Raw genomic sequence first — 140,682 nt, 5'->3', positions numbered from 1 at the left:
CCCCCCCCCCCCCCCCGCCGAGTGTTAGTTCCTATCTTAAAAGTACTGTTCCTTCTAAAATGTTTTACAAACCTAGGTGAAGTACATCTATTATAACCTATTTTTAATTCTTTAAAAAATTTTATTTATTTATTTATTTATTCATCAAAGAGAAGGAGAGAGAGAGCACAAGCAGGTGGAGCGGGAGGCAGAGGGAGAAGCAGGCTCCCCCCCCCCCCCAGCAGGGAGCCTGAGGCAGGACTCGACCCCAGGACCCCTGGATCATGACCTGAGCGGAAGGCAGATGCTTCACCAACTGAGCCACCCAGGCGTCCCTAAACTGTATTTTGAAAATGAGGTATCAGAAAGGTTAAACAACTTGTTCAAGGCCATGGAAGTGCAAATGACAGAACCTAGGAGTGAAACCCAGGGTCGTCTAGCTCTAGAGCGGTATGTACTCTTTCCACGATGGCGCGCTTGCTCCCGTAGGATAAAGTGGACAAAACTACTGACTGGCATGCAGCTGGGCTCCGCAGAGTTCAAGCCCAGTTACGATGACTTCAGAGGGTGGGATGGAGTATGAGAAGAGCTGCTGCTTTTCTGAAGGACGAGGTTTGCTGCCAAAGAGGCAACACAGGCTACGTCTAGGATAGTTAGTGAGAAACTCCGTTAGTTAGAGATGAGGTGATGCTTATGTTCCTCCCAGGAGTTAAAGCAAGACTTTGTTTCATGTCAATTTATCTTTAAAGTGGAAGTTATATGTGTCCATCATTTCAAAGTTCAAATAATTTAGCAAGGCTTGGCATGATAGGAAAATATCCTGTGGTCTCCCTCCTCCTCCTCCGATTCTGGGGGCGATCACTAGCTGGTTCTCCTGCTGTTTGCTTCACTGTCTCTAAATATCATGTTTATATTGTCACCTCTTGCGTGTTCACTTTCCAGTAACGAGGGGAAGATTTAGCTCTCTCTTTTGCCCTACCCCCTCGCCGTTCCAATAGAGTTGAATCTCAGTTTTGGTTAGATCGATATTCAGTGTTCATATGTTTTACTCTCAAACAACATTTACTGCTGAGCCATGAAGACAGTAGACTTACTTTTCCATATCATATTTTCTTTTTCTTGGCATTCGTAATTATTGCCTTTTTCTGTTTTGTTTTCTCTATTATTAACGAACCCCAAACTCTCCCCATTTATGTAAATCTCATCTCAAGACTTTTGAACACATCAAGTGTTCCATCAGTTTAATGCCCTTGAAGGAACCTGTCTTGGAGCTTTCTGACCTGTTCCCGGATGCTTCTGTACTCCTGCTGACAGCTGTCATGCTAGGGGCCCCCTTTGTCATCAGCCTACAGATTCTCTTTTGGGTCGAATCCTCTGTTTTCCAGCATCAATATCTTTCTTTGGGTTCATGCCTCATTTAGGTGGCACACGTGTTCCCTGAGAGAGAGTGTGATGGAGATAGATTTCTTGAAAACCATCAGGTCTAAGAACATCTTTATTTTATTCTAACTGGTAAATGGCTATTTGACAGCTATAGGTTGGAATTAATTTTCCCTAAGCCTTTTGAAGAGTTTGCTCCATTGCTTTCTAGCGTTTGGTGTTGAAAATGCTGAAAGTTGGGAAGTTCAAAGCCATTCTCATTCTCCCCCCCCCCTTTTCATTCTCATTCTTGATTTGTGTACGAAATTTATGTTCTCACTCTGGAAGCTTCTACGGTATATTTTTAACATTTATTCTGCTGAGCAAGTTCCATCTTGACATTCACAACTTCCATTCTTGGGAATTTCCTTGCATTATTTCTTGGAAGCTTTCTGGTTTTTATCCTCCGTATTTCTGAAATGCTTATTGTTTTGATATTGAGCCATCTGGACTGGCTCTCTGATTTATCATTTCTCTACTATTTTTCTCTTTTTGTTTTTGTTCTTTGGTGATATTTCCCTAAATTTTATATTTCAACCTTTTTATTGAGTTTTTAAATTTCTCCTGTTTTGCTGTTTAAAAAATTCTTTTTTTTTTTTTTAAGATTTTATGTGTTTATTTGTCAGAGAGAACACAAGCAGAGGGAGCAGCAGGCAGAGGGAGAAGCAGGCTGCCCACTGAGCAAGGAGCCCGATGCGGAACTTGATCCCAAGATCCTGGGATCATGACCTGAGCTGAAGGCAGATGCTTAACTGACTGAGCGACCCAGGTGCCCCATGTTTGAAAAATTCTAATGGATGTTTTTGCTCTTTGATTTTTTTCTTATTTCAGGGACGCTATCTTTTTAGTGATACTAGCTCTGAGTTATATTCAATTATATATATCTAATATTACTAATCACTTCTTCTAAATTTCTTCTTTCCTCAGTGTCTGTTTCCTCCAAAGTGTTTTTATTTTCAATATGACTGTTATGGTCTCTGTGCCTTGATACTGTTTAATTAGGTAAAAAGTTGATTGGAAACTCTGCACACATGAGTTGACTTTGTTTACTTGGGTTTTCTATTTAGAGTCACCTGGTTGGGCTGTTTCCTTGAAGATTCTCTAATGCTAGTTTTGTTTTGTTTTTCCTTGGATTAGTTAATTCCCAGAGAAGAATCTCTCAATTTCCCCTTTGAAGCATCTGTGTCTGCCTGTTCGTGTTCGGGATGCTGAGTGAGAGAAAAGGGATGTGATTTTCAACATTTAGAATGTAAAATTTTATTTTGTTACACTGTTTTCAGTATAGTTTCCCACCCTTAACTGTGGCTGGTGTCCCAAACACAGTCCTTAAAAAAAAGCCCCCACACATTTTTCTAGTGAATAAATTACCAGCATTCTGCGGGGATTGGGTGAGGCGGGTCCCCAGCTGGGCCACGTGGTTGAGGTAGGTCTAACTGCTTTCTAAACAAGCTCTCTGCCAAGTCACCCGTTTGCAGCCTCATCTTAACTCCCACTTCCAGAGATCCGAGGTACTGTCACTTTGTCTTTTAGGGATTTGCTGGGCATTTTGGGCTGCTTCTCAGCTCCCCCCACCCCACCCCGCGCTGACTTAGAATTCAGCTTTCTTGACTCTGTTATCACTTCTTACTTGCTCTCCAGTTTCCAAAACCCCCCCTTTTTTTTTTTTGCATTTGTCTTTTTCCTTGTTGTCTTTGTCCCTGTAGGCTTATGCTTTCAGTATCCTTTAATCATTGTTTTAAGGTTAGGTTCTGGGAGAGGGGGAGCTGACGTATATGTTCAGTCTCCTATTTTAACTGGAAGTCTCCAGAGCAGAGATTCTGAACGAAGGTCCGAGGACTCCTGAAAGGATCACCGATGTGCTTTGAAAGGCGTCTTTGTATCTCCTGAAACTTTATGCCGCCTTGTGTGTCTTTACATGTATATTCTCACCCTCTCTAAGTCCGGAGCTTTCATCAGATTTTCAAAGTGATCTGTCCTCAAAATCTAAGGACCGTTTCTCCAGAGGCCAAGCATACGTTACATTGGGAAGAAGGTGGCATAAGCTTGAAGGTACTCGAATTATGGAAAATATCAGACCAGCCTCAAACTTTTCAATCCTGCTAACAGTTGAAGGTTCCCTCACTAGGACCGAACAATCCTTGAAGACCAATTCATTCCTCTAGTTCTTGTCTAGGTCCTAAGAGCCGTGCATTATGCCTGAGGGGGGAGTGCTCACATGTTGGAAATCCGAGGTGGAAAGTAACTGATGAAACCTTTGAGATGATCCTTTCAGAGTAACAGCCCCAAAATGCCAGAAGGTCAAGTAAATGAGAACAATGAGCCCCACACAGGGTGGCAGAATGTGGCGCCGGTGGCGGTGACCCGGAGGGTACGGGCCTGGCCTGAAAGGGGCTGGAGGTACCCAGCATCAGCTCGTGACTGCTGTGTGGGAAAATGAGCCCCAAGTAAGCAAATCTTCTGATTTTTCCAGAGAAGCTGGAAATCTAGGTTTCTACAATGTGACACCTACTTGTCTCTTCTTCATTAAAAAAAAAGTCAGGTAGGCCCAACTAAAAACATATGCAAGCCAGATTTAGCTCCTAGACCACCAATTTGTGGTCTCTCCTTTGCTCCGGTCTTCTTTTGACTACTGGGAGCCTAGAATGAGGATGTTTCCATGTCATGGTTGCCCAAGAGAAGGATCTAGACTGCTTTTTGGATCTCAGAGGGTAGCTGTGAGCCCTTCCTGTATAAAAGGGTGGACATTGGTGGCTTTGGAGTGTGTGTGTGTGTGTGTGTGTGTGTGTGTGCACGCGTGTGACAGAGAGAGAGAAAGGGAGGCAGAGTATAAGGGAAGAAGGGGAAGACTCTGGTGAAGAGATAAGATGAAGAGAGACAGTGTTGGCTTTGGCCCCAGTAAGCTATACTTCTCATGGTTTGATGGACGAATTATACAAAATTGGGTAGGGTGGGTGGAGATTGGGTGGGTAAAACTGCTGAGTAGGGTTTTAAAATATTTTAGAAAGGTCCAGTACTGTCCAATAAAACTTTCTGTAATTATGAAAATGTTTTCTGTATCTGTACTGTCCAGTATGGTAGCCACTGGCCACGTGTGCCTACTAAACACTTGACAGGAGGCTAATGCAACCGAAGAAGGGAGTTTTTACTTTAATTTAAAAAGCCCCCTGTGGCTACTGGCTACTGAACTGGGCAGGGCAGGATGGACCAGTATATCCCAACATGCATTATGTCTTCCTTCATGGGTGGCATGGGGATAAGTAAGACAGAAAAACATGTCTATTTTTGTAGCTACACCCACCCACCCCTTCCACACACACACCTCCCCCCAACACGTACATTGAGCCCGTGATTTCATGGCTACCATTGCCTGGCTGGTATCAAGTTTAAAAAGGCAGTAAATTTAAGACAAATGTTTAGGAAACATTTTTAAAAAATATTTTATTTATTAAGAGCGAGCGAGAGAGAGAGAGCACACAAACAGGGGGAGGGGCAGAGGGAGAAGCGGGGCTCAGTCCCAGGACCCTGGGACCACGACCTGAGCCGAAGGTAGACACTTAACCGACTGAGCCACCCAGGCACCACTAGGAAATATTTTTCGTAAACATATTTAATAAATAGTATTTAGGAGGTATATACTTAAGGCAGTTATCATAAAGGTCATACAAGTGACTGAAGTTTGGGAATCAAGGAGCCTCATAGATATTTACCAAATTGTGGTCCACATAGCACTGGTCACTCATGGTTCACCTTAAGAAGTATCCCATTGACAAGTTAAATAAGTTTGGGCAGTTTTCAAAGAACTTTGTTGTTGTTTAACTGTGGGACTTTTCAGAATCTCTTATAAGTTGGAATGAATGTGACTCTCCAGGAAAGGAATCCAGAATGTAGCATTTGTCATACCTATCAGACCGAGGAAGGACCCCTGTCCTCTTTTTTTTTTTCTCCAGGGCCTCCATTGTTTGGAGGGATGCTCATGTTCCTTGGAACCTAGTTTGGAAACAACATGGCCTAGTTTTTCTCTATGGGCCAGAAAGTAGGTATGTTAGGCTTTGTGGCCACACAGCCTGCAGCTGCTTAACTCTGCCATGACCTTGCGGAGGCAGCCATAGAGCATATATCCACGTACGGGCATGGCTGCGTTCTCACAGCACTTTGTTTATAAAAACAGGCAGCGGGCTGGACAGGGGACGTGGCTCCACGGCAGATACCTTGCCAGGGTCCCATTCTGCCAACTGTTAGCCTGAATTTGACCTCATGGCACCTTGAAAGTGGAGAGTGGGAGAGGGTCAGGAAGATGGGCGTGGAGGCCAGCTGTGCTATGGCTAGTTGTGTGACCTTGGGCAGGTCCCATGGCTTAGCCCTTCTGCTCCCGTCTGGAAAATGAGAATGATGGTAACAGTAACTACCGTTGGTTGCGTATCCACTATGTGCCATGCCGGCACTCTACCAGGCTCTGGGCAGACCGGTGAGATGTCGGTCCTCATGGGGACAGAAAGTTATGACAGACAGTAACTGCCGGGGTTGGAAGTACCCCTTAGCTTGGGGTAAAATGTGGAAATAACACTTCAGCTGAAAACATTTTTATTTGTTGGATCCTTACCGTGAGCCAGTCACCTACTCTTCTTAAATGTGCGATGTCATTTGAGATAAGCACTGTTATCCCCATTTTATAAGAAAACTGACATCAAATCCCCCGCTCCTTCTTTTACACCCTACTTACCCCACCAGGTGCACTGAAGCTCAAATAAGAATATAAGTGAAATTCTCAGTCAACATATAGCAGGTGCTTATTAACTGTCAGTCCTGCCCTTAATCCCACTCCTCCGAGTCGAATCCTTCAGGGTGACTTTCCTGGAATCTTCGGGTTAAGCTGCTAGAGAGAGGGTCCCCAAGCCTTTATCCTGGAGAGTCCTGTGGATTTCACATTGAAACAAATCTATGTGAAATTGCGGCCCAGCAAATGGGCAAGAAATAGAGAAATAGAGATCAGATAAGGGCGGGAAGACTTGAATCCCTACCTAGACTTCCAGGGGAGCTCAACAGAGTGTGCTGTTCCAGGGACCACACGCGACTGATAGGCTCGGTCTCTCAAGAGGGGTTTCTGAACCCTGCATTGCACCGCAGCTCCCTTTCCCATTCTGGTGTGCTCCCTAATATCCTGCTTGGCATCTCCCGAGAACTGGTGCCTCAGAGATGAAAGCCAGGAAAATGCAACAAGCCATCGGCGGCGCTCACTCAATTGATTTTTACACAAAATTTGCCTTCATGCACGAAGGATGGAGAAATGATCCCATAAATAATGGATAACAAAAACAAATGCAGGGAGGAAATCAATAGTCACACACTTGATACCACAGGGAGATGGGAGAGGAAAATATGGAGGCTCTTCCAGCTAAACGGCCCCCCGGGGAACCCCTTCCTAGCACTTCCTGCGGGGAGGAAGAGGTCCATCTTGCCCTAGCAGGTCCGGGGAGCCAGTCCGCTGAATCCCTGGGGAGGGCACCAGGAGGGTGGTGTCTCATGGAGCCTCTGCTTCCCTGGGTCTTAGGTCTGGGCATCTCCCGAAGTTTCAGAGTCAGTCCCAGGGCACTGGAGCCATCTGCCCCTCAAGGATCACCTCAATTTCCAGCCCACAGACCAGGGTACATGCCCTGGTTCTTTTCCTGAGCTGTCCTTGGCCTCAGGAGCCCCAGAGGTCTTTCAGAGATGCCAAAAAGGCTGCCGTGTTCTGTCTGAGATTCCTCCCTTGTTCTACTCACGGCAAGTTGCCCCCAGAGCTGGTCACCGCCTCTGCTGTGACAAAAGCCCCCAGAATGGCATGGGTGGGGGGAGGGCTTTGCATCCTGGTTCTCCCATGTGCTCTACCTGTATGGTTCTTGGCAAGTCACTCAACCTCTCCGAGCTTCCGTTTCCTCATCTGTAAAATGGGGCAGGAGGGGATCAACTCCTTGATGTGTATACAGTGCCTGGCATGCAGCAAATGCTTAGAGTAAGGTAGGTACAGTCACCCTCAAATGACGGCTGAAATCCGTGCTGCATACTCACTTCCACCGACTTCCGTGGTCTCGTGACTGGACGGGGGCCATGGCTCCTAATTAGTCTTCCTGCCTCTGGCCTCTTGTCTCTTTGGTCCTTGCTCTTCATAGTTGCCACCTTTCTGAAAGACATGTTTGATTACGTCAGACCTTTTTGTGGTGGCTGTCATCAGTTCTCATCGTATTCTGTTTGACTAGGTGGTATGTTCACATGGTTCAAGTCAAAGCCATGAGTTTTCCTCCTTTGCTTTCTCTTCCCATCCACCCAGCACTAGTATCTCTGTCTTCTATATCTTTCCAGAGAAGTTTTATTAATTAGAAGCGTATATCTTTGCTTGTATATATTGCTTGTCAATACATATTTATGCATACGTATTTTCATGTGTTCCTTTTTTCTCAAGATGGTAGCAGACTATGCATACGGTTCCATACTTCTCTTTTTCTCCTTAATATATCCTCGTGCTTTTTCCCTATCCGTAGATAAGGAGTTTGCTTTTTTTAAACAGCTGCCCATTGTATTCCATTCTAGGGATGTACCATCATTTATTTAACCAATCCCTGTTGGTGGAATTGGGTTTTTTTCTCCCCCAGACCTTTGCTTTTATGAGCAATGTGGTGATGAGTAACCTGGTACATATGTAATTTCACAAAACATCTCTAGGATAGATGACTAGACATGTAACTGCTGGGTCAAAGGGGATGTGCATTTTTACTTTTGCCAGATATCGCCCATTTGCTGTCCATAGAGGTTATGCCTTGAACGCACCCAGCAGTCGTGTGAGAGAGCGCCTCTTTCCCCACTCTGGCCCACACTCCCAGGGCATCTTCATGGGTACTCTGTCCCGCACATTCAGAAGTGTCAGTGTTTCCCGTCATGTCATCCCATCTCCCGGCTGTCATAACTTTCACATGCTGCGCCTCTGCCTGGGAAATGCCATCGTCCTTCAAGTCCTCGCTTGATGCCACTTCTGTGTTCCTTCCCCGTGCTCCCTAGGCGGACTCAGTCAGTAGCTCCTTCCTCTGTTCTCCCAGACCGCACGCCGTTTTTACAGCACCCACCACACAGATCATATTTGTTTCTGCACTTCTGCTCAGGGCTTACTCCTCTGTGTATCCTCAGAGCTAGGAGCTCTGCGTTACTGTTTATTGGATGGATGTGCAAGACACTATACTGAACTCTGTGGGGGAAACAATGAGAAAAAAAATCAGGATCCCCGCTCTCAAGGAACTTGCAGAATTTATTAGAACTCTCTGATTTTGGAAAAGTGGGTACTTGGTCATTTTAATAATTTCTATAACTGTCACAGAATTCGTGTTGACTTTGCAATGAACAGAGGTGAGGGAATGTGTGTGTGCCCTTGAGAGAAGACAACACACACACAAGCCCATTCCCATCTTGACTGTTTCCCTCCCTCCCTCCCCACCCTCCCTCCCACTTTCCTTCTCCCCGTCCTTCCTTCCTTCCTTCCTTCCTTCCTTCCTTCCTTCCTTCCTTCCTTCCTTCCTTCCTTCTCTCCTTTCTTTTAGGAACAGGTGAGGAAAAAATGACTTTGCCAAAGTAAATGGGAAGCTTTGAAATGTCAGGTGCATTGCAAAAACACACTGTCCTGCTGCTTCTAAGAGGACATATTCCACTGTAAGATCAAATCAGATAGATCTGAAGAAGTGAGAGTGAGTACAGCTTACAGACCAAGCCAGCTCAATAAGGTGAAGGAAAAATTGAAGGAGAAAAAGTTGACAGGAGAATGAAGCAAATACTGAAAAGCTTGAGCATGCCAGGACCAAACACTTAACTAGAAGAGAATTTTGAGCTGCTCATTTTCTTGACTCCCTGATTTGAAAACCCCAAATCTATCAGAGGAGCTTGATCCTTAATGTGGATTATTATTTGATAAATTATTAAGAAGAGCAATATCTCTCCATTTACTGAATGTCATAACAAAAGAGATAGGAGGAAAACCAAGACATTGCCTACCCAAAGAGCCTAGCATTTGGACAGTGTAAAGTCACTAAATAATTCAGCAGCTATTTGAAAGTATAGTGTTTTGTAATTTCGACAGAACCATCTTAGTCTGGCTCTCTGTAGCACAGAATTTTAAAAAGATGTTCGCCTTTGTGACGATCTATTTCTAGGAGACCTGGGAGTCGGGTAGAAACGCTGGTCAGGAGAAAGAGGACTGTCTAATTAGAGAGCCTTGTGTTTACTCTGACTTTAAACTTTCATGAGACTGCTGAGGGTGAGGTCTGACCAGCTTCTAGTACCATCTCTGATTGCTTTCTCTGCGCCCACACACTGGTGCTCTAACTAGACACATCTGTGCCCCGCATGCCCGTGGAGGGGACAGCCACTGTCCTGTGGCAACTGTCACATATTGCCGGAAAGATGAACGGAGGAGCGAGCCAAAGTAGCCCCCTTAACTCTCCTAGTCAGGCTGGCCGGCCTGGTCTGGCTGGTCCGGAGCGGCCTGGAAGACGCTGCACCGGGAGAGGACAGGGATGGGCTGAGGCAAGGTGCACGAGGGCTGATCCCAAAGGAAGGAATTAATTTATCACTCCGGGGGTGGTTTTATGTAGAGCTCACCTTACTACAGGGAGGATTTCATGCAGTTTGCTGTGATCCATAAAATTAGACCAAGCGTTCTGAGCCTGACTGGAAGGCCGAAGAGCATTATAGATAAGAGAGCACTTGGCTTAGTCTTTAGGTTCTGTCCCTCCCTGGCTGCGGGACCGCAGGCAGGTGCCGTCATCTCTGTGTACCTCAGTTTCCTGCTCTTGAAGACATAGATAGTCATCATGCTCACCTCGCGGGGTGGTTGTGAGGCTTACCCTGGAGAATAATGTACTGTGGCAGAGCACGCCTGGCGCAGGGGAGGCGCTCAGTATGGGTCAACTACTCTTAGTGCTTTGTCCTTACTTCCTTTGACCCCCAAGAACTGGGGTAGGCACGTAGCTAGTTACAGAGAACAGAGCTCTGTGTTTAATGTGGCTATTGAGTGAGGACCTCTGCAAGTACTTATTGGCAAGACAGACTCCTGTGGATGAGTTATGTAAGTGGCATCCCAGAGGTCCCGGCATGGATGCAAACCAATTAAGTTAAGCACTTACCGCAATCACAAGTGCAACTCATAGGTTTAAACGTGGGAAGAGAGTATATGTGAACTTGGCTTGGCAGTACTTTGCTTTGTCAGGTCTATTAGAAATATAGCCCGTGAATTCCTCACTCTTGTTCTAAGTTCTCGAGCCCTTTTTGTCTAATGAAGGATGGAATTCTGGATCTATTTTTTTACTAGCTGTGCAGTCTCATCCATCTATTTATATTCTCTTAAGAGAGTATGATTTTTTCTTATCCATTCCATTTCCTTATCCATTAAAAAAAGTTTTAGTACAAACTGAAATCACCCTAGCAATTTCGAAGCCCAGGATTTCATACTGGGAATTAAGTACTTATAGAATTGTTGTGAGGGCTGTAGTTGAGCATGTAGGAATGACTCCCAGAATATTATGGGAGCTGTGGCCTTTGTCACAAGCAGGCAGCTCCCCTCTGGAGAAAGTGAGGTCTAGAACACACTGCCTTGGCTGCTATCCAGAGATCAGGATGGTCTCCACTGCCCATGCAGTGTGCAGTCTGAACACTGGACCGTTAAAACCACCACAACTACCACGGCCTCTGCTGAAGATGAGACATTAGCATCTCGTGCTTTTCCTTGCCCATTTGAAAACAGCAATCCTAGAAGGAGATTACCTTTCACTTCATTTCTGCCTTCCAGTCTTGCTCGAGTGCCTCTGCTTCATGAAATCTCTCTCACATCTAGAACCCTAGCTGCAAGGGAGTCTGGAAATGACCTATGAGCTCTAGCCTCTTAAATACTTAAAGGTACCTCAAGGAAGCTGGAAATTGACGTTGAGTACTCACTGACCATATCCAGCCCAGAAAATATCCAGTGCAAAAAAATTGGGCATTGTTTCTTCAGATGCCAGGCTGAACTTCCTGTGTGGATGGGAGAATTCTCCACCTCCTTGGCTCCCTCCCAACGACGTGAGGTCATAGCACAGGTGTCTACAGAAGCCCTCCTTGCCCATCTGTCAGTGCTCGAGGGTACCTTTCCAGGCCATTCCTCCTGTTTTCCATTCAAACCCCTCTCTCTCTATTCTGGACTTCACAGTTCCCATCCTGTTCCTTCAGGCCAAATTTCAATTTCTTTGATTGCTCCTCTCATAGTGAGACCTGAATAGAATGAATTGTGTGGCTTGGTCTCAGTTTCATCTCTACCAATACTGTATCCACTTCACACTTAGCCCAGGCTTAGAACCTTGTACTAAGGATGGAGCCTAAGACCACACTGTCATCAAAGAAATTATTATCAGGTAGAACCTGGAAGACAGTACTGGGAATTCCAAGATAAAACTCAAACCAAACAGGTTGGTCTAAGGCAAATACATAGAGAAAATTATTCTTGAATGTCTTCCAACCCACATTTTGTTGTTGGTACGTATTTCCCACTTACATATTGGGCTTACCAGGTGCTCTTTTACTTGGGATCGTAATAGACATTCTCTGCAAACCTTACTTGTTCTACATCTCATTTTTTTTCAGTGTCTTGTAAAATGACTAGCCAGCTCAGGGATTCTCAAGCCTGTTTGGGCCTCAGCTCAGCTCATATGAATCTGAATCTCAGGGGGTATGGGTGAGGTCTTGGCAGCAGTTTCTAAAGCTCTCCAGAAACAACAGTGATAATGTGCCGCCAGAGTTGAGAACCACGGCGTTATCTAATTTGACAGTCTAACTTGAGTTGGTATGTCAGTGGGTGCAAATGTCTTAATATATCATCCCAACTAGGCCAGTCCTATTTTTCTTTTATCAGGACTGTTTTCAGGCAATGCCATAACTCAAAAAGCAAATTCATAATTGCTTCTTCGGGTCCTATGGCAGGATAAAGTAATAGATAAAGTTTTGGGGTCAGGACAATATTTTAATATCCTTCAGGTTATACCATTCAGGCAGGTGACTTTTCCACCTATGCATAAAACCAGTTGTAGCAGTTTAATATTTCATTCTTGGTGAAGAAATAATTTTATTCTATGAAATGGAATTAATTTTATTCTCTATTCTTCTGTGTAGTCCCTGGCAAACTACTTCACCTCTCTGAATCCCCATTTCTTCCTTTAGTCAATAGGGATAATAGTAGTAACCACCTGAGAGAATTGTACTATGACAATTATATGTGATTGATGACATGTGTAAAGTATCTGGTATATTAGAGGTGAAAAATAAATTCAACCTATTACTATTATTGAATTATCATTTACTCATTGGTGTAGTGTTTAGAAGCTGTTTGAAAACTAGGTGATGTCAGCAGGTGAACAAATTGGACATGCTCAGGTCCTTGACCAATGGAAGGAGTTAAAAGTACTCCCTTGGAGTACTACTTAGCATGGAATAACGTTAATGGAAATTTCCAACAAGGATGGTTCAGTTTAATGTTACCTGCCTGGCTTTTTTATCCAAGTTGAACTCCTGCTTGTAAGCTGCAAGGCCAATGAAATAGGTAACATTTGCTCCACAACTTTTCATGTGAACTGGATTGCCAGAGTTTGTCATATGAATAAGGCCAACGTAGATGCAGAGAGAGAAGGGGTAATGGAAAATCCAAGATATTCTAAATACCATATGTTGGGGCACCTGGGTGGCTCAGTCGTTAAGTGTCTGCCTTCGGCTCAGGGCGTGATCCCGGAGTTCTGGGATCGAGCCCCACGTCAGGCTCCTCCGCTATGAGCCTGCTTCTTCCTCTCCCACTCCCCCTGCTTGTGTTCCCTCTCTCGCTGGCTGTCTCTGTCTGTCAAATAAATAAATAAATACCATATGTTCACAATCGCATGAACGACAATCTTGAAAATTTGAAAATAATTCCCATGTAGCCATACAAAAATGCCAAAGTAGACTATCGTGTGTCTGCTCATCAATTTTATGAGCGTTAATGAACGCTCAATGTCTGCCAGGCGCTGAGCCAATGCTGTGAAGGAGATAAGCAAGACATAGACCCAGCCCTTCAGAGGTCAGAAACCCTGGGGAGACTGACAAATAATTATTAAATAGTACTATTGAAAGTAATGGCTTTAGGACTATTTGATAAATTTGAAAAAAATTGAAAATGTAAGATACAAAGTGGCAAATAGAGCATAATTCTCTTGATGTTAAAATATGCCCAGAAAAGGACTGAAAAGAAATACGGTGTATAAAAATGACAACTATAACTTTATTAAGGTGGTGGTATTATGGGGGCGCCTGGGTGGCACAGCGGTTAAGCGTCTGCCTTCGGCTCAGGGCGTGATCCCGGCGTTATGGGATCGAGCCCCACATCAGCCTCCTCTGCTATGAGCCTGCTTCTTCCTCTCCCACTCCCCCTGCTTGTGTTCCCTCTCTCACTGGCTGTCTCTATCTCTGTCAAATAAATAAATAAAATCTTTAAAAAAAAAAAAAAGGTGGTGGTATTATGGCTAGATTTTTCCCTTTCTGTTTTCTAGTTCCCAAATTCTATTTTTAAAAAAATTTTAAAGAAGATTTATTTATTTGAGAGAGAATGCATATGAGTGCATGAGCAGGGGAGGGGCAGAGATGGAGAGGGAGAGAGAGAGAATCTCATACAGGCTCCGTGCTGAGCGTGGAGCCCAAAGTGGGGCTTGATCACGAGACCCTAAGATTGGGACCTGAGCCGAAATCAAGAGTCAGACACCTAACCAACTGAGCCACTCAGGCACCCCTCTATTTTTTTAATATATTATTTTCTTAATGAAAAACTTAAACATAAAATATCTTAAAAGATAACCTGAAGTACAACAGAAATGATCCGTCTTTTATCTCTTTGCTACCTCCAGCTTTAATATCTGTCTCAGTTGAGGTTTCCCGAAAGCAGCAACTGAGACACGAACTTGGGTGCAGGTGTTTTCTTTGGGAGGTGACCCCAGGGAGGCTGGCTGAAAGAATGAGGAAGATGAGACACAGGAAGAAAAGCTAATACACATGGGGTGCCCTTGTGAGCTGCTTACCCCTGGAGCGATTGGAGCACAGCCTCCCTGGGGATCCTCGGGGGAACCTCGTGATCTGTGCCTCACCTGAACCATCCCTCCGAAAGGCAGGAGGGAAGCTGGCCATTTATCCACCGACTCCTATCCCCAGTAATTGAGGGTTGCTCTTGGAAGCTTGGACTCTCCAAGGTCCCGCCTGTGCTGTGCCTGGGCTAAGTGGCCCTGTCCTTGGCCTTGGAGAAAGTCTGGAGGCAGAATAGCAAAGCTAGACCAGAGTGGTCGCTAGACACTGCTTGCGAGCATCGAGCTCTCCAGCACCGCACTGCAGGTACAGGCTGGGCACGCCAAGCCGCGGCAATATTCACCCATGTCTCAACTTCCGTGCTCTCTCCCCAGGTCCATTCAGAGTGTATCAACAACTCAAAAACCTGGCAGGCAGGCCTATCACAATTGGGAACAGCAGAGAATTGGGAATCGAGAACAAATGCAGTGAGTACCAAGTTCTTACAGATTTCAAGAGGTTGGAATGACAGACCCCATTTAAAGATGGAATTTAAATAATAAGAAATTAAAGTTAAAAATGTATACATAGCTCCAAACAAGCAAATGCAAAGGCAAAGGACTGGAAACCATGAATTAACCAGAGAACATTTCATGCAATAGACTACACTGGGGTTTGAGTTAAGCCTAAACACGAACCAACAGAAATTTTATTCCATGTTGCCCTGTAATGTGTGCACTGAAGAATCAGGATAAAAGGCCCATGTACTCTGAACTAGCCAGCAGGGATGCTGGGCTAGGTTGTGGGCACCCCCCCTTGAAGTGAGGCATTGGAGAATCACCAGGGCCGGCCCCAGTGGGGAGGAGGCAGAAATCACCTACTTTGGGCTAGAGGGACTGAGGATGTTTTTAGCCAAGAAGGAGGCAGGAGGGGAGGGGGAACATGAGTGCTTAATTCAAATGACTCAGAGGCTCTTGAGGGCAAGCAGTGGAAGGTGATGTGGTCTGTGGTGCAGAGAATATGGTGCGGAGAGTCAGACACACCTGCCTTGGTAGGCAGCCCATTCTTTGTTAACTTGCTGTGTGGGCTCGGTCAGGTCATCTGTAAAATGAAAATGCTAATGATACCTACATCGCATGGTCGTGTATATAGTAAATGAGATGTGTCAATTGCTTAACACAGTACTTACCCATATGTAAGAGCTCAGATTATGACGATAATTAGAAAGTTACAGAAAAGAGGAATTAGACTTGGTCTCTGTGGCTGCAAATTACTGAACTAAGACCACTAGTTCAGTACTGATTTGATCTTAATCTGTGTCAGGCCTCTGTTACCATCAGAACGGCCCCCGAATTGTAGAGGCTGCCTTTGGAATAGTGAGGTCCCTGACACTGGGTGTATGTAGTCAGCCGGATGGTTTCTGACTGAACCCTTAGAGGAGATTTGAGAGCTTTGTAAGTCTTCCACGTCTGGGGTCTTCACTGGGCCTTTGCTGGCCACTGTGCCCGGCCTGGAGTCGACAGTGGTGACGGTTTCCATGGAAACCACCAGGGGCTCGGAATTCGGTGTCTGCACGCTGCATCCCCGAGGAAAGAGACAAGCACTGAGGCAGAATCCCCAGTAATAGTGTGCACTTTTTAAAACTGTCTAATTAAATATTAACCCCAGAGACAGAGCATTAACGGGTCTCTTATGTAAACTTTGTGCAGCTCATAACCATCCGGGAAAGGGGCTTAGGTAGAGCATTCCGCAGAAAATAAATCTATACGCCTGTCTCCTTCCTCCCTGCCATCACTGACAAATGGCACAGAGGGCTGCCCCGGGGCCACTGCCCTCAGGGTAAGGCCCTTCCTCCGGTGCTTGCCAGGGAGGATGGGGCAGGCCCCGGGGCCAAACCCCACACCATCTTTGACCCTTTCCTGCTTCCCTCCTTACCTTCTACTGCTTCTCCTGTCTCTGGAATCCCCAACTATTGGATTCTCAGGAGTGGGTACAAACAAGAGGCAGAAGAAGTAGTGGGGTGCTTAAAGAGAGAACCGATTTGGGTGGGAGACAGGAACATACAGTGAAGCTGCTGGGCCTCAGGGGACATGGGTTTGTGCCTTCGGTTCTGTGAGCTTGGGCAAATGCATTGATCTCTCTGGCTCTGGGGGGGAATGAGGATTCGTACCACGCCTCATGACATGTCCAGCAGCCATTTTTGAGCAGCTGCTGTGTGCCTGGGATACCGTGAGGGAAGAGGCCTAGTTCCTGCCTGTGAGGAGTTCACGGTGGAGCTGAGAGGGTCTCCGCCTGGGGTCCGTGTATCCCTTCAAGGTCAAGGAACAGCCTTCTGAGCACCTAAAAATCCCTTGCCTTTGCACCTTAAATTCGTGAGGCTCTGTATGGGTTTGAGTGGTGTGGGCCCTTTGTTTTCAGCAAGTTCGTGCAGGGATCCGTGGCCTCCAAACAGCCAAGAATCCCTGCCCTCTTGCATCTCTTCCCAAACCTCGGTCATCTGTGTGCCCTTTGTCCTCTTTGCCGTATCTGCATTTCACCTGTGCATACTTTTTCTCTAAAATCAAACGGGATGTAAGAGTACACGTACTTTGGCAACAGTCTCCATGAAATTGTGAGTGTGGGCTGGAGGAGCGAGATTGTCTCTCATCTCTCTCTCTCTACTTACCTGTCTACTGAAAGAAAACCCCAAAGCCATTAAATAAAAAAAAAAAAAAATCTCCTTAGCATACCACCCCAGCCAGACTCTCTCCTTGATCACGCTACACATCTCCCCTGCCGTGTCTCTGGGGAAGCACTTGTCCAGTGGTTTCCCCAAAACCCTTCCAGATCTCGGTTCCTTAGGAGCCTGCCACCCACCTCCTGTCACCTGCTCGGCAACCGCCTCTGTAGCCATCAAGGGGCCACATGAACGCCCCTCCTGTCCCCCTTGTCTGCCTTTGTGATCAGATGCTGTCCGAGGCTGCTACCAAACCCCAGAGATATCCCCAGCCTCAGCTGGCGGGGGAGGTGGGGGGTAACGGCGTCCCCCGGAGCATCCCCTCTCTGCAGCCGGGGCGCGCCTCTGGCCGCCTGGCTGACTTCGCGGTGAGTGACAGCGGCTGGCGGCGGGCTGGCAGTGAGTGGAAGCGGTCCTGACACCCGAGCTGTGTGCGGCGCGCTAATTACACTGATGTGGGGTCTGGGCCGCGCGGGCCTTTGCTCAGAGGAAGGATGCGACGCAGGCGCGGGGAGCGAGCGGCACTACAGAGGAAACGGGGGACAGCCGCACCTAGGCGCATCCATAATTTATAAAATGCCAGCAGCAACAAAGGCAAAGAGGGACCAGAACCAGGAGAACAGAATAGCATAAAGCTTTTTAATGGTCTTTTTCTATTAATGTCAGATGGGCGACCGTTTTTCAAGTGGGTGGAAGGGTTCCAAGGCCCCCACAGTTCAGTCACAAAAGCTAAATGCTGCCATTTACCCCTCCTCCCCCGGCTCCATGAAAGAGCCGAGCCGTCCTGTAAGCGAAGTGTAGGGTTGGAGGTGCAAGCGGGCATCGGGTCCTTCCCGGGAAGCCGCCTGCTCTTTTGAAGGAGTTTCCTGCAGGAGAACGGAAACCGGCTCCGTTCTCTTGTCGTCGGATCACGGGCAGCTCGGTATTTGTAACATTGTCCAGGGCCCTGCAGTGCGGAGTTGAAAAGCGCAGGGCCCGCAGTTGCGACTCAGCGGCCGTGAGGTCTTGGACACCTGCTTAACTACTCGCTCTGTGCCTCAGTTTCTTCCCTTCTGAAATGGAGATGATAACATTGTCTCCCTCTTGAGATTATTGAGATATTCGGGAATCATGTACATAAACTCACCCAACAGAGTATGTGGTTGTGGGTCAGCACAGAGCCTTTAACCCTTTCTGGGTGCTTCCAAATTCCTCCTTCACTGCCTGCTCCTCACGATCCTCAGAAGTGGCCGCTCTGCTCCGGGGCTCTGAATTTTAGGCATGCGCATTATAAACACGGTTTTTGTACTGTAACCATCCGCGAACAACTTTACATTTTTCAGATTTGTCCATGTTGTTCCATGCCCTGCTGGCTCGTTTATGAACTGTTGTACAGAATCCCATAACTGACTTTTCCAATCTTCTATAGCTATTCAAAATATGTAATAATTAGGCCTTTCTAATTCTGCTGCTTTGCTCTGTCTGAACTTGCCTCCACTCCTCATTTTTTTTAAGTTTTTAAAATTTTTTATCTTAATTCCGGTTAGTTAACATATGGTGTAATATTAGTTCCAAGTGTACAATATAGTGATTCAACAATTCCATGCCTCACCAAGTGCTCATCTCAAGTGCCCTCCTTAATTAACCCCCATCCCCTTGCCTCCCTCCCCTCTGAACCATCACTTTGTTTCCCCCTCCACTCTTTTTTTTTTATTAAAGATTTTATTTATCTATTTGACAGAGATAGAGACAGCCAGCGAGAGAGGGAACACAAGCAGGGGGAGTGGGAGAGGAAGAAGCAAACTCACAGAGGAGGAGCCTGACCTGGGGCTCGATCCCGGAACGCCGGGATCACGCCCTGAGCCGAAGGCAGGCGCTTAACCGCTGTGCCACCCAGGCGCCCCTCCACTCTTTCTTTATGGATTTTACAGTCGCCCCCAGAAGTATCTTTCCCACTGGATCAACATGTCTTACGCATGGGAAATTTAAAAAAAAATTCTTGACCAATACTTTCTTCCCACACACTTTGTGCAGGCAAGTTTTCTCTAAGAGTCTTCCCTTGAGCAAGGGTGTCTTGGAATAAGGGTGTCTCTGAAGTCTAATGTATCTTCCTTATAAGCAACATCATTGAGTACCAAAACTGGAAAAACAATCTTACATATTAAGCAGGGAAAGTGCTCTCACTCATATTGAATATTAGCTAATCACGAAAGAGTCGCACCAACGTTTTAAGATCAAAGGAAATTCAAGGGCTCAGTGTGTGGCATTAGGCCTCAAGAACAAAAAACACAATAGTAAACAACTAAAAAGATACAACAAAAATTAAAAAGCAACCATGTAGGGTGACAAGAGGAAGAGAAATTGATGTCAAAGCCGATATCCACTAGCCTGGCATCTTTGATGTCTAGTTTGGATGCCAAGATGACTCATTTCCATGTGTTCTAGTTTCCTGGGCCTTCTACAGTGAAGTACCACACACTGGGGGTTTTGAACAACAGAAATTCATTGTCTCCCAGTTCCGGAGGCTTGAAGTCCTAGAACAAGGTGTCAGCAGGGTTGATTCCTCCTGAAGGCTGGGAGGGAGAATGGGTTTCAGGCCTCTGTCCTAGAGTCTGGCAGTTTCCTGGCGCTCCGTGGTGTTCCTTGGCTTGGATGCATCACGGCAGTCCGTGCCTCACGTTGGTGTTCTTGTGTCCGTGTCTCTGTGAGCAGATTTTCCCTTTTAGTAAGAACACAGTCATCTTAACCTGAGCATCTGCAGAGCTCTTATTTCCATCTAAGGTCACATTCGCAGGTATTGGGGGGTTAGCACTTCAACATCTTTTTGGAGGACACAAATCAATCCATAACCCAATGTCAGCTGTGTTCTTTCTATACCTTTCCACAATACCCAAACCGATTTTGCCCATTCAGCCTGTGAAAGACCGCATGGGCCCTGCAGTCAAGAGTTTACAATCCATATAAATAACACTGACACAGCCACACCGTATACAAGTGTGCCTCGAATCAGAAAAGGTGAGTTTGAGAGCGATTTGGCCGAATCCGTTGAGGCTGAAGATGTGCATATTCCACAATCCAGCCATTTCACGTCTAGAGTCACTAGCGGACGCGCACGGCACGTTCACTGCATCATTATTTATATTAACAAACCCAGGAAACAACCTCCAACTCCAGCAGTAGGAGCATGTATATATTATGGGTTCTGAACAACAGATTAAATAAATGCACCATAGGCAACCTGTAGCAACATAAGTAAATTTTAAAAATATAGTACTGAGGATACTTTTATAGTAAAACTACCTTTTAAATTTAGTTCCGTGGTTACTTCAGGGGTGCTGGAAGGAAATGGGATGTGAGGTGGTGGTCACGCCCAGTATAATATTCAGGTCTGGGATGAGTATGTTAAAATACTACAATTTATTAATTTGTGTGATAGGTCCTTGGTTTTATTATATTATTCTCTGTGGTTTTCTCTATGATCAAAAATTTATTTTAAAGATTTATTTATTCATTTTAGAGAGAGAGAAAGGGTGGGAGCAGTAGGGAGAGTCCTAACCTGTGCGCAGAGCCCGACTCGGGGGCCTATCTCACGACCCTGAGATCACGACTTGAGCCAAATCCAAGAGTTGGTTGCTCAACTGACTGCGCCACCCAGGAGCCCCTGAAATATTTAATAATAAATTTAAACTGCTCTCTAGAAAGCATTTTAGAGATCAAGATTTTTTAAGTTTTTACTTCTCAAAGGATTCATTACATATGTTTAGACAATAACTTGTACACGAATGTTCACAACAGCATCATTCATCATAGTCAAAAAGTGAAATCAACCCACATGTCCATCAACTAACAAATGAGTAAGCAAATTATATTATACCCATACAATGGAATATTATTCAGTCATAAAAAGGAATGAAGTACTGATTCATGCTACAACATGGATAAACCTTGAAAATATTTTGCCAAGTGAAAGAAGCCAGACACAAACGGTCATCTGTTGTCTGATTCCATTATACAAAATGTCTAGAGTAGACAGATCTTCATAGCAGAAAGTAGGTTGGTGGCTGCCAAGAGCTGGAGGGAGTGAAGAATAGGGAATGACTACTAATAGTTATGGGGTTTCTTTTGGGGGTGATGAAAATGTCTGAAATTGGGTAGTGGTGATTATTGCACAATTTTGCAAACGTGCTAAAAACCAGTGACGAGTACACTTTGAAAGCGTGGATTTTACGGTATATGAATTACAGTTCAGTCTGAAAAAGGATACACCTTTATGAGCAGGGTCCCTTTAATTAACAGTTCTTTTAGTACTCTGAAGAGCTGAGTACAAGAAAAGGCGCCTATATGCATAGATAGCATCAGAACATTAGGGATGGTTATCTGTCAGAGGTGGGACTAGGGGTCTTTTTTTTTTTCTTTTTTTTAAGTAGGCTCCATGCCCATTGTGGAGTCCAATGCAGGGCTTGAACTCACAACCCTAGATCAAGACCTGAGCTGAGACCAAGAGCCGGATGCTTAACCGCTTGAGCCACCCAGGCACCTCCAAGGGCCATTTTTTGTGTGGATGTTTTTCTTAAATTTTGTTCTCCATTTTTCAAATTTTCTACAACAAACATTTTCTAATTTTACAGTAGAACATTTTTAAAAAAGAATTGTTTTCAAGTGGGGTTTAACATAGCTGGAGAACCCAGAAATTTAAAGAAGAGCTCAAAGTAATAATAACTGCTACAATTCACTGGGTTTTTACTTTGTGCCAAGCACCGTGTGTTGTCATGCGTTACTCACTGAGAGAAGGACAGACTCTGTGTAACAGTTATAAAAAATGGGATTTGAAAACATTAAGTTTGATTCAAACTCAGGCTGGCTGCTTTAAGAGCCAAGAACACTTACCTGCCATATTATCATGCTTCTAAAGACTGAAGCTTAGGGGCGCCTGGGTGGCACAGCGGTTAAGCGTCTGCCTTCAGCTCAGGGCGTGATCCCGGCGTTCTGGGATCGAGCCCCACATCAGGCTCCTCTGCTATGAGCCTGCTTCTTCCTCTCCCACTCCCCCTGCTGTGTTCCCTCTCTCTTTGGCTGTCTCTATCTCTGTCAAATAAATAAATAAAATCTTTAAAAAAAAAAAAAAAAAGACTGAAGCTTAGGTGGAAACAAAGCCGTTCTGAACTCACTTGCCAGTGCGGGAAATAGATATTAGTTAATCTAACAACAATAAAACAAAACAAATCCCCAAATCACTTACATGTATCTTTCCAAAAACACATCTGTTTTGCAAAATAGGACTCCTGTTCAGGGTATTTCCCTGTAACCATTTTGGTCAGCAACTATTTTTCCATGATTGTGTTAAAAAGAGAAAGATTTTGACATTTCTCTGTGCACATGATGAAGTGATGCCTGGGATGCGTGAAGGACAACTGTAGCCTGGGATGATGGTGAAGCGTGTGAGGCTACTTACTGTAAAGGCATTAGGATTTTCAGCCTGCTGCCTGTGCCCAGCACAAAGGAAAGTGGGTATTTGATAGCTCTCCAGTTCCTCTGTCTGGGGATTCAGCCAAATGGAATCATCCAGACTCAAAGCATACTTTGGGATCTGAATTTTCTATTTGAGCTGTTGCCACTAATCAAATGGGCCAGGTAAGGGAGGTGTGGAGCTCAGATGCTCCGTCCATCAACGTCCGAGGCCGAATTTGGGATTTGAAACTCTAGATCAGAGGAAGGAGGAAGAGTGGCCAGAAAGATGGCCACAGCATGTTCGGCTGTAGTGCATGAAGGTTTGTCTAGATGGTTAAGCCTAAGAAGGAGATAGAGAAAGAAGGGCCAGATAGAAATCATAGCCAAAGAAAGAGTATTGCTGGCGGGGAAAGCTACACTGTAGGGAATCTCGGGTTGAATGATTATTACTCAGGGTTCAACTAAAAGAGGTCTTGCATACAGCTGGGGACTCCAGGGGCTGTGGTGAATGTCCAGGCCCTATTCCCTGTTTCAGCACTTCCGTTTTCCTTGGGGGGGGGGGCATCCATTCTCCCTTTTGATGAGACTATTAATGAAGGTATCCTTCCTTCTCCTGGCCAAAAGTGGGCCACGCTGCACACTGCGAGTGCTACCCTTGAGAGAGAGTTCTTACCACTTCCTGCTACATAGATGTACCACGCTGCTTTGGTTTCTGCCCTTCCTAGTGTTTTTAGCTTTGTGTGTTTGTGTGGGCTCCTCCATAGCCTGCAGATAAAGCCTCCCCATTTTTTTCTTAGGTTAACCAGTCAGTTTCTTTCACCCAGCTGATGACTCCCTACTATAAAAACCTTCCATTTCATGATGCCTCAGTGGCTGAAGAGAAATTCGAAGAATTTGGAAGGCATTCTGAGGATAGTCATAAGAATGATTAACAGGTGATAGATTTGTGGGGCCTTCTTAAACACATGCAATTCTGTCTCAAGAAAGGAAATTTGAGCTGAGTTAGTTGTCTTTGACCGAGTCTATGCTCTTAAACAAGATGGAGAGTTGAGTGGCATCAGGGAAATACAAATCAAAACCACCATGAGGAACGACCTCACACCAATCAGAATGGCTAACATTAACAAGTCAGGAAACAACAGATGTTGGCGAGGATGCGGAGAAAGGGGAACCCTCTTACACTGTTGGTGGGAACGCAAGCTAGTGCAGCCACTCTGGAAAACAGTATGGAGGTTCCTAAAAAGTTGAAAATAGACCTATGACCCAGTAATTGCACTACTGGGTATTTACCCCAAAGATACAAATGTAGTGATCTGAAGGGGCACCTGAGCCCCAATGTTTATAGCAGCAATGTCCACAATAGCCAAATTACGGAAAGAGCCCAGATGTCCATCGACAGATGAATGCATAAAGAAGATGTGGTGTATATATACACAGTGGAATATTACTCAGCCATCAAAATCCCCTGAAATCTTGCCGTTTGCAATGACATGGATGGAACTAGAGGGTATTATGCTAAGTGAAATAAGTCAACCAGAGAAAGACAATTATCATATGATCTCACTGATATTTGGGAATTTAAGAAACAAAACAGAGGATCATAGGGAAAGAGAGGAAAAAATAAAACAAGATGAAACCAGAGAGGGAGACAAACCATAAGAGACTCTTACTCATAGGAAACAAACTGAGGGTTGCTGGAGGGGAGGGGAGTGAGGGGTTGGGATAACTGGGTGATGGGCATTAAGGAGAGCATGTGATGTAATGAGCACTGGGTATTATATAAGACTTACGAATCACATGGGGCGCCTGGGTGGCACAGCGGTTAAGCGTCTGCCTTCGGCTCAGGGCGTGATCCTGGCGTTATGGGATCGAGCCCCACATCAGGCTCCTCCGCTCTGAGCCTGCTTCTTCCTCTCCCACTCCCCCTGCTTGTGTTCCCTCTCTCACTGGCTGTCTCTATCTCTGTCGAATAAATAAATAAAGTCTTTAAAAAAAAAAAAAGACTTACGAATCACAGACCTCTACCTCTGAAACCAGTAATACATTATATGTTAATTTAAAAAAAAGACGGAGAGTTGAGGACGTTATCTTGGAAACTCATGTGAAAATGTTTCTCCTGAAATATTTTGACACCTTGGACCAATGTGTTTTTTAAGAGATAATTCGTGTGAAGATTTGCACCCACTTCTCCATTTTATTTTTTTTGCATGTAGACATAACAAACTTCTTTAAAGAATTGTTTATATTTGTTGTCCATAATTCCTCATCTCCTATTCAATTCACTTTTCAATTCACTGCAGTCTGGTTGCTGCCCTCATGGCTGCCACGGCCAAATCCAATGGGCCTTTGCAGATCTTGTTTTATGCACCCTCTTGGCGGTGTTAGATGCTGTTGGCCACTCCTTCCTTCTTAGAGTACTTTCTTGCTGTGGCTTCCATGACTCCCCATTCTCCTGATGTTTTTCTCTTACTTCTCTGGCTGATTATTGTCAGCTTCTTTTGGAGGCCCTTCCTCTGCCCATTCCTTAAATGTAGGTGTTCTTCAGGGCTTTGACTTCGGTATTCTTTTCTTCATATCCCACAGAGGTGGTTGCTATTTTATCTAGTCCCATGGCTTCACTCACTATCTATTTGCAGATAATTCTTAAATGTGCATATCTCTCTCTTCCTCTTTCAGCACTCCCTGAGTGTCAGATCCTTATCTAGAACAGTCCTCAAGAATATTCTTTTGGATACGTCAGGGGCACTTCAAACCGGACATTTCCGAAACTAATTTATTCCCTCGTGTGTCACATTTCAGCCAATGGCAACACCAGCAAACCAGTTTTCAAAGTCAGAAACGGGAGCATCTTCCTGGATTCTTCCCTTTCGTCGACTCTCCAAAGCCAATAAATCACCAGGACCTGTCAGTTCAACTGAAACATCTCTTAAATCCATCCATTTCTCTCCCGCTCCATGGCCACGTCCCTAGCCTAGTCCACCATCATCTCTCACTCCTTGACTATAATAGCCTTCTAGATAGTTCTGCTATCCTCAAGCACTTTACCCATACCAGGCAGCCAGAACAAACCTTCCAAAATACAAATTGATGATCTCTCTCCTCTGTTTAAAACCCATCAATGCTTCCACTTCCCTTAGGATAAAGCCCCAATTCTTGGTATAAATGGCTAGCCCTTCCCAATAGTCTTTTGCCAGCTTTTCCAGCTTTGGGTTCTCCTGCCTCCCTCTGCTCCTGGCACACTGAACTTCCCGCATCCTGTTCCCTCTCTCCAGCAACCTTTCACACATGTTCACACTGCCGGGGATGCTTTTCATCTCTCCTACTTTCACTTAACACCTCCTCAACTTCCACATCTCTTCTTGGAAGAAGAAAAGATTCCACGAGCTTCCTCTCTCCTCCTTCTTCCCACTGACTGGGCTTAATGCCTCTAACTTGGTGCTCTGCGTTCATATAAGGCTCTGTTTCTCTTCAGTCATATCCCTTACGACAATATATTGAAATCATCTGTGTTTGGACCATGACCATATAGTTGGGAGTTAAAAGACGTTAGTTTCCCACCATTCTACAGCCAGCACCTACTTCATAGTCAGTACTCATTAGACATTTCTTGAATGAATGAATGAATGAATGAATGAATGAATGAATGAAGTAATAACATAAAAGAGAATAAGACAAGTGGGCAAATCACTCTTTATTACTACCAAGAATGCAAGAAGAGAAATATTTAAATGGGAGCAAGGGAAGTTTGATTAAGCTATTTGGGAAATGTTTTCGTAGGCTTGGGTTAGTAAACATTAGTTTTGCTTTCTCTGGGGGAATGGTGGCATCTCCTTGGGAGACACAGAATAGAAAATCTCTCACCTGCTTAGGAAAGCAGGCAGAAGAAGGGACTCGGTGACATCTCGAGACCTTTGAATTCATTTAAAAAGCTTGCCAAATTTGGGATCTGGCTGACTCAACAAAGTGTTACGTGATTACACCTACATTATAGAAGCATTTATTATTAAAAGGTGAGTAGCTTAAATTTTGAGAGGAATTATTATAATTATTTCTTTTCATATATCCTCAACTCTTGCTCTTCTTTCACTTCATCATACTTAGTGAAAACCGTAACTTTGGTTCCTTCTAAAGCCAACCTACCCTGAGCCCATATGCATGTAGCTGAATGTGCTGGAAAAAAAATCCTATAACCACACTTTAAAGTCTCACTTTTAAAGGGTGCCTTGGAAACTCAGGTGGCCCCCAGGCAACCGCAGTGCTTGTCTTTGGTCCATTCATCCTCTTATAACCTAGACAACTGGTTCACACATGTCCTCTCCAAGTCTTTAATACCTCCTCTACAATCCTCAGTTTCAACGGGTAAGTCAGTAAGAAAACTGAAGTCTTCTGCAACTAAATCTAAACCCCACAACACTTTCACCCACCTCATGTACCTTTCTTCTTGTTACCATAGGTGAACTTTCTATACTCTTACCTAAGCCAACACCTTTGTTTCTGGACTAAATCCTTTCTTCTCTCACCTACTTCAAGACCTAATTCCAGCAAATTTGTCCTGTCTCCTAACAATCAGTTTTTGCTCTCTATGACATGTTGTTCCCATCTTACAAAAATCTTCTTTTGACCCCATTCCCCTCACCAGCTACTAAGGCCCCCTATCTTTGCTCCCCTTTTCATCAATACTTCTCGAGAGGTGTCTAAGCTTCCTGTCTTCAATTCCTCTTCTCTCAAGTTCTCTGGAACCCAGTTCAGTCAAGCTCCACTCTAATTGCTCTATCATGTTTATCAGTGACCTCCACTTGGCTAAATCCAGTGGTTGCTAAGCAGTCTTCAGCATCTTAAACCCATCTGCGGTATCTGACCAGTTGATTGCTCCCTTCTCTTTGATACACTTTTCCATTCTGCTTTTAGAATGACACATTCTCTTATTTTTCTCCTGTACCGGTGGCTAATCTTTCATAGTGCCCTTGGCAGGTTTCTCCTTTTCTCTACAAGCTGTTCATTGCAGCGCCTTGGACCTTCTCCCACCGACATGGACTCTGCTGGTCATCTCATCGAATTCCATCTCGGTTCTGTGATGCACACACGTGCATTTCCAGCCTTCATCTCTCTCCTGAGCTTCTCTAAGACGTCTACCTCCACCTGCTGATTGACATCTCCACTCAGATGTCAGATAGACACCCAAAACTTAATCTGTGCCAGGCTGAGCTCCTGACCCTTCTCACTAAAACTGCTCTAACCCAGCTTTCCCCAGCCCAGTATATTGTAATTACATCCTGCCAGTTGCTTAGGCTGAAAACCTCAGAGTCATTCTTTAGTTTAATTCATGAGCAAATCCGGTTAGTGCTTCCTTCAAAGTCTGTCTGCCCACTTCTCTCTGCTTCCACACCTACCACCTTAATCCAAGCTGTCATTATGTCTTCCAACAGCCTCCTGACAAATGGGGTCCCCCTGCTTCCACCCTTGCCCCTCAGTCATCCATTCTCAACAGAACTGCTAATGTAAGTCAGCTCACGTCACATTTGTGCTCAAAACTGTTCCCTCGTGGTAAATACCAGTCTTCACTGTGGCCCACAGGGTCCTGCATGATCTAGATTCCTGCTGCCCCTCCGACCTCATCCTCTACTACTATCCCCTGGCTCACTGTTCCACAGTAAGGCAACCCATCAGGCCACTCTGAATTAGGGTCTTTGCGTAAGTATTTCCTCTGCTTGGAACGCTTCTTCCATGATTATTTGTTTGTCTGTCTTCATCCCCTCGCTGAAATTTACTCAAATTCCACCTGCTCACCTTCTGACCATCCTACACGATACTCCCACGCCCAGCATTCTTGATTCTCCTTACCTTGCTCAACTTTGTCTTTTTTTGTAATAGTATCAATAATTTTCTAATTTATTTGTTATCTTTATAATCTATTTTCTGCCTCCTTGTCGAATTTACATTCTAAAGGGCAAGGATCATTGTTTTGGGGATGTAACTTTCCCAAACCTCTGGAGCACGGTTCCTCACCCTTCACACTAAGACCTTTGAGCTGTAGAGCTTTGCCCGGGGGGCTGTTCGGGGCACGGTAGGATGGTTAGCAGAATCTATGGCCTCTACCACTAGTTGTCAGTAGTAGCGCCTAGTTGTGACAACCAAAAATGTCCCCAGCCATTGCCAAATGTTCCCTGGGGGGCAAAACAGTCCCCAGCTGAGAACAACAGTTCTAGAAGAGTGCCTGCCACTCTTAATAATTATTTGTTGAAAGAAAGAAAAAAAAAAAGGTGAGGAATTTTAGGTCCCTCTATTTCTCCTGGGTTCTCCCAGCATTTATAGTTCACCATGGTCATCACCAGGACCAGCTTTCACCCTAGAGCAGGAAAAGCTTAATCTTAGGCACTCGAAGGACTCAATGGCTGGCTCCATTATTGTTTTTGTGCAAGATGGCGTGTGGGGGAGAAAGGTGTAAAGTTAAAGAGTAGTGAAATAAAATTATGCATCAGAACAAAGACACACTGAGAGGCATGGCCCCAAGGAAGGTACTGCCTATGAGTCATGTGGATTTACTCAACGGGATTTCTAGATCTTGGGACACTCAGCACTTTCCCACACAGCTTCTATTTCCTTTTTACAGCCATCTTTGTTTCTCAGTATACCTATGAATCAGTTTCAGCTTCTGGTTCTCTCTAAAATACTAGTAATAGGGGCACCTGGGTGGCACAGTTGTTAAGTGTCTGCCTTCGGCTCAGGGCATGATCCCGGAATTCTGGGATCGAGCCCTACATCAGGCTCATCCGCTGGGAGCCTGCTTCTTCCTCTCCCTCTCCCCCTGCTTGTGTTCCCTCTCTCGCTGGCTGTCTCTATCTGTCAAATAAATAAATAAAAAATCTTTAAAAAATTAAAAAAAATACTAGTAATAAAGAAAATCTTAATAAGAAAAATGCTTGCTGAGCACTTTTGTGCCAGGTCTAATGTGCTGTCATTTAATCCATGACAACCTTAGGAGGTAGATCCTATTGTTAGCCCCCATTCTCCGTATGAAGAAATGGAGGCTCAGAGGGGTTAAGTAATTTGTCCAATGTAGCACAGCTAGGATCGAGAATATGAGAATGAGCTGAAACGATATAATAAGTATATTAATTAAAGTATATTAGAAGTATATTACACATAACATTACTTACAAGTAACAAGGGTGGTAAGATAGTACAATCACAGAACCATGCAAAAGTCAGTCTCATTAGTTGAAAGCTATCAATGCCATCTGAGGCCATTATACTTCTTTTCCTTTTTTCCACAATCAGAAAATATAGAGCACACCAAATCATAAAGACAATAATAATTAAAGACTTTTTGCTGGTTCTTTGATTTGAGTGTTCTTTTTTATTTTCAAAGGAAGACTACTCTGTAGGAAAGAATGGAGCCATCAGTTCTGATCAGTGAAAAGACCTGGTTGGCTTTAGCATAATTTGAGAGAGAAGCAAAGGCTGCCCTTACCAACAAGTATTTTTGCTCATGGATGGGTCCCAGGAGCCAAGATTCCTTTGAGTCTGTTTGGTCTGTTTATGATGGCGAAAGACAAATCAGGCACATGGTATGAAATTTAAAAGGGCGGGGGCGGATCTAGAGTGAAAAGTAAGTTTCCATCCCTCTCTAGTCTCCCTGCTCCTCGTTCTAGAGGCAACTCCAGTCTTGAGTTCTCTGAGTCCTTGCACTCGGTTCTCTGCTTTAACTGGCATTGAGTGGACTTAAATCTCCATCCGTAGAGGATTTTCCTGTTTCCAGAGCACAGCGCCCTGCACTTCTCTCCTGATCTCTCAGCAAACAGCCCAATTGTATGAAAGAAATCTATTGATCAGCCCCACGCATGTCCCCTTCACAGCATTCTTCCGGGGCCCTGAGACAGTTAACAAGGTCTGGCATTTGTCCTACAAGTCACTGCTCCTTCTCCACCTTCTTGGAAAAATCATTAAATGTCTCACAGGTATTTAGTCCTAAAAACAAGATAAAGGGGAGAAGCATGTGCCAAGGTTGGCTTTTTACAAAAGTAGCGATCCTTGAATTTCCCTTCATGTGCACGTTTCTCCCCTCCTCTGCTGGGCTCAGATGCCAGCTGTAGGTTGCCATGGTCCGAAGAAGGACCTGTGGGTCTCCCTTGGCAGATGCTGCCACTGTTTTAGCTTGAGGGCCCTGCAGGCAGCCCCTGGCAACATTTTTAATTCAACATCAAACTTCAACTTGAAATTTGAAAAAGAGGGGGAAAATGACAAGATGTCAATGTCTGGGAACCTAACATGTAGGGCTTGTAAATGTACCCAATCTGGATTGCTTTGGTGGGGGGGATGTTTCTCGTTTTTTGTGGCCACTGAAAGTGATTCTACCCCACGAAAGGGACCCTCAGGGATGCTGAAAGAGCTCAAAGGGAATGTTATGTCTCAAGAAGAGACCTCCAGATCTGGTCGGAGAGCCTTCTAAACAGAAGCAGGTAGACAGCTGTCCAGTTCTGTTCAGTGCAAAGCTCAGTGAAACTATGTATGTCAAAGGCGCCATCTTGGGAAAAAACTAGGTGTGTGAATGCACAGCAAAAAGTTTGGAAGGCTCTACTGCTAAAATTCATAGTTGTAAGATTGCATCATATTTAAATTTTTTCCTTTATGTCTTTCTCTGTTGTCTGATTTGGCTTTTCGCAAGGACCTTATATATTATTTTTATAAACACGAAAATGTTATTTGAGTAAAATTCAAAAACTAAAAAGATAACAAAGATGGGTTCCTGTTCCCTCAGGGCCCACAGACTCCTAGAATTGAAAATAACAAGTCCTCAAATGCCTAGGCAGCTGGGCTGATTGCTCAGCTTTCCAGTTACGTAGGGCTCAGGGGCTAGCTCTGTCAGCAGTGTGCTGGGCACATTGTGAGTGAGAGTTCGGTAACCATAGGTAGCTTCCCTCTGCATAGCGCTGCACTGTTCACCAGCGATCTCGTCCTCTCACGTGATCTCACAGCAACGCTGGGAGGTATGCAAAGCAGCCATGTTTTTTTCTTGAGTTGCATGTAAAGAAACTGAGGCTCACAGACTTTAGGAGGTGGGTGGTGGCCTTGGACTGAAAGCTTGTCTTCAGACTTGAAGTCCCCCACACTTAGCACTGCCTACTGTAAGATACGTGTGCATTTGGGAACAGTCTTGTGAAAACCTGACCATACCCTGCTTGTTTGGGGTGGTGGTGAAAAAAAAACTTTCCTCTAGGACCAGAAGCGTAAACTGAGGAATCATTTGCGGCAAAGGGTTCGGAAGGTCATGCATGATCGACCCCTGTTAGATGCACTGCTGGGTAAAGAGCTGATGCTCGCCGAACTGTGCTGTCCTACCGGACCTCCAGTGAAGATTTTGCAGGATTTTAAGGGACTGAAATTTTGGCAAGGGCTGTCCCTTGTTCTGGGGTTTGGCTGTGGCACTGGGTACATGCCTAATACACTGTGACACTCTTTTTTTGAGGAACAAAAGAATGAATGAACTGGGATCAGCTCTATAGGGAACAACCTTCTTCCCTTTGCGCATGCTGAGTCTGGTTGTCCACAAGGCTCACCTCTGGTCCTCTCTGGTCCTCATCTGCCACCAGATTGACTTCCTGCTTGCTGGTTCAAACTTTGACTCAGAAATGAGTGGGATGGAGAGTAGAGTTGAGGGAAACGTGGGAGAGTGTGTGTGTGTGTGTGTGTGTGTATGTGTGTGTGTGTGTGTGTGTACATATATATATGCTATGTTAAGAAGAGGGATGAGTAGCAAAATTGAAGCTATAAAAAAAATGTCTCTTTGTTCCCTCAACTCCCAGAAAAGGAATGCAATTTCCTCTCCATTCTAGGTGCTCTGAGCACTAACTATAAAAATTAAAAAATGAGAAATGGAGCTGGTAGGTTGTCATTTCAAATACAAATGGGTGTGTACATTCAGCCTTTATGATAACTCCCACCTCCTGTGCTCTGGGTTTATTGGCTTTGACTTATTGATAGCGCATCCTGAGGCCTCAAGTCCTCCTTCCCACAGAGCAAAGACACCATCAGCAACCGCTTTCTCCTCTCAACCCATGAATAATAATGTGGAGGATGATGCCGGTGTTATTATTATCATTTGGTATTTAGCCAACGTCTTTCCCCGAAGTACTTAAAGCACTTTATAGGCATTGCCTTATTATTCCTCACAATACCTCCCTGGAGAGAGGGCGGGAACAGAGATTTGACTTCCATTTCACTGAGAGGAGAAGCTGAGACCCAGAGCAACGAAAGGGCTCTCCAAGGTCACCTGGAGGAACCGGGCTGAGGTCAGGAGAAGAACCAAGGGCTTGTAATGGCTGTTTAAGGGCGCCTTCCCACTCACCCCGAGGGAGAATGAGTCATTAGCTCATTCACCGAGTTGTAAATGTAGTAAGACATTAAAAGGAAACTTTTGGCTGAGGCACATTCTAAAGTGAGGTGCTGGAACCAGATACAAACATTTTCAAAGTAGATGCCTGAGAAACCCCTCATTCTCCTCAAGGGTGTACGAGCACCATTAGTTGGGGATTAGAGGATTTTCGAAGAGGATTTCTTCACCCCGAGGGGAGGGGTGGGGCCGCGCTTCATTTGAGCACAAGGAAATAGACTTCAAGGAGAGCACTCAAGAGCTTAAAAACGAGTCCTTTGCCACTTCTGACGTACAGCGGATGCGTATGGGCTGTGTCCAAGAAATCTATGAGCCTGAGGTTGGCCGAAGTGGCCTCTGGTGCTGAATGGAGGGCTGAAATGTGGGAAGTGATCGCTCTCCTAGAGCTCAGTGGAGCGTGTGAGTGTTTTTCATGATCAGATATGGACCACGTTTAAAAAGAGCATCAGTGTGGGACCACCTTAGATTTTGGCCAAGAGGACCAGCAAAAGAGGCAGAGGGATCTCGGTACAGGAAGTGGAATCCAAGATCCCCGGGGCTATGGACGGAGCTGTAAGCAATCAGACAGAATAGGAGTACGTTCATTCAGCTGAAGGAAACTGAAGGAGCAATCTGCATTGATGGAGTCTCCAAAGAACACATGAAAGCCCCTCAGGAGAGTCAGCCTTATGCTTCTGCCAAGTCTAACATTAGCATCCTAGAGAGAGAACGTTACTTCTGCTACCTCTTGTTCCTCAGCCCGCCTGGCCCTGCAGGAGCTGGGGTGGGGGTGGAGAATGAGAGGTACTTAGAGAAGCCTATCACATCCCATTCCCCAGCTCCAGGGAAAAGGGGGGGGGCAACATTTAACTTCAAGTCACATATTTATTAAAACACAGCGGATGGCCATTTTAATTACAAAATCGGGGCACCATTTTATAAACTAAAGTGACCAAAGCTACTGAAGAGTAAACAGAAGTCACGAGACCTGCCTGAAGTTTCATACAGTGAGGAGGCTCTTTTGCGCCTCTTCAATGCCCAGCGCTCCTCCCAGCCACGGTGACAGGCATTTCACCTTTCTGTTTTCTGCAAGTCTATGTCACAACCAGCCCAGACTGCGTACGTTGAGCTCAGCACAATGCCTCGGTACACTGCTGGCATTCAGGAGGTAGCTATTGACCGGCTGATGAGGCTTACATACGAGTGTGAGCTATGGAGTCATACACCTGCCATTTACTAGCTGTGTGAGCTTAGGTGACTTACATACTCTCCCTGAGCCTCGGTTTCCTCATCTGTGAAATAGATTGATAATGCATCCCTGGAGGGATTGAGTAAGTCTCTATCACTCTGTATACCTTCAAAAATGATATGTTATGTGAATCACTAACTCAAATGCTATCTTATATTATGTCTTAGACACACACTTATGCCTTATCTTTCCTATCAGATCCGAGACTCCGATGGTGTGGGTCAGCTCTCATCCATACAAGTGTTAGGCAGACAGTGTTGGGGGACACTAGTGGCTGATTAACATTGTCTTTGCCATGGAAGATTGTACCATCTGGGAGGCCTCCCATGGATGTAGAGAGGTATACGGTCAGGGAAGTGAAGTAATACAGGTGCTCAATTGTGTTGTTGGATGATAAAAAATATATGTTACGAGCCAGTCGATATCCGAAGTGCCTTACGTACAATCTCATCGAGTCCTCACGCACCCTTGAGTGGACTTTATTGTTGCGTCCTTTTTTTTTTTTTTGCTTTGTTTGATTTTTGTCTTTTTGTGGCTGGAGGAAATTGAGGCTTAGAGAGGTTAAGTAACTTACTCAGGGTCACATGACTATTATGGGAATGATGGTATTGAAATGCAGTTCACTTTTATGGATTCCTATTTCTCATCTCCTTTATCCACAATTTCAGCGCTAACCTAGTGTGACATTAATTGCTTACATGTCTTTTCTTATTATCTATTATTTTGCAAGCATTTTGAGTGCAGGGACCGTGTCCTACTCATCTTTGTGTCTTTCCAGGGCCTTCCTCAGATACATATTTGTTACGTAGTCTATCGGCCAGGTCTACACCCAAACTGTGTATCAAATCTCTTCCCTTCCCTCCACTGACTACAACTCCAGCTGAAGCTGCTAACATCTGCCCTGGAGAACTACATACTGGCTTCCAGCTTTGACGGTCTCTGTCTCCATCCTTGGCCCCTTGAATTTCTTTACTGCAACTGCTGTGATCTTGTATACCATTTATAACAGGAATAATAATGTGAAAATATTAAACCAAGGTATCATTCTTTTCCCCGTCAAGACCAGTCTCCAACAACTAATCTGTTACTGCAGGCTCTGGTAAGAGTGAATGGTGATGTCAATTCTGGAGGAAAGAAAATGAGGCGGGAAATCCACACCGGAGGAATCAGGGGGCAGAGATGGTGAAACGTGTGTGTTCTATCTCCCCTGTCAGGTAGCCTGACGGGACATTTTCACCTGGCTTCCTGATTCTGATTTGGACCCTGGGAGGGCCTCTGCTTTGCAGGGTACCATCCAGGCAAATGTGAAACTGCCACATCAGGGTAAAAGTGATGTCATGGCGTGCATAGAGCTAAATCACAAAGAATCTAGCATTGGCCCCTTACACACGGAAGGTGTCCAGAAGCTCCCATGTACGCCATGCAGGGATGTGGTAGAGATGTTTAGAAAGGTGACTGACCTCAGAAAAGCTGAGGATTCAAGGCTGACCCCCAAGTCCGGGGATGAATGGGAGTCAAGGGTAGGCTGCAGGGCTGCGGCATCCGCAAGATCAAGGCTGGGGTGTTAGAGGATGGAGAACCCAAGTAGGGATGAAACAGGCTTGCTCAGCAGTTACGGCCTTCTGCAGCAGGGGTCATATGAGGAGAGCAAGCACTCTGCTGCAGGGGTAGAAGAGACTCCGAGACCCGCAAAAGGACCCACGTTAGGCCCAAGGCCTTCCCCTGCCATCACAAGGATCCGTGTGTAAGCTCACGGCCCGGAGGCCATCTTGGGAAGGAAAAGGACAAACGCGTTCTGGCGTTTTCTGAGCGTGAGATACAAATACTGAAAAGTCAACTTTCTACTGGAGTCAGGAGAAGCTTAAGGTTGTATCCATGAGAGGAAGTAAAGAGACTACATTTTCTTTGCACATCTGAATGCAGCGGGGTCAGGTTTCCAAATGCAAGTAAGTCACTTCCAGGCCCCTTCCCATGGCCTACAAGGCTCGGCATCATCTGGACCAAGTCGCATTCCCCCAGCCCCTCTCTGGCCCTGCGTCAGCTCTTAGAGCACGCAAACCTCCTTTCTGTGGACTTGCATCGCTGCTTCCCTCCCCGGAGGCCCCTTGGCCCTGTGTTCTCACTGCTGGGGCCTCCTCTCACTTCAGGGCTCAGCTTCCAAGTCATCTACTCAGAGAAGCCTTCTTGACTACCTAACCAAAACTGGGTCCCTGCCTGCCTTGCCTGTTATCCTCTCTCCCGTTGCTCTCTTTCCTTCAGAGCAATGATCTCAGTTTGGAATTATTTTGTGTATTTATTCATTTGCTTGTCCGCTGCCTGTCTCCTTACAGAGACTATAAGCTCCCTGAGGACTGGTTTACTGGTAAATATCTGTTGGAGGGAGGGAGGGGAGGAAAGGGGGAGGGTGGAAGAGGAGGGGAGGAAGGAGGGGAGGAATAAGGGCAAGTAGAAAGGGAGGAGGGAAGGGAGGAAGGAGAGAGGGGAGAGCGAGCCCAGGTATCTCCAGCATGAATAGATCTGCTCAATCATCCTCACATCGTCAGAAACTAGTTCTTGAGCCCTGGAGCCGCTGCGGGTGGTACCCAGCCGGGGTCCCTTTACCAGGCCTGCACACACCACCCCCAGCTGCTGCACCGGTTGGCGGCTACTGTCCCACATACTGGACTTATGGCAAAAGGGCTGTTTTTGGTTGCAGAGAGCCTCTCGGTGGGACATGCCTGGGAGGTCACACCCATCCCAAGGGCAGGTGGGGCCCTTGGCTGATGGGGGAGCGTCACAGCCCAGCCCCTTTACCTGAGCAGGACAACCTCTGAGATGCAGCGTCTCCTGCAGCGCTCCTGGATGGGGTGGAGAGAGAGGGTCAGGTCTAGGCTAGACTCTTCCTAGGTCCTGTCTTCGTCCGACACTTCCTCCTGCCCTGCCCTGTTTCTCTCTCCCCCTTGTCCCTCTGTGACAGGTTTCTCCTGAAGGTGGCCCCTCAATAAGTCACTTGCACAAGAATCCCCATCTCAGCCTGTGCGTCTAGACCACCTGACCTAAGCGCAGTCTCTTGGAGGACGCTGCTGTGCTAGGCATGGGAGCTGGAGGAGGGGTGCGGAGAAGGGAGTGTGGGCCACCACCCAGCAGGAGCCATGGCAGCGCCACCTTCCTCTTCCCCGTCCTGCCCAGCCTGACTCAGCCACGCAGAAGCCACGGCTGTGCCCCTCAGAACGCCATCAATTATTGAAGAAGCTCCGAAAGGAGGGAGTGTAAACGAAGATGAAAGATTCCAGCGGAAGACAGACAGGTCCCATGGCTTGGGAAGAACCTCAGCTCTCATGTCTGGGAAAAAAGCATTTCAGCTTCCTGCCGTGGGAAGCCTCCAAATGCTTTGGAAGCTAAAGATGCAGTTATGACAGAGGCAGGAGCGGGCGGGCGGGGCTGACAGGTCTTTTCATCTCCCCCTCTTTGCTGATCAAGAGGCAGGGTCGTAAATCCGATGGCAAGGCCTGAGATGGGAACAGCCCCCCCTTCCTCTCCCCTCTTGTTTTTTGGAGACCCGAAGGGGTGGGAAGCCAGCCAGAGCCCTGGAAGGTGGCAGCCTCAGAAGGGGAGGGATCGGGCCAGAGGGAGGGGAGGGAGGGGAGCCCTGGTCCTCAGAAAGGCTGGAAAGGCTTGTGTGCGGGTGAGATGTCAGTGCCTTCCGAGCCATCCTTGGAGTCCGGTCAGGAGGCAGAAGGAGAGCAAATTCAGGTCAACATGAAAATCAAAGCGGGAACACTTGTAAAGGGATATTTAAATGAAGTGTTTTCCTCTGAAGCAACGCTCCCTCTCCCTCTTTTAGAGGCCCCAAAAGTCCGACAGCAACTACAAATATTTGTGAAGAACTTGGGATGATGCAGACACTGAACTAGCATGGAAATAAATCCCAGCCTCAAACTGAGAAACACTCAGCGGTGGGTTCAGACCGGCCAGGCAACGCAGGCCCGCCAGGGCTGTGGCCCTTGTGGCACATGTGCGCGTGGAAGTCCACAGTCATGACTGGGCCTTCATCGGGGTGCTGGGGATTCTGCAAGCCGTTGTCAGGGAGCTCTGTCTGCCCCTCTGCCGTCTGCCCATCTCTGCGGCACTGGGGATGGTGGCTGGGAGCTGGGAGGGGCTCGGGTGTGTGTAGCGAGAGAACCAGTGGGGGGGATAAGTGTGCCGACTTCGACTTCGGATGGAGCTGCTATCCCCTGCCTTTCCTCAGGAGCAAGCGGGTTTCTCAGGCAAGATATCTCGAACTTTCAGAGCTGCCGTTTCCTCAACTCTGAAATGAGAAAAAAAGGAATCCTGCTCCCTGGGTTGTTCCGAGGGGTGGACGAGCTGTGGTGTACACAGCTCAGGGAATGGCACAGAGGAAGCACGAGCCGATGGCTGTTACTGTCCCTAGGAAGACTTGTATATTTCTTGTGAACAATAAAATGAACAATAAAATTGGGATTTCACAGGAGTAAAAACTGGATTGTGAGGAGATGAGTGAATACATAAAATGAAACGAAACAGGGCAGTGAAATCCCAGTCATCCTGACCAATCACTGGAAAAACTGTCAGAAAGAAATAAGGCCATTCTTATTTGTCAAGAAACCTAAAATAGCAATTTGGAAATAAAGGAGGCAGTAATGTGTTACAAAATCCAGTGTGTCTATTCACATCTATTTCCAAAGACTCAAAATTAAATGCTCATAAAAAGATCTTTGAGAAATACCATGAAGGGAAGAAAGCAAGTTATCTAATTATGCATTGTGTGAATTATTCCTAATTCGAATCCAAATTTAATATAACTGCATTCATTTCTAATAAGAACCTAATGATGATTTCAAAGCACCCTATTCAGCTTTGATTTTAAAGTGAAATACTTTTTCCCTTACACAGATTTGATGTGATGTGTCTAGAAAAGCCTATGAATATTCACAACTTGGATATGAATTCCATGTCCACATCCATATAATATACACTTCTTACCCAAGCTGGAGGATCTATGCTGTGTGCTCTGGAAAGAAAATCGTTACAGTGTAGTTGAAAGTGGAAAAGCCAACAGTCCCTTAAATAAAAGTAGCCCCATCCAGAGGGGCTGCCAGTCTAATAAATTGTTTGCTTAACTGGTTTGGGATGATGAGGCTGACAAGCCAACATGAAGCTTAAAAAGGAAATCTGCCAAGGTGGCCGATATGCCTGGGGCTCCGGCTGCCTCGGGTGCCTCCGTCAGGCACGATGACATCTCCAAAGGCCCACACGCTCAGCTGGAAGCAAAGACACCATTGGCTGACCGGTGTCAGTCGGCAGTCTCGCCTCACCCTTCCAACTGCAGGCAGTCCTGATCTTGGGGCCTCGGGGGGTTCTTCTCCACGTGGTGCTGCTCCACTGGCATCTGGCTGCTCCACCTCTCAGAGGACCACCGGGCAGAGACATCTCAGATGAGAGGTTGGGGTGTTGAGTCAGGATGTGCCCACACACAGGTGCACCTCGTTTTACTCCCTCGCTGGGGTTCTCAAAATAACTTGTGCGGGGGGGGGGGAGGTGGGAAAGATTGGTCTACGTTGACTACCTTTTGCCATGTACTGTAATATGAAATAACCTTATAGCAAATTCTGTTGTGAAATGGGGAATGCTTTGGGGAGTCTCTTCTGTAATTATGGGGCGGAGCCTGGGGGCACATACCGAGGAGCGGCTTGACAATGGAGTGCATGGTCTTTGGGGGACAAAGAGTCCACATGGGAGTTCGGGTTCTACCACGGAGTTGACTAGGGCTGTTCACCCTAGCGAAGCCTCTGAAGAGAGGAATCTTCATCTCTAAAATGGAGATCCTAGGTGTCCTAGAAAGGAGCTGAGAGAACGACACAGGGACGCAGGAAGCCCTCGCTCAATGTTAGCTCTCCATAGAGCTAAGGCTCCTCGAGTGGGAGAGATACTCCGTAAGACTGGGCTGAGTCAAGGCTGTGACTAATACAGGACAGAAGAGGGAGAACCTCTGGGCAGATTTCACTGTTCCTTGCCTGCCCCGCAGCCTTTGCGTGAACCTCTGTGAGAGCTCTTACCCCACTCTCCCCTGCTTGTTTGCAAGTCTGTCCGCCTCTCTACACTGAAGCTGTGTCAAGCGTTTCAGTAGATGTGTCTCCATGGTCCAGCCCAGTGCCTGGCCCTCACTGACTGTGGAGCTGAATTAATTAAAATTGCAATTATAAATATCCCCAAATGTGGCTTTGGGTATCAAGAAGAGGGGAAAGAAAATCCTGTACATTAGGATGCTTTTATTTGTAAGTACAGAAAACCCAATCTAAATTGGCTTAAAAATAGGGAGCTGGAAAGCGCAGGAGTGGGGTTGATTCAGATGGTGCCGCAAGGAACTGATTTCTCTTCCTCTCGGCACTGCTTTTTCAGCTTGGCCCCATTTCAAACAGGCTCTTTGCCTCCAGCTAGCAAAATGGCTGCATAGCTCCAGACCTAAAGCTTTCCCAGTTTCTAATCCAGCAGGAAAAAAAAAAAAAAAAGAGTTTTTGTCCCAGCAAAACACTTGTTGCAACTTTAATGTGCTCGTGTGTTCATCTCTGAGACTACCCTGATGCCATGAGTCGGTTGGCTCAGAGCTGAGCCTTATATTCCCCCTGAGTGGGAGGGGAAAACTACTCCCCTTTAACCATGAATTGAAATTGCAGTGTTCTCAAGGTTGATCCTTTTTTTGTTTTGTTCTTTTATAGTAATTTTTTATTATGTTATGTTAGTCACCATACAGTACATCCTTAGTTTCTGATGTAAAGTTCCATGATTCATTATTTGCATATAACACCCAGTGCTCATGCAATATGTGCCCTCCTTAGTACCCATCACTGGCCTGTCCCAATTCTCCATCCTCCTCCCCTCTGAAGCCCTCAGTTTGTTTGGTTGATCCTTGTTTTAAAGGGTACCTGGGGTTGGTTATTCCAATAAGGCCAGGCCAACACAGCAAGAGAGGATTGTCACTGAAAAGAGTGTTTGTTACCCACAGTTCCCAAGAGGAGGGGGCCAGCCATACCAAGCAGGGCCACATGGAGGAAGCACCACGGGCAGAGGCAGGAGTAAAGAAAACAAAGCAGGGCCAAAGCCTTTGTTGTGGTTTTCATTGGAAGGAATGGGCAAGAAAGAGTCCAGGTTTAGGACTGGGTAGTTCGAATAACTGAATTATCATAGTGGGCTCTGTGCTACAGGGTGGTCCCTGGCTATCTCATACCTGGCCTTAGGGTGATTTAGGGCAATGGGATAGTGTCCATTGAGGGAGCCTGATAAAAGGAGGTGGATGGAATGTATGGATTTGTTTGCGTATTAAAGGGGTGCTCACAGGCCAGTTGTTTGTTAATTTTAGGAATTAGCTACGCTTGGGAGAGGCAGTCATTGCTAGGTCTGCAAAGCCCCAAGATGGCAAAGCATCATGAAATATAGAAAATTAAAAACATGATTAATACCCCACTGGGTGGCAAAAAGCCATAGATATCTACTACGAAGACCAAGTGTAGCATAGGGATGTAATCCCGTTCATGCACTCAACACACGCTGAGTGTTCCTGACGTGCCACACACTGAACTAGGTACAAGGGACATAGAAGTGAAAGAAGCAGGCATGGTCCCTGCCCTCCTGATTAGGGCCACGGAGCAAGGAATCAGAATTCCTAAGAATGCTTAGTTCAGTCCTACTAGGGACTATCCCACATCATATGGGATCTAGGATTTCATTTTTAAAGGCCTTCATCTACTTACTTCTTTTAGGCTATAGTGACATGTTTAGCCTGGAAATGTCTTCTGGGCCTCTGGAGAAATGATTTGATACCCATAAATAAAAATGCTCTCACAAGTGAGGCTGATCTTCCATGACCTGTATAGCATTTTAGAAATTACAGAATACTTTATTCTCGCGATATCCCTGATGGAGATTATTATCATCTCATTTTACAGCTGGGGAAGCTGAGGTTTTAAGAAGAGGTGAAGTGATTTGCCTGAGGATTTAGAATCAGCAAACAGCCAGGCCAGGGCTCAAAACCAAGTCTGGTTCTCTTTCTACTTCACTGATAACTTTCCAAACTGTAGGACCCCTGCTAGTAGCACACAGATAGAGTATCCATGAATACATGATGTCGCAGAGAGATAAGTTTATTTCCATTCCAATTCTCCTTCAATCTTTTGTAGTTGTGCCAAGGGCAGAGTCTCTTATCTGTGTTCATATATCTTTAACACCTTTCACTTGCTAATCAATCTCTCTCTTTCTCTCTTTTCTCAGCCCGTGCTCTCCCTTTTGAATCCAAGAAAATACAGGACTCAGTCTTGGAATCTTTGGCAGGTAAATAAGATCTAGAATCTAATAACATCATTTCACTTTATTTAAGACAAATGATATTGGTTTTAACATTTGTAAAGTTTCTTTATCCAAAAATTTATTTTTGAAGTTAAAAAAGTATTGATTTAAAACAAATGCTAAATAAATAACAATATAGGTTTGTGGAGATGCACAATCTATGAAAAACAATACCCAAATTACTGCCATCTGGAAATGCCACATAGACCAAGCAAGGAGGAAGAGACTCCTGGAAGGAATAGAGGGTTTCTCTCACTACTCTCTTGTCCAGGGAGGAAGAGGACTGGGTCAGATCCCACTCCGTGTAGCAGACCTGGTCGCCAGCCTGTCAGACAGTGGTTCTCAAGCCAATCCAAAAAGTTGTCTCCAAATCCTTGGTGAGAAGAAAAATAAGGACAATGTACGTACCAGTGCAAGAAGGCCAGTTGTTCAGTCCTAGGTAAGAATGCGCTTTATTCTGGAATTACCTCTTCCTTCTTTTTTCAGTTCAAGTGCCTGTGTGTTAAAAGCTCATTCTTCAGTGATTACTTGATGATAGTAAATGGCCATTGTTTATGGTTAATATCTTTATTTGGCCAAACAAAAAGGTGGCAATTTTATCTTAACAGCTCCTTCGACTTTTTTCTACATATCACTGAACCTCTGTTCTAGAAGGCTTCAATTGCAGGAAACAGCTTGCCTTCTATTGTTAGAGGAAAAAGATATTGATAGACCGGGCGTAATAACTGTGGTTGATAGTAATGCAGAAGAGCAAGCCGTAACTCCTTATTGAGCCCAGCTGCTGCTGTTTATCATTGAAGAGATCCTTCTTTCTCTCCAGTGTCACTAAATAAAGATGGGAGATTAGCGAAATAAGATAGCTGTTAAATTAAAGAGGAAAAAAGTTCACGTTTCAAGGAGGCTGTTACAAAAACAGACAAATGTAGAAACCAACTGGCCCCCAAACTCCTGGACCAATTTGTAGCTTACCGTTTGAGACGTGTGGGCTGACAGCCCCCTCAAACTGTCAGCCCCACCCCCTCTCAGACGCTGATGTTGGAAATGTGCGCTGGCATAACAGACGAACTCTTTGACCTGGCATTTCCTCTTCCACTCATTTGCCTGAGAAAACATCATCACGGGGCACAAATAATTAATTACAAGAATGTTCAGCAAAACCATCGCTTACATAGTGGAAAGCTGGATACAACTTAAATATCCCACCCGGCAAATTGGTTGGGTAAATCATGGCACATTCATATGCCGGATTATTGTATAAATATATAAAAATACGCTGTAGAAAAACACTCAGTGTCCTGCAAAGATGTTAACAATGTATTGTTAAATAAGGAAAGTGAATGGTGAAACATGTTTAAACATTTGATACAGTATCATTTGTTTTATTGAGAAGAAGGGCACAGTATGTCTGGATGGTGAAGTTAACGGGGGAGTTCTCTTTACTTCTTCTAATGTCAAGGTATTTTATAAAAATGGTGACAGTGAAGATATACTACTTCTACTTTAAGAAAAAACCGTGATTTCTTTAAGTGGGGCCTCCTTTAACCTGGTTAAAATGGGTCAGCCACCACCAGCATCAGCTCAAAGGTGTGTGTTCACGGGCTTGCATTCTGCGGTGCTGACGTGCTTCCCCGAGAACCGAAGGGAGACACTAAACCTCTCTGCAAACTCTTTGTAGATTCCCATCTGTGACTTGATAAATATTTGATGCAATGGCCAGTCAACATCCCTACATTAGTGAAACTTCTGCCCAGGAGCAACTGCACAGCTCTCAGCAATGAGATCGGAGTAAGTTAAAAAGAGTGTATTCATTAGCCACTTCAAAGGGTTTGGTGTTTTGAGCTGGCAATTACGCAGGCTGGATTATTGGCTTGGCTGTCTACTGTGTGATGACCAAAAAACATACTACTAGAAGGAGAAGCTTCTCCCCTGAACGATGTTTTCTTTCCTTTGTGTTCCCAGGAGGCCAATGCAGCATGAATCACCCCTTCCTTCCCCTCCGTTACACAGCTGTGAACAGCCAAGGCGAGTTTAGGATCTGCCCAGTAACCTTGATGCCAAAAACCTGGAGTCTAGTCCCCCCTTTCTGATGTAGTTTCCTATGATGGGATGGGCTCCTTATTCTTTCTTCACCTCCGTGGTTACAACTGATAATTAAAAAGTTAGCACTTCTGTTCCCAAATATCCTAGCTGACGAGCAGAATGGGTAAACAAAATGCAGCAGGGCAGAGAAGGGATCTGAAACTTGCTGAAATGAATCCCCACTCCAGGGCCTTTCAGAAGGACCTGGGCGAACGTCTGCTCATTCTTCAAATCTCTTGGCACCTCTTCCTTGAAGCCTGCTGGGATCTATCTCCATTGTTCAGGCTTGGTGACCTTCCTTTGAGCTTCCAGAGCTTCTGTGCTTCTCCTGTGAGAGCCGTGTTATAGTTACCTACTTGTTTATATCTCTCCTAGGAAACTGAGTTTGAGAAGACTGTCCTGTTCATCACTGCCTCGTATGGTATCTGGCCCTTTAAAAAGAGCTGAATAAATATTTACCGATTCGGGTATATTTTTCTTGAAATGGCTGCTGCAGAGGACTTAGAAAATTACAAGATCATAGGATATCAAATTTGAAAGTTTCCTTCATTCCTTGCTCAGTGCCTTACCTGCCAGAGCTCTCCAGGCAAGCAGACTGGACAGCTGTAATGACAGGGAGTTCACTTCCCTTCAAAACAGTCAGAGGTAGGCTAGGGAGAGGATTAAAATAAAAGACAAACAGGACGGGTCCTGAACTAAATTGGGAAGGAGTTAATCTAGCTTCCCCTTTTTCTGCAGGGCCTTGAGCTCACCTAACAGTCAAGTAAACCCTGCCAGGGTAGCCACTGGTAGCAGTTTAGGGCTCTGCTATTCAAACCAGAGAAGACAGAATGCCAAAGAGTCCTTGAACTCTAAGGTGAACATAGAATCCCTTCTGAAGCGTCATTTTTACTTGAAGATCTGGAAGAAAAACATTATACACACACACACAGTATGGAGGAAAATGTATGTATGATTTTAAAGAGACAGCACAAGAAATTGATCAGAAATTGATCAGAATCATTTGGGCTGAGCCCAAATGAGTTAAGAATTCACTCTTGGTCTGATGGGTTATTTTGGTGGAAAAAGTATGAGAAATACTATTAGCTTCGCATGCTACCATCTTAGGCCCCCTGGAAGTATTACTAGTTTCGCTGGTTTCTTTTGCAGCCTGGAAAGTCTTTGAAACAAAAAGCCATCAGTGCATAATGATGGCATTTCAGGGGTAGAGAGAGAGATCTTTCCCAGAAGAGGCCCTGCTTTCCCTGGTTCCATCAGCCCTTAGCAGCCTGTTCCCATTAGGATGGGCACAGTGAATGTACACTTGATTCAGCTTTGACTGCATCTGAGCAAGCAACTTTGCCTCTCCAAGTCTCAGTTTACAGCCCTAGCTGTAAAATGGAATTGGAATGTTTACCTCATGGAGGTGTTGTGAGCCCTTGTATAAGCAGTAACAAGCGCAATGCCTAGCTCATAATAAATAGTAGTTACTAGGGGCATTAATTATAAAATTATTATATGCTCACTCATTTCCACCACTGAATTTGTGGACCTGGTGCAAACATATAAGTGGGGAGCCATATATCTTTAAAAGGCATAAACAAGCTAACAAACTGTTAAATAGAATATGTTCTATCCTTCTACCTTTGTAACACAATTGAATACAGCTCTTTTTTAGCAAAAATTATTATTATTATTTTTTTAAAGATTTTATTTATTTATTCGACAGAGATAGAGACAGCCAGTGAGAGAGGAACACAAGCAGGGGGAGTGGGAGAGGAAGAAGCAGGCTCATAGCGGAGGAGCCTGACGTGGCTCGATCCCAGAACGCTGGGATCACGCCCTGAGCCGAAGGCAGACGCTTAACCGCTGTGCCACCCAGGCGCCCCAGCAAAAATTATTTTATTATGGCAAGAACAGTTAGCCTGAGATCTAGAAAACAAGTTTTTGTATGACTGGGTGTCAGCAAACTTGAAAGTTGACCAATCTTTAATTTTTTGCACATATCTGGAAGTTCTGCTGTCTGGCTGATGTTTGAACGCGTTGTAACAAATGCACGCCTAATCCATACGTTACATGACTTATTACCTAAACGCAACTTTTTTGTGTCTTTTGTTTCAGCTAAGTTACTAATTACATTGTTATAAAGGATTTTTACATAACTTGTGATCTAACGGTAGTAATGCCAAATTAGTCAACTGTTCTTAAATCATTGCATTCTCATGTTTTAATTAATTTAGTCTCGGTATAAATTAGTTGGGGATTATTTGTATCCGCATATTCTCTTTTATAGTGCTGCAAACATTTTTGTTGACTTATTCTGATTTTCTAATATTTTATAGGACTCTCACATTTATCACATGCTTCGCATACAGTTTATTTCAACTTAGAGAAATGATTTTCTCTAAATTAAAAACAAATGAGTCTTAGAAAGGCAAAATAGCCAAAGTCCTATCTGTGCAAGTGTTGGAGTTTCTGCAAGCTTTGGCTCACATTGCTAACAGTAGGGCAGCAGTTCACACCAGGGAACTGTTTGCATAGCGCAAAATCAAAAACCATGATTTTTTTTAACTTAAGGATCATCTTATTTCTTGTACAATTCTAATCCATCTTGTCGTGTGTATATTAAATCTTACTGCCTTAATGGTGTTTCATCAGCATTCCCTTTGTGTGTCCGAAGGTGGCTGTAGTGGCAGACCTGACATGGTTTTCATCATGATGCCTCTTATTTGGGCAGATACAGAAAATATCTATGCCATCGCTGAATTGTTCAGATGCCATCACTTATTGGTACAGATGAGAACTTGTTTCTTATTAAGAAATTCAAATGGTGCATTGTCCATGGCTCACAAAAAATGCTTGTTCCTGACCAACTGCTATTATCAGTAGCTAGCCCTCATCATTCTTTTAGATCAATGCCTAAAACTCAAAGTTATTTTTGCAATTCTGTTTTTTACAATGGGCATCACCAATAAGCTACTCATTAATTTTGATTTCTTCTATTTTAATCTTCTCATAGTTCGACAGTGTATATGATGAATGTTCTTTAATATGATCTGTTCTAATATAAGCTAAAGTAGTTATTTATTTTTAGAATTCTACGTGTAATTTTTCACTCACTTTTAATACTATTTTGCATTCTCTTCCCTCAATGTAATTTTCAAGAGGTTAGCTTTTATCTAATATACTTGGTTATTCTGGCATCAAATTTTGAAGTTATTTTTTCTACGAAACTAGAAACTTTCCATTGTTTTCTGTGAACGTTGTGCTGCTGTTGTCACAGAAGGTTGGTTAAATACACAACGTCTATTCTTTTAGTAATATCACAGCAATATCTTATATCCCTGTTTGTTTACGAGTTTCCTTATTGATTACTCTTGTTCAGTTACTGTTATTTTAGACTTTTTTGCAGTTCTTGTATTTGCATAGGCAGGTTTTTTGTGTTATTTTGTTTGTGTATGTATTTTTGGTTGTAAGTAACATTGTGTGTTCTTTTAATCGAGAACCTAAGTATTTTCGCTCGCAAATACTTTCCTTGGTCAGAGCTGCTTGTGAAGACTGGCTGGGAAATGTGTCGTAATACTAACAAAATACTTTGTCAACTTAAAATATAACAAGGTTTCTACAGTTTCTCCATTTGAAAAATATAATATGAAATATTACATTTTTTCCCCATCTTTATTCAATGGAAAATTATTAAGCAATCATTTGAATCAACTTAACGTTGTTCTGGAAGCATTCTCATGATTTATAAAGATCATGACAGGCTTTTTGTAGGGTCACTTTTCTGTAAACAGTAAAGATTCAAAGTTTTTATTTTTCTCATCCAATTTGCCAATTTTTTTGGTAATTTCTTTATTGTCTAATGGGCAGGCCAGAATTGCATTTATTTCCTCTAAGCTGTTAATTTTATATAAAAAATTATCTTTTTCATTGTCATCTTTTGATCAGGGGGAAAAAAAAACTTCCGTAAAGAAGGTAAAGTCACAGTCATTTTATCTGACCTGTTCGGGTTGTAGATTTGCTAAGAATACTTTCCTTGCTTATTTTGTGGTTTTGCTCAGTCAGTAAGTCTTCGTTCAGTAAATAATTTGTAATGTTTGTAAATTGTATGTGGGTAATGCTTAGCAGAAGTCTGTTTACTTTCACTGTCTGCAGTTTAACTCCATTGAAGCAGCCCACTTTTTAAATTCATTTTCTTTTCAGCCCTTCCTCTTCTGAGCTCCTCTTTCATCATGTGTGTTTGTATCCCAATGCCCTCTTGTTCTCATTCTCTATGATCTATAGGCTTAAAAGATAAAGTGTAGTCATATTCAAAAGATTCCAAGTTTGCCTGTACTTCATCAAAAATGTAACTAAAGCAAATGTTAAAATATTGAAAAATTAACATTATTTTTCTTGTATGGGGTCAAAAAGTTATTAAAGAGCAAAAAAGAAACAATAATTAAGAATAAAATCTAAACAAAAATTATAAAAATAAAGCTTAGTTACTTGTTTTAAAATTTAATTATATCTTGGGGTTCCTGGGTGGCTCAGTCAGTTAAGCCTCCAACTTTTGATTTCGGCTCAGGTCATGATCATGGGGTCATGAGATCGAGCCCCATCTGGTGGGGGTTGGGGGAGGTCTGCACTCAGTGGGGAGTCTGCTTGAGATTCTCTCCCTCTGCCCCTCCTCACTCTCTCTCTCTTTCTCATAAATAAATCTTTAAAAAGATTCACTTATATCTTATAAAATATTTTTATAAATATAAAATTGTGTGCAATTCCTGTGTGCATGACCATCAGTTGCTAATGCAAAAAATTGGGATTATGCTTCATATTTCAAGCATGCCATGTCTAGACTATGCATAAAAAAGAATTAGGAATGATATTATTTAATATTGCAAGCTGTTCTTTGGCTGCTATATGTAACTATTGCAAAGACTGCAGTAACGAGTGAGTACTTACAGGTCTGTAAACCGGAACTTAAAGAAAGCAGGAAAACACATGCTAAGCACTCCTGGGAAAAGATACTTCATTATGCAAGAATCTATAACATTGATGATATGCGAGAAGCAGGATTTGACAAGCTAATTAATTTGTCTCTTCTCTTACCTAAGTGCTTCCACAGCTCAAATTTTCCTCACACTCCCAAGCAATATCCTTCTGGATGTTGGCACAACAACCCCACGCTTCCTCACGATATTGGAGAAAGTCACCAGTTGTTTTTAGAACAGACGGCACGAGACGCAGAGAAACATTTCCTGTGGCCAACCTGGTGTAAGTCACCAGCGTGGCCTCCAGTGCTGGGGCTGCTCTGTGTCAGCCGTGAGTACCCGATCCCTTAGGTTCTATATATTTACCTTTGCAATGTGTGCTTGTGACTTCCACAGTCTAACCCATGAGGTCTGAGGTAGGAGGCTCCCTTGACCAGGCCTAAGGGCTGTCCTGAGCTCAATAAAATATTCCACACAACTTTTGCGTACAACCCATATGTGTAAGATAGACGTAGCTTTCCCTGACCAGTACCTGAATAAACTACCATGTAAACAGTTCGGGGTTTAATTTTCTGGGCATCTTTTATACTAACCTACACATATAGATGTATTTTTTATTTTATGTAAAATAAAATACAGCTTTTTAAATTTTATGTAAAAAATATGTATATACGCAAATGAGGTCATAATATAAAAGCTTTAGTAAGCTTCTTTTCCTACTTAATAATATATCAGGGACTGCTTTCCATATTGTTACATAATACTCACCATCAATTTTATCTTGTGAATGACTATATGATACACACCTAATTTTTTTAGCCAATTACTTCTTAAATGGTTTTGACCCCAATTTCTTTTTAAAGATTCTCTTTATTTATTTATTTGAGAGAGCGCGTGCGCACAAGCAGGGAGAGCAGCAGAGGCAGAGGGAGAAGCAGACTCCCCACTGAGCAGGGAGCCAGACACCGGACTCCAACCCCGGACTCTGGGATCATGACCTGAGCCGAAGGCAGGCACTTAACCCACTGAGCCACCCAGGTGCCCATGGTTTTTACCCCAATTTTTGCCATTATAAAAATCATACAGCAGATACCCTTGTGTGGGTGACTTGGTTTTCATTACTTTAAGAAAAAATAAACTTTTTCCTTCGGAATAATTTTAGACTTATAGAAACATTGCGAAGACAGTGCAGAGAGTTACTGTAGACCCTTCAGCTAGCTTCCCCGAATGGTAACATCTTCCATAACCAGCATCCGTTTGTCGAAACAAAGAAATGAACATTAATTCAATACTATTGGCTAGCTTACAGATTTCATCAAATTTTCCATTAACACCCTTCCCTTTTTTATTACCGTGGTAAGAACACATAATGTGAGATCTACCCTCTTCACTTTTCAAGTGCATAGTTAAGTATTCTTAACTATAAGCACCGTGGGGTACAACAGATCTAGAACTTTTTCATCTTGCATGACTGAGACTTTATACTTGTTGAACAGCACCTCCCCCATTCTCCCCTCCCTCTAGCCTCTGGCACGCTCACCGTTCTAGGTTTTTACTACTTTTAAACTCATGACTGCATTTAGTCAGTTACAGCTAATTTATACATGTTAAAACTGGGCTGTATGTAGCCCCTGCTCTGTTTTTATCTTAAGGCTTTCCTGCAGACTTTTCTGGACAACAAAGTTGCAGGTGAATATTTCACACTAATGTGCCTTGTCTAGGATCCAAGGCAGTCTGATATATTAATGTGTTAATCTTTACTGTCCAGAAATGGCAGAAAACTTAAAAATCTATATTAATTAGGAATGGCAAATGGAAACTCAAATATGTATATAATGTATATTTAAATATTTTATTTTCGTGTATTAATTATAAGGAGAGATGTATATCTCCATCTTAAGTATTAGCAGCATGCATTTGTTGGGAGCTAGAAAGTGGCAGATACAGAATCAAAATCCGGGTTTGGCTGACACCAATGGCAGCAGTCCTGCCATCATGCTATGCCTTCTAGCAGGGATTAGAAATTAGTGGTGGTCATGGCGCATCAAAGAGTTTGTGAACGGCATGGATGTCTCAGGATAAGCAGAACAGAGAAGATGAGCCTTGTAATAATAGACCCAGGTACGAAGAAGGTAGAGGGAATCTGTCTGCCCAGTTCCATTCTTTTTCGTTTCCCATTGGTCATGGTTTGCTCCAAGGAGAGTTAACTCTCTTGTGCCTCAAGTTACCTAATGCAATCCTTTTAGCAGCCATTTGGGAAGCTAGATTAAATGCACTATGCTTTTTTTTTCTCCCCCTAAGAGTTTATTTATTTGAGGAGGGGGAGGGGCAGAGGGCGAGGGAGAAGCAGATTCATGTTGAGCTTGGAGCCCGACTCGGGGCTCCATCTCATAACCCTGAGATCATGACCTGAGCCAAAATCAAGAGTTGGATACTTAACCACCTGAGCCACCCAGGCGCCCCAATGCTCTATGCTTTTATAGCATAAGTCCAGATGTGGCAAGAGAAGCAAGAAACACAGGGCATGTAGCTCTTTGGTTTGGCTGCACAGAGGCAGTGGGGAAGAGAGTTCTTGACTTCTCCCAGTAATGAATGATCAGCCTGAGTTGGCAGATACCTCTGGGCTTAAGTGGAATCAGGTAATTACAATGGCAGTCAGGCCAGAACAAGCAGGAGGGTCCTGAAGTTAATGGCACCAAGAGAATAGGAAGAGGCATAAGATTACAATTCAGGGCTCAAACTTATTTGTTGACTAAATGAACGAACAAATAAATCAGTGGAAATGATGGGAAGATGGTAGCAGGGGCAGTGAGGTTTTTAAATCCGATGAAATCTCCTTAAAAAAACAGACAGATAAACTCTAATGGCAAAATCCAAGGCCCAATGTCAACATCTTAAAAAAATCTAGATGCACACGGATTCTTCATGAACCCCAACATGAGAGCAGGTGAAGGAAAACTACCAAGAACTAGGGACGCAGTGTCTCTCTGTGTCCCAGGAGGAAGCAGTGGGGTAGCTGACGGACCTGAGAACAGAACTCTACAACTGACAACAGGACTCAATGAAATGCAGAGTGAAGCAATTTGAGAACAATTGGAATGAGAAGGAGTTTTTCACACTTCGCAAAGCTGTGGCTGTGTGGGGTCCAAGATGAGATCTGAAGGAGCTGGTATAATCTTGGCTCTGTGAACTTTCAAAATTCCAAACTCCTTTTCAGGAGGAAGTCTTACACCAAGGGTAGAGTTCTGAGAGTAGACTCCAAATGGGGAAGGACAGCGTAGAAGAAAGGAAAAAGGAAGTCTAAATGAAAGAGCAGAGGAACCACATCTCAGAAAGCGTAAGGCCATTAAAAAAAGATTTCTTTGTGAGGACCCCGTAAGAGGAAGATCTGAACACTGAAGCCAGAAAAGGTGTCCTGACTCACCCCTTTTTCATAAAAGAAAAACTGAATTCACATAAAAAGAAACAGTACAATTAGACCGCGAATTAGAACATGAAGCTGCATGTGTTAACTTTTTACATTTTACAATTTTATATTTTACAATTTTTTGGTAATTTTTACATCTTATAATATATACATACATAAAATCATTGAATTGTTATACCCTAAGCTTATACCATATTATAGGTAATTGTATCTCAAACTGGGGAAAAAAATCCAACACTAAGTTATTATAGAAAAAAAGACAATAAAGAACATAACATTCCAACAATTAAAACCTATCAGAAAGACATGCTTATAAAAGCTGAAAAATATAACTTACTATTTCAAGGTGAGCTTAAAAACTAGTAAAACTTTGAAGAAGGGGCTATAATCAAAATTAGAAAATCTCAGAAATGAGGTAGGAGAACTCAATTAATATTAATTATTTGAGAAATGGAAACTAAAATGGAACCTAAAGGTGAATAAATACAGGAGATAATGACTTAAATACAAGGCGAAAGGAGTGATTTCAACAAATCCAAGAGATTTAAGAGAAAGTGGGGGATATAGAAGGTGAGCAAAGAATATCAGCACACATACACGCAGGTTGAATAATCTCCTATTAGAAGATGTACAAAGAAGAGGGGCGCCTGGGTAGCGCAGTCGTTAAGCGTCTGCCTTCGGCTCAGGGCGTGATCCTGGCGTTCCGGGATCGAGTCCCACATCGGGCTCCTCGGCTAGGAGCCTGTTTCTTCCTCTCCCACTCCCCCTGCTTGTGTTCCCTCTCTCGCTGGCTGTCTCTCTGTCACATAAATAAATAAAAAATCTTTAAAAAAAAAAAAAAAGAAGATGTACAAAGAAGAGGGGCGCCTGGGTAGCACAGTCGTTAAGCGTCTGCCTTCGGTTCAGGGCGTGATCCTGGCGTTCCAGGATCGAGTCCCACAGAGTCCCACATCGGGCTCCTCCGCTCGCTGGCTGTCTCTGTGTCACATAAATAAATAAAATCTTAAAAAAAAAAAAAAGATGTACAAAGAAGAAAAGAAAAAGTAATGGAAATTTAAAAAGTAATTTAAATTTAAAAAAGGTAGCATTTAAGAAAACTTTCCTAGAAAATAGAGATTTGATACTAGTACCTAGGAAATCAATACTGAGTGATCATTGCCAAGATATATTCTAAAAGACATCTGAAGTTTACAAAAAAAAAAAAATCATTTGGGCATTTAGTCAAAATATCACGTGACTTAAGTGTCTTTGGACTTTATTCCAGAATAGATAGAGCAACATACTGAAAATATTCAAAGAAGGGAAACATAAGGCAAAGATTTTATATCCAGCCAACATGTTAAAAGTTACGAATGTGAAAGAACCAGAGGCTGTAGCTCCCATGTGCCCTTCCTGAGGAATTTGCTATGGAAAGTGTTTTTAGACAACCAAAAGGGAAAGACATTGACTAAAGGACTAATGATGAGCATAGGTATGTAATTACCCATAAACCTATGAGGGTCATAAGAAAAGTACATGTCCAGTCCACTTGAAAAACAGAATATACTTGTTGATTATTTTATAGTTACTGATGGGGGTAAAAGTATATTTATTCAAATGAGAAGCTGGTACATTGGGGTGAAAGGAAAGAAATTATTAACTAATTTAAATATTGTTGGGGAACCAATAGGTAATAACAAAAATAAGACGGTGTGTGTGTGGAGGAAACTAAGGTATTTTAGCTTTAATACAAAACTAACCATTAAAGGTACACCTGGGTGGCTCAGTTGGTTAAAGCATCCAACTCTTGATCTCAGCTCAGGTCTTGATCTCGGGCTTGTGAGGTCAGGCCCCGCATTGGGCTCCAGGCTGGGTATGAACTCTACTTAAAAACACCACCACCACCACCAAACTAATCATTGAAATAAAGTAAGTACAAATATATTTGAGAAAGCAAATAAAATAGACCACACAGAGAAAAACTAGTGCTATGAAAGACTTGCATATATATAATATAGAACAATAGGAAGTGAAAAGAATACCGTGCAAAGAAGTATATACCATATACTATCATTTGAATGAAAAAGAAGGCAAAATAAGGACATATGTATATATGTATTTGCTTATTTTTGCAAATAAGAAAGGATAAACCAGAAACTAATAAAATTTGTTATGTATGGGAATTGAAGAAAACCTCTCTGAGTTACCTTTTCATTTGATTTTGACTTTTGAATTATGGTATGTTTTACATATTAAAAAAATCATATTAGCACTCCCTACACATACTAACAGTAGAAGAATAGTGTGGCCCTGTACACATATGTAACGTTGTGAGGTGTTCTAGATTTCCATGGTGGATGTTAACGAAACTTACTGTGGCAATTATTTTGCAGTATATACATATATCAGATCATTAGGTTGTTTACCTGAAACTAACACAATGTCAATTATATTTCAATAAAATTGGAAAAATATAAAATTCTAAAAAATAAAAATAATAAAAAGTCCACTACCACAAAGAAAAAAAAAAAAAAGAAATCAACATGGAGAGGAAAACCCTAATTTGATGAGAAACAAATGAATTTATTTCAAGGTTTAAGGGCTTTTAGACACACCATTACCTTTAGTGGGCTATATTCTAAGGATAAATCTCGTACTTTATTAATAACTTTGTTGTGGTATAGACATACTAATTCTCATACTAGTCAGTGTATTGTAGGGGGCAGTAAATGAGCAAATATACTGATGATGGTGAAAATCAGGGTTTTCAATGTGGGAAAAAAAGGAGATGAGAGTATGGACTGAGGCAGATGCCTGGGTGGCTCAGTTGGTTCAGTGTCTGTCTTCAGCTCAGGTCATGATCTCAGGGTCCTGGGATCGAGCCCAGCCTTGGGCTCCCTGCTCAGCGGGGAGTCTGCTTCTCCCTCTCATTCACCCTCTGTGCTTTCCTTCCCTCCCCTCACAAATGAATAATTTAAAAAAATCTTAAAAAAAAAAAAATGGACTGAGGGGAAAAGAGGAAGAACCCTGTAGTGTTAGATTGGAGTTGGGGGGTTGAGATAAATTAATTATTTTATTTTTATTAGGAGCCCAATGTGGGGCTCGATCCCAGAATGCCAGGATCACGCCCTGAGCCGAAGGCAGACGCTTAACGACTGCGCCACCCAGACGCTCCCTAATTATTTTAAATAAAATACAGGAGCACCTGGGTGGCTCAGTTAAGCATCTGCCTTCAGCTCAGGTCATGATCCCAGGGTCCTGGGATCAAGCCCCTCATTGGGCTCCCTGGTCAGCAGAGTCTGTGTCTCCATCTCCCTCTGCAGCTCCCCCTGCTTGTGCTCTCTTTCTCTTTCTGTCGAATAAATAAATAAATAAAACCTTAAATAAAATAAAATAAAATAAAATAAAATAAAATAAAATACATTTCCTGGCTCTGTCCCCTGAAAGGGCCTAGAAACAGTGACACCCCACTTGCCATGAGCACTCTTAACACTCAGTTCTTGGTTTCGAACAGCTGCTGCCCACTGAAAAGAACTAGGTCTGATTCCAGGTCTGGGTCAAGGAAAATACAAGATGAGCTTGGGACTTCCTTTGCTAGGAGAGCAAAGAAGTGCTCAAAAACAGATAGGGTTGTGTCAAAAGGACACAGAAACCAATTCAAAAGGGCTCTCGCTTTGAAGGAGACAAATTTGGGACAAACCGAAAATCAAAAAGAAAGTGAGTGGTAATGAATATTCTGAGTTCATCATGATACTCAAGAAAATTGCAAAAGTGTGTGTGAGAGAAAAGAAAACTTTTTCTTTTCTTTTTTTTTTTTTAAAGATTTTATTTATTTATTCAACAGAGATAGAGACAGCCAGCGAGAGAGGGAACACAAGCAGGGGGAGTGGGAGAGGAAGAAGCAGGCCCACAGCGGAAGAGCCTGATGTAGGGCTCGATCCCACAACGCCAGGATCACGCCCTGAGCCGAAGGCAGACGCCCAACCGCCGTGCCACCCAGGCGCCCCAGAAAACTCTTTTTCTTAAACAGTGGAGTCAGATAATAAATGTAGAAAAAAATGATAGAATTTTTAAAAATTGTGATTTTTACAATCACTAATGTAACAGTTGACCCAGGCAAGTCTTATTAATGACTGTTAAAACAGTGGCTGAAAGTTTTGGGGGCACGAGATATTCTCATATTCTCAAAGTACGATCCCTCAGGTTACTTATTAATCACAAAGGAGACAGAGATGCCTTCACGACAGAGTTCTACCAGACGGCACCTCAATCCACTGATTATACTTAGCATGACCAATGACAGAACACAATGGCATCCAAACGAACAGAAATGCCTTTCGTTGTGACGCACTGAGAAGGACCCAGCCTCACCTCTGTTAGAGTTTTTGCTAAAAATCTTTGGATATAATTCTCTGGGTTTTTTTTTTTTTTAATTTTATTTATTTGTTTGGCAGAGAGAGAGGGAACACAAGCAAGGAGAGTGTGAGAGGGAGAAGCAGGCTTCCCTCTGCACAGGGAGCCTGATGCGGGTCTGGATCTCAGGACCCTGGGATCATGACCTGAGCTGAAGGCAGACGCTTAACGGCTGAGTCACCCTAGGCGCCCCAAACTGGATATAATTCTGAAGAAACAACCAGATAACCCAAACTGTGGACATTTTATAAAAGCACTGGCCTGGGGCACTTGGTCGGCTCAGTCAGATAAGCATCTGACTCTTGGTTTCCGCTCAGGTCATGATCTCGGGGTTGTGAGATTGAGCCCCGCATCGGGCTGTGCACTGAGTGGGGAGTCTACTTAAGTCTCTTTCTCTCACTCTCTCTGTCCCTCCCCACTGCACTCTTTCTCTCTCTCTCTCTCTAATAAATAAATAAATCTTTAAAAAAAATGAATAAATAAAAGAACTGGCCCTGAAAGTCAATGACAGGAAAAAAAAAAAAAAAAAAAAAAAAAAAAAAAAAAAAAGCAGGAGAATTGTTTTGGAACAAAGGAGAGACTGTGGGATAACTTTAAAACAGCATCTAATTCTTGATGAATCCTGAATGAGAACAAAAACAAAGACAAACCCAAAAAAGCTCCAAAGGATATTACTGGTTATTTAGAGGAATGTCCTTGTTTCTTCGGAGGTATGTCCCGAAGTACTTCCGGGTGAAGCTTCATAAAGTTTCTAACTACGTTTGAAATGAGTCGGTAAAAAAAATGCCCTTCTATAGGGGAACACGTACAATGGATGTAGCTAAATGTTAACAACTGATGGATATAGGTGAAGCATATTTAAGCATTCATTGTATCATTTTCTCAATGTTTCCGTAGGATTTTTAATTTCCATAATGAAAGTTTGGGGTGGGGGATAACCATATGGACTGGAGGTAGGGGCATGACTCCAAGGCAGTAAATCTGCAGGGTAGCCAGCTAGTGACCTGGCACCTGAGTGACCTGGCCTGAAAAGATGAGCTGTACTGTGTCTACGGGGATCCTTTGGGCTTCAAGTAACAGGATATCTGAGTCAAAGTAGCTAAAACTGTAAGGACATCTAATTATCTCGTGTAACAAGAAGTCTAAAGGTAAATGGTAAATGGCTCCAGGGTTGGTTAATTCGTCAGCTCAAAGACATTATAGCCCTCTCTCGGTTCCTCTCTAGTTCTCTTGGCTTTCCTTCATGGTTGCAAAATGGCTACTACAGCTTCAAGTATCACGTCCTCACAGGACATGTCCAAAGCCGGCAGGAAGGGCTCAGGCTGGCTCTCCCATAGGCTTTGCCCTGTGGGATCAAGGATAAAATGCTTTCCCCTAAGCCTCCCCACCCTTCCTGAAGATTCCTCTTATATCTCTTTGTCCTTCCAAACCAATTTAGTTCACCACTTGGGGTTGTTCGCCTGAACAAAACTGACTGGGAGGGATTGGGAAGGATGGTTGTTGGACGGGCAGCCAACCATGTTTGCCACATGAGCCAGTCAGACTCACTTGGTCAGGAATCTGAGCCAAGAAACCCAGCCTGGGTTTGCTGTTAGCACTCACGCTGCTGGTGAATGGACAACAGGAAGCTGAGTAGAGGCCATGGCACGCCAGGCTGTGTACAAAGCAAGGTTAGGACAAGAGAAAACTCTACGGAGAGGGTGAGGAAGCCATTTGGTAGGGAAAGGAGAACGTAGCATCTGTGCCGAGGTGGGCGGGGCTGCCTCGAGGGCCAGAAACCGTCCCTCAACTGCCTAGATCCCTTGTTTTCCAGTCATGATTTCAGTTCCAGGCCACAGAGAATATACCAGTTAGGACCAATTTGCCAGTTACAGAACAGACAAAGAAATAAGAAACTACCCTAGCATGAAAGAGCAATTAGTTGTAATTGTACAGGAATATCTTAAACATCCAAAGGCAGGAAGTTTGGTCTGCCCAGAAAATGCTAGAACTAGGTGACTTCCCTCTGCCTTTTCCTCTGTGTTTCTCTGGAGTTATTTCAATCTAATCTCTGCAGTAGGGCTATCTCTGCTTGCTGGCCCGATGGTAGCCTACACTCTTCCACACCTTCTAAATTTGCATTCAAGCTTTGGCCCCACAAAGAACCCAGGTGGTAGTCAGTCCCTAGGTCCTAGTTTCAAATTCCCAAAGGAGAGAAGCTGAGAGGCCTAAGCTGGGTCAGATGACCAATGTACCAAGTCCATAGGCTTCAGGTCACAGCAGCCAGACATGGCACGGGGAGGAGGGACAGTGCTAGGAGAAAGGGGTCATTGACCCAGGCTGGAAAGATAGCCCCAAAGTTATCCATCGTGATCTTTAAGATCATGGTTTCAAGCTTTGGGTGGAAATTGCCCCCCCCCCCAGGGGGGCCTGTAGCAATGTGGAAACATCTTTGGTTATCACAACTTAGGGGGTCGGTGCTACCTGGATCTCATGGGCAGAGGCCAGGGATGTTGCCACACATCCTAGGATGCTCCCACAACAAAGACCTATCTAGTCCAAAATGTCAGGATTGCTGAGATTGAGAGCCCCTGCCTCCCTTTTGATTCTTGTAGCTATTCTTTCAATTGCGCGGAGTATCTGTACCCACAGAGAGCAGACCCAGGCCTGGTAAGTCAGAGGGCTCAGGCAGTATTTGTGGGGCAGAGAGTGAATGAAAACACCATTCTAAGAGTGTGTGGATTACCTGGGTTCCGTGGGCATCCTTGGTGCAGGAGGCCACAAAGGCAGGAGACTGTGAGGTCCTTGCCCTGGGTGGGGCGTTTGTTCAACAGAAAGAGGAGATGGAGTAAGCAGAAACATACAAGCAGAGGAGAGAAGGATAAACACACACACTTTGCTCTTACAAATGCTCGAGACCCGAGCAGCAGCTGCCCGGCTGGTGTGTGTTCCTCCCCACACACCCTAAGGGAGAGCTGTAAACCCTTATGTCCCAAACAGCTGCCAGCTAGGATCAGACTGTCTTTTTTTCCAAACTAACTTGTCAGGCAGAAAGGGACAGGCTCCAGGCCGCTGGGTTTCTTTTTGGCTTCGTCACTACAACATCTGCTTTCTTTTCCTGAGGAGTGTTGTCAGCGTGAAACCTTTAAAAAAAAAATCTATCATGGTAGAGAGCAGAGAAGGCTTCAGGAACAATGAGAAGAAAGAGTTTGTAAGGCTGGACGTTTCCCTGAAATTCCTGATAAAACCACATCTACTATTTGGCAAAGGGAAGTTAAGTTTTCCGGAGCTTTTCCAGCGTAAATGGCAGAAGGTCGGTAACTCAGGGTCTTTGCCGCCCTCTACTGATAGTAATGGGGACTAGCACGGGGTTCAGAGAAGGAGAGAGGCTTTTCAGCAGAGTGCTTCACCCCCTCATTTAATTTTTCAACACGTATTTACTGAGCTTACACTCTGCAGATGCTGGGCTAGGCATTAAATAGAGTCGTGAGAAATACACACTAAGTCCCTGTTCTCATGGGATGTACATTCGAGCAAAGGTGACAAATGAGAAACATTTTAAGGTTATTCAAAATGCTCTGAAAGTAGTGAACAAGGTAATGGGGTAGAGGGGACAATTTAAGATTGGATAGATCGGGAGGTGGCACGTTAGCTGAGAACGGAAGGGCGAGACAAAGCCAGCAGTGCTGAGAACAGGACCCAAGGCTTTCCAGGCAGACCAAGAGGTGGGTGTAAGCTCGGGAGGCAGGAAAGAGCTTGGTGGGTCAGAGTGGAGGGAAGACCAGGTCATAAAGGGACCCTGCAGTCTGCAAAGGAACTTGGATTTTATTCTGAATCGATCTTACTCAGTACAGGAAGCTACTGAAGGTTGCTATTTTTGTTTTTAAAAGATTATTCTTTAGTTTTGTTTAAAGTAGGCTCCATGCCCACCATGGAGCCCAACACAGGGATCAAGACCTGAACTGAAATCAAGAGTTGGACGCTTAATTAACTGAGCCACCGAGCCACCCCTAAAAGATTATTCTTTTTGATGCCACATATTTGCTATAAGACATCAATAAAGATGTTTCCAGAAGTACCAGAAAGTTTACAAAGGTGCATACATTATATAAAGAAGTGAATATCCACTAAATAAACGTACTTTGTCTCCTGTGTGGGTAATGGATGGTAGGGCTGGGGACAAGATGAGGATGTGGAGCCGGAGGGGGCTGTGTGGGAGTCAGGCTGGGCCGGAGCGATGCCAAGGAGGTGGGCAGAAACGGATGGACCCGGGGTGCCTTTGGGACTTGCACCTGCAGAACCTGGGGATGGGCCGCAGGTGGAAGAGGGTGAGAGAGAGAGGGAGCTGCCAAGGTTACGAGGGCAAGGAAGTCAGCTCTGATGTTGAAGAAAAGTGGCATTTTCGGCCTCCGGCCCTCGCTCCTTGTGAGCCAGCAGGTGAGGGCCACTGTCGTGCGCTTTGCTCTCTTTCCTTCTGCTCAGTCCGGGTGATTATACCTGACAGGTCTCAGGGAGACATTCCTCATAAAAATGGCTGTAAAGCCTTGTGCTAATATGAAGCCTCCCATAAATGTCAGGGGATGAGAATTACAGCCCCGCAGCCTCATAAAAGAGAGAACGTGCCATGGCTTGAGGAAGCCGCAGCGACTGTGAGGGCACCGAGCTGTCTTTGCAAGCTGTATTTTAGTTTCGGGGAAGACATGACCGGAGGAAGTGGAGTGCTGGCTGAGGCCAGAGTGGCTCCCAGCCTCTTCTGAAAGGCCCAGTTATCAAACCTGTCAGCAAAGCCTCCCTGCACCTGGCCCGGGGCTTCTTCAAGGTGAAGCAGAACATATTCTTAACTTGTCCTTACTTTTAACTAAAGAGTCTGAATGCAGAGTTAATCTTCCTAGCAGTTCTTTGTAACTATTCTTACTAACTCAGCCACGAGGAGTAGGGGTATTAGGGGAATCTGGCCTCGGGCAGCCTCTGATTCTGGGGAATAAACAACACACTGCTTCCCACCTCCTCCGGTCCTTGACCCCACCTGTCAGCTAATTAGTACATGTTACCCAGGTGTTTTTCCTACCCTGAGCCGCTCCCCTGCTCACCATCTGCCTGACATCCCTTTGATGTACCCCATATGTCTAACAGCCGCCACCCCAATGCCCTTTATTTCTCCCCTCTTATTTCTCTCTCTTTGCTATGCGTTCAACACACGGCTCAACATCCCCGGGATCATATGATAAGCGTGGCATTGTGCTGAGGTCCTGGAAACTGGGCTGAGGGGCCTGGAAATATGATCTGAAGGCCCTGCTCAGGAGAAGTTACTCATCGAGCTGACTGCCAGCTGGATGAGTAACTCCAGGCAGCACATACGCACTGAAAAAGTCGAATCAAAATAATGGTGGCTCATGTCTATATCGAGGCTCGAGGGTGCCAGGCACCTGCTCAAGGGACTTATCTCAGGGGGGCCTCAGAATAAGCTTAGGGGGTGAGTACAATTGCTATTTTCATTTTCCTACGAGGAAGCGGAGGTTTGGGGAGGTGGTGACTATAGGGTGAGAGCTGGTGAGTGGGGGAACGCTTTCTCTTTGCAAGCCGGCCTCATCTTGAAGCTTGTGCGCTGTGTTATCTCTGGCCCATCAGTTAGGATGACATGAGATTCCTAATGGCATGGGGGGGGTATTCTGCATGCTCGTCCTTCTCTGAAGCCATGCTGCCCCCCCTTTTTAGGGATTTATTTATTTGGGGGCCTTGGAGAAGAGGGAGAGGGAGAGAGAATCTCAAGTGGACTCCCTGCTGAGCGCAGAGCCGGAGGCGGGGCTCAGTTCTCACAACCCTGAGATCACGACCTGAGCAGAAATCAAGAGTCATTCAACCCACTGAGCCACCCAGGTGCCCCATGCTGCCTTTTGTTTTTTTCCCTGACTGTTCTTCTACGCATCTGCGTGTGCACACACACACGCACACACGCACACGCACACACACCTTGATCTGTATGTTCATCGCAACTCTTGGACCCTAGTGCATTTTGACATCGAAACAAAATTACACCAACGTTATTACATGTTCATTGAGAAAGCTTTTTCAGGAGCAAACACCAATAGCCCCAATAACTTCCAATAAACAGTAAACCCTCCCAAAACGCCAACAAATTTATGGATCAATTTTCTATATTATAAAATATTTTTACAATTTTTGCTATACTTTTTTATTTATTAAGGTAATGATACTAAATACTAGTAAAGTAATAATTCTGTCTTTCTGACAGAATTAAGTGTTCATTTAAATTGCAGAGTGAAGATCTGAATCATCCTGTAGTTTTGACTGTATCAAATTTTACCGATTTTTTTTTTTTTAAAGATTTTATTTATTTATTTGACAGAGATAGAGACAGCCAGCGAGAGAGGGAACACAAGCAGGGGAGTGGGAGAGGAAGAAGCAGGCTCACAGTGGAGGAGCCTGACGTGGGGCTCGATCCCATAACGCCGGGATCACGCCCTGAGCCGAAGGCAGACGCTTAACCGCTGTGCCACCCAGGCGCCCCTTACCGATTTTTTATATTGTTTTTTTTTTAAGATTTTATTTATTTATGTGACAGAGAGACAGCCAGCGAGAGAGGGAACACAGCAGGGGAGTGGGAGAGGAAGAAGCAGGCTCGCAGCAGAGGAGCCTGATGTGGGACTCGATCCCGGACCGCCGGGATCATGCTCTGAGCCGAAGGCAGACACTCAACGACTGCACTACCCAGGCGCCCCTTTATATTGTTTTTGTGAGGGTTCTTCAGTGATTGTTGTTTTTACCAGATTCCACTTTTCTGAGACAAATTTTGCAAACACGCATTTGAAGATTTGATCTTCAGCCAATTTTTAAAAAAGACTTATTTATTTAATTATTTTAGCCAGAGAGGGGGTGGCGAGGGAGAGGGAGGGAAGCAGACTCTCTGCTGAGCGAAGAGCCCAACTCGGGGCTGGAGCCCATGACCCTGAGATCACTACCCTGAAATCATGAACTGAGCCAAAACCAACAATCAGATACTTAACCGACTGAGCTACCCAGGTGCCCTGGTCTTCAGTCAATTTTCAGTCAGTAACCACATCTTACCACATGCAATGATAGCCATTTTTGGTTTTAATTTGTACCGGTTATTTTTACCAGAAATATCCATTACTAATTGGACACCAGATGAATAGTTTGTATTTATTTCTTAGTTACCCTTGAGAAAGTTGAGAGCATTTTAGGTAACAGAGAGATCTAGGCAAAACAGAGAGAAAGATCCAGACGTGGAGAGGTAATATAACAAGCAGAGATCCAGCAAAAAGAATAAAATTATATTTATAGTAGTGGTAATAGCTACTGTTGATTGAGCACTTACTATCTGCCCTGTTCTAAATACTTCAAATGGGCTTACATTTATTAACCCTCACAATAACTCTTTGCAGAGATATAATTTTAAGATGGGGAAGCTTTGGCACAAAGACTGGAAATCAATTGTCCCCAAATACACAGCCAGTAGAGGGCAGATGCAGGATTCAAACCTGGGCAACCTGTGACAGAAGTTGCGGGGTCCTTGTACACTGCTTACTTCTCAATATTGCAGCATCAAAACGTCCTCTGGAACAAAATGGTGACATGAGTCAAAATGTCCTTCTTTCACCCCGTGCTTTTCTGCAACCTGAAATGCCCTCCCACACCTTCTGTGCCTAACCATCTGTTTCCTCTAGAGGAGCTGGCCTGACCTGGAGGAGGAGGGGCCCACTGCCCGGAGGGCTGGGGTTCCTGTCCTTCTGTTGGGCTTCCCAGAATCTGAGCTAATCCTTGCAGGAGATCTTATCATCTATTTTGCAATTTTTGCTTCCTAGTTTTCCTCCTTAGACCACAAGCTCCTTAAGGGCAGGAGTTGGGTCTCATTATATCTGTTTCCATGTCCTAGTGTCAGACTGGTACCGTTTAGAAAGGCTATGAAATTTCTCAAAGAAATGAATATGTCATTTCACTAATAGTGGATTCCAGTAATAGTGATTTGCTTTATTATTTACTTTTTAGTGCTATTTCTTTGGCCTGACAAGTTCTTCTGCATAAAGGGAACTGTGACCTGTCATGGCAGTTCTGGAAACTTCCTAATTAAAAGCTCATGAAGTTTTGATGATGTGGTGTAAGTCACTGGGCTGGGGGAGATTATTTAATTTTCACTGTTTTCTGTTTTGTTCTAAAAATCCTACAGTATCTGGTAATAACAGATTTCATTAGCGAGGGAATTTGCATATGCTAGAGTAAATCAAAGTCTAAAACCAGAACAAGTCTATTTAGAATATACATCCGTACTGCACTGTGTGTGTGTGTGTGTGTGTGTGTGTGTGTGTATCCATACACACTGTACTCTATACTTGATCTATAATGTTGGAGAAGTTATTCCCTATGTATTACCCAGGCTGCCCAAGTCAGAAATTCTAATGTTGCCTAAAACTTCCCACCTGTGCCACACTGCAATCCAACCCATCACCTAGTTTTGTTGATTCTATCTTTTTGGGGGGGAGGGGGAGGAGCAGAAGGAAGGGGAGAGAGAGAGAATCCCAAACAGGCTCCATGCTCAGCCTGGAGCCCAACACGGGGCTCGATCTCACGACCCTGAGATCATGATCTGAGTCATAATCAAGAGTTGGATGCTTAACCGACTGGGCCACCCAGGCACCCTGATTCTATCTTTTAAATGGTTCCTGAACCTGTCCCCTCTTCTCCATCTCGCTTCGTTGTCTTAGCTCGAAGTCTCTTCATGGTGAATAACAAAAGCTTTTTACTATCTCCCTAACCTCAGTCTTGCTCTGTTTTAACTCCTTATTCTCCCTGTAGTCCAAGTAATCATTTTACGAAGCAAGTCTGATCCTGCCACTCTGCTGCACATTGGTCCTTTCATCACATAGTTCCTAAGATGACTTCCAAAACACTGTCCCTACTGCATCCTTTCCTAGTTCTTTTGCCGCCTCAGTTTCCCTGTCCAAGTGGAGTCTCCCTCCAAATATACCCCCCCCCGCCGTGTGTCTGCCTGAGTTCCAAACAGTATGGCACAAACATTCGGAGCGAACGCAGTCGTGTGGAATGGCCTGAGTGTCCCGCTTACACGGTAGGAGTTTGGGCAATTCAGTTAGCCTTTCTAATTCTCATCTGTGAAGTGGGGATAAGTAGCTCCTACTTATGATCGTGATGAGGAGTTCCATGAGAAGTTCCACGTAAAATGCTTGCATGTAGTAATCCCTTTGTAAATACTAGTCGTTTGTCTTGGCTAAGATTTGGTTCATCTACCCCCTCTTCTGGACTGCGTACTCCATGGACAACGACTCTTGCATCTTCAGCAACTAAGGTAGCGTCTCACACAAAATGAATGTTCGTTAAATGTTCGCTCAATGGACAAATGAATGGATTTGCCAAATGGACAAGTTAATTATCTTCTGAATCACTTGGTCTGTTATATTTTGTGTAATGGAGAAGAGTTCAAATAACTTCTAAAATGGTGAGTTATTACTTCAGCAATAAAAAGTTATTACTTCACTCTGTCCCGAAACTGGTGGGTTGCTTAATGACACACTGCAGACATTGAGTTTCATAAATTTTAAGAGACAGAGCTTTAAGTCAGATTGGACTAAGGAAGCACAAGGTCATGGAGACCTGGGTTCTAGTCCTGTCTCTGCCACTAAGTGGATATGAGACCATGAAAAAGTTAAGTGTCAGGGTCTCTGTTTCCTTATCTGTAGACAAAGAATGTTGGGCCAGATGATATCAGAGATTCCTTTCAGCTCTCCAATCAACTCCTTTTGTAACTTCTCAAAGCAGTACTTGGGGAGATTGCATATGATAGTATATAAAATTGTAATATAATAGAGTCTTAAATATTATCTTTCAATGAGGATTCTTGAGATGATGTCGTTTTAATTTTGAGAAACAAAAAAATTAAAATAGTATGATTTTGGAGCTAGAATGAGCCATAAGAGACATGATTGTTGCTAATAAAAGAAAGAGAAAGGGTCCCTCCCACCAATACAGTAAAAGAAATAATGTTTACTTTATACAGTGGGTTTGATGAACCGTTTGTGTTAGTAACCAAGATATTGTAAATGTGTCATTGAATATTTGGGGACAAATCCAAAGGTTCTGAGAGTGAAACCAGTACAATGCATATACAGTGGACTTAGATCTAGTCGTCTGTGTTAATAAACCAAAAGCTTGCACATGACTGGGTGACTATTCCAGTACAAATCCAAATTAGGGTAATCTTAGGGAATGTGATCATCATTTAATAAGTGGAGGCCTAAGTAATCACATGGTCTCTTGTTGGGGAAAAATTGTAGGAACAAAACGTAGATGGTTGTCTTAAATCAGTGTACCCCACTCTGTGGCTCACAGATCCCAGGTGGTCCATGGAATTATCTTAAGGGTCTACAAATTCACAAGCACATCAGACATTATTGTCTATTGACTGAATCAACCAATCATGTTAATGATAAAAATGACTTCCTTTCTGTTTGTTTCCTATAGAGCAGAATAGAAAAGAACACATCACTTTTTAAAATTTCCTTCTAGCCAGGGAAGTAGGCTTAGGTATACATGGGAAGAAGAGGTGCTTGGGTAGGGCAGAGAGTTCCCCAGTGCAAGGGCAGACACAGACGGTCTAAATGGAAGGTATATCTCTATTTGGAACAGTGAGTTATCAGGCTGTCACGACCCAATGTTATTAAAAATTCAAATAAAAAACTTACTGCCCTTATTCACTTCTGGTCTCATTGAGCTGTTTTCTGATAATTTTGCTAGCTCTGTAAGTTTGCCTACAGAGAGGACAGGGACATCTTGCTCACCTGACTACTGTAATTCTCTGTAAATCAATTGGCATTCTGGTTTATAGAGATGATCTTCATGTGCTCAATTTAAAGTGTCATTGACTTCGGTTTTAGTCTTCTTCTGCCAACAAAATCTATTTGGGAGACAGTAAAGCTGGGAATATAATCCTTAACCGCAAGTATTTCGCAAGGTCCGGGGTACCTTGGGAGGTCACTTGGCACTCATGGAGCTGAGGCTTTTCTAGGGACATTTTGCCCTGCTTGCCCTTATCACTGGGTAAGCATCTTGCCCAATCCTCTCATTTCACAGATGGACAAAGAAAGGCATACATCACAAAATGACTGTGGTTTTACCCTCTGCACTTAGTTGGCCTCACTGAGAGCTATCTGCAAGCTTATGATATAGTTTGAAAATTTTTTTATTTTAATAATTTTGGATTTACGCAAGAAACACAAAGTACAGAGATACTCTGCATCCAGCTTCCCCTAAAGTTAATGTATTCCATAACTATAGTGCATTTATCAAAACTAAGCGATATAATACTAACTGAACTATAAGCTTTATGCAGATTTCCTCAGTTTTTCCCACTAGTGTCCTTTTCTTGCTCCAGGATGCAATCCAAGATACCATGCTGCATTTAGTTGTCACATTTCCTTGGTTGCTTTAAATTGGTGACAGTTTCTCAGTCTTTACTTTTCTTTGATGACTTAGACACTTTTGAAGGGTATTGATCAGGTATTTTGTAGAATGTCTCTCAATTTGTATCTGTTTAATGTTTCCTCGGGTTTAGCCGGATGTTACGGATTTCGGGGAAGAATGCCACAGAGGTGAAGAGCCCTTCCTGTCACATGGTATCAGGAGTGCACGCTGTCATTAAAGATATTAACCCAGAGCAGTTGGTTGAAATGGTGTGTGCCAGATTTCTCCACTGTAAGTGTAAATGCTGTGAGGGAGAGTCGCTAATGTCAACCTCCACTCAAGGAGAGGGACATTGAACTCCATCTTTTGAAGGGAGGAGTATCAAAGAATTCATTGGTGTATCTTAAAACCACTACACTATTTTAAAACTTTTGGGTGGAGATATTTTGAGCCTATGCAATATTCTGTTTCTCTTTCAGTTTTATCCACTAATTTTAGCATTCATCAGAAGAACCTGCCTCGAGCATAATTACTGTGGTATTCTAATGGTAATTTTGTTTTCCTCTTTCTTTCTACATTTATTAGAAACAATATTTTTAATGGATCTCTATCTGTATCCCAGGTGTTTTGTGACCTGGCATCTTTTTATCTGGCTTCTGAACTTGGTCACCCGGGGTAAGTCCTTAGCTTGAGAAGATCTGTTCTTCTAGAAGAAAGATTCACAGGTGTCTTTCCCCATTCCTTTTGTAGTGATCAGATTTTCTCTAAGTCTTGGCATTTAAACAGTATTACACATACCATTGTTTTCAGCTTTTCAACAAAAAAGTCAAACATAACATTTCTGTTAATGTTTCATAGGATGCTCTTACACTTTAAAAATTTTTTTGTTAAGTATGGTTGACATATAATGTTACATTAGTTTCAGGTGCACAATATAGTGATTTGACAATTCTATACATTATGCAATGTTCACTATGTTAACTGTACTTACCATCTATGACTATAAGGAGGATCTTACTCTTTGCATATCTAATTTAGCTTGTGTGTGGGATAGCTGGTATCATCAGTTTACTTTACTTTCTTTCTTTTTTTTTAAGATTTCTTTATTTATTTTGGAGAGAGAGAGAGCGTGAGTTGGAGGGAGGGATGGAGGGAGAAGAGGAGAGAGAATCTCAAGCAGACTCCCCGCCGAACACAGAGCCAGAAGCGGGGCTCGATCTCACAACCCTGAGATCATGACCTGACCCGAAATCAAGAGCCCGATGCTTAACCAACTGAGACACCCAGGCATCCCATTCACTTTACTTTCTGACCTTTTGTCAGACTACAGAGAAAAATGGAAGCACATACATTTTGCTGTGAATAAGTTTAAACAGTTTTATGAAGTTCCCTACATTTCAATGTTTCAAAGGCTTAGAATATTTTCTTTGTTAATGGAAAATTTCAAATATTAAAAAGTACAGAGGATAGTATCATAAACCTGCATGTACCTATAACCCAGCTTCAACGTTTCTCAAGGTACAGTCAACCTTGTTTCCTCTGTAACCCTCTCCCCTGCCTTGCAGCTCCCTACTCTTGTTTATTTTGAACCTAATCCCAGGTATTACATTATTTAATCTGAAAGTCGTCGGTAGGTATTAGAATGTTTTTTGGTGTCAACTAGAAATGATAATCAATTAATTAATTTGCTCATCGACTTATTTATTGACTGGCACTGAGCTACATTCCAGAGAAATGAATTGAAAAAACATGAATTCATTCCCTAGTCTCTTGGAGTCTAGATTCAATTGCACACTGAAGTTACTGTCTGAGCCGCCTTAGTTACTTCTCTTCTAAGTTACTTAACTTCTCTTTGTCCCAGGTTCTTGTTATGTAAAAAGGGATAGTAAAGATACCTTACTTAAAAGAGCCTTGTGAAGAACAAATGGATAATTTATGGAAATTTGAGCATCAAAAATGATTATTGATTTTAGTTCATTGAAATGGATTGAATCTATTGAAAACCTGTGAGTCCATGCTAATACTTAAAAGAAAGGAGTCAGGAAAAAAAAATCCGAATTTGTCTCTAGTTGAGATGGCTATCAAACCACCTTTTTATTTTGAAAGCTGATAAATAAAGGGAAGGCATTAAGCATTTATCTACCTTTTAAAATAGAAACTATATTTGGGGGTAACTAAATAGTGGCTATTGTTCAGGGACATCTCTAATTTACAGAATTGTTAGCTAGTAAATGTAGAAGGTAACATATAATTAGAAACTCATTATTTTGCCACCCCCTAAGGTGAGTATTGATTCAGGAAAAGACAAAACCATTAAACCATTTAAGTTAATGGTTGATAGGCAGGGTGACCATTCATCCAATTTTGCCAGAAATAGTCCCGGTTTCTGACTCTAGTCCAGATGTAACTATTCATAGTGCAGAAAGTACTCTGATTACAATGGAAGGATAGAGCTGCCGTTACTGTAACCCAGCGTCCATCTCAGCCTCATTAAGGGTGGGATCATCACGTATGCATGTATTTCTTGGTGTGTTATAACTGAAATAAACGGCACTACTTCTGAAGTTCTCTTCATAAAAATGTGCAATTTATATCTAACCGAGTCTTCAGATCTAATTTCCAGCTTACAGAAATACCAGGGTAAGAGGGAGCGATCACACAGATCCAGAAAGTGGAACTAGTCTGGTATCTTCAGCAAGTCAGCGTCCTGACCGAAGGAACTCCTCTAGGTTAAAAGTGACTTAAGCAACATGGCAATCAGATGCATTGCATGGTTCTGAACTGCATCGTAATTTGGACAAATCAGCGGAAAATGACACCTTAGAGACAGCTGGGGGAAATGTGAGTATGGACTTGGCATTACTGTTCATTTTGTTAGGTGTGAAAATGTTATTTTTGATACACAGAAAACTGTGGGGGGGTTTTTTGTTTTGTTTTGTTTTCAGAGATACATACTGATGTACTGAGTCGGGGAATGTTAGGATGTTCCTCATTTACAGTGCTACAGCATTAAAAACAAAAAAGTTGACAGGAAAAGAAATAAGACAATATATGTGAAACACGCCATCTGCATAATGCTCAATGTTACAATATGTAGTAACGAGTCGCTGGAACATTAAGAGACATGAAGGGTGAATGGGGGAAATTACCAAGATGGGCACAGCAGGAGGTCAGATTTTCTCTCTGAAGAATGCTTTCTGGAGCAAGTAACGAGGAAACTGAGACCTGAAAAAGATAGTGTGGCAGGTAAGAGGGCCCCCAGGGCTCCCCGCCTGCTGGTGTTCAACTCTTGGGTAATCTCTCCTTGTGTGTGAGCTGGATTGATTTACTGACCTGATTCTAATGAACAGGCTATGGGCAGCAGTGATGAAATTTCACTGCCAACATTAGGCTGCAAGAAGTCCGTGGCTTCTGTTTTGGGCATTCTCTCTCTCTCCCTCCCTCCTTCTCTCTCTTACTCTCTCCCCCCCACCCCATCTCTCCATTTCTCTTTCTCTCTCTCTCCCTTTCTTTCTCTCTCTCTTAGATTGCTTATGCTAGGAGAAGCAAACTGCCACGTTGTCATCAGCCCCATGGAGAGACCTCAAAGCAACTCTTTCTTTTACAAATAAAGAAGCTGAAGCTATGGGAAGTCAAGTAATTTGCCCAGGATTACACAGCCGGTAGAGCCAGGATGAGAACCCTGATCTCATTTACTCCAAAACCTGTTAGCAACTGCTGTCCATATGGCCTCTTAGGTAGTCAGCAAATGTATCTCCATTTCTTTTTTTTTTTCCTTTTTTTATTTAATAATATTTTTTTGTTATATTATGTTAGTCACCATACAGTACATCCCCAGTTTTTGATGTAAAGTTCCATGATTCATTACTTGCGTATAATACCCAGTGCCCCATGCAATACGTGGGCCCTCCTTAATACCCATCACCAGTACCTCCATCTCTGAGTTCTCTTTTGGTGTTTCAAAGACCAGTATTTCCAGTAAGGAATAATATAGCTGCACAGCACAGTAGATAGCACTGACCTTATTGGGGAATGAGTACTCTACTAGGACTTGGGGATTCAATGAAGAAAATAGAGTCCTTTCCAAGTATTTCAGTATAGAGGAGAGAGGAAGAAATGATACATCAGCTCTGCTGTCTTTCTGGTTTGGGTGAGATGTGGGATTTAGCAGTCCCCAATTGGCTTTGGTGTGACATACATCTGTGCTTGAATCCTGGCTTCACCCCTTATCAGCTGTGTGAATGTCACTCTGAGCCAGTTCCGTAACCTCTGTGAGCCTCAGTTTCTCTATATGTAAAATGGTGACAATAGGTCTGCCTTGCAGGGCTCTTGACGGGATTAAAGATAGTGTATGCAAGGTACTTACCATAGGTTTAAGACGGGTGTTCAAAAACGGTAGTTATTAAAATGAAAAGCCTGATTCTGCACTGGAACCACTTTTTAAGAGTCACTCCTGAAGAAAAGTGACTTCACAGCTAAAATTTAAAGCCCTGGGGCGCCTGGGTGGCACAGCGGTTAAGTGTCTGCCTTCGGCTCAGGGAGTGATCCTGGCCTTCTGGGATCGAGCCCCACATCGGGCTCCTCCGCTGGGAGCCTGCCTCTTCCTCTCCCACTCCCCCTGCTTGTGTTCCCTCTCTCACTGGCTGTCTCTCTCTGTCAAATAAATAAATAAAATCTTAAAAAAAAAAACAACTTAAAGCCCTGATGATATGAATTAGTCTTAAACAAATAGTGTCTCTTTACCTTACTTTCATATAGTAAGTTTTAGGGTCTGTAATTCAACTGCTGCCAGTTGGGCAAGGGTGGTATTTGTTTATCTGTTCTGTGTAGCTATGCACATTTTCAGTATCCTGAGTTATCAAGCTTTGACTATAGGAAAGTACATTTGGTCTCTTAAAAGATGCAATGAGTCCCTTTAATTATTTTTTTTTCACATTGATTCAATAAAATGGTTCACCGTAGATGCGGCTCAGATCAGATATTTGCAGTATGATTTGTGTAACTATTGAGTGCCAAATAACCGAATTTCCAGCTCATGTTCATGTGAATAAGCTGTGGCAATGAAACAGTGAAATGGATATGTATGAATAATTATGTACATATGATACATATACATCTGTATGTATGCCTGCTCTAAATATCTAAAAAGAAGATATTCCAGTAAGATACAAATATCTTAATGTCTATATATAGACAAGTAATAAAACTCTCAAATGATAAAACTTCCATTACAACTGCAAAGAGTTTCTTCCATTCATTCAAGCTGATAGTTTGTTTTCACTTTTTATACATGCCAGTGATTTGCTTTCTACGAGATAACTATTTTGAGGTGTTTTATTTCTTCCCCAGCAGTGGGGATTAGTTTGTCCTCAGCCATCTACACCAGTATTATTCTCAGAATAGTTTGCCAGGATTTGGGGATGCAGGCTGATGTTGAAAAAGGGAACTGACCTCTCTTAGACTCCAGTTTGTTTGAAATGTCACGTATTTAGTGAAATTTTAACCACTCTTTCTTTCACCAGTTGATAAGCTCAGAACTGTGTTCAGATTACATTTTATCATAATTGATTTTGAATATTTTACTGGGGTTCAACATGACAGGCATTTATTGCAATATAATTCACATAGAATAAACTTCACCCTTTGAAAGTGTACAGTTCAGTGCATTTTAGTATATTACCAAATTGTGCAGCCATCATCACTATCTAATTCCAGAACACATTCATCATCCAAAAAGTAATCCCATACCAATTAGCAGTCTCTCCCTTCACCCCCTGGAAATCCCTAATCTACTTTCTGTCTATTGGATTTGTCTCTTCCAGGCAGTTAATATAAATGGAATCATACAATATGTAGCCTTTTCTGTCTGTGTGTTTTTTTTCACTTAGCAAAATGTTTTCAAGGTTCATCTATGTCATAATATGTATCAGTACTTCCTTTTAATGACTGACTAATATTCCTGTGTATAGATTAGATATAGCACTTTTTTACCCATTCATTCCTTGATTGGACATTTGGGTGACTTGACTTTTTGGCTATTATGGATAATGCTGCTATAAACACTGTACAAGTTTTTGTGTGGGAGGATGTTTTCAATTTTCTTGGATATGGTCCTTAAGTATGGGGCTTTGCTGCCCCAGTGCCTTGGGTTTAAGGTCACGCTCTGCCATTTACCGCTTCTGTGAAGTTACTTAACTTCTCTGTACCTCAATTTCATCTATAAACTGTGGCTATTCATAGTACCCACCTCTCAGTGTTTATGAGACTTCAAAGAGCTAATAATACATGTAAAGTACTTAAGACCGAACCTGGTACGTGTGGCTAGGTGTGAGTAAAAATTACCTATTATTATTTTAATATTTTGAGTTCCTTAATGATAGATTTGGTTCATCTTCATTATGCCTATGATACCTGAGTCTAGAGGCTTATTTTTTATTTTTTTCCCCTTCAAAAAAAAGAGAAGGAAACAATTCCTTTGGGGTATCAGGGTGTGCTGATTTCAGACAACCGTATTTCGAAATTGAAGGACAGATGCTTTATATACTGTAAAATAAGCAGAGGCTTGCCATCTCCAACTTGTCTTAATACAGCAACTTATAACACTCATCAACCGGTAATACAATTTAGGAGGTACTTTTGTAGTTAGTAATCTATTATTAATAACGCGGCTCTAATCGCGTGGTTGCTTAAGACTTGATTCTGAAAAGCAGGTAAATAGCTTATTTCCACAGCCACTCTGTGATTGGCTTAGGCGCGACCCAGGTCGATTTTTTGATTGGCTCTCGCCGTGGAAAGGGACTCTGCCTGAGCCAGTATTGCCAATATGTGGACAACATGGCTCCACAATTGGCTTTCCTGGAAGCCGGCAGACACGTGGCTACCGCAGACCGGAGTACGTGGGAGGACCTAGTTTTGCTTACCGCGAGAGGGCGCCGGCGGTTCCTCGTTGCTCAAGTCTCATTTCCCATAAAGCCTCCGAGTGACCAATCAACTGGCTGTCTCGATACCGCTTTCAAAGTCGGCGGGCCCTTTCACCAATAGTAAGACAGATACCGCCCCCAGCCTGAGGATTGACGGAAAGCCTCACCAGTCATCTCATACATCTCTGAGATCTCCGCCTCGCTCGCACGGGATTGACGATCCGTCCGACCAATAGGGGACGCTCAGTCGGCGGGTGGATGAACGCGGCCCTCTGTAATGGCGGAGCGTGGCGGGGACGGGGGGGACGGTGAGCGATTCAACCCGGGGGAGCTCAGGTAAGGGGCGCTGCCCTCTCTTACATTTCAGCACCGTGGAGTCCCAGGGGCTAGGCCTGTGGCGCGGAGATCCGCGGTGGGTGGTGAGCAGAGGAGCCGCGGCGGCTCAGGGCTAGGACCGCATGGGGTTGGCGAAGGGGGAAGGGGAAGGTGGCTTGAATGAGAGAGCGGGGCCGGGGCTGGCCGCGGCCTCCTGCGCCTTGTCCGGGCGCTCCCTGCGGTTTTCGCGGGTCCTCAGCGCCCCTCGCCGCCTGCGGCCTGCGGGCGGGGTCCGGCGTTCCCGCCTTGGGGCCCCGCCTCAGCCGCGTGCCGCCTCCGCCTCGGCCCCCCTCAGCCTTCCTCCCGGCTTCGCACCGCCGCGGGCCCGATTTTCTTCATCGACCCCCTCCACTCCGCGCTGAATTCCCGGGGACGCTTCGCCACTTCTGGCTTAGCCTTCTCCACGCCCTCCGCGGCCCTCGGGGGTCTCCACGTCTGCCCTGTACCTTCATCCCCACATCGCTTGCTTTTCTGAACTTCCTGTGTATTTCCTTCCTTTCTCTCCTTTTATTCCTCATGCGGCATTTGTGAATAACAGCAGTAGCAGCAGCCGTTTGTTACGTGCTTCTGTGTGCCTTTGGAGTAGTTGCTATTGTCATTTTGCAGGCCCCTCTTCAGTTAAGTTAGTTGTCCATCTTACAGGTGAGGAAACTGAACCTCGTAGAGGTTGAGGAAGTGGGACAAGGTCGCACTGGTGGAATTGTGGCTCCAGGAAGTGACTTGAACCCAGTCAGTCAGGCTCCAGACCTGCAATCTGGATCTCTGTTCCATTCTTCTGCTTACGCCATTGCCCTAAAGAGTGCAGTGACCTTTCTTCCTGTGGTATCTCAGTGCCTATGGAATTTGTAATTAAGATTTGGTACAGTAAACGAGTCTTGATAAAGTAAAATTTTTTAGTCCGTGATTTTTGAGGACAGGAGGTACCGAGCTTTATGTGTGTTTGGTACGTTTTTGCCCCCTCCTTCATGGGAAAAATGTCATTTCAGATGTTTAGCTCTCATTCTGAATTGTGCCATTGTCAGCATTTGAAAATGAAAAGAGCAGTGTAGGTTATGAGGACTCTTTAGTATTGTCTGGAGCTCAAGATGAAATTGTATAAAGAAATGGGTATTGTAACTCAAGTTTTCAGGAAAAGTGTCTTCTAAATCTGAATTGTCACACATAAAAATCCTTATTTGACAGGAATAAGATCTTGTTTTCTTTCACAGATGAATTCCAAATCCTTTAAACCCCATATGTACACTTTAGTGACAAGTGATCAAAGTGCATTGTCAGGGTGGTTCAGTATTAGTGATGAAAGTTATTCCTGATTGTGATCTCAAGAGAATACTTAGCTAGTCATATTGGGAACATTACTTTGCATTTTAGAGCTTTACGATGGGTAGTCTTTTAGACTTTATTAATAGTAGCTAGACATTGTTGCAAAACTGATTTGGATAGAGTTTTTAATAGGTGTTGCACATATTTTATACCTTGGCCTCTGAGGTTGGAAGTTGCTTCCAGAGCGTACTGTAAAAGCTGTTTCATTTAAATAAAATATTTTAGCATTTCTCAGGTTTTAAGAGAAATTACTTGTTTATGTGGCTTCTTTGATGGTTGAAATTGAGGCTTAGTTTTTGTATTGGTATCCTTTATGTATATCATGATGTGTTTATCATAGTCCCTGGCAAATGAGGTGTTCAATGGAAATATGGTAAATAAATGAATATAGGAGATTTAGAGATGGTTTCCTTTTTGGACCTGTATTTAGTGTGTGCTTTGTGACAGTCATTGACCTAGGTACCTGCTAGCAGTAGAGCCTTGAACCAGACCAGAAACCTTTGTCCTCAAGGAGCTTCCATGCTAATTAAGATTGATCCAAAATCTAAATTAAACTAACCTCATCAAATGATCAGCCTGCAAGTATGAAGAGTCTTAGGCAGGGTCATTGAGTAATTGGCAGGGTCTAGGTCTCCTCACAGTTTTATCACTTAACTTGACTCCCATCAGTAGCATCTCTCTATTTTTGCCGCTTCTGAAAGTAATGGCAGCATTGTCATCACCACTGGGGACATTGCATATCGGGATAGAATACTTGTAGGGAAGTACATTTGTTCTTGTAAAAAGAAAAATTATTTTTCTATTCATGTAAGTAGCCTTCTCTTTTCCAAAAAGGCTGAAAGTGGTAGGGGTGCAAATAACCCACAATAGACAGAATTTATTCAGAGATCCAAATGCCATCCATCCCTTAATGGCTGAGGACTATTAAGAAAACTTTCATAGAGTCGTATTTGTATAGATCCTTTTATCCGAGGCCTTTGTTTAATGCTTTATGTCTTATGACAAGGTACTTGCAATCTCAATTTCCTCAACTGTAAAATGTGTAAGAATGCAGTCACCCTACCATTGGCCAACTGCCTTAAAAAACTACTTTTCTGTGCCGCAGTTTCCTTCGTAAAAATGGTGCCAAACTTTATTGGGTTGTGGTGAGAATAAAAGCATTAGTACAAATACTGTCCATATAACTTGCCTGGTATATAAGAAGTATCCAGTTTTCATTTCATAATAATATCATTATTAAAAGAGTAATGCTTGTACAGTTATCAGCACTGGGTTGCAGCAGTATACTAAGGGGAAATTGTATACCAGTGGGTAGAGATAATACAAAATTAAACAAGTGAGAAATTTCTTCATAGCATTTATCATAATTGAAGATTCAAACTGGGTAATGAGCCAAAGCAGAACTACGAGAGGTTTGGAATGGGAAAAGAGTTTGAGGTAACATTTGGACTGAGGTTGAATAATGAGGAGCCAGTTATGTAAACTTCTTGGGAAAAGCATGCCAGGCAGAGGCTTCAAGGTAATGAACTTTTGAAGTATTTGATCAAAAAAGAAGACTGGAGTCTATAGAGAGGTCAAGTTATAGAGGGGTCAGGTTATAGGGAGTTTGATAATAGTAATTACAGTAATATAGCTAACACTATAGTATAGCTAACTTTCTAATATTAATGCCATTTAACACTTATTAATCTTACTATACTGATGTTACAGCCACAGTAATAATAACTAGTACTTAGGGAGGACTTAAGTGCTAGGTGCTGTTTCAAGTGCTTGATTAGCTCATTTATTCCTCCTTGCAGTTTCTAGTAAGGCTCTTGGAATGAAACAGTGGTATAGAGAGCTCAGCACATGTGCCATACAGATCCGACGTCAGAAGATGGCAACTTTTGGCTGTTGATGGAGGAAATTCTGTGTATTTTTAGTGGCAGACTTGATAGCTAAGCTGTCTAGTCAAATTGACAGTAAAGTGCCTTTTCAAGTAGAGCACTGTGCTAGGTTTTGTGGGGTAATGAAAGTAACGACAAAGTAGTTTAGCGTGTCCCAGATACTATCCTAAATGTTTCGAAGGGATTATCTCATTTAACGGGGAGGTAGGAGATAGGTGTTATTTCCCTTCCCTTGCGAATTTACATCTGAGTATACTCAGGCTCAGAAATTATGTAACTAGCCTCAAAACAAGAGGTAGAGCCCTGATTTGACTTTTCTGTGATTCTAGAGCCTAAATGCTTAACTTCAAGCTGTAACTAGTAAGTGAAATTCTAAAGAATTACTGGAAATTTTTCAAAAAGGGAGAGGCAGACTCAAAGGAAATCAGAAGATTAAGGTACATTATTAACTCAGTGCTGAAATAGAGTATTTTTCCTTGGTGCTTAACTTTTTTTCTGCTTAAAGGTTAAGATTTCCTTCAGTAACAGTGGGTCTCTCTCTTTGGGGTGGGATATAATTTGAAGACTGATCATTCTGATAAAATCCTTATTTTTTGTAGTCACCATTTTTACCTCATGCTTTGTAACCTCGAGTGCAGGATCATTTGCAAATTTGGTTAAATACACTTGGTATAGTAGTTCTTCGATGTGTTTATAATCCGAGTGTTCTCTTGGAAGTCGTCTTGGTTCTTGGGTTTTTTTGTGACAGTTGAACTACAATGTGGAAAATTCAGAGAAAGTTCAAAGGATAATATTAAGCAGAGGGTTGAAAATGTAGGAAAGTTGGAAGAGCTTGGTGAGGAGAGTATAAAAATGATTATTTTCAAATATACATAAGGAATGTAACTATTAATCTTCTTGTGAGCATAGAAGTGTAAACTTCATAAATAAAGGAGAGAGTTATAGTAGCTACTGGGAAGACTAAGGCAAATTATATTAAAAATAATTTTTATAATATTCCACATACCCTACTTGTAAGGTAGCTTAGGTACAATATCACCTGGGTATTTATTGGTTGATTCCATACATACTGCGAGCTACTGTGTGCAGACCTGGGTGCTGGGAATAAACAGGAGAGCGGGGCAGACAGAATTCCTGCTCTAAAGGGGCTTATGTAGACAGCGTGGTATAGTGTTTAAGAGTCTATTGCCTGTGTTCAAATCCTGATTTTACTACTGAGTCAGCTGTGAGGTCTTGGGCAAGTGATACTTAGCTTTCCTGTACCTTAATGTCCTCATCTTTAAAATGAGGTTGATCACACAGTTGACCCTTGAACAATGTGGAGATTAGGGATGCCGACCCCCAAACCCCACGCAATTTGAAAATTCGAGTATAACTTTTGACTCCCCCAAAACTAAACTATTACGCTCTTGTCTGGAAGCCTTACCCATAACATAAGCAGTTGATTAACACGCATTTTATATGTTACATGTATTGCATACTGTTTTCTTACAATAAAGTAAGCTAAAGAAAAGAAAATGTTAAGAAAATCATAAAGAAGAGAACATAAGTTAGTATTGTACTGAATTTATTGAAGAAAATTCACCCATAAGTGGACCTGTGCAATTCAAACCTGTGTTGTTCAAGGGTCAGCTGTAGCATCTATCTCATAGGGTTGTTATGGTGGTTAAATGATTTAAAAAGAGCTTAGAGCACTGCCTTACACATAGTAATCAGAGTTAATAATTTTTTTAAAACAACACTTGTGAGAGGAGATAGATAATACTGTCTTAGGTGATACTACCTGTCTGTTTAAGTGCCATGGAGAAAACAAACCACGGTATTTACAGATTGAGGGTTGGGATGAGGTGCAGTGTAGTGAAATGCTTTTCCTTTAGTTAAAGAATACTTGTGATCTCTTAAGCTGCTACCCACCTGTCCCGTAAAAACTTTGTATTTGAAAGTAATTTCAAAAAGTTGCAGAAATGAAGGTAGTATACCTAGTATTAATATTTTATCTCTTCTGCTTTATTATTTGCACACATGCATGCTCTCTGTTACTCCAAACCGTTTGAGGGTAAGATAGGTATACCATGGCCCTTTACCCCTAAATATTTAAGTGTCTATTTTCTAAGAATGGAGATACTCTCTTACTTAACTACAACACAGTTATCAACTTCATAAATTTACACTGACACGGTACTTATTATTCGTATCCCAGGTGTTGTCCATTAATTCAAAGTATCCTGTATAGCATTTCATCTCTTCAGTACAGAATCCATTCTGGAGTTAATATTGTGTTGTCATCTCTAGCTTCCTTTAAAATCTAGAACATTTCCACAGCCTTTATTTGTCTTTTATGTATAACATCGACATTTGTAAAGAATACACTCCCCTTCCTCTCTTTTTTCTTTTAAGATTTATTTATTTTATTGTAGAGAAAGCACATGCACGAGTAGGAAGGGCAGAGGGAGAGGGAGAGAGAATCTGAAGCAGACTCTGTGTTGAGCTTGGAGCCAGACGTGGAGCTTGATCTCACAATCCTGAGATCATGACCTCAGTCAAAATCAAAAGTCAGGTGCTTAACCGACGGTGCCACCCAGGCGCCTCCCCTTTCTTCCTTTTTAATGGAACATTTCTCAGTTTGTGTTTGTCTAATATTTCCTCATTATTAGATTGAGGTTATACATTCTTGCCTGGAATAGGTGATAATTGTGACCCTCTCAGTCGCATAGTGTCCATTTATCCTTTTTAGATGATAGTAATTTTGATCACTTGGTCAGGGTGCCCAGTTTCCTTAATGTGTAGTTAGTAGTTCTTCATGCTACCCTGCAACTGTAAATAGCATGTGGGGAGACATTTTAAGACCATCCAAGTATCATCCTCATCCAGATTTCCTCCTGGATTTGGTGACTGTTGGTCATTCTTACCGATGGACTTTTTACCATGATGTTTGCAAAATGATGACTTTCCAACTCCACTTGCTCTTAAGGGCCTTTTAAATTTGATTTTAATTAGAGGTCAATAGCTATATTTTGTAATTTTGAGAAGGAAAAAATTTATGCATTGCTTTCCCACACAGGATGGCTCAACAGCAGGCCTTGAGGTTCCGAGGCCCGGCTCCCCCACCAAATGCAGTGATGCGAGGCCCACCACCTCTTATGCGACCTCCTCCACCTTTTGGTATGATGCGAGGCCCTCCACCACCACCTCGGCCCCCTTTTGGACGTCCTCCTTTTGATCCTAATATGCCGCCAATGCCTCCTCCAGGAGGGATTCCTCCACCTATGGGCCCTCCGCACCTCCAGGTAAAGAATGTAGAGGTTGCTGTTTGTCAGTGTTAGTATCAAGATTATATATGAGTTTTGCTTAAAAACTAGTTCTTCATTTTACTCTTTAGGAAAATGGGAGCTAAAGAGAACATCCGTATGTTAGCATGTTTATCCAAAAGCAGTGAAAACTTAATTAGTATAGAAATTCAGAATGGAAATTTAGATGGTGATAGAAAACCATACATATAAAACTAGGATTCAGCAAGGTATTTCTTAACACGCCTTTATCTCTTGAGAATTTAGTAATCTGTCTTTATGGGATATGAAATTTGAAGTTTTAATATATGGATAGAGCAGGTGAAATTTATTTTCAATGATACATGTTGCCAATAAGTATAAATATATGTATATATATTTCTGAGCGATTCTCCCCAGAAGTGATGCTTAAAATAGAATCTAGAAAGTGACAACAAAGACTTAATACTTGGGTTTTCTCTCCCTGAGGGAAAAAAAGTTTATCTTAAAATTTTAGAAATAGAATTATTGTGGGATTTTTTTTAAATAAATACTTTTCTGGTATTTTAACATGAGGCATAATATTCCTCCCTAGTTTATGTGGACTCCATTATTATCTGAAACGGTGTCATGAAGGTATCAACTCTCAAATGTCTGCTTTTGAGATTGTTTTCTTTTTGAGTATGTATCTGTTTTCATGTTTATCCGGCCTGCACACCTCTGAAACTGAATATAGTGCTGTCATCTGCCTTCCATTAGCTTAGATAATCAAGAATGAGCTTAACTAAAAATAGAAAAGGGTAATGATGTAGTATTTAAGTGAAGTTAACTCAGTTTAATAGGGTTATATTTGTGGAAGAGACACAGAGTTTTAATATTTTGCTTAATAATTGTGTTGTCTTCCAAGTAATGGATAGTTCTACCCTCAACAAAGTGTTAAATGGTTTTATATTTCCTTGAAGATTAGAATAAGAAATAGGTTTTTGACCTACTGATTTATTCTAATTTGGATTTATTCTAATTTGTGCCTTTAAGAGTTAAATCTACTTTTAGACTATTATAAAATGTAATGGATTAATGTGATCCTCTAATGGAATAAATCAGATGTTGTTATGTGATATTTTCTAATGTTTTCATACTTTTCTTGGTCTTGATGGGTAAGTGTGTGGTTTTACTTTAAATCTAGATGATTTCCAGCTAATGGTGCATGAGACATATTTGGGGTAGTTATTTCATTGAACGGGGGTCTCTGTGCTATTGCTGGAAAGACTAAGCTGAATCCAGAAAAACTTAGAATATGGCAAAGAAGACAGTTTTAGGAAAAGGAAATGCATTTTCATATTATTAGCATAGTGTCCCTTCCATTATACAGATTAAGGTGCTTGGATAATTGAATTTTAATGTAACTTATAGATTTAGAGGAAATCTTTTTAATTCCTGTTCAGAATCTGTTTTTAAAATTTCACTTATTGTTTGGTTCGGAGTCTTGTGTCAGCAATCTTTGAAGAATGACAGTAAAGGAATTATCAGAGATAGGGTTATATCAGTAATGGCTCCAGGAAATTTGTTTAAAAATTGTAATATATACCATTTAAATTCTTACTTTCACTAAAAGTGAAATGGACAACTGTTTAATTGTGTCTTTTAAACTTCCTGATGTTTGTGTGTTTGAGCTACATTATTAGTATTACTTGAAAGAAAAGGAAATGATGATTATTTTCCTACCTTATAGTTACTTCTTAATAGGAAAAGGGAATAGAATAAAGGGTTAGGTACAGCTGGTTTTTCTTTTTCAGTTATTGCTATGTTATTTATAAAATAATGTTGCTTTTATGGTTGGTTCCTGTCGTAGGTGAGGTATGGAGGCATTGGTGTGCTTGGTGTTCAGCAAGATACATAAATCAGTTTTTTCCTTTTGAAAATAATCCAGTGCTCAGTGTATGAAATAATGCAGTTAAAGTATAAATAAAAAGCAAGATTGATTCATCAGTGATGCCGAAACACAGAGAGGACTCTGTTAGTATTTTGATGTATTCCTTTCTAGTCTATTTTAGTAGTCATTTTTGTTAAAGAGAAACTTGGCTTATACAACGTAGATTAATGTCTTTGAATGGGCTATAAAACCAGTTTCTCTTACAGTACTTTACTTTTGGGTAGAATTTCGTCATTTGAAGGGGGGGAAAAGATAAATACAAGTGACCATTATTGTTTTTGTTAATTGACAGAGACCACCTTTTATGCCTCCACCCATGGGAACCATGCCTCCTCCTCCGGGTATGATGTTTCCACCAGGAATGCCTCCTGTGACTGCTCCTGGTACTCCAGCACTGCCTCCTACTGAGGAGATATGGGTTGAAAATAAAACTCCAGATGGGAAGGTAAATTATAAAATGTATTTAGGTTGTTATCTCATTGGTGACAAGAGAGTAAAAGTTAATAGTTCTGGCAAATGGAGATAAGTGAAAGTATCCTTGTCAATGAAAGTGAGTCTCAGACAAGCACCGGATAGGGTAGAACTCCAAGAAAGGCTCACTGGATTGGATTTCTGCACAGATATAAGGTTGCCTGGAGTACTTACATATGTTTACCTGTGATTCTGGAAGCTTGTATTTTAAATAGTGTCATGAGGTTAGGTGTTCGCTAGGAGGACGCACAGAACTCAGCATATAGTAGTACTCACAGCTACGACTAATTACAGCGAAAGGATCCAAAGCAAAACCAGCAAAGAAAAAAAGGTGTGTGGGGCAAAGACTGGAGGAAACCAAGCATAAGCTTCCAAGAGTCCCCTCAGTGGAATCACATTGAACATGTTTAATTTCTCCAGTGTGGAATTATGAGAATACGTGTGAAGTGTTGTCTACCAGAGAAGATTGCCTGAGCCAAGGAGTTGAGGGTTTTCAGGGAATGTTGGGAGCCCTCTTAAAATTCAGGTGTCTAATTGCCAGTCATGGGTCAACTTTGTAAGCAAGGCTTTCTAAGGAGAGCAGTCTGAGGCCTTCTAAGTTAACTTCATGCACAAAATACAATCTTGGTTTTCTTTTTTGTGTTAAAAATACAGCGCGCTCATTATAGAAAATTAGGGGAAGGGGAGAAAGGAGGGAAAAATTACTTCTAGTATCAGTATACCAACAGCCAATTTCCATGTACTTCTCTTTTCTAAGTTTTTTGGTTTTTTTTAAATACCTTTTAAGACAGGATATAGTTGCATTAGTGTTCTTTAATGATAGTTGACAGATTCTGGGATACCAACGATTTTGCTTCCTCTGCAGGTTTATTATTATAATGCTCGGACACGTGAATCTGCATGGACCAAACCAGATGGAGTTAAGGTTATTCAGCAGTCAGAACTGACACCTATGCTTGCAGCCCAGGCTCAGGTTCAGGCCCAAGCCCAGGCGCAGGCCCAGGCCCAGGCCCAGGCGCAGGCTCAGGCGCAGGCCCAAGCACAAGCTCAAGCGCAGGCCCAGGCCCAGGCGCAGGCCCAGGCTCAGGCACAAGCACAGGCTCAGGCGCAGGCCCAGGCGCAGGCCCAGGTGCAGGCGCAAGTACAAGCACAAGCAGTAGGAGCTTCCACCCCTACAACCAGTAGCCCAGCACCTGCAGTGTCCACTTCAACATCATCATCCACCCCATCCTCTACCACTTCTACCACAACAACTGCCTCTTCGGTTTCGCAGACAGTATCAAGTGAGTACCAGCCAGCATGTATTTTCATTTAGGGGTTAGAGAAACGGACAAGTAGGGACTGCATAACAAAATGATCCTAGTGTTTCAGGTGTTATCCTTGATGCTATTTCAAATACATTTTTGACACTAAGACTTCTGGGTTTAAAAAAAGAACAGGAATTTAAATTAGTAGAAGAAATTATTTGTCCTGTTGGCGTTCAGGAAGCTAAACTGGGAAGTGCAGAGGTAGCTTTTTCTCTCAGCCAACGGTAATGCTGGGTGCTGTGGAGTTTGTAAAATAAGTGTTAGTCTTTGTTCCTGCCTTATAGGACTTCAGTTTTTCCAGTTGAGGCAAGAATAATGTATGTGGGACAATTAGGGAGTAGTGTGCCTAATTATACAGTGAAAATGAAAGATGTAGGATTTAAGAAAAGGGAGAGATGAGTAAATGGGTGGATGGACAATGTGGGTATGGAAACTGATCATGAAGGATGTGTGGTAGGATTTGAGTAGGTTTCAAAGTAAATTAGGTATGGGGAACAGCATACACAAAAGTCAGGAGATGAGAATAAATACAGTTTATGGGATTGTTAAACTCTTCTGAGGTGGGGTGTGGTTTATATTGGTTAACACATTTATTCAGAGTGAGACCAGGTTACGAAGAGTTTTAAGAACCAGTCAAATGGGTGAGGCAGGTAGGTTCCAGGGGTCCAGTATAGGTGCAGTATTCGGGAACATTTTTCTGGTGTTCTTTTTTGGGGTGGGGGGGTAGTTCCTGAAACCAGGGAAAGTTATTAGGAACTTTTTAGTAATCTCGTTCAGAGTTAGGTTGATCCTAGAATGGGATACAGGCAAATGAGTGAGGAGTGGAGATAGAAGCAGTCAGAATCGTAAGAGGATTTTCAGTATAACGTCACAGAGGCCCCAGGCTTAGACCTTTCCTAAAAAGATGAGAGGGGATTAATAACAGATTTTAGGAATGAGGAGAGAAGAATTGTTAATTTGCTTAAAAGATTGTCATTAATATTAACACTACTAGTCCTGGGAAGTTTTTATTTGTGTTTTTATATATATGGTACTACTTAATCTTTAGGCTGAGATTGAGCCCCAAAATATTTAAATAATGATTTTATCGATTTGATTATATGTTTTGATATTGCTATGAAGTACGTAGTTAATCCTATAGGTGATTAGAAGTTGGATTATTTTGCTACTTGGATAATAGATGAGAATAAGAAAAGTCCCTTAGCTTCAGCGACTTGGGAATTATTAATGTCTTTTATCCTGTAAGAAATATGTGAGAGATTTAATCATAGTAGATTCAAATTGGATTGATAACAAGGAGTAAGTAAGGTACACCTAATACAGAGACAGTTTTTTAATGGCTGTACTTGATATAGTTTAGACCGGTTGGGGGAAAATGCACTTAGTAGGAAGATGTAAATAATGCTTTACATCTTGCTTAGCTAAGGTGAATTCTGATACGGAAGTATAACTGACAGTTGCTAGCTGGCTCAGGGGCTTTCCCTTCTCATAGGCTAGTGTTCCTAAAAATATGTGTGGTAAGGCAAGAAACTGCCAGTTTTTACGGGGTGCCTGTGGTGATAATGACAGAAGGAGATTAAGAAAAGCATTGCAGTTCTGTGTGGAGGCTCTGTGTTGCTTATACTTTTGTTCCCTTCCTTCTTAGGAAGGAGAAGTAGTAGTACTTTGTCTTAAAGAAGGTTGGTAGCAGAATACTTTAACTGTCCTTTATGTATTCTGTTTCTGTATCAGAGTGGTCTGTCCATAGGCTCATAGCTGTCTTGCTGCTATGAACTATTCTATTCAGAACTCTGGTTTGTCATTTTTTGCACTGCTGTTCACTGTTTGGGAGGCCCTTATTCTAAGAACAGAATAGCAAAAACATGTTCTTTTTACTGCCCTTAAACATCACTTTTGATGTTCTTTCTGAATATTCCTGATGTCTGTTTTTATTTCCCTTGATTCAGTATCCTGGAGTGTTGTCATACTGCAGTCTTAGTATTTCTCCATCTGTTGTAGTCACTTGTCTTTTTTAATTAAGATCTGAGGCTGGATTAGGAGTATATTTGAGGCCTAGCCTTTCACTAGTTATTTTAGCAAAAGGTGTTAGGAGTTTAGTGACCATTAAGTTCTAGCTCCCATTCTCCCAGTTTCCCATTGAATTCTTTCATTGCCTTTATGTCTTTCCTCTCATGACTCATGGCCACAAATCAGATTTAGAAAATCCTGCGTCAGCAGGAGGAGTGGATTGAGTGAATAACTTTTTGCCATCTCCATTGGTGTTCCTTTCCACTTGAAATTTGATGCTTTTGTAACTCCTAGTCTTTTCCTGAGTATAGTACTTTTTATCATACTTCTAATTATATCTAATTATTACTACCGTAACATTTAAAAAAATTTAATTGTATGAACTGTGGTATAGTCCTGTGGTTAAATGGAAATAAAAATTAAGAAATTTATATTTTAGCCCTAGCTGAGCATAAACTCATTTTATCCTGTGTAAGTTTGTGAAAAATGTTGATGTAATCCTCCTCCTCAGGGAAGTTGGGAAGAATAACTAGACATATTTTCAGCCATTACAGTAGATTACAGATGCTAAGTGGTATATTTATGGGACTGGGCAAATGTTGCATGTAATTTGTATTTTTCACACTGTTATAAAATTATATTAATATGATACTGTACCCTAAGGCTAGGTCTATGCTAGACCAACAATTCATTCCTGGGCCCCTGAAGATACTTGTTTGGCCCTGCTGTCTATTTAGCCAAGGTGAGTCCCGCATTAACAAGTATGAAATTGCTCACATCTTCCCAGCCTAAGTGAGTTTTTCATTATTAGGAGCTGAACAAAGATATAAATTTTGTCAGGTGGATTATTGGGTGGCTTGTATTCAATAGCGTGCTTTCCCGTAGAATAAAATTGGCATATAAGGATTGGGAATGCACTGTTTTATTTCATTTAATTTGATAAATTCATTCTTAGTCCAGTATAGGTAGTTTGAAATTTTTTTTTACATCAAGAAAAAATAAAGTATTTTATTACCAGTGAGTTACCAAAATGAATTTTGTTTTGGAACTAAATGTGTTATAAATAACAAAAATGTTTTATAATACTTGAGAACTGAAACTTTTTAAAAAGCATAAAATACAAATTTTATTTATTTTTTGGGTCACAATTTGATTTTAAATGTTGTAACTGGAGATGAAATGTTTTATTTTTGGTACTTAAAAGTAATGTATTAGAATCAAATTATCCCAAATTTCACATTCTCCTGGTCTCTCATACTGGAAATATGAGTTATTATTATTTTTTCTTTTTTCACTGTAGAGAAACCCAACTTGTTTTTTACTCCATTTGTTCATACTCAGTCATTAGTTATTGCATATCTTTTTCTCACTGTTCTTCCTTGCTTGGGTAGTTCCAGATAGGTTGAAATTGATTTTCCCACCTCTGTTCTTCCTTTTCTTCCCATTCATCTGCCAGATTAATTCATCAAATGAACACCGCTTAATTCACTTCCATACAGAAACCTCCCTTTTGCCACAGAGTCACACAAATAACACATGAATGCATTCTTACGAAAAAATTAAACTCTAATTATGAAAGATATGTAGCAAAAGGTGAAAGGCATACACAGATGTCATGAGTACATACATTTTGGTGTGCATTTTCCTAGGTCAGTTTTCTACATTGAGCTTAGTTCTTCCCTTTCCCTACCCAGTAAAGTGCAGACTCCCTAGTCTTCTGTCAGAGCCTTCTACTTTATGCCTCTGGCCTGCCTTTCCAGACATAACTCATTGGTTCTTTTGATATGCCTAGTGTTTTACTAGTTGACTGCTTGCCTTGTAGTTTCTAAATAATTCCTGGTTGTTACCTCCTCTTTGCTGTTACTCACTTTTCCCACCACTTGCTTATTTTCTCCTCCTACTTTGTCATTGTCCTTGTCGAAATCCTAATCTTTCAAGGCTTGTCATCACAGTATACAATTTTCTGTACCCTCTCACAGTTAGAAATGGTCTTTGCGTCTTGATTTACACTCCTATACATTTATCCCATTTCACTTTGTATTTTAGTTATTTTTTGTATTTCATTTAAGCGACTATTTTCAAGCTTCTTGAAGACAGATCTTGTTACAAATTTCTTGCAGTGCATGGAATGGGCTCTTAAATACTTAATGAGAGAATGATGATTGAATATAGCGAAATGGTTTATGAAGGAGTGATACATATTTTTGTTTTATCTTTTATCAGCACCCACAACACAAGATCAGACCCCAAGTTCTGCTGTTTCAGTTGCCACGCCTACAGTTAGTGTTTCAACTCCTGCTCCTACAGCCACACCTGTGCAAACTGTTCCCCAGCCGCATCCCCAGACGTTACCTCCTGCTGTTCCTCATTCAGTACCTCAGCCAGCAGCAGCAATACCTGCTTTTCCACCAGTAATGGTACCTCCGTTTCGTGTTCCCCTTCCTGGCATGCCAATTCCACTTCCAGGTAAACCAATAGATTCTAACAGTCCTTTCCAGCTATGTTTTCATATTGTCAGTTAGTTTGTTCTCATGTGTCTGTTGCATTTGAAATTTGCCTTGAATCTCACCTGTTTGAAATGTTTTTGAAAGATTCATGGCTAACTGCAATATTTTCTCTTCAGTTTTGGTAAATGTCCTTTTTTTGTTGTTGTTTACATGTCTTAAGATTAGAGCCACATTTGAAGCTACACTCATTTTTGGATAATGGCCTCAGTGAATTAAAAATGATCATCTTTTCATGTAACTATGTTCAAATGCAATATCTTTAAGGGATTGAGTCTGTGAAGTTGAGAACTTACAGGTCATTAATAGCTAATACAAATTGAGTGATTTTATGTATTGTGCCCTGTTCTAAGCACCTTACATGTAACAACTCAGTTTAATTTTTGCAACCATCGTATGAGGTAGGTACACAGACAGGTGAAATTACTTGCCCATGGTCACATAGCTAATAAGTGATGGTGTTGGGATATGAGCTGAGCACTCCAGACGGGAAGACCACGCTCTTAATAACTATGCTATACTGGGAAGAAAATGTGAATCACTTAACTGTAAGAAATTCATCTAAAGCAAAACTGAAACTTTTCCTTTTAACGTGAAGTTAAGTATAACCTGCACCATTTAAACATTTAAATAGTTAGAGATTGTGGAGTAGAATTTTTCCTGTAGCGATTAAACAGTGATAGTGTCAGGCATCCTAATTTGAATGCATTTGCTATTGGCAAACACATTTAACCCTTCCTTAATCCATCGTCTGTTCTCCTAGTATTACATTTTGAAGCTTTTGTATCTTAGGGAGCTCAGTTCTTAGGGCTAGTTTGTAGCAAAGATGGATAGAATGTAGGCCTCTTGTCTCCCAGTTTCATATTCCTCCTGCTATCTGTTATTGCTATCTTATTGTAGTAGTTTTTATGTAAGAATAGGGTTGTAGTATAGCTATTTCTTAGATCTGTACATATTTTAATTATTGCTGTTGTTCTAATTGTCTTTTTCCTTGTGACCGCTTGGAAAAGAAGCAGCCACTTAGGTATTGCACCTTAGCAAGAAAGAAACCAAAAGTTTTAAGAATTCCTGGGTTTTTCTCTAAGGAAAACCTTTTGCACATCGTTGATGTAGTGTTAGATAATTAAATGCCCAATATGTGCTGTTTAAGAAACTCAAATCATTTAAAAGTAAGAGAAAACCAATAATGTTTTCTCATACTAGGGATTACCTTTTTTCTAAATTAAATTTTAAGACAAGCTGCTGGATAATTGCCTCTGGATATACTTTTGGTAGAAAACCAGGTGATACGTGGAGACTAGGTTGACATTGGTCATAAGCTCTCACAGTCTTGCTCTGCTCTGGGGTCAAGGACAGTATTCAGACCATATACTGGATTCTAAATGATCTGAAGAAGCTGGAGTTGTGAATTCTGTGGAGAGATGATTGAGGCGTAGCATAGTAATGTTACCAAGGTACTTGAGAGGTTTTGTAAAAGGACTTTTGCCTTGGAAGTTCTTAATAGGAACCGGTGGGTGAAAGGTACAGAGTAGCAAAATTCATTTCTATGGAGCATTGAATTTTGTCACAATAAAATCTCTTCACTTATAGCTCTGTTTTGATATGGTCTTCTTTGCCCCTTACCCCATCTTTAAGTTTTAAAACAGATGGTTGTGACCATTTAACCAAGCGTGGTGGTACCTGTGAAGTTTAGCAATAAAAGGCATTTGATAAATGACAGTCACTAATGTCATTTTGTAGGTCATTTGGAAGAGAGCTTGAGTTAGATAATCTGTAAAATTTTGTCCAAGATGCCAAGATTCCTTAGAGAGTTAATGTTTTATAGAAAATAATAATAGTATTTGTTTGTATGGTAAGGCATCTTTGATATTATGAATTCATTTTCTCATTTTCCCTTTTAATTCAGTTCTCCAAGGTGCTTTTGTTGGGGGGGGGGTAAAAAAGGGAAAAGATGACTTGTTTTTCTCCTCCCCAAATCTTTTATTTACAGTGGGATTGATCTCTTTTTGTTTCTTTTTATCAATTTGGCAGTAAGGTAAACAGGAAAGATTTGGATGTGATTTATCCTGGAGCTTTAAGTTCCCATCTGTAATAGCAGTGTATGGCTCTAATAAGGATGATTAAGGAAGAGATAATAAATAAAATGAAGGAAAGGACTGGAAGAATTATAGGTACAATACAGGAGTTAGAGTTGGAATTGGGAATAGTAAATTGGATTGGAATTACGGGATTTCTAAGACTATAAAATCTTATTTGGAATTTTAAGAAACTTGTCTTTGACATTAGAACTATTGAGAATGTGAAATGGAATTTTCTGATTTCATAGTAGAACATAATTTGAGAATAAAGTTACAGGAAAATTGAACAGATGCACCCTTTAGATTTTTTTAAATTTTATTTTTAAAATTTGTTTATTTGAGAGAGAGAGTAAGAGCCAGCTCGATCAGAGGAAAGGGCAGAGGGAGAGGGAGATAGAGAATCCTTAAGCAGACTTCTTGCTGAGTGTGGAGCCCAACACAGGGCTCGATCTCACAACCAAGAGATCATGACTGAGCCAAAATTGAGAGTCAGATGCTTAACTGGCTGAGGCACTGACGCACCCAGGCACCCCAGATACTCCCTTTAAATAGAAGATTAAAAATTTAGATGTGTGGTAGTATTGTGAGTCTTATGTATGTAATCACCCTCAAAGAAAACCTTAAGTTCGTCTTTTTATCATGAGAAGAAACACGTATGACCTTTTAGTATGGTCTCGTTGTCAGTCAAATAGAGGAGTTCTATGTTGGCCCAGTTGATATTTAATAATGGCACTTAGGCTAAATATGAATAGAGTTGATTTTCTTCTGTTTAAGTTGAATAGTTAAAATTATCTTTTGGGGGGTGGTTTTAGAGAAAATTGAGAAAAAAGTTCATGTATTCTAAGGATTGAATTTTTAGGGCTGACGTACTAGGTTCAGTGGTCCTGCAGATGGCAGTATTTATACTAATTTAAACCTAATATGTGGTGTAACTTCTTTAACCAAATGAATTTTTCCCTTGCTTTCTTTGAACATCAGGGAAAACAGAACCATTCGTATGACTTAACTCAGTATGCTTTTATGATCCAGCGCTTTTGTTTTAGTGTCAGAGGTAATAGGAAGTTTAGCTTTAATATTCTTTACTTAAAATAGTAAATAAGAAATTAAAGGCATTTTTCAAAAATTGGCAGTATTTTTGTGTGTGTGTGCGTGAACTTAGGTACTTTATTTACAAACTGAGGGGTTTAATTTCAATTTTTAACTCTAAGAGAAATTTCTTTTCCTATACGTTAGTGGGGAAAATAGTATGTTATTTTAAATTTTTATTGGTATGAAACTAGGTTTAGTTTTTTCAGCCAAAGCAAATAGAAATTAAAACTTAATCCCCCAACCCTTTTTCTTCCTGCCTTCAGCCTTCAGCCTTTTCCTTTAAAAATTTTTTTCTAATTCACACTTAATTTTGGATTTCTTCAATTAATCAGTCTTAGTTTTCCAGCTTTTCCTTTCATTCCCTTTTTATCACCATTGTAATGCATCATGATGAATCTTCATTCTTCTAAGAACTGTACGTAATTTCCATTCTTTGATACAAGTGCTACTTCTTTAGTTGGCTTAAATATTAGAGGTTTCTGAGCAATCAGCCCATGTAGTCATTAGTGCTACTAAAGGGGCTGTATTTTTCTTCACATGTTAGCCTGCTTCCATACTGTTTCAAGCCTGTGACATTCCATAGAGCAGGTCCTGAACATGGATATTTTGTCATTAGTTGAATGCAACCCTTTTCATCTCTGCCCTTTTATTTAAAATACTATTTGCATTGGAATATTTGAATCCATCTCATACCTTACTTTCTTCCTTTCTCTTGTATCCCTCTTTGTCCTATTTTATTCTTTTTCTCCTTCTGCATGGTTATGCTCCATGCCTTAGCTTCTGCATGTAGTTCCCACTTAGCAGCACAGAGAAGGTGTCTTGTCAGTGTCATGCTGCATCTGCCTTTCACTGGTATCTAAGCAACAGCAGCATGGGTTTGATGTCCTGTGGGAAAATGTCCCACATGAGAACTTGTTATATATATGCAATGAAGGGGCTTCCTTCATTGAATTTAAACTCGAGACTCCTTCAAATATTATCAGAGCTGGTTTGATAAAAAGGTAATTGATGCTATAATTTAGAATTAGTTATCATTGGATTTGGCACCACTTCCCACAAAATGTCAAACAGAAAGAAATTCTACTCCATTCCTGGTCTTTTTCATTGGAAATAGCATTCTAAATTGTAGTGGTAAATTACTTCCCTGAATCCCAGTGGTAGCCGACATACCATGGCAGCTTTCCAACGTATGCTTGCTTATCCATTTTACAGGTGTAGCAATGATGCAAATAGTCAGCTGCCCGTATGTAAAGACAGTCGCTACCACCAAGACCGGTAATTTTTTAAAACCATCTTAGTTTGTTTTGTCTGTAAGTTGGCATGGTAGTGAATGTTGTTGTTTATCCTTTTATTTATTTATTTTTGCCCAAGTGAGTGGATTTTTTTATATTTTTCTTTTTAATGAGCAGTATAAATACAGTTGTCATATTTGGCCAACACTTAATTTTCCCAATTGCCTGTAGTATTAGCTTCTTTGGTTCACAAAAGCAAAATAAGGTCAGATCACTTTATATCTTAATTTTTGTAATAAGTGTAAACAACTTCATTCTCATATTCATAACATTTAATTTTATTTTTTGATGTGTTTTTAAGTTAAATATAAAAAAATCATTTCCATGTGTAAAGTGATGTGATTATGCTTGCATGCTAGTGAGTATATGTGTGTGAATATTTGTGTGTATAATATAAATTTACATTTGAAACTTATTGAAGATAGCTCCCAAAACTTAAATTCTGGAATAGGATATGAGGGTTTTTTTTCAATTTGGATTCATATATCCTTAATTATTTGTATAATGTCAGCTTGTGTGGCTGTCTTGTTAAAAAAAAATTAATCTTGGTTTATCTTTTAAAAAATAAATAGAAGAAATTGTTGTTTTTTTTTAAGGAAAAGAGTAAACTGACAGTTAACAGGGACATCTGACTTAATCACTTAGTATATTAAAGTGGATTTGATAATAAACTCAGTCATTTACTTTAAAACTGAGAATTTTATTCATACCCTTCTAGGTACCTTAGAACTAGAAAATAATTTTGCTTCAGGAAATATGCTCAGTAAATGTTTGTTGTCTTGATTTCATTAGAATTTGAGAAATTCTTTATAAAAATTATTTCTCTTCACACGTACAGAATGTGTCATCATTTTTATAATTATTGTTAGGACTTCATCATAACTATTATCCAAATTTTTGACTGTTCTTAAGGTACTTCTTGGGTTGAATTTCTGAACCTATTTGAATTTAGATCTTAGAACTAAACCAGGGAAATAGCTTTAAGTAATTAAATCACATTTTAAATGATTTGGTTTTTTGTTCCAACTGGTTCATTCATTTATTAATACTTATTAGAAAGATGTAGCTCATATTTTAAAGTTTCATTTTGCTTTACAATTTGATACTTGGACCTAACTTTGTATTCTTCTTCTTTTAGGTGTGTTGCCAGGCATGGCCCCTCCTATCGTACCTATGATACACCCCCAGGTTGCTATTGCAGCTTCCCCTGCTACCTTAGCTGGAGCGACAGCAGTTTCTGAGTGGACTGAGTATAAAACAGCAGATGGAAAGACATATTACTATAATAATAGAACGTTAGAATCAACCTGGGAAAAACCCCAAGAGCTAAAGGAAAAAGGTATAGTTTTAATGACTTGTTGAGATGTAGTAAAAGCTATGATACTATAAATAGAATGCTATTTGAAATTGAGTTAATTCCTTTTTAACACATTTGAAGTATTTGCTAATTCCGTAGTTGTTGGATTATTTATTTCTACCAAATTGATAAATACATATGTATTTAAAAAGCCAGTTCCACTTACACGTTTGTCCATGATTTTTCCATCTGGAGAAATTAAATTATACATCTGTACACATACATATTTTTGCTGTTAGGAATTGCATAATTATTCTCCTGTGTAATTACTGATGTCTAAGATTAATAGTACTCTCAGGAAGAGATGTCTGTATTGCATGTGTTCTGAAAAAAGAAATGTAGGCTCTTGGAGTCTTGGATGAAGAAAACTCATAATTTTCTGTATCACAGGTTCCTCTTTCTAAGAATCTTAGTATCTTGTCCCTTTGAGCAAAATGAATCATTGCTACAAATGATACTTGAGTGACTTGAAAGACTATATCCCTCTGTAGTCAGTGGTTCTTTTCTAGTGACAGTTTTCTGATGGTATAGCAAGGTATTTGAAGGTGACCAGTACATTATATTGAAATTGATGATACAAAGAAGAACATTTTGTCTTTATAGTTAATAATTTCTAGTTATGGAATATCTTAATTGCTTAGTCTCTGAAAGTTCTTGGAAAATTACACCAAAAACCATTGAGTGACATTGTCTTAACTTTGTAATAGAAAAATTAGAGGAGAAGATTAAAGAGCCAATTAAAGAACCTTCTGAAGAACCTCTGCCAATGGAGACGGAGGAGGAGGACCCTAAAGAAGAGCCAATAAAGGAGATAAAGGAGGTAAAGGGCCACAACCGTTAACCTGGGAGCCAGCTTTAACTGTTGGGTACAATTTACTTGTAATTGAAAACCCATCTGATACAGATTTAGATAATTGCTGTAGTCTGATTTCTGAAATTTAAGGGTTCTTTGAAGTTTGTATTTCAGTTTTTCCTTTGAAAGTTTCATTGAATTACTTCTTACGGTAAACCAAGGCCCCTAGAAGGGACCAGGGCATCGACCCAGTCCCAACCTCCTGATTTATAGACTGGCACATGGTAAAAATTTTAAGTACAGTTTTATATTTGGGGAATGTGATATTTTATCTGTCTTATTCTGGCATGGAATGATCTCTACACAACACTAAAAGAGCTCTGCTTTTTGGAAGCTTCCTTTATTCAGTGAGGGACTAATGGTAGTATTGTTTTATTAGTAAGGAAGTTAGCAGGAGAAAGAAATAACCTTAAATGAAGAGGTCTCGTCTGATTTTCTATCCTAAATTCTCCATTTCTGCTCCTAAGCAGATGGTTAGTGAGTCTGTAAGATAGGACCATCTGCTGTTGCTGGGGTCTGCTATTGTAGAATTCGGCTCTGTCTAGGGAGCAAGGATTTAGAACTTTCTTAGAAATTCCCACTCAGGGTCCTCACTATGCTAGCAACAGACCTTACGTTGGTTGCACTTTGAGGTGTTCACAGTATTACTTGTATTTGTATAAGATACAGGTATAGTTTTGTGATACTAATTAAATGGGAGTAACATCATTTCCCTTAGGAGCCTAAAGAGGAGGAGATGACTGAAGAAGAAAAGGCTGCCCAGAAGGCGAAGCCAGTAGCTACTACCCCTATTCCTGGTACTCCATGGTATGTACTTGGCTTAATTAGTAAGTTAAATTTATTTCGTTCTTGTTTGCTTATTTATTGCCATATTTGATTGTTACATGGTTTATCATATAGGAAGAAAAGGTGCTTTAAAAAAATACACGCCAAGTAGATGTTTTTATCTAATGAATATTTTGGTTCTTCTTTTTTGTAGTTTGGGTGTTCAGACCTAAAACTCAATTGCTGCATTGTCTTTCTCCTTTCATGGTACTGTCCATTAATGTTTATTGTACGTGATCATAGACTTGAACTGCTGTGAGATCCTGAATCTCCTTTTTATTGTTTAAAATTAATTTTGTACATCTGCCCACATACATGATTATATTTATAGAACTGTGTAAAATTGTCTTTTTACTTAAGTGTACTTTTTCTTCTTTGGTTTTCCCTTTTCTTCTCTCTGCTCTCTCCTGTTCCTGCTCTAGCCCGTTTAATCCATATACAGTCCACATATTGCAGGAAGTTCTTCCTTACGTCTTGTAATCTATAGGTTCCCCTCCATTGTGTTTTCATTGCTTTTTCCTTTCTGTTTTTGTTATTTAAAAAAGAAATATGTTTGTTACCTGGAGGCTCACAGTCTGAATGTTACTGTTTCATCCCTGTGGTACCATTTCAGTCTAGAAGTCCTGAATTTCCTGCAAACTAGCAAGTATATGTAGAGACCTGAGCAGATTCACATGTGATCTTTTTGGCAAGACTAGTTCATAAGTGGATGTTTGGCAGTGTCTGGAGACGTTCTTGGTTGTCATAACTTGTAAGGGATTAATAGCCTGTAGCATCTAGTTGTTAGAGGGCAGGGGTGCTCCTAAACATCCTGCCAGGTACTGGAGAGCTCCCTACAAGAGTTAATTATGTCCAAAATGTCAATCGTGCTTAGGTTTTTACAGTAATGAATTGATTTGAGTATTAAAATTCATAGATTTAAATACATTTTCTTTGCTTCTGTCTGTTATCGTTCTTATTCTTACTGAAGTTCAGTTAATTCAACTAGGGCTGGGTGAAGCCTCTTAAGGTTGACTGGGGTTTTATGTTGCGACCCTGTCATTGATACTTTCCTTGTTTTCTACTCTGACAAAGATGTTCGTGGCTTTCTCATGTATTTCCTGTCTTAGGCCTAGATTCGGCCATTTTGCTTTTTGTGGGATGTGGCACGGATTGAAAATGCACACATTTAAAGATACATTGTGAGTTCATATCATTACTTGTAGTTGAGATTTACTACAAGGCTTTTACTGAACCTCATCATCATTTTAATTCAGCTGCTGAGTGATAGCAACGTAATTACTCATTTGCTTTTCTCACATATAAGTCACAGAATTGTAGTACCACTACTGTCACTAACAGTGTGATAGAGAAGACACTTTTTAACCTTTTTTACCCCCCCCCTTATTTTTATGTTCAGGGCATGTCACTCCAGGGATTTATAGTCAAATTACTATGTTTTAAAGACATTTGGAATAATTGTCTTCTGTATATTTCATTCCACCAACTTGATACATTAAACCTCATTTTAAAAATAATTAAGCAAAAATATTTACCTGGATCCAGAATCCAAGTTATGGAAACAGTCTGTTTAAAGAATATGTTCCTAGGTTGTGGTTTCTGAGTTTGAGTATTGTACATGAAAAGCTGGTAACCACCTCTGAACCCCACCAATCTGAAGCTTCGTGGATGCTAATCAGTTTTCAGATTTGAGTCTGTCCCCAGATTAGTGGAATTTTCTTTTGGAATTTGTTTAATTATTGCTTCTCTTTATCTGTTTGTTTTTCCTTTTTTGGAACATTTGTTATTTGCATGTCAAGTTTCTTATATTTATCATTCTCTAAACCTTTTTCTGTATGTTTATATCTATAGTTTTTGTGTCCTGCTTTCAGTTATTTTCTTATTGATCTGATATTATTAGAAAAGAATATGTGAATCCATAAAAACATTGGATATGAAAGAATTATGTGGAGGAAAAAATTAAAGAATTCTACTTTCCCCAAGCCTCATTAATGAAAGTTTGGTTACATATGCCTTCTGGACCCTTTGTTACATTGTTTTGTGTACACATGTACAGAGTTGTGTGGTGTGTGTGCATCTTACAGTGTCTTAAAAACAGTGTATTCCTTGGGGCGCCTGGGTGGCTCAGTTGTTAAGCGTCTGCCTTCGGCTCAGGGCATGATCCCGGGGTCCTGGAATCGAGCCCCGCATCAGGCTTCCCGCTCTGCTGGAGCCTGCTTCTTCCTCTCCCACTCCCCCTGCTTGTGTTCCCTCCCTCGCTGGCTGGCTGTCTCTTTGTCAAATAAATAAAATCTCTAAAAAAAAAAAAAAAAACCAGTGTATTCCTTCGTGGTTTTTACTATGTCTCAGAAATTTTGCTATTTTTGTACATTTAAATATATTTGTGGGGCACCTGGGTGGCACAGCGGTTGAGCGTCTGCCTTTGGCTCAGGGTGTGATCCCGGCGTTGTGGGATCGAGCCCCGCATCGGGCTCTTCCGCTGTGAGCCTGCTTCTTCCTCTCCCACTCCCCCTGCTTGTGTTCCCTCTCTCGCTGGCTGTCTCTATCTCTGTCGAATAAATAAATTAAAAAAATCTTTAAAAAAAAAAAATAAATATATTTGTGATCACATAGTATTCTGTAAATGCATAGTTTTTCTATAAACGGATGATGAGGTTGTCTCCCACCCTAGCATTAACAAAAGTTGCTGTTTAGGACATCCTTGTACATGCTTCTTTGTGAACAACATGCAAGTATTTCTGTTGGATTGATTCCTAGAGGTGAAATTGAATCAAGTGATACTGTTATTTAATATTTCGGTAGATACTGCTAGGTTGACCTCAGAAAGGTTTTGGTGTTGGGGGGGAGGGGCAGGCTGGACTGTGCCTGTTAGTATTCCCAGCAATAGCCTCAGAGTACCATTTTTCTCTCCCTCTTAACCAGTGTGGCATATTCTATTTAAATCTTTGGTAAGCTGTTGAGAAAAAGATTTCTGTTACATGTTTGCAGAATGCTGGTGTAATTCAGTTTATTTCATGTTCATTGGCTGTGGATTGCTTCCTTCACAGTTTTCCTCATGTTTTTTATGGACTTGTCTTTTTCTTAATGATAGGAGAGAGGTTTTTTTTTTTTTCTTTTTTTAAGAGTTTATTTATTTATTTATTTACTTAGAGGGAGATAGAGAGCTCAAGGGAGTGTGGGGAGAGGCAGAAAGAGGGAGAGGGACAAGTAGACCCCCTCTTGAGCATGGAGCTTGATGCAGGGCTCAATCCCACGACCCTGAGATCATGATTTGAGCTGATGTTAGATGCTTAACCTACTGAGCCACCCAGGTGCCCCAGAAGAGACCTTTTTATGCATGCTGTTAACCCCTTTAATTTTTGTATACATTACACTTTCTCCCTACCTGTTGGTTTTTATTTTATGTCTTGTCATACATAAATATTGTATTTGATGAGATCAAATTTACTGATCTTTTATTTATAGCTTCTAGGTTCTAGGTATTTCTTAGGGACTGTCCTCCATCCCCTAATGCAACTATATGTTCCTAGTGTTTTTACAGTCCATCTGAATACATGTAAGATAACTGCTTGTGTAAATCATTTTCCAAGGTCTGTCAGTGAAAAATTTATTGTCAATAGAACTTTAATTCCTTAATTTTTTTCTGTTCCTTGTAAAATGAGTAAATGCTAACTTTAAGCAAAACAAATTACTCAGGGCGGCCTGGTCAGCTCATTCAGTGGAGCATGCGACTCTAGGTCTTGGGATTATAAATTTCAGCCCCATGTTGGGTGTAGAGATTATTTAGGAAAACGAAGAAAGAAGACACAACAATTATCTTAGCTAAGCAGGCTATGCCACTTCATTTGGATAATCAGATTTTTATTAGTGTTTCTGTCTCTTCATATCTTCCAATGTTGCTCTCGAAGTAACTTTCTTCAGAGTTAAGAAGCTAAGTGTAAAACATGAAGCTTCATATTTTCCTTACCAATATTGGAATTTTTTTCCTGGTATTTCACAGCATTAGTTTGACTCTTCTAAATAAAGAGATCAAAATTAGAAGCATTTTTTATTCCTTAGGATCAGTAAACTTTAGTTTCTGGTTTAAGACAATTTTTAATGTTTTGACAAAAGTTTTTAAAGGTTATGGACTGGGATGCCTGGTGGCTCAGTCAGTTAAGTGTCTGCCTTTGGCTCAGGTCATGATCCCAGGGTCCTGGGATTGAGTCCCGCACCGGGCTCCCTGCTCAGCTTCTCCCTCTGCCTGCTGCTCCCCCGCTTGTGCTCTCTCTTTCTGAGAAATAAATAAAACCTTAAAAAAAAATAAAGGTTGTGGACTAATTGTAATTTTTTCCTGTGCTTACTGAGATTGTATCCTACAGCTTTAGCTTGCAGTTACTTTTACAGTGTCCTGCAGAGTGCACAGTGAGGGCTGTGTATATTTGCCGTGCTTTCCTGGCGTGTACTCTGTATTGGTTTTTTTTTTTTTTTTTTATTACATTATGTTAGTCACCATACAGTACATCCCCGGTTTCCAATGTAAGGCTCGATGATTCATTAGTTGTGTATAACACCCAGTGCACCATACAATACGTGCCCTCCTTACTACCCATCACCAGCCTATCCCATTCCCCCACCCCCTCCCCTCTGAGGCCCTCAGTTTGTTTCTCATAGTCCATAGTCTCTCATGTTTCATTCTCCCTTCTGATTACCCCCCCTTTCTTTATCCCTTTCTTCCCCTACTGATCATCCTAGTTCTTATGTTCCATAGATGAGAGAAATCATGTGATAGTTGTCTTTCTCTGCTTGACTTATTTCACTTAGCATTATCTCCTCCAGCGCCGTCCATGTTGTAGCAAATGTTGAGAACTCGTTCTTTCTGATAGCTGAGTAATATTCCATTATATATATGGACCACAACTTCTTAATCCAGTCATCTGTTGAAGGGCATCGCGGCTCCTTCCACGATTTAGCTATTGTGGACATTGCTGCTATGAACATTGGGGTGCATATGGCCCTTCTCTTCACTACGTCTGTATCTTTGGGGTAAACACCCAGTAGTGCAATGGCTGGATCATAGGGTAGCTCAATTTTTAACTTTTTAAGGGACCTCCACACTGTTTTCCAGAGTGGCTGTACCAACTTGCATTCCCACTAACAATGTAGGAGGGATCCCCTTTCTCCACATCCTCTCCAACAATTGTCGTCTCTTGCCTTGTCTATTTTTGCCATTCTAACTGGCGTAAGGTGGTATCTCAGTGTGGTTTTGATTTGAATTTCCTTGATGGCTAATGATTTTGAACATTTTTTCATGTGTCTGTTAGCCATTTGTATGTCTTCATTGGAAAAGTGTCTGTTCATATCTTCTGCCCATTTTTTGATTTGTTTATTTGTTTCTCGTGTATTGAGTTTGAGAAGTTCTTTGTAGATCTTGGATACCAGTCCTTTATCTGTAGTGTCATTTGCAAATATATTCTCCCATTCCGTGGGCTGCCTCTTAGTTTTTCTGACTGTTTCCTTGGATGTGCAGAAACTTTTAATCTTGATGAAGTCCTCCCATAAATTCATTTTATCTTTTGTTTCTCTTGCCTTTGGGGATGTGTCATGAAAAAGGTTGCTTTGACCGATGTTGTAGAGGTTGCTGCCTATGTTCTCCTCTAGGATTTTGATGGATTCCTGTCTCACATCGAGGTCTTTCATCCATTTGGAGTTTATTTTTGTGTATGGTGTGAGATAGTGGTCAAGTTTCATTCTTTTGCATGTAGCTGTCCAATTTTCCCAGCACCATTTAGTGAAGAGACTGTCTTTTTCCCACCGGATGTTTTTTCCTGCTTTATCAAATATTAGTTGCCCAAAGAGCCAAGGGTCCATTTCTGGGCTCTCTATTCTGTTCCATTGGTCTATGTGTCTGTTTTTGTGCCAGTACCATGCTGTCTTTGTGATCACAGCTTTGTAGTACAGCTCGAAATCCGGCATTGTGATGCCCCCAGCTTTGTTTTTCCTTTTCAACAGTTCCTTGGAGATTCGGGGCCTTTTCTGTTTCCATACAAATTTAAGGACTATTTGTTCCAGTTCTTTGAAAAATGTCCTCGGTATTTTGATCGGGATAGCATTGAAAGTGTAGATTGCTCTGGGTAGCATGGGCATTTTAACTATGTTAATTCTTCCGATCCATGAGCATGGAATATCTTTCCATCTTTTTATGTCTTCCTCAATGTCTTTCAAGAGTGATTTATAGTTTCTAGAATATAGGTCCTTTACGTCTCTGGTTAAGTTTCTGTATTGGGTTTTAACTTAGGAAAATTGGTTTTTCAAGTTTTACTCACTTTTGCATATACTGAGAGTGGCACAGGGCCACTAATTGATTAGCTCTTCTGTTTCTGTAGGTTTTTGTTGTTGTTTCCAGAGCTTTTTGCTCTAGTATTTTATTATGAAGAAGTTGAAACCTATAGAAATGTTGAAAGAATGTGTCTAGAACAGTGAGCACCATGTATTGACTTAGCTTCTAGAATTAACTTTTTAGTCTGTTTGTGTTACCATTTATTTACCATCTCTCAGTGCATCTGCCAATAATAATTTTTTTGATAGGTTAAAAGTTGCGGATATTAGTACACTTCATCCCGAAGCATTTTATCATGCGTACATGCATATTATTAGCACAGGGCAGTTTTGTTTTCTTTTTTAAGATTTTTTTTTTATTTATTAGAGAGCAAGAGAGAGTGAGCAGAGGGAGTGGGACTAACAGACTCTGCTGAGCGTGGAGCCCAGCGCAGGGCTCGATCCCATGAATCGTGAAATCATAACCTGAACTGAAATCAAGAGTCAGATGCTCAATGGACTGAGCCATCCAGGTGCCCCAGCACAGGGCATTTTTTTGGTACAAGAATTCTTTGTCCATAATTTTTCTGTTCTGAAATGTCGTGATAGCTTCTCACTCCACATTTAGTACTGATGGAGTATATTAGCACACTTTGGTGTTTTGAAGTCAGCATGAATTAGTAAAATAGCATCTCTCTCTTGAAGTAGTTACTGCTGTTAATAATTAAATAGTGTTTTAGAAACTGTCATAGAAAGTTTAGGGTACTTTTTTTTTTCCCCCAGTAAAGTTAAACATCTGTCAGGATGGCTTGAGTATCTCAGGATTGTTCTTTTTTAAATTTTTTTTTAAGGTTTTATTTTTAAGTAATCTTTATACCCACCGTGAGGTATGAACTCACAATGCCAAGATCAAGAGTCACATGTTCTCCCGACTGAACCAGCCATGTGCTCCTCTCAGGATTATTCTAATGGAACATAGTATATAACATGTTTCCCCCACACCTGCTTTAATTTATTTATGTTTTTAAAGATTTATTTGAGAGAGAGAGAGAGCACACACATGAGCATGAGCAACAGGGGCAGCGGGAGAGGGAGAGAGATTCCCAAGCAGACTCCGTTCTGAGCGCCGAGCTGAATGTGGGGCTCGATCTCACCACCCTGAGATCATGACCTGAGCTGAAACCAAGAATCAGACACTTAACTGACTGTGCCAAGCAGGGGCCTTCACACCTGCTTTTAAAATTAATTGTAAAGAGAGGTCAAAAGTGGAAGTGTTTTGTTTTCCCTAGGATCAATGAGCTTTGGTTTTTTGTTGGATTCAAGACAAAAAAACACATCTAGTCCCATTTCCACAAAAGATTTTGATATAGTAGTACATTTTCTCATTTTTTAAAAAAAATATTTAATTTTAAGTAATATCTACACCCAGCGTGGGCCTCAAACTTAGAACCCCCGAGATCAGGAGTTCCATGCTTTTCTGACTGAACCAGCTGGGAGCCCCCATTTTCTCATTTTTTTGTGTTACTCAAGTAAAATTGAAGTATGGTGAGCTGAAATATTTAAAGTTCATTTCCACAATCAAAATAAACATTTCCAATAACCCCGACAATTTTCTTGTGTCCCTTTGTTATCCATCCCTAAGGATCCTTCTGCTTTCTATTTTAGATTACTTTGTATTTTCTAGAATGTTATGTCAAGAATCATATATACTTTTTTTGTCTAGCTGCTGCTTAAAAATATGACAAATGTACTGAGATAATTCACATCCTGTACAGTTCACTCATTTAAAGTCTACGACTCCATGATTTTTAATATATTAATGGAGTTGTGCAGCCATTACCATATTCAGTTTTGAACATTTTCACTCCCATTCCGCCCCTCCCCCCCCCCAACTTTAAGGATGTTTTACTGTGTTCTTGCTCTGTGGTTTCTGGTAAGAAATCCATGGTCATTGGACTTGTTGCCCTGTTTGTAGTGTGACATATTTTAGAAGCCGGCATAGAAAATTTAGGGTAGGGTTTTCCCCAAGCAGAGTTAAAAATCTACATAAGTGACATTTATGTAAGGCATTTTGATATAATCCCTTAGGTTTCCTGAAAGCCTATTGATTATTTTTTTCCTCTCTTTATTCTTCGGGTGGGATAATTACCGCTGACTTTCTAGGTCACTGATCATTCCCTGTCATCTCTGTTCTGTTTTTGAGCCAATCCAAAGAGATTTTATTTCAGTTGTGTATTTTTCTTTTTCTCTTTTTATTTTTTAGTTTTATTTTAATTGTTATATAGTTAACAGGCAGTGTGATATCATTTCAGGTGTACAATATAGTGATTCAGTACTTCCATACATTACCTGGTGCTCATGACAAGTGTGCTCCTTAATCCAGATCCCCCTACTCACCTCCCCTCTGGTAACCAGTTTGCTCTCTCTAGTTAAGAATCTGTTTCTTGGCTTGTCTCTCTCTCTTTTTTCCTTTGCTTCAGTCGTGTGTTTTTCATCTCTAAAGTTTTTCGTTTTGTTTTTTTTACAGTTTCTGTTTCTCTAATGAGAACTATGTTTTCATTCAGGTTTCTTTTTTTCCTTCATCTCATGAACTCTAGTTATAATTGCTGCTTTAAAGTCTTTGATTATCTCAACAATAGAGGTTTTGTCTGATATTTTCAACATCTAGATCAACTTGGCTTGGCAGCTGTTGATGAACTGGTAATTATCTGGCCATAAGTACCTGGTTTCTATTGGGAGTTTTCACTGCCTGTGCTGCCACCACCAAGCTACTACTGTTTGTGTTTGGGGGCCCTTAGGGCAGAGGTGTGAGGGAGGAAAAATGGGAAATTTATACCCTTGCATTTGCTGCTATATATATTGACTCTCTTTCATACTTATATTTATTTTTTAAAAACTGTACGCAGTCCTTAACATTCTCTTTTTCTCTATTTTTCTGAATTTCTTGTAATGAACAGGAACAGTGAGCTGTAGTGGGCTGTGGTGTCATAGTGCAATCAATATTTCTTATTTTTTATATCAGGTGCAATAAGATATTAAAGACTTCATAGCAGGTTGCATTTGAGTATGTAAAATTCTGATTTGGTAAATACTAAGAAGTATTACATAATAGGTATTGTGCTGTGGTCTGTTCTTCAGTTTTAGAACTGCTTAATAGCATTCTTATTTGTTGCCATTGAATTCATCCTTTGTGATAGGTTAAAATGTAACACTCACAGATTGAGCCAGCTACACCAAGTTCTTGAGCGCTCTAAATCACTGATTGTGAATTACTTTGCTTTTTTTGGTTTTCTCAGTTACAATGTTGAACTGCTGTTCTAACCTTAGCCACTCAGCTCTCTCCTCTAGAAATTGTATTCAGCTCTATGACTATTATTGAATACAAAGGTGTCCTAACCACCCCCCCACCTCTCCTTTAGGCAGGATGACAAAGACTTAACTATCAAATATGTTCCATTATAGAAGAAACTGATATTTGAATCAATTCGTAGGTGTGTTGTTTGGACTGGTGATGAGAGGGTCTTCTTTTATAATCCTACCACCCGTCTTTCCATGTGGGACCGACCTGATGATCTGATTGGAAGGGCAGATGTTGACAAAATTATTCAGGAGCCTCCTCATAAAAAAGGAATGGAAGAAGTGAAGAAACTAAGTAAGTTTTAAATTAAGAATTTATCCTCTAATTTTATCGTTCTTTTAATATTTTTACAGAAAATATGAGGCTATTTAGGATAACTTGCTGTTTTCAAAGAATATAAGAAATTTGAGAAATGGGAAATAGACTGCTATGCTAGTTTGAGTTCAGTAGTAGAGATACTAAAAATTAGAAAGTTTGGACGAATTTTTTTTGTAAAATATTTATATGTATATTTTTTTAACTTACTGTCCTTGTCAAGATTTTTAGTTAGTCCAGTTATGTTGGTTCTGCTTAAGGTTTGCTCTGTGCTTACTAATAATACTAAAACACTCCTCAGTGAGCCTTTTAGGACTTTTTATCTAGTAATATATTTTTTGAAATAATCAGAACTGTATAGAGTACATTTTACTAAACTTCTGTAAAACACAAAATTTTGTAGAATTATAAAAGCTTACTCTTTTAAAGATTTATTTATATTAGAGAGTGTGTGCACAGGTGGGGGGTGGTGGTGGGAAGGGCAGAGAGAGGAGAGCGAGAATACCAAGCAGACTCCCCACTGAGCACAGAGCCCAACCCCCGGCTTGATCTCATGATCCCCAAGATCATGACTTGAGCTGAAGTCAAGAGTTGGATGCTTAACTGACCGTGCCACCCAATTGCTGCAAAAGCTTACTCTTTTCAGGTAGATGAAATTTAGGGAATATAAACCCTATTCCTGACAATATAGAGACAAACCTTATTAAGAGATTATCTTTTAAGGTACCTTGTGTTCAGACAGCATTTCAGTAGATAAAATGAGCTCGTATTTTTACATAATTTTTATTGCATATTTTTTATTGGTAATTTGCCATAATATTGACAGGATTGTGTTTTTATAGAACCCCCCCCCCCCATGTGCTGTAGAAGCATAAATGAATCACCTGATAGTTCCAATGAAGTAAATCCAAATATATGTCATTTATTATAATTGAGAGATCTTTGTGGGATATATATGGTGCTACATTTTTTTCTTGCAAGTCATTTCCAAATCAGTGAAACTTTGCCTGCCTAGTGGTAAAGATACTAGACACCACTTTTTCCCTTCAGCAGTATTTGTTTTATAGCTGTGATATTGATACTTTACAATCCTAGTGTTGAATTGTGCCAAGGAGGTATGAGATTTGCTTTTGTTTTTATGACTGTTTTCAAATATTCAGTTCAGTTATTTGATAAATTCATGTCTCATGAATTAAACATTTCAAAGTGAATTGGAAATTTAAAGGGAAGGTTAATTTAGGAAGTATAGAATTGTTTAATGTTTTATAAAGGGGAGAGTTTATGGGATGGGTATTTTATATAAACAGTAACTTTTTAGAAGAAAATATTGTGTAATATGTGCATGTAACTATGCATAATAATGTTTGATATGTTTTTGCCAGGACACCCGACCCCCACAATGCTGTCCATCCAAAAATGGCAATTCTCTATGAGTGCAAGTGAGTAAACTACAGATTGTAGCTACTTTTTTTTTTTTTTTTTAAGATTTTATTTATTTGGGAGAGAGAGAGAGACAGAGATAGCACGAGTGGGGAGGAGAGGGAAAAGCAGGCTCCCGCTGAGCAGGGAGCCTGATACAGGGCTAATTCCAGGATCCTGGGATCGTGACCTGAGCCAAAGGCAGATGCTTAACCAGCTGAGCCACCTAGGCTCCCCTATAGCTGCTTTTTAATACTGTTAAAGCAAGTGTTCTGGTAGTGACTAGAGGAAGGATTCAGACTTAAATGTTTTAATTGTTGCTTGCTGAATTTTATTCTGACAAGGTTTAATTAAATTTCATCTTACAGTTAAAGAAGAACAAGAATTAATGGAGGAACTTAATGAAGATGAACCTGTTAAAGCCAAAAAACGGAAGTAAGTAATACTTACAGTTCATGTAATTCAGGTAGATTATACCCATTTTAAAAGTTGATTAGGTCCCATTCAGTTTGTGGTTGGGACAGGTAATGTGTATGTTAGGAGGCAGAAGTCATGATTGCTCTCTAAGGCCCGATATTAGAAAGCTTTGCTTTAGAATGCGGAAATGGTGTCCCTTCTGTTGCTAGATGTGCAGAGTACTTGATTACTTAAATATGTATTATAAAGCCAAGTGACATTTTAGGAATTAGAGATAAATTATTTTCAGACATTCATTAAGCCTGAATTTCATAGAAAACGAATTTCCTCCTTAATGTAGACCTCAGCAGACACCATTCCAGAAATTGCATAAATACAGACACACAGACTTCTCTCTTTTTATGTACTTGTCACTTAGCTGGTCCTTGAGTCTGTGTCATTACTGCCTGGTGAAGAGGGAACCTGTGAGCTTAGAAAATGCTTTGGGAGAAAGAGACTGCCATAAGTGGGAGCATTAGGTTGGCCAGTGCTCTGTAGTTGGGTAAAATTATGAATGTTTCTAGTTAATGGGGGATGAAAGGCTGGGGTAGAGGGTATTGGTGTGTGGGTGGGGGGAGGAATGGGACCATTATTTAGCAGCAAAAAGGAAAGTTTAAAGACATTATTAGGAACTGGATGAACCATAGTCCTTATCTAAAAAGGACAGATTGAATGCAGCCAAATTATGGCAAAGAAATTCGTAAGACAACCCCTCGGAAGGGTGGTTCTTTTTAAAAAATCGTTAGCAACAATGTTAAAGATACTAAGATATTAAAGAGAGTCACGCATAATCAACCAAAGTAACATAGCTTTTTCATTTTTGCAGTTGACTTTTTAGTTCTTGACCAAATATGCAAATATTTTTATTAGTTGTAATCAACTGATTTTGTGTTCTTAAAAAAAAAATCTAGAATAAGACATTTGTTTTCTTAGTAATTATAAATGACTGTATTCATTCTGTTTATATAACCATAATTTTGGATGTTCCTACAATGTTAAACTTTTAGGTTGTTTTTAATTGTTTGTTCTTATAGACAACTCTGTAAGGTTTTTAACTGCTTTTATCAGGAGAATGTCAAAGAAGTCCTTTATGTGGATTGCCCGAGCTTCTCTATTTAGGTACAAAGTTAAAAGCCTATTTTTCCTGGCTTAGTTTTTCTTTATTTCTTTTATTGAGATAGATAGTGATAGTTTGTATTGTGACATTTCCATTTAGTGTAATTCTATAAAGGTTATTTGTTTTCATTAGTTATATTTCTTGGATGTCTTTTAACTCTTTATTTAAATAGTTCTTAAATAAATTATTATAAGAGGGTATATTGTTTGGCAAATTACTTTTACCTGTTTGTTTTGTGCATATCTTAGGTCACAGACTATCTCGCTAAGTTCCTGCAGGTCACGGAATATGTCTTCTGTTTCTTTTGATTCATTCCCTAAGTTGCTAATTACCTCTCACTTAACACGTATTTGTGAGTTAGCCTTAGCTCCATTTAAATCTGCTGGGCTACCTTCACTTCCCTATATATAGCATGCTTCTGAAATTGGTGATGTTTTGTTTTCCTGATTCCCTTAAGTTTNNNTGTAGGGAATATGAACCAATTTTATTTTTATACGTAGCAGATCATATTTAAGAAGGAAAATCTGCTCAGATACACCCGAATATTATTGAATTACTTTCTGTTTTGGATTATTCACATGAACGGGCCTTCTTCCTAGTGCAGATGTTTGAGAGGTGACTCGATTTCATGTTTACAATCTCACTTGAGTGAGAGCAACAGCAACAGGGTTGTCCTTAGCCCTGAGGTGCATTTTTGGAGGAAAAAGAAGTAGTTTAGTCATTGGTGAAAGTTCTAATTCCATCTAACTACTCCTGGGCCTATGTTGCTCTCTGGGACCTGTCCTTCAACTTAAATCTCAACTTACCACCCAGAAAGTGAGTAAAAAAGATGTCAGGTAGGTAAGGTATATATCTCACATATCCACTTGGCCAAGTTTGCAGATATTTTCATTTTCTTTTCAAAATGAATATTTGAGATTACTAAGACTTATACCAATTTTTATTAGATTAAGAAATATTTTATGCATCTATAATGTAAAACATTTTGGAAAATACTGTTTTTCCTTTATCATTTCAAGAACTAAAAATTATATTTTGTGCTGTTTATTTCTAACATAGAGTTTTACTGCAATGTTAGTTTTTTGTTTTTGTTTTTGAAAGTAAGGTAGTTCATTCTGTGTATCGGAGAGACAGCACAATATAGCCATTGTAGCATCATCAGAAGCTCATTGTAATACTATTATTATTATTATTATTATTATTATGAAAGTTGCTTATCCCTTATAGTTCATTTGAAACCCTCAATATAATATTTTTTGCCAAAAATATGCTGCTCAGTAGTGAGTCTTGAATATTCCGTTGATGTAAAGATTTTAGTAAGATTCCTTATTAATATTTTGTCAGTTGATGCCTTATATTTTATTTTTTTATAGGAGAGACGATAATAAAGACATTGATTCAGAGAAAGAGGCTGCGATGGAAGCTGAAATTAAAGCTGCCCGAGAAAGGGCCATTGTCCCTCTGGAGGCCCGAATGAAGCAGTTCAAGGACATGCTGCTAGAGAGAGGGGTCAGAAAACAATCTTTGGGGGAGATATTTCTGTTTTGTATAAGTAATATAAATATGTCTTGCTAAAAGGTCAAATCTAAGGTTAGTGCTCATGTTGTGGGGGGGGGATAAGGGAAGCCTGTCAAATTACTGTACTCTCTCAAACAGCCTTTTTCTTGGCTCATCCTATCATGTTTAACTAAATGCCATTTTACTATCCTTTAAATACAAGTAACATTTAACATTTATTGGGTCATTACATTTTGGTGAGTAATATGAGTATTAATATTACAGAATGGCGGACTACGTGGATAGGTAAGGTATATATGATTCTTTAATACTTTCAGAATGGTTTTGGTTAAAGGAGAACTGGTACTTTATGATATTATTAATAAAGCTTAATTGAGAGGGGGTTTCAGCCTTTTGGTTATATTCACATATTCATTTGAATAATTATAATTGTTCAATTTAAAATCACAACATTGTTCACAAGATTGGAGCAAGCATGGGAAATCAAAATGTAAATCTTCAAGGCTTTTTCTGATGTACTGATTTTTAAAATGTCACACAGTAGTGGTTATTTTAATGACTAATTAAGTGTGTGTTATTTCTATATAATATAGAAATGTTCAGAGCCAATTAGTGTGGAAATTTGCTGTTGCTAGCCTCCCACTGCTTGTCATTTATTAGTGATGGAAACTTCAGTATGGTTTTTATTATGTCTCCTTTTTAAGCAGATGTCCTGTAGATTTCAAGGAAAATTATATGACCTTTATGTTTTTAGAGCCAACTTAATTATGAGGCAATACATTTTTATTTTAAAGGTGTCTGCTTTTTCAACATGGGAGAAGGAGTTGCACAAGATAGTTTTTGATCCTCGGTACTTACTTCTCAATCCTAAAGAGAGAAAACAGGTAAAAGGAAAATAACATTATTTAAGAAATGTATATCCTTTAGCAGCATCATTTTTAAACTGTAAGGAATAAAATACCATCCTTTTGCCCCCCCGTAACACAGTACTTTAAAAACATAGTCTTATATCTTAGAACATAGTTATTGTCTATGTGGACATTGCTGCCTCAGAAATACTTGGATAGTTTTCCCTTTATTATGGACATGGCTGTTGCTTCATGAGCATTTTGTCTTTATGCCTCGTACACACTGAGGTTATAGCTGAAGTTTTCAAAATGCATTTCGTTGTGCTTATTAATTTACTTTTTCTTGGGCAAATGATGCAAATTTAGAGTAGAAAAAGAAAAGGATGGATAAGTGGAAAGGAAAAAGAAACACCTACAGTCTTACCCAGCTGATGGGACCATGATTGGATACTGGTGTTATATATAACCTTCCAGTTAGCGCCAATATATATGTGTGACTGTGTGTGTGTGTTGTAGATAGACAACACTCTAAGACATGTTTACATTTCATGTGCACATTCTCCATCTAAGTGGCATCTGTTAAATGTCTTTTCATTATACACTTAAAGAATTGATGGACACCTAAGGGTCTCTGCTGAACTAGTGTTAACAGGAATTACAGTTGCCTGCTTATTGAGTTGCCATTGATTCCCATGATGACTCAGTGGTACATACCATCTCACAATGATCGCTTCTTCCTCTAAAGCATTGCACATTTTCAACTTACATAGTTTCTGAATTACCTGTACCACCCTGACACTGATCCCTTTAGAATGGTGAGTATGTGGAACCACTTGCTGTAGGGCTGTTGAGCTACAGGATTTCATTTGGTTGTCCGTCCTTTATATTGACAATTTAACAGTTGAAATAATTCTCTATACTGTTTGTGCCATTATGCATGTAGCTCTCATCACAAACTTTTTACGAAGAGAGGACATTTACTGTGTGCCAGACATGTATTTTAGTATGTGTAGTAGAAAAGCATGACTTCCAGATCTGTTTGCATCTGCATTTCAAGCATAGTAGGACTTTTTTGTTTTTATTTGTTTTAAAATGTGTGATCGTCTCATTCTCACCTGAATTGATGGCCCTATCAAAAAGTGTAAATTAGCCTTGATTCTTTACTTCTCCCCATTGCACATTTCAAGTCTGTCAGCAAAATGTACCTCCAAAAGCATGTAAATATCACTTCTTATATACCATTTCCCCCACTATGACTGTATTTCAAGGCACCATGACCATTTCTTAGCATCTGTTTAGCCTCTGACTGATCTCTTTGCTTCCTTCCATTCTTGCTTTTTCTGTAGTCACGTTCTTTTTCCACGTGGCAGCCACACTAATTTTAAAGTTTAAGTGACAGTTTAAGGCATTGTTATTGTCCCTTGCTTAGAAAATGTCCAGTGCTTCCCATTCCATTTAGGATAAGATTGAAATTCTTTATCATGGCTTATAAGATTTTGCTTACACTCTTAACTGCATACTTCTTGGAGGTCTTTTCTTAGATTCATTCATTCTGGCCACACTTCCTTTGTTAGGCCTTAAACAAGTTAGGTGCATTCTGGTACTTGCTCTTCTCTCTGTCTGGAATGTTCTTCCCCCAGGTGTCTGTATATGCTCTATCATTTTATTCAGGTGCTTGTGCAAGTGCCTTCTGATCAATGTATCTCTTTGCCTTCTTTCCTTTATAGCACTCATAGCTCTGATTATTATCTAAAATTACCTTATCTTCTGTCTCTTCCTACTGCAGAGTATAAACTCTTGAGTGCTGGAACTTTGTTTTGTTCGTTGCTGTATGTGTAATGCCTGGAACAGTGCTTAGCCTAAATATCTCTGGAGGTTTTCTTTAAAATTCTTGTGACTTTCTGTTCATGCCAGTGAGTGTTACGGTTTCTTACTGAGTTAAATTACAAGTATTTATTGATAGCTAAAATTCTTTCCCAATTTAGGAGGCATCTTGTAAGCTGATTGTGTTACCTCCTATTAAGAGTAATAGTTAAAGAAAGGAAAAATATCAAGCATTATTTTATTTAAATAAAAACTGTACTTAAAGGTTCTCATCTGTTTGAGTAGAATTCTTACAACTGGAGTGTAAGAAATGAAAAGGGAAGCTTACACTTGGCATTAATCAATGTACTTTTTCAGTACGTAGTATTATTCTTTGCATAGAAGTATAAAATCAAGGAGAAACCAATTAAGTGCTAGGTTACATATTTGGACTTTGTAACTTCATTTCTGAAATCTGTGTTTTGATTTTAAAAAACAACAGTTTCATTGAAAATGTCTTAAAATCTAAAAGTACATCTCTCTCACTTCTGTCCTTTTCTAGTTATCTGTAGATTATGTATATTTCACATCATTATAAAAGAAATATTTTATATAATTGTAACCATAAATTTTAACTTAAGGTATTCCTTATATAATCTTGTTTTTGATAAAAGATCACTGAAGGAGTCGGAAATATTTTTGTTGTATTTGTTTTTTGTTTTGACAAGTTTTAAAGTGAATAACATTTTTCAACAGAATCAGACCATTTCCATGCAGGATTTTAGGCTCTGGTGTAGAGACTAGTTATGCTAACACTTTAAAATAAATTGCCTCTTACTTTATTTCAAAAATAAACATTTTAATGTAGTATGTGTTATTGAGAGCTTCTTAAGATTGATAGTGTTATAATATGGTAATACATAACCAAGATAGTTACTGACTGTCAGCTGGCCGTCTTGGCCACTGTTACTGAGTCAGTCTCAAATTATAAATTGAATTAAATTGAAGTGAGAATCAGGGGCGCGTGGGTGGCTCAGTCGTTAAGCCTATGCCTTTGGCTGAGGTCCTGATCCCGGGGTCCTGGGATTGAGCCCTGTGTCAGGCTTCCTGATCAGCAGGAAGTGTGCTTCTCTCTCTTCCACTTCCCCTGCTTGTGTTCCCTCTCTCTCTGTCTCTCTCTGTCAAATAAATAAATAAAATCTTAAAAAAAAAATAAATTGAAGTGAGAATCAAGTAATGGAGACCTGTTGAAAGGAAAAACTATTGAATACTTGGACATCAAATGTATAGGTATTTTCCACATCAATCAGTTATCTGACAGTAGCTGGCTGACCTACCATTAAATTGAATTCTGACACTGTCTGCATGGAGTTAGGATCAGATCTCACAGATTGAGGGTTTATAGTCCAACAAAACCTCCCTTTCTTTGAATGCCAATCACAAGTAGTAGGTTCCCAGATTCTGCACCCTTTTGTTGAGTTCGGCTACAAATCACAGATTCCTATAGTTCCCTCCTCAGGTTTAATAATTTGCTCTAATGGCTCACAGAACTCTGGAAAACACTTATGTTTACCGGTTTATAATATAAGAAAGGATTATGATAAAGGATACAATTGAACATCAGATGATGTACATAGGGTGAGATCTGGAAGGGTCCTGGATGCTGGAGCTTCTGTCCCTGTGGAGTTGGGAGTGTGCCATTCTCCTGGCACATCGATGTATTCACCACGCCAGTAGCTCTCTGAACTCCTTGGTTTTGATTTTTATGGAGGCAGCGTGACATAGGTGTGATCGATTAAGTCATTGACCATTGGTGATTGGACTCAATCACAGCCCTTGAAAGTTCCAGTGCTGTAATGACATGGTTGGTTCCACTGGCAAGTATCTGCCATCCTGTGGTTATATAGAAGCTTTCCAGAAATCACTTCACTGACACTAACTTAGATAAAGGTGAAAGGGCTTTGTTATGAATAACATAAAATTGTTCTTTTTACCTTTATCTATTTCAAAGCTACAGGACAAAAGCCAGGTACAGCAGTAGGTGCCCCTGTCACTCTTATCACTTAGGAAATTATAAGGGTTTTAGGAACTCTGGCCAGGAGCCAGGATGAAGACCAAATATATGTATTTTTTTTTCTTTTTTATTTAAATTCCAGTTAGTTAGCATGCATTGTAATAATTAGTTTCTGGTACACAATATAGTGATTCAGCACTTCCATACAACACCCGATGCTCATCCCAACAAGTGTGCTCCTTCATCCCCATCACCCATTTCACGCATCCCCTCCACCCACCTCCCCTCTGGTAACCATCAGCTTGTTCTCCATAGTTAAGAGTCTGTTTCTTGGTTTGTCTCTCACTCTTTCTTCCCTTTGCTCATTTGTTTTGTTTCTTGAATTCCACGTATGAGTGAAATCATATGGTATTCGTCTTTCTCTTGACTTATTTTGCTTAGCGTAATGCTCTCTAGCTCCATCTGTGTTGTTACAAATGGCAATATTGCATTCTTTTTTTTTTTTTTAAGATTTTATTTATTTATTTGACAGAGAGAGAGACAGCCAACGAAAGAGGGAACACAAGCAGGGGGAGTGGGAGAGGAAGAAGCAGGCTCCCAGCAGAGGAGCCCGATGTGGGGCTCGATCCCAGAACGCCGGGATCACGCCCTTAGCCGAAGGCAGAAGCTTAACCGCTGAGCCACCCAGGCGCCCCGCAATATTGCATTCTTAATAGATTTTTTCTTACAACACAATATCACACCCATACTTTTCACAAATTTTATATTTTGAAGAAAATGTATATACAGAAAAGTCTAAAAATCATGTTTCACAAAAAGTGCGCATAAACAGTTATGCAAGATGGCTAAGTCCTAGAGGTTTATACAGCATAGTGCCTATAGCTAGCAGTACTGTATTCGATGCTCCACGTTTTGCTAAGACGATAAATCTTCTGTGAAGTGTTCTTAATATTGCATACAAAATAAGAATAAATTAAAAGGGCTGGAGGAACGTTTTGGAGGCGATATGTTTTTGGCAGTCTTTGGTGGTTTCCCAGATGTATATTTATCTCCAAACTTACCAAATTGTATACATTAAATATGTTTATCTTTTTGTATGTCAATCATAACTCAGTAAAGTGGTGTAAAAAAAAGCAAAGAAATGGAATATTACCAGCACCCTAGAAGCTGCTTTGGCTTAGAGAGTATAACCCTTTAATTTGGATGGTTTTGATTATGCCTACAAAAGTCAACTAGGAATTGTTTTTAAAAACTTAGTAACTTTCGGGGCGCCTGGGTGGCACAGCGGTTGGGCGATCCAGGATCGAGCCCAACATCAGGCTCTTCCGCTGTGAGCCTGCTTCTTCCTCTCCCACTCCCCCTGCTGTGTTCCCTCTCTCGCTGGCTGTCTCTATCTCTGTCGAATAAATAAATAAAATCTTTAAAAAAAAACAAAAAAAAAAACTTAGTAACTTTCATGGTGTTAGTTACAACATTTTGTTCACAAGTTGATTTTGTAAGAAAATAACTGCTTAAAATAAGAACATAAAGCCCAAGTGTATTGGGAGGCATGACACAAATAATTAAGAGAAACTTGAAAACAGAACTCCTAATTTTCTTTGAGAACTTAATCTCAGCTAGTGATTCCTAATCTTGGTATGGGATATCCCAGAGGAGGTGATGTGAAGTTTTCTTGAGCTTCTGAAAAGAAAGTTAACATAAATTCACTTGGGTTTTATTTCTCATTTACTACTTTTACAAATAAGAAAGTATATACCAAGGAGGTGCATGGGTGGCTCATTTGGCTGGGGCCCAGGACCCGACCCACCGAGTTGGCTGCCTCTCCCCCCAGCCCCTCCCCGGTGCACTCTCTCTCTCTGAAATGGATAAATCTTAAAAAAAAAAAAAAAAGGAAAAGAAAAAGTATGTACCAAGAAAAGAGAGAGGGGTTGGAAAGAGCCCTCTTTCCCATTTCCGTCAGCATACAGATGCTTTCAGGATTTATTGCAGTGCTACATTTAGAGGGTACTGAAAATGACCTAAATGCCTAGCAGGAAACTGGTGAGATAATTGTAGATATTTCTATACAGCTAGTAAAGATTAGTAGATATATATGGCCTGACCTGGAAATAAGTCTGAAGTTTTTTAAAGAGAACATTTTTTGTTTGACTTTTTCTGAAGATATGCATGCACACATTTAAATAGTCAAATAGTTCTATAAGATATGCTAGGAAAAATATTAGAGTGCTGCCCCAGTTTTATCTTTCTGAAGACATTTCTTCTGGAGCCTTCTGACTTACTTCATTCTGGACTGGTTGCCCTTTACCCCTGATGTTTTGCTGTCATTTTTGAGGATGTCCAGTCTTAACCATCATCCTGGGATTTCCCTCATCTCTCTTTTTGGTGGGGTAGGGGTGTGAGTAGGGAGGGTTCACCTGTTTCCTCCATCATAATTCTTTTCTTTCTTGGTTTACTCCCTTTTGACGCATTTCATCTCTGTACTAACAGCTTCTTGGGAAAACATGCATGGGAGATAAATTTCTGAAGCCTGACATATTTGAAAACACCTTTATTGTATATCCTTAATTTGGAATTGTTTGGTTAAGATATTTGAAATTGGAAATCTTTTTCAGGATTTTGAAGACGTTGCTCTTTTTCTAGTTTTCATTGTTGTTTTTGAAGCCATCTGTTACTTACTTGTTCCTTTGTTTATGGACATGTTTATTTTTCCTTCATTGGCATGTAGGATCTTCTCTTAGTGTACAGAGTTCTGAAATCTCGCGGTGATTATGTGCCTTGGTGGAAGGGGCCCATTGTGCTGGGTCCTTGGTGGCCCTTCTAGTATGTGAACTCGTATCTTTCAGTTCTGGGAAATTTTCTTGTATTGCTTTTTTGATTTGTTTCCACCTGTTTATTTTTTCTTTCTGGGACAGAGAATTTGCCCCTCTGGGCTTGTCCTTAAAGTTTTTTTTCTTGTTTTCTACCTCTGCCCTTTAAAAAAAAAAAAAAATTGGGGGTGACTTTCTCGTCTTTATAGTCTAATCCTTTAATTTTTTATTTCTTCTGTCATCCCTTAATTTCTAGGATTTCTTTTTTGTTTTTCTTGTTTTATAGTTACAGTATATTAGTTTTATGAGATATTTGAGGGTTTTTTTCTTTTAAGTTTTCATTTTCCTGCATAGGTTCTGTTTTCTATTTTGGTTTCTATTTTTCACGCTGGAGAGTTTCCTTAGATGTCTTTAAAGAGACCCTGACTTCTCATGATTAGGAATGAAGCACTAGGGGCGCCTGGGTAGCGCAGTCGTTAAAGCGTCTGCCTTCGGCTCAGGGCGTGATCCCGGCGTTCCGGGATCGAGTCCCACATCGGGCTCCTCCGCTGGGAGCCTGCTTCTTCCTCTCTCACTCGCCTGCTGTGTTCCCTCTCTCGCTGGCTGTCTCTCTGTCACATAAATAAATAAAATCTTTAAAAAAAAAAAAAAAAGAATGAAGCACTAAAATGCTCTTTGGGCACTCTGAGAGTCTAAGTGGGCTCCCACAGTGTGGCTTTACGCTAAAGCCTTGCTTCTCACTCAGAGGCAGTTTTGCCCTAGGAGACATTTTTGTTGTCACAACTGAGGGGGTGCTTTTGGCATCTGGTGGCCGCGGATGCTGCTAAACATTATCTGGCCCAAGTGTCTTAAGTGCTGAGGTTGAAAAACCCTGCTGTAGGGTGATTTAAGCCAGTTTGTTGAGGATCTCCTGATGCAGGTAATTTTTAGGCTGGTCAGATTCTTGATAAGAACCTTTAGTGTCCTGATGAGAGGACACAGCCCTTACTGCTTTTGTTCTGGGAGAACTGTGTCTTTCTGTTTGGTATGTAACTGGTTAATTCGCTGTGTTCTCTGTCTGATTATGCCTCATTTCTAATTCATGTCGTTCCCCCCCGCCCCCACTCCCACCCAAAGCCAGAGATACCGCTCTACCTTTTAGAGCAAGAATCAGCAAAATTTTAACATAAAACGTCAGGTATTTATTATCTGGTCTTTGGGGGCCATCTGGTCTCTTTCACTATATTATAATTCTTCAGCTCGATAGATGTAAAGGAGTGAACATGACTGTTCAAGTAAAGCTTTAGTTATGGACCCTAAAATTTGGATTTCATTTAATTGTCATGGGTCATGAAATGTCATGAAATTTTCTAGTATGTTTTTTTCCTAACCGTTTAAAAATGTTGAAGTTTTCTTGGGCTGTGTAAAAACAGGCAGCAGGCCAGATTTGGCCAGCACATTGTGAATTGCCATCCCTTGTTCTAGAGACTAATCACTTGCCTTTTACTGAGGTTCAGGAGTGGCAGTGCCCCCCGGTACATGAAGTTGGCAAAGGGGATTTACTAATTGACTCATTCTTAAACAGTCTTATTGTAGCTATACTCTACCCTCACTTCTGTGGATATCTGGTGCTGTCACTTGTGGAGCTATTTGAGGATTCTCTAATTAAAAAAAACTGGTTTCTTTGTTTTGTTGACTGCTGAGTTAGGGTCTGCTTTCTCGTGTCCACCAAGTCCTTTACTAGTTATCCATGTGCTTTTCAACCATTGAGAGTTGCTCTTTCTCTTTTTTCCCACTGGTCTGTTTCTGTTGGTTTGTGATTTTAAAAAAAACCCAACAACCTCTATTGGCATTTTATTGGCGTTTGAAGAAAACAGGAAATAGGCGTGTATGTTCAGTTATTATCTTGTCTATATATTATTAAGTGGGAAAACATTATAGGATAGATGTAAAGCATTACATTTTGATGAAAATAGTTATTCCTTAAAGAGAACCACAGAAGTAAATTTAAGCTCTGTTCCATACTATTGATTTTTTTTTTCTAGAAGAGATTTGGAAGGACTGTAATTTCTTTTATACATTTTATATTGCCTGACATTTTTTTAGTACACATGTATTCTATTTGTAATCAGGGAAAATGAAAATTACAGGGGCGTTTAGCTTTGTTCTGGAAATCTAAACAGAGGGCTTCTGAGACTTGCTATAGGTAATCTGCATATAATTGAGATATCTGTAGTTAGTGTATTTTTCTACTACATTTTGGACAAAGATAATGACTTAGTATTTTCTTATAGATTTCATAGTTTGGTAATTAAATTATTTATATGAAAGACTAACTTGTCAAATTGGTTTATTTTTGTGATAGGTATTTGATCAGTATGTAAAGACGAGGGCAGAGGAAGAACGCAGGGAAAAGAAAAACAAAATAATGCAAGCCAAGGAAGATTTCAAAAAAATGATGGAAGAAGCAAAATTTAATCCAAGGTATATGGTTCATTACTGTAACATTTCAAGATATTTATGTGCTTTCTCCTAAGATCAGCTAAGAGAATACGTATCTTTTGGATAATTGGATTATTTGATTGGTTTCTGCATTTCTAATCTTCATTCTTAATATATTTCCCTTAGAGGACTCTCTTGTGCCCTGTGAGAGGCGTTGGTTTTCAAGAAGGTTACCTTTGTTCTAAAAGCTTCCCTGTGGGAATAAATTTCCTTCTCTAGAAACTGGTAAATGATTAAAAAAAAAAAATCTGTCTCCATCCTTTAAGTTTTACACATAAAAACTTGCAGTGCAGGAACATTATTTTGATTGAAGTGGTGAAGGACCTCTCTGTCTAGATTATGTTTTTGTCTGACATTTGCAATTGATTGTTAATGGGTATTGAGTATGCATAATGGGCTGAAGAAGATGAGACATTCTAAACTTATGTGACTAGCATCTTAACAATAATGGCATCATTTCGTGGGTATTTTATGTGCATTTAAAGATATATGTACAAACTTACATGCATGATTAATGTACTCCTCTCATACCTATTTTGCAGATAGGGAAAGTAAGAATTAGGTAACTTGCCCAAGTGAATGTGGGATTTCAATTAGATTCTGGCGTTAACACTGAATAGTCTAGGTAAGGGAGAATTACCTAGAATTATTTATGGCTTAGTTTTAGCAGTTGTGTAATTAGGCTGCTGTGAACATCTCATAACATGGAGAATTTCTAAAACTATAGGGTAGAATCACGGAGCATCTGGGTTAAATGGTAGTTTTTATAAAAATTCATCTTGTTTAAACATTTACTTTTGTCATTGGAGATAGAGAAGAGTGATGTTGAGAAAGTGTGTTTGGTATTACCATTTTACATTTGAAAAATGAAGAGAAACCTATGGTATTAATATGCATTTCAGACAATAAAGCTAACAGTATTTGTGGCTCTAAAGAATGTAATATTTGTTAGGGGGTAATTGAGTTTCAGACTCTCCAAGGGGTCTTGGGCCTTTCTGTTTGGTTTATCAGAAGGGTGAGATCTTGGGTCAGATACTTGCGACTGGGTTATAAAAGACACTTTGGGAGGCAGTTGAGGAAATTTGAACATGGTTTGTTACTACGTATTAGAGAATTCATAGTTTCTTGGGGTATTGTGGTGGTGGAGGGAAAAGGGTTTACTCTGAGGGACATACATGCTGAAATATTTATAAAGTATCGTGATGTCTGCAGCTTGTTTTCAAGTGATTCAGCAAAATATATCTATTTATTAAAACCATTATGAATCTGGCAATAACTGAGACTCTGAAGAGATTTCCATTTTGTGGATTTGACAAATAAAGTCTTGCTGTATGACAGTATCCTGTTGGTGTTCTTTGGGGCTGATAGAATTGTTGGAGTGATCTGTACTTTGCAGGTTACTTCAAAAAATAAAGCCATGAGGCACATAACTAGAAGTCTTGGCACTGGGGACATTGTGCTGTATTGTTACATTAATACATTCAACACTAACATAGAGGTTAGTACCAATTTTAGTGAATGGCAGAAAATGAGAAGGAAAAACTTAAAATGGAGAAAATAGTGTCCATGAACTTAAGTTCACTTTGTAATGGAAAAAGACTACTATCGACAAAGTTTTTTAATAGAGTTTGTAGATAAAAAGCCCTGGAGTTTATTCTAAGGGAAAGAATGACTGGGGACGATTACCTTAGTGCCCAATCTCCATCTTTTTTGTTTTGATGGAAGTCTTAAGGCATTCCTCCTAGGGTCAACTCCTGGTCACTCTACTGGTCTCCTAATACTATTATCCACTGTCAACTCTCCCTGAGAAAAAAGGTTAACATGTGTGTTACCAAGCAGTGCTTTTTGGAGTTAAGAGATGAGTCATATAAAAATCTATCTGAATCTAATTTTAAAACTTCCTCTTGGTCTGTTCTGGTGAAAAATAATAATTATTTTAACTATGTTATTACAAGTAATGGAAATACCTGTAAAATAATTCTCACTTTTATAAGTTGATTTTACATTTTAAAAAAAGGTTTATTCTTTAATCATAGTAGTAATTGCCCTTCTCTTAAAATTACAATGCAGGGTGCTTAATTTATCATGAAAAGAAAACATATGATGGACTACATGTGATCCCTTTTCTGGGACATGCAATTTTTACATTACAATTTTATCAAAGTTACATATCCATTATTCAAACCAGGTTTGCAATATATCCTGTTGTTAAAAATGTTGAATTAATGAAATTAGGTATTCTGAGTAACAACAGTTGCATGTAAAAGATTTTTAGAATCTGGGTTTGGTTGCCAAAGCGTAAAAATAGCAAATGTGAGCTGTGAGTGGTACTCCTAGTTTTCAGTTGATGTTTTAAATTCTAAATTCTGAAGTTAACCAATTTTTTCTTTATAATGAAAGTTATAGTAGAACCTTTAACACCTGAGAAGATGTGTTTTATATGTGCATTGAAATAGTTAAATAGTTCTTAAAAGGAGAAAGTAAGATTTATTTTTCCCCTCTAAAAACATGCTAAATATGGGAGTATTTTTATAAGAGCAAATTACTATTACGTAAGGTGAAAGCTTAAAATGTTGAGTCTATCGAAATGTATGAAAGCTATATAAATGCCTTTTATTTGTGAAGAAAAAAAATTTTTTTTAATGCTGAGCCTCATTAGCCCTCATAGGCCTCATCTTTTTAATATAACCTGCTTGGCAATTTGCTGTGCATTTTGCATTTCTCTATGTTGATGTTTTCATCAAATCTGGAAAATTTTTATTTTTTCTGCTCTGATTCATTCAGTTTCTCTTTTAGAATTCTAATTACGCCTATTTTAAAGTGTTTGGTATTATCTCACACATCCCTGAGACTATTCTCCTCCTCCCCCTAATTTTTTTTCTGTGTACTCTTTTATTAGATAACTGTTACTGATCTAACTTGGAGTCACTGGCTCTTTATTCTGTGTCTCCTCTTTTGTTAAGCCCATCCAGTGAATTTTTTCTTTCAGTTAGCTTTAGGTTCTTTTTTTCGACTTTCTATACTACTCTGCTGAAACTCCCTTTTTTTTGTTCATTCATTAAGACTTGTTTTTAGTTCTTTGAGCCTACTTTTCTTTCAGTATAATTATAATAATTTTAAAGGATTTGTCTCTGCCTAAGCATCTGGGCATTTTGGGTTTGGTTTCTGTTGATTTAAAATTTTTTTTGGTATGGATTATGCATACTTTGCGTGTTTAGTGTTTTCTGATTGAATGTTGGAAATCTGGATTTTTGTTTTCACAGGCAGTTCACTTTATTACAGGCTGATCATGTTAAGTTAGTTTTGATGTAAGGCTTTGTGAGTGTGGATCTCAAGGTAGAAGGTGTTTTTCAGCAGTCCAGCTTTGTCTCCCTTGTGCATCTTTTGTGGATTTCATTGTAAATGCTGTCCTTTTTCTGTACTATCAATTTCTAAGATCTGGTTTTTGCTCTTAACCATGTGGCACTTTCACTTTGGTGGGGGGCGTGGTCTTTCCCTGCTATTGCAGTCCAGCCTTGGCTGTCCACTTGTGGGGAATCGCTTTTAGGTATATTTGTGGAGTACTCTCTTGCTATAGCTTTTTCCTCTGCTATTTTAGCACCCAAACTGATCTTCACTGCTTCTGGCTATTGAGACTGCTGTACTCTGCTTGGAGTACGGTCTCTTGGGAAGTTGTCCTAAGGCAGAGGGTTGGGGCTTTCCTCAGTCTTAGTACTCTGCCTGTTGTTCACTGTTTTGAAATCAGTCGCTTCATATATTTTGTCCTGTTTCACAGTTGTTTCTGGAACAAGAGCTAATTCAATAAAGTTACTCCTCCATGGCTAGAAGCAAGACTCAGCCTCTTCTTCGTGTGAAAATAGATGAGCTCTGAAGTCTCTTGCAGCACATACATTTTTTGCTCTCTGTGTTATCCCCCAGTATCATGTTGATAGTATACAAAGCGCTAACCACATTTTCACCCTTTAGCCCTTTTTTACTCCTTTCTGTAGCTCATTATTCACTGTTTGGGCAGATGTTGGGGCTCAGTGACTCTTTGGCACATACTCTTGCTGGAAAAATGGTGTCTTCTGCTATACCTTTCTACAAGCAGAAATAGCTCTACCAAAGTTAGCACACTTGCCATTTTGTTACAGAGCTACTTTTAGTGAATTTGCAGCCAAGCATGCTAAAGATTCAAGATTCAAAGCAATCGAAAAGATGAAAGATCGAGAAGCCTTGTTTAATGAATTTGTGGCAGCTGCAAGGAAGAAAGAGAAAGAAGATTCGAAGACCAGAGGTGAGAAGGTAAGATGGTTTTAGTTCTGGTGGTGTGATTGATGGGAGTGTGAATAGGAAGGGACTAATATGGGGCTGTGTTCCTAATCTTGTTCATGGGCATAAATTAAAGGACTCACATTTATTGTTTAGCTTTATAAGTTTTTATAGTTGTTTATATGTGTGAATTGTCCCTTTACTTTCATGATGTTTATTTTATTTTTTATTTTTTAAGGATTTTATTTGAGAGAGAGATAGAGAGAGCACAAATAGGGTGAGGGGAAGAGGGAGAGGAAGAATTAGGCTCCCCGCTGAGCCCCATGTGGGGCTTGATCCCAGGACCCTGGCATCATGACCTGAGCCAAAGGCAGACACTTAACCAACTGAGCCACCCAGGTGCCCTGTGATGTTTATTTTAATAACTTCACTAAACTACCTAGATTTGCTTTATATTTTATTTTACATTTACAATTTATTAATACAGAGATGCCCAGTAAACCCAGAACGGACTATTAGGTCTGTCTATTCACTGGTGCTTGCTAAGATTTCAAGATTCTTAATAAGCGGTAACCTTTAAATTTCAAAAAGCTTTTTTATCTTTTTTGCCTTCTAAAAGATAGCATTTCAGTGACTTTCTAATCTTTTAGTAAACATATCTTACATATGAATTATTGCTTATCAGAAATAAAGGTCAGCTATTAAAGATTAATGAATTCCAAATGTCATTTGAGAGCAGTGTCAGGAATGGAGAGCAGCCCACCGCTGGAGAAGCAGGCTGGTGGAGGCGGCACCAGTGGTGCATGAACCATCAAAACATGCAGCCACTCTCCTTAGTGTCCCTGTGTGCTTTGTGAATGGAGAAAAAGAACCTCTGAAGCCTAATCATTTTTGACATTTAAAATGGCCTGTTATCCCAGAAAGTTAAAACATCACAAATTCTGTTAAGAAATGTTAGGGAAGTAATACCACTCTTACTGAGAAGAAGCCTCTTTCACTGTAAATAGCAGTAGTTTTGGGTGAAATGACTTTTGTCAGAAATACCTGAAATTTCCTGATTATAGAATATATTGGGGGGCGCCTGGGTGGCACAGCGGTTAAGCGTCTGCCTTTGGCTCAGCGCGTAATCCCGGCGTTCTGGGATCGAGCCCCACATCAGGCTCCTCTGCTAGGAGCCTGCTTCTTCCTCTCCCACTCCCCCTGCTTGTGTTCCCTCTCTCGCTGGCTGTCTCTATCTCTGTCAAATAAATAAATAAAATCTTTAAAAAAAAAAAAAAAGAATATATTGGGCTTCAGTGTAGATCCTTTCAGAATTACTTCACTATCAACTTTTTTTTTTCCAAATGATTATACTTCTCAGGAAATGTGCAAAATTAAGTGTTGAATTAGAGTCATGTTAATGAATTGTTTGCTACTTTTGACTTTTAGTAATAATCTATTTGATTAAAGAAAGCCAAGTAAATAAATGATTGCTACTGTGTGATTGCTTTTATACAAATTGAATGTTTTTCTCTTTGCATTTGTAACTAATGTTCTTTTTCTTAACACTTTTTTTTTGTAACTATTTTGTGTATTCTGTTTTATAACAAGTGGATAGACTTTACAGTTTTGTGCTGTGCGGCCTGTCAATCAGTTCAGTCTGACAGCTATCAATCACTGATACGCAAAGTATTATGGGATTCCCTAGTGAGGAAAGAATTGGTATCTCTGTATGGTGACTTTAGCCTCCCGCAGTTCCGGTACTTCACTACATTTTTTTAGTCTTTTTCCTTATGAAGTGATGAGAGTTGTGCCCAGAATGTGTTAATTGAAATAAATTAAATAGATACTATATCTAAATACACCTAATATATTCATCTTTGTTTTTTTTGGATTGTAAAATTCTCTAAATTATAGGTTTGGTTTTCTATCATTATTAAATTTTTTAAAAAGAGGCCAGAAATTACTAAAGTAATTTCTCAGCCAGTTTAAAGAATGCAAAATTACTCACTAGGCTATGGAGACAGAAATCTTTAAGGGTTTAAATATAGTATATTTTATATTCACATTCTGAGAAGTAGCTGGTTAGTGAAGTGTTACCACTTTCTTCATGACTTACTGTATATTTATTTTTATGAAGTATATTGTCTATACCATTTTTTTTAAATCACATTTCAACTGTAATTGAGTGGTAGGATTAGTGCTAGTAGCATGGTGCTGGTATATTGGAATTTCTTTATTCCTGTGATTCTCTAGCTGCTGTTTGTAGCGTTGAGATAATGTAATTAATAGCTGAATAGTAAAGGTTTAAAGGTTATTACTTGCTGAGCCAAAAACCTATGAAGGATATTGACTTTTGGTGAAGTCACTTTTTTTTCCTTTAGTAGACATTTTTAAGCTAAAGGGTAAAATCATTTCATGTAGCTTTTACTGGTAATTTTCAGTTTTATAAAAAATGTTCCTAAAACTCTGTTTATTTTACTGGGCTGTTTTGTTTGCCAAAAGAACTACCCTCAAGTTTTTGTTTATTTTATTACAATTTTTTATTATAACCAGTTTTTATAAAATTGTGGTTCAAGTAATATACCTTTTGGAACAACACATTCGAAATTGCATATAATAGTTAATCCTCTCATAAAGTTGGCAATTTTCCCTCTACCCTCCCTTAAATTTCATTTTGAACAAGTTAAATTTAGGTTACAAGTTAGGAACAAGTTACATTAGGCTAGGGAGACTATTTTTCCCTGTTAAACTGACCAGCCTAGATGATAAGGTACTTCCATTTGGAGAGAGAAGAAAATAGGGGATATAGAGACTTGAATTGCTGGTAGTGGTAACTTACATATTTTTTTGACATTTACGCAGTTGTTAAATAATTCCCATATAAATAGCAGCTTTGGTAAGCCATGTAATAGCCTGTCATGGTAGTATCCACAGTGAAAGGAAAATTAACTTTATTTAAAGTTCACTTTGTTTATACATCACACATTTTTTAAAGCCTTATATGATAATTCTTTATAAGTTTCATGTCTAATATATGAAAATTGTCTTAATTCAGTATAAATTCCTATGACTTGGAAAGATTCCTATTTGATACAGCTCGCAAGCTTTATTTAACATAAATTTTGTCAGTTTTGCTTTGTAATTATATGCATCTAGGAATTGGGTGTTCATCGTGTCAGATACAAAGTACACAAGATGAACAGAAAAATTGTTAAATCACTATATCAAGTAGTTTCTTTTTCACTGTCTGGAATTACTGGGTTTATGAGTATTTCTTACTATTCCAAACAAAAGCAAGAGCTAAGTTCAGTAGTAAAGAAATCCACAGCTAGTTAGCTCTTGTCTTTTTAAAAAAAATCTCTGATAGGGAAACTCTTACAACGTTACAGGTATTCTCCAGAAAGGACATCATCCTCCCTTTTAATCCTCTCACAGGAAAAGTGAGGGTTGGAATAGGCAGAAGAAATGGTTCCATTCCTAATTTCTCATTCCTTTGGTCAGGTGGTAAGCCAGCATGTTTAACCCCTATGGGGAGGAGAGGTTCTTGACATGGTCAGAATCCTCTGTTATATTGACTGCCACATCAGGTGTCTCCCCTGGTAGGAGTACAAGATAATTTAAATGAGACTAAATTTTAAAACGGGTCCTCAGAGGTGCATAAAAATAAATGCCTCCTTTATTCCTTTCTTCCCTATTTAAAAAAACGGGAATTACAGTCTGGGAGAGGGATTCTAAGTCTTGTATATGTTGACACTAGGGGATTAATACCGTTTCATACCCTTGGTATAATATTACTGACTTGGTACTTAATTGGTTAAGAATGTTGATTACTTAACACTTTTATTTTGAGTTGTATAATGGTAAAGGCATACATATTTAATGGCTAAAAAGTACAAAAAAATCTGAGTATAGTTTATGTAATGATTAATTATGACCATAGAAATTCTGTAATTTATATATAAGGGTGCAAACATTGCTTTTTTAAACTAAAATACAAAAATTTACCATTTTTTAATCTGTTTTTACACATTTGACAGTATAGTTTCAAGTTTCTAATGAGTGAGACTTATTTGCGCTCACCTCTTTCTAAATTCCCCTTTTGTATCAAACAAAAAATGTTACTCATTTACTTTTAAAAAGAAGTCATTCTTACTGTCTTGATGTTAAAGTATAGTGTACTATATCCATTCATAAGCCTGAATCTTACCTAAAAATAAATGTGAATTCTTATTTCTTATTTTAAAAAATTGCAGTTCTGAAGTGCAAAAGTTAAAAACAACCTAAGATTTTTTTCTGTATTTGAACAATTTCATTGGAGAAAATGATTTATCTTGAATTTGGTAGGCTTTAAATGAAGGCTTGTATGTGTGTTGTTTTTTACATTTTTCCTGAAAGAGCGATTCTGATAATCATTTTTACTAAAAATGATTCCACTCTAAATAAATGCACCCAAAAGGTTATTACTATTCCCATCTTTAAGGTAACTGAATAGTTTTTTCTGGTTACAAACGTTTGCATATGAGGAATTTCTCATGGCACATTTCCCCCCCATCCCACTATATGTTTTGAAATATAGATTAAATCGGATTTCTTTGAACTGTTATCTAATCATCACTTGGACAGTCAGTCTCGATGGAGCAAAGTGAAAGACAAAGTAGAAAGTGATCCACGTTACAAAGCAGTGGACAGTTCATCAATGAGAGAAGACCTTTTCAAACAGTATATTGAAAAAATAGCCAAGGTAACCATCCTGTTTACTTGTACTGTAAGTGTGGAATAATAAAATTCTTAATTGCATTATAAAGGTATTCACTCCTGTTTGGATTTGGAATTTTTCTTGTTGATATTCTTAATATAAGAATCTCTAGTAGTTGGTGTGGAAACGAGGTATAGTATTTAGGAATATTCTTGGTAAAAATCTGGTTTGAAATTTTGTATTTGGCAAACTAGTTATTCTGTGGAAACATATTTTGATACTGTAATTTTACTTTTACAGAATTTAGACTCAGAAAAAGAAAAGGAGCTTGAAAGGCAAGCCCGCATTGAGGCAAGTCTTCGAGAACGAGAAAGAGAGGTTCAAAAGGCTCGTTCAGAACAAACAAAAGAAATAGATCGAGAGAGAGAGCAACACAAACGGGAAGAAGCTATCCAGAATTTCAAGGCTCTTTTGTCTGACATGGTATATATTACTCTTCCCTCCCACCCCTCTGTAGTACTGGATATTAAAGATCTATTATATTACCTCGTTAGTGAAAATTTTCATATTTAAATTGAATCAGAGATATAATTTGGTAAGTTGTTTTAGAAAGTGTTTTAAAATGGAGTTCTTGGTGTTAGCACCATTAGAATAGGAAAACCCTATTTAACAATTTCAGTGGTTAGATATTTTGTATATATAAAAATTTATAATCCTTTAGTCTCAGAGATAACTTCTTTATTCTTGATGGAAGTCATCTTAAATTATTACATACTGACATGCCATAGTAATAAATAAAATGTGCTGACTGTAGTTAAACCTTTTGCTTGATGATTTAAGGTCATCATGGTGATGATAAATTATTATACATGTAAATGGTGTGAGATCTAGGACTGGAGGTGTACTGACCCCAGGAGATACCCTGGAATTTTCTTGACAAACCCTTCTGCATCACCCAGGGTTGTTGAGGTGTGTAGGGTTTTCTCCGTACAGTGAATGCCCAAGGCCTCTCTGCTGTTTTTCTTGTTTTGTCCCTTTTCTCTGTCACCATCTCTCCCGCTCTTTCTCTTCTCCTTTCTTAAAGGCTCTTTTCATTACTACGTCACGTCTTCTGATTTCTTCCCTTTCTTCTGATGATCTGTTTTCACTTTGCTCTTTTTGTTCTTGTGACAGTGACAGTCATTCCCTGATTGTTCTCCCTGCCTTTACTTTCCCCGAATGCATCCTCTTTATCACAGTCATAGAAATCTTCATAAAACCCGAACGATTTTGTCACTCTCCCTGTGGCTTGCAGAGAGAGAAGGTTCTCTGTGTTTCTAGTGGTCGCCTACATTTAAAACTCTGTCTTCTTAGCATGATATATAAGGCTGTTTATTTCTTGAGCCCCCCACCTTGATACTACGTTACCCTCTTTGGTTTCCTCTCTTCCCCCCTAAGCGTCAGACCTTCTGAACTTACCTGTAAGAAGCCATACTTACATTAATGAGTCCTGTCATTGCTCATGCCAGTCCCTCCACCTACAGTGCTTCCTGCTGCATTTACAAACTCACTGTTCAAGATCACACTCAAAGCTCTCTTTTGTGAGGTTGATCTTGACGCATCTAAGGCAGATTTGTTTTTCCTGTTGCCCTTTGCCACCCTGTGTTGAGCATACACCTCTGCAGCCCTTAACTATATGCTGTTGCAATTATTTGCTTACACGTCTCTTTTCTCTTAAAAAAGTGACTCCTTTAAAGGAAGGGTTAGTGTCTTATTTGTTTTTCCAGTATCAAGCTCCGTGTTCAGCTGACATGTTTATCGATACTTAATAAATGTTGGCTAAATAAATGTTTTTTATTTTTCTTCTTTCTCACCTGTCTTTTCCATCTCCCATATTTCTTAGCGTTGGCAGCAGTGTGACTAGCAATAACTTGTCATGCCATTTGCAGCCATAAAGCATACCTTTTTGCTGGTTGTTGAGCCAGCCTAATCTGCCATGTCTTCTCTCGTTAGCCATGTCAATTCTTGCTTATGCTCAGAAGTGTCACTTTCCGTATGTAGTTGATAAATACACATTTGAGCTCAAGATTTGTTGAGTGGTTCCCCCCCCCCCGTGACCTCTTTAGAACAACAGTAAGATAGTTCCTGTTTTATTTGTATCCATTTATCCTACTGAATGTTGGTAAGATGTTAAATAGAAGTTCTTCTCTTCATCTTTCTCCACCTCTAGATCCTTGCTTGATGGCTTAGGTGAGCTCTGAGCGGTGGGCTTTCTGGCTTTAAAAAAGCAGATTTTCAGTGACTGCTTAACTAATGTGGAATCACCAGAAGCTTCTCTTATTATTGAATGTATCATTCCTAAACTAAATAAATAAGCCTTTTATTGTTGAAATATGAGAAGATAAGTCTCTGGTGATATAATTTTTAGGTACGTTCTTCAGATGTGTCATGGTCTGATACTCGGAGGACTCTGCGGAAAGATCACCGTTGGGAATCTGGATCCTTGTTGGAAAGAGAGGAGAAAGAGAAGCTTTTTAATGAACACATTGAAGCACTTACCAAAAAGAAGAGGGAGCACTTTAGGCAACTTCTGGATGAAACTTCTGCAGTAAGTCCCTTGTTTTCCCTGTGTAATCTAGATGGGCCTTCATGAATAATTCCAAAAGTAAAACATTGATGTGATTATTAGTCTCTAGATCCGTTACTGGAATTCATGTGTTTTATGACACTTTCTTCTCTGATTTTATTTTTCCTTTTTTAAGTAAAAATGTTCATGGCATTCTTACTATGTAGAAATTACTTCCTTCTGCAGTTTCCACATTCGTATCTGCTGCTGTGGTAGTTCATAATGTCCCTAGATGTGTGATCATTGATCCCTCCTGATGAGAGATTTTATAGATTCCATCGTTAGCTCCATTTTCAGTTTGGCACCATGGCCCCCTCCTTTGGCTGTTTGTACCCTCTGTTGTTCAGGTTTTCTTCTGATTATCTGATCTCTATTTGGTGACGGCTTCTTTAGAAGTTATGGTGTTACCTGTGGAGACACAGGGTTTGCAGGTGATAGTCTTAGATCACTTGGAAGTAACGGCCATGAAAATAACTCTTGTGGCAAGCCAAAAAGAAAGTGCAGTAAAGCTGCTTCCCTCTCCTGAACTAGTCCATTTACGTTTGGGCATTGCAAGAGATGGCAGGTCAGTGTGTGATGTCATGTTCCATACGTGCTGCCGTTTGACCCTGTCAATAAAAGTGACTTGTATTTATGTTTTTTATTCACTTGCCTTTCAAAGATTACCTTAACATCCACATGGAAAGAAGTAAAAAAAATTATTAAGGAAGATCCTCGGTGCATTAAGTTCTCCTCCAGTGACAGGGTAAGAGGATTTTGTCTGAGATTTACTACTGTCGGTTTATAAATATTAATTGGGTGCTTAATCAGTACCACTAGTATCTTGACCAAAATGAAATTGATGATTTTAGGTGAATACTTTTAAGTGTATGAGAAATTAATCTGAAGTTTAAATTCATATTTTCTGTCTTGCACGATACATAAACAAGAAAGCACAGTAGAAACTTAAAAATTTAATCCTTTGGGTCAAGCCTGTGTTTGGGGGTGTTAGAGCTTTAATGAAGCTATAGTTTTTTATTCACTGTATAGTCAGGTCCCACTAGGTAGGTACATTCATGCTGGTACCAGGCTGTCAGCGCCCCTGAGCCACGCTACCAGAATGCCGTAACACTGCTTCTTGTTCCCGTATGCTCCAGAGACTGGAGTTAGAGAAACGTTAGACGAGTGAAGTTTTAGAAGCCAAGCTCTCTTCTGGTGCACTCTGCCTCCTGTGTGGGAAACAAAGTCAGCTAGGTTCTGAAATAGTGAATGAGGCCAAGGGAACCGTAGCTGACCGCAGTCTTACTTTAGCCCTTTGCCGTTCATTTGTTCCCTGCCCCCATTGTTCTCCTTGCCTGGTTGGTTTCTCCAGGTCTAGAGTGCACAGCCCCATAGAATTTACTTTAATAAGTTGGGACTGTAGGTGTGTGGACCACAAAGTACACACGGGTGGGAGAGAGTGGTAGACTGATAGCTGACAGGTCTAGTCTCAGTTTCTAACTTTGCTGATTGTTTACAATTGACAATAAGGGCTTTTTAAATTTTATTCAGTTTTATGTACTTTTTTGTCCAAAGAGTTTATACCCATCATTCCTGTTCCCTTACTAGAAAAGCTAAATGCTCAGTATCCCTCAGTAAAGTTATGACTGTTAGTTGTTCTCCTAAGTCGTACCATATTATTGTCTTGGTGCTGGAAGAAATAAATACAGTCTATAGGAAAGGCACGTTTACCCCTTAATCTCTTTGTTTTTTAAAGTCTACCGCTTGAGGTTGTTAGGAACGTGCAGGGAGATAATCTCATCAAACCCTCTGCAGTGTCACACCTAGCAAGCCCTGGAGTCTTAGCTACTGCTAATACAGCCTATGGGACCTTGGTTTCTTTCAGCCTTAAAAATGTACATTGCGCATTTTGCATTTTAGTGATTGTTATGTGAACAAAAATGCACCTTAGTGCCTTTTTCTTTTGAATTATTTATAACATGACTTATAAATAACTGGTTTAATAAATAATTGATTCTAATTTTGGAATTAGTGACCTTTTTTTTCTAATCTTACTTTCTTTTTTGCAGAAAAAACAAAGAGAATTTGAAGAATACATCAGAGACAAATACATCACAGCCAAAGCTGACTTCAGGACGCTTTTGAAAGAGACCAAATTTATAACCTATAGGTGTGTGCAATGAAATGTTTCATATCAGCAGTCATTGTCTTTACTAGTCCTTACTCTAATGGCCAAAGCATTCTTTGCATTCACACACATGTTGACATTATTAATTTTTAGGAATAAGAAGAAGCCAACTTTTATCAAAGGCCAAATACAGCCCATATCTGTGTTACTTTTTTTTTTTTTTTTTTTTAAAGAAAGGGCCCAGATGTCAATTCTTATTTTGTGTTACCCACCCATCCAGTTTTTTAAACACACTTTTGTTTTTACTTCACTGCTTTTTTAGGAGTACCCCTGACTTTAAGAATTGTATTTGTGAAGAGACTTTTAAAATAATCCTTCACTATCTATTATCTTTGCTTCCTATGAAGACTATTCAGTGTTGTGAAACAGTTCGAAAGCTTGAAATCATCTTATTTAAGCTCAGCAAAAACATTTTTTTTCAGACAATAGCAGTTTGCTGCATACTTTAAAAATTTGAAATGATAAAATCAGAGTTTGAAACAAGATTTCTCTGTAACATGCCCAGTAGTTCCACATTCCCAACAGTTTACCATGAGGAAAACAAGTTAACGTTGCTTAGCTGTCAGTGTGCAGGAAACAGTTTTGTTTCATGCTCCAGCTTTTCTTCCTTTAAGAGAAAAATTGGAAACATCTTAATGAAGGGTATGTGCACGGGAGGATAGATAGTGCTGAGGGTGTGGTTTTTAGGTATTTTGTCATTGGATTTTTTTGGTCAGGATCCTTAATGTTTTGCATCAGCTTGGGCTTTTAAATTAGATGTGAAGTAAGACTTCTTTCTACATTTTTATAGTTAATTTAGTGAAAGATGTGAAAGTGAAAGCTTGTGAGAGATGCTGGGATTGGCAGCCCCGCAGACTGAAGTCCTCTGTTCATCCACAGAACAGGTACAGCACGGGCAAGATTTACCCACCCACCCTCAGCCCTGATCTGGAGGGACCACCAGTAGGGGTGGGAGGGTAATTCAGCTTCTGAGGCCCTTTCACTCCTTGGAGTCTTTGCTGAGGCGACTTACAAAGGTGACCACTGCAGTGAAATTTTTCTTAAAAAAATAAAATAAAATGGAAACACGATTAGGAACTAGATGGACATTTCCAGCTCATTTCTGAAAGACCTAGGAACAGCAGTCAGTAATTCTTGGACTTCTTTTCTTATTTCAGATCCAAAAAGTTAATCCAGGAATCTGATCAGCACCTGAAAGATGTAGAAAAAATCTTACAGAACGACAAACGGTATCTAGTACTAGACTGTGTGCCCGAGGAGAGGCGTAAACTGATTGTGGCATATGTGGACGACCTGGACCGCCGGGGTCCACCCCCGCCTCCCACAGCGTCAGAGCCCACGAGACGATCAACAAAATAATTCTCAGTACTCTTCCACAGGGGGATCTTCATTCAAAACGCTTGCATGAGCCAATTTTCAGGTTTTTACATGTATGTGCATTAGTCAAACTATTGCAGAACCATCTGACGAACAGAAGGAGAAGCATTCGTGAACCGTTTCTGAACAGAGAACACTTGGGAAATAATTTATGCTTTTCTTTGTGTGGCATGACTGACATACATACTCAAATATAGGCTGTCTCTAGTAAATCTAAAATCTCGAAGCTAAAAATCATCCTTTTATGAGGTGTGGAAGTCAGTGACTTTTGGTGACGTTCTTTCTAGCAGTGTTAAAACATGCAAGACGTAAGAGCATTTGTGGTTTGAACTTGAGAGATGCAAATACCACAGACTCCAAGAAAACCTAAGTTGGGGGTTGTTTTGATTTTGTTTTTTAAAGCGGGTTTAAAGAGAAAACACTGAAAATTGAATTCTTATCTTCCAGAGGCTAAGATTATTATAATGGACATACTTTTACCTTTGTCTCTAAAGAACACTTTAGTTTTGTTTGTTCACTTATGTGCTTTGATTATCCCCTCAGAATTAGAGGCCAAGTCTTGTTGTTTAGCCTAAGAGAAGATTTATTTAGTAATTTCTTCTCAGGTATGGAACCACGGTCATAACTAACATGTTGGCCAGAATAGGACTGCTGGTTAAACACATTTTATTTACCATTAAGTGATCTTTATCAATATTCTGGATTAGACAACAAATTACCTTTCTTGGGTGTTCCCTGTAAACTATACTCCTGTTTGAATGTTAAACTTTTGTTTCTAAAGTTTAATTTTAAGATGTTTGAATGTTCAGTTTATGTATTTGAACTACAATAAACCAACCCTTTTTATATATGTGGATTGTATATGATTATTGTTAAAAGAATTTATAAAAAAAAAACACAACTTCTTTTAAACCTGTTCTTAAAAGCAGTAGCAAATGTAATTTGGCACAAAGCAAGTTGACTTTACATCTTAAATATTACATAGTTTTTAAAGGCTTGAATATAATAAATTAATTGAGTATAAAAGGGAAGGAATGTAAAGAACCATTTTGGTGCTCAGTCTCTTAGCAATATCTTATTGCTTCATAGCAAGAAGATGTAGATTTGTTTGTTCTCTTGTTTTTGTCTTTTATGTTACCATGTGGCTGATTGATGCCTTCTTGGCATCCTTTCAGTGTGTCCTGCACATCATACCATGACACCCACCTTTGACCCCTACTTGCTTTTTCTAGCTGTACCTCCCCAGTTTAAAGACTCCTCTGTCTCATACCTTCATAGATTTCTCATTTCAGAATACCACATAAATGCTTCAGAAAAACACATTAATTGGATAATTTATTTTTCCTGTTATCTCACACCAGCTGTGAATGCTTTTAACAAAACATAAAATGAGGAAGAACCAACAGATCTGTATTTGTATGTCATGTGCACACAGACATGCAGCACATGGGTGCACAGACTCGTTCACATTTACATCACTTAGTACTTAGCTTAAGTATATTAAGTGCCACAGAAATTATGTATGTAGGAAACTGGAATTACCTAAGATCTTAACCTCTGCAACTGAAAATTAACAAGATATTTTTTTCCCTTTTTTCAAAGGTCATTTTTATAATTCCATCGAGTGGCTTTTTAAGTTCTGTGAGGAATAAAACTGCAGTGTTTGCCAAAAGGAACACAACTATTATATATATTATATAACCTACAAAGTAAACCCTCTAGAATGTTTTGTTTTATTTTTCTGAATTCCACATAGTACTGTTTGTCCACTCACTACTTTGTTTCTCGCAGTTGAAAAGTGTGGGGAAAAAAATGGCTTTGGGATTGATTATTCATTTAAGGTGCAAATCAAACTTTACTATGCAGATTTCTTTAAAAGATCAAGTCAGGACTGTGTATTAAGTTCTTAATGAAAAGGTCATTGTAATTACACTGTGTCTCAAAATGTCCGTCTTGACTTGGCACTTAACAGCAAACTCCTTAAAAATACTTGATTCAGTTACCCTGAGACCTGTATCAGTGTTAAGGTCTGACCTCCCCATAAAGCCCCATTGTGCCAAATGATGATTTTGAAAGGAGCATTCAAGACAAAGACAGCTTTTTAAGTTTCCAAAACTATCTGAAATAAAGCAGTTGTTTTTATTTGTTTACAACTTAAAATGTCAAACACTGGAAGCTTACATCCAACATTTACTATATATAATGAACAGTCTTTAATGCAAATAGTTCATCACAGACAATTTTAAAGGTACTCCCTCTGTATAACTGTTGTCTCACAAAACAGTATTTGGATATTCGGGTTAAATTGTACTTTGTGATCTTGTGAGCCTTAAAATAAAATTTGTAATGAACCAAGTAAAATGAAAACAGCCCTATCTTCTGTGTTGAAACAGCAAACCACAACCATATGTAAAGACAAAAGACAAACCAAAAAACCCACAGACTGAACATTTTTTAAACAGAAAAGTTCCGTCCACAGCATATTTTTATATTTTAAGTTCTCGGTGGCTTGGCCTAAAGGCACTTTTTTTTCTGAGGAAGCCCCTCAGTGCAAATACCCAGAGTTCCATGACAAAGTAATCAAGAATTGTGGATAAGTGTCCTTATATCTGATAGGGAAAGAAATGGGTCCGAATCATTATGTTTTATTGGGTATGCTCTACCTTGCCGTAAAATGAATAGTTACAGCCTTTTACTCGAATTCTACCGGTAATATGTTTGGGAACACAAAATTTAATAGCACTGCTTTTCTTTCTGCATCGCCCTTGTGCTGTTTGTTTTCTGTTCTTAGCCAATTTCTGTTTTCTATCCATGGAGTTTTTCTTTTCCTACTACTTAAAAAAAAAAA

At 40.5% G+C, this 140,682-nt stretch overlaps 1 protein-coding gene and 1 long non-coding RNA gene across 7 annotated transcripts; both read left to right on the top strand.

Annotated features, from left to right (window-relative positions):
- The first annotated feature begins 42,910 nt into the window (after window positions 1-42,910).
- Window positions 42,911-45,098, top strand: LOC103663693. 2 transcript variants are annotated; one of them, XR_568844.2, is made up of 3 exons: window positions 42,911-42,996; window positions 44,233-44,342; window positions 45,012-45,098. It is a non-coding gene; the product is annotated as an uncharacterized LOC103663693 (long non-coding RNA). The 2 variants fall into 2 exon arrangements; XR_568845.2 differs by lacking the exon at window positions 45,012-45,098 and adding an exon at window positions 44,517-44,613.
- Window positions 45,099-75,942: 30,844 nt separating this feature from the next.
- TCERG1 (transcription elongation regulator 1) lies at window positions 75,943-138,684 on the top strand. Of its 5 annotated transcripts, XR_005832500.1 has the most exons (24): window positions 75,943-76,096; window positions 82,403-82,628; window positions 84,833-84,985; window positions 85,877-86,294; window positions 90,549-90,791; window positions 95,209-95,271; window positions 96,427-96,627; window positions 97,353-97,465; window positions 98,217-98,305; window positions 108,112-108,272; window positions 109,676-109,732; window positions 110,081-110,147; window positions 111,237-111,287; window positions 112,659-112,794; window positions 113,598-113,687; window positions 122,620-122,738; window positions 126,890-127,040; window positions 131,566-131,730; window positions 131,986-132,168; window positions 134,093-134,272; window positions 134,952-135,035; window positions 136,339-136,439; window positions 137,248-137,341; window positions 137,615-137,748. XR_005832500.1 is itself a non-coding variant. In XM_040622266.1 (23 exons), the coding sequence occupies exons 1-23, from the start codon at window positions 76,038-76,040 to the stop codon at window positions 137,814-137,816; spliced, it is 3,312 nt and encodes a 1,103-aa protein (XP_040478200.1). In that variant the 5' UTR covers window positions 75,943-76,037; the 3' UTR covers window positions 137,817-138,684. The 5 variants fall into 5 exon arrangements, 4 of the variants coding, with proteins under 4 accessions (XP_040478200.1, XP_040478201.1, XP_008689655.2 ...); XM_040622266.1 differs by lacking the exon at window positions 137,248-137,341 and having other exon boundaries at window positions 137,615-138,684; XM_040622267.1 differs by lacking the exons at window positions 95,209-95,271; window positions 137,248-137,341 and having other exon boundaries at window positions 137,615-138,684.
- Window positions 138,685-140,682: the final 1,998 nt, after the last annotated feature.

Source organism: Ursus maritimus, unplaced genomic scaffold (genome assembly GCF_017311325.1).
Source record: "Ursus maritimus isolate PB19 unplaced genomic scaffold, ASM1731132v1 scaffold_5, whole genome shotgun sequence".
NCBI lineage: Eukaryota > Metazoa > Chordata > Mammalia > Carnivora > Ursidae > Ursus > Ursus maritimus.
Note: the sequence above shows the minus strand (reverse complement) of the source record. Positions and strands in the feature narration are given on the sequence as shown.

Coding starts and splice junctions, on each gene's coding strand:
- TCERG1 (XM_040622266.1), top strand. CDS start 76,038: ATGGCGGAGCGTGGCGGGGACGGGGGGGACGGTGAGCGATTCAACCCG. Junction 90,792..95,208: donor CATGCCAATTCCACTTCCAG/GTAAACCAATAG, acceptor TCCATTTTACAG/GTGTAGCAATGATGCAAATA. Junction 113,688..122,619: donor ATCCTAAAGAGAGAAAACAG/GTAAAAGGAAAA, acceptor TTTTTGTGATAG/GTATTTGATCAGTATGTAAA.